General features: G+C 38.2%; 2 protein-coding genes and 2 long non-coding RNA genes across 7 annotated transcripts in view; 2 read left to right on the top strand and 2 right to left on the bottom strand.

Moving 5' to 3' along the window:
* Positions 1-5,489, bottom strand: part of LOC114274248 (malate dehydrogenase, cytoplasmic) — a 7,436-nt gene extending 1,947 nt beyond the window's left edge. The window contains exons 1-3 of one of the 2 annotated variants that reach the window (XM_028216138.2): positions 5,213-5,489; positions 970-1,128; positions 624-799 (exon numbers count right to left, since the gene is read on the bottom strand). In XM_028216138.2, coding sequence (XP_028071939.2) covers positions 624-799; positions 970-1,128; positions 5,213-5,255 — 378 coding nt within the window. In that variant the 5' untranslated portion in view covers positions 5,256-5,489. Of the gene's footprint in view, positions 1-623; positions 800-969; positions 1,129-2,099; positions 2,380-5,212 lie in introns of those variants that run through there. The other variant, XM_082916535.1, reaches the window with a different exon arrangement.
* A 5,118-nt stretch (positions 5,490-10,607) lies between these two features.
* On the bottom strand, positions 10,608-11,358 carry LOC145820534 (uncharacterized). The gene is made up of 2 exons (XR_014362267.1): positions 11,256-11,358; positions 10,608-11,163 (listed from the first exon to the last, which is right to left on the bottom strand). It is a non-coding gene; the product is annotated as an uncharacterized LOC145820534 (long non-coding RNA).
* Positions 11,359-49,051: 37,693 nt separating this feature from the next.
* LOC114274210 (uncharacterized) lies at positions 49,052-104,124 on the top strand. 2 transcript variants are annotated; one of them, XM_082916534.1, is made up of 6 exons: positions 49,052-49,324; positions 51,593-53,489; positions 55,088-55,202; positions 101,459-101,585; positions 102,294-102,387; positions 103,905-104,124. In XM_082916534.1, exons 2-6 carry the CDS (start codon positions 51,677-51,679, stop codon positions 103,916-103,918), a joined length of 2,163 nt encoding a protein of 720 aa, XP_082772660.1. In that variant the 5' UTR covers positions 49,052-49,324; positions 51,593-51,676; the 3' UTR covers positions 103,919-104,124. The 2 variants fall into 2 exon arrangements, 1 of the variants encoding a protein (XP_082772660.1); XR_014362266.1 differs by lacking the exon at positions 101,459-101,585.
* A 32,745-nt stretch (positions 104,125-136,869) lies between these two features.
* On the top strand, positions 136,870-141,431 carry LOC114311615 (uncharacterized). Of its 2 annotated transcripts, none has more exons than XR_014362264.1 (3): positions 136,870-137,156; positions 138,319-138,400; positions 141,155-141,431. It is a non-coding gene; the product is annotated as an uncharacterized LOC114311615 (long non-coding RNA). The 2 variants fall into 2 exon arrangements; XR_014362265.1 differs by having other exon boundaries at positions 136,870-137,253.
* Positions 141,432-144,179: the final 2,748 nt, after the last annotated feature.

The following is a 144,179-nucleotide window of genomic DNA, read 5'->3' as shown; positions in this document are numbered from 1 at the left end:
AATCACCAAGAAATGGTTTAACTGTGAAGAAAGGACAGTTCCAGTGCACAAGGCTCCCACCAATGGAGTAGGATTCTTTGCAATAATTTTTGGTACTACAATCCTGCAATGGTGGTTAAACCTTAAAGCACCCAATTGATTGTGTTTTTGAGGTTTAAAATGTACTAAAACCACCGTTCTAAAATTATTGCACCAACAATTATTTTAGTGCAGGGTCAAATGTACGCAGTCTTATCTATATCTTTAAACATAACAAAGATTTGGCATTTTTGCCAATAAGGTTAATAGAAAGTACAAATTGAAAAGGACTTGCAAAAACACATAATATCAGGGAAAGTCTATTCTGACAGAAAAAATTGTACATAAAATGTATCTAGGCTAATATAGCCATGATAGTTGAAACACCTAAATCAAGAGCCATCTTCAAGATGAATGCCTCTGATATTGTTAAGAGATAGAAATCCATTTCCCCCCCTAAATACCATATAATTTTTGTTATATTCCTAATAATTTTCAACATCTTATGCCAAAATATCATACAATACATTCGGATACACACTCACACCTCATACTTGTACCGAATCTATGTAATAGAATGACCAATTTCAATAAACTTATCTGACCTTGCAATTTGGAGCAGCATGCTTCTCCAAAGCCGAAGCTTGAGCCTTGTAAATGGATACATTTTTTGACATCACATCCTTCCTCTCCATTCCTTTGTTCCGGGGGAATCCTCCGACCATGATCGCAATGTTAACACCTTTACAAGCTTCAACAACATCCGTAGTGGCAACAATACCTGTTCAACCATATATCAATCTTGTGAATTAACAAGAGTCTAATTGTTCAATTTTGTTGAGTTGGCTAATTTTTGTCTTTAAAGAACTTTTTTTAAACTCAATTAAAGATTTTTTAATTTTTAGGATTGTCTAATATAGATAGACTTAAAAGGACAATTAGAAGCAATACCCCTAAGAAGAGGAAAGGCAGCATCAACCAGTTCCATTTTCACCCCTTTCAAGGCCTCTGCAGCAGGTTGAATATCAAGCATGTGAAGAATTACAGGTTGATCTGGACCTAGCATGGCCCCTCTAGCTATCATTGGAACAAGTGCATAACCTATTTGTCCTGTGCAACAAGTTTATAATAACAAATATTAATGATCACCTTACAAAATCATTTCAAATTGCAACAAATGCAAAAATAAAATAAAATTCAGTAATAAGGCAAAATGAAGAGAAAAAGTGCAAAATTTTTAAATGGGATTTGCATGCTTGACTTGCATTGGGCAGTCTTCGAATTTTGATAATCAAGGGATAAATTCCGACACACACACCCAAAAAAAGAAAGAAAAACTTGAAACAGAAGCTCATCTTTAGAAATCACATTCAAACAGATCAAATAATTGAATCAATTCATGAATGACCTTTCAGTAGAGTTTGGTTGGTTGAAATGATTTTATTTAGGAATGGAATGATTATATTCCTTAACCTCCCAAAAGAATGACCATTTGCCTAAATTGGTGAATGATAATTCCATTTTACATTTCAAATGTAAATTCTTTTCTGTTTACCGAACCAAAATGAGATTCTGACGAAATGACCATTCCATTCCAGCCACATTACACACTGAACCAAACACTACATTAGTATATTCAGCGATCTAAGAGTTTTAGAGACCCACAAAAGGGAAAATTTTGTTACAATAAAACATTAGGAGACTAACTGCAGGCCATCATGAAAAGTAAAAGAAAAAAAAAAAAAAAGACCTTTAGCAACAAAATTTTAAAATGTTGCTAATAAATGCACTTTTAGACACAACAATATCATGCCAAAAGGTTTACTTTTTGAGATGAAAATTTTGCTCCAAAAAGGATAGTAGTAATTCATTACTAAATGTTCAAATTTGTCTCTAAAAATACAACAATGATACTTTTGGCAACTAAGATTTTTCATCCCTAAAAAGTAATTTTGTCCCTAAATTTGTCTCTAAAACCGTAATTTGTTGTAGTCATAATTTATATTCATACAACAACCAAAAGTATTGCAAAGTTCACAAACAAAAAAACTAAATCCAACATAAAAATAAAATGAACATGCCTGTTGCACCAGTCACTAATACTGTAATAGGTTCCTTCTCCACATTCAAGAAGCTTGATATATGTCTGATGATCATCCATGACAGATACAGACAACCAGAAACCACAACTACCTTCTCAACCAATTCCAAATGATCCATTTTTTTTTTTTTTTCACAAGAACAAACCAAACCACAACTGTTTCTGATAAAATTTATCCAATATAAGCTAACCATACCTTACCACATTTATATATAACATAACACCAAGTGACCAAGCAAATGAAGTATCCATACAAACACATCACAGCAGGCAATCAAATGCCAATACAAAGTCTGTAAGCAACAGTATCCTATATCCTCAGTCCAAAGCAAAGTACATAATATAAGTATAAAAATTACACTTTATCCCCCTCAACTATCACCCTTTTTCACTTTACCCCCTCAAACTAAAAATTGATACGATGTACCCCTTCATCTTCTAAAAGTTTTCAATCTAACCCTTATGTCTCCATTATGTTAATGACATTGACAGAAAAGGTGCATGCACATGTCATATTTATGATAAAAATACCTTTTAAAAATCTGTCATAGACATGTGCACATTACATGCACTTTTTTCATCAATTTTGCTAATAGAACAGAGATATAAGGGTTAGATTGAAAATTTTCAGAAGATGAAAGGGGTACATCGTATCAATTTTTAGTTTGAGGGGGTAAAGTAAAAAAGGTGATAGTTGAGGGGGGTAAAGTGTAATTTTCCCTATATAATAATGCACAGAAATATTATGTACTTAAAAAATTGTCCAAAATTTGAATGTATGTCCTAGATTTAAACTTTGTGTGGTGTGAGCTAAATTTGATCGCTTGTCTAAATAAACTATTTGTGATCCTTGTTAAACCAAAACATCTATTATGATTATTACTCTCAATTTAAAAAACAATCATGCTTGAAAGGTGCCCAAATTTTAAAATGTGAGGATCAAATTTACTTTGAGTGTGATTCACACCACAGCAAATTTAAAAACTTAAAATCTACATATTACATCAAATTTTGGACAATTCTCTCCGTGGCTATTACATAGCCTTTTTTTTTCAAAATTACTATTGTCAGCAAAAACAAGTTGTGATTGATTCAAATAGTGAGGTCTTTTATTTTAAATATATAGTCATTACACTTTATATAAAGTTCACTGTACTATTTAAATCAATCACAAAGTGTGTTTTGTTTAAACACTTATACATGAACAATACAATTTCTCATTTTTTTTTTTTTTGGATGAGTTTTCTGTACATAGCATTTTCGTTTGTTTTTGTGTATCATTTTCCTTATGTGTATGTGTTAAGTGTCAATGAATTTGAGGTGATAAAGATGTCTTCCTTCTTTGCTAGGAAAAGAACCTTACATGCCTAGACGCCATGTTTAAAAACTAGATTAGATTGAATGGAATTAAGAGTTATAGAATACTAGTGTGGTGATATTAGGTTAGCGACGTAGAATAAATTATATTTGTTTGTGCATTTAGTTGTTGAGATTAAATTTATAAAATTATCTATAAAAAAAATAAAAATAAAAAACCTTTTGTTTAAAAAAATAGCTTTATTATTTTTGTAAGATGAGGTTATAATGATCTTTTGACTATTTATAATAAGGATTGTGAATCCCACCCCTCTCTATGGGAATTTTATAATGATCTTTTTATTTTTCATATTTTGTCATCTTTAATTTTTTACTTTTTAGATGGACCTAAAAATTAAAATATTTGTAAAAAAAACTTTAAAAATTCCACTAAATACAAAAGAAAACATAAAAATTCAGTTCATAATTTTTTTTTGTATTTATTGATTTTTTTTTATATTTCTTCACAAATATTTTATTTTTTGGTGTCTAGGTGCATCAAAGTTATGTCCATTAGAAATTTTTTTTAAAAAAAATTGACTAAAACCGGACAAAAAAAAATGTTAAAAACAATAAAACACATAAAATAAAAAATAAAATAGATTAATTATACCTACCTTTATAATTTAATCAAAATCTCACTTTATCCCTTCATTTTTAATTGTATCAATCAACCCTCTTACACTTTAAGTTAAGTTACAATTTGAGCCTTCAATCCGTCTACCCTTAACAAAGTTGACGAAACTTGTTATTTGAATAATGTGTGGCATTTTTGTTGTCTCATAAGACCCTTACACTTTTACTAAATCTCACTTTACACTTAGACTTTCAATTTTTGTTAGCTTAAATGCTACAAATAAAAATAAATGGACCAAACTGAGATTTTAGTGAAAGCACATGTATAATTTGTCCTAAAAAAATCAAAATTTGTGTTTGAAAACTCAAATAAAAGACCGAGTTGGATAAGCTCCTCTCCATACTTGTTTATATTCTTTTTATGGGTTTTAATTCGAATCTGCATTGATGATCTATCTTGTAGGCCCCGCAATGAATGTCATCCATGCAAAAAATTAATCTAATCGAATAACTATATATATATATATATATTTTGGAGCTGATTGGACAACTATAAACATGGGGAAAAAATCTCATTTTATTTTATAAAGTAGATGGTTTAAATTTGCTTACCATTCATTTCATAAAACAAATTACGATTTATTTTTATATTTATAATTTTCTGATGAAGTTTTTTGTATGAATACTTTGATTGTAAGACTTACGAAATAAATAATTTGAATCATTCATACGGGTCTGGATTAAAATATATATGTATATATATGAAAAGATATAGAAAGATGAGGTATGAAGGGACACTTATCCCGTTTATCATATCCCTAGAATAATAATTTCATACTAAGGCCTTGTTATTTGACAATTATATGTTTTAGTTAAAAAAATAATTTCATACTAAGGCCTTGTTATTTGACAATTATATGTTTTAGTTAAAAAAAACTGGTTGTCATGTCATTCTCTCTATTTTATCATCTTTTAGTAAAAAAATAAAAAAGTTCCTATAATAATTTGTTGCTAAACGAGGGTTAAACATTTTTTTAAGCCAATGCACCAATTAGCAATCCAATCTCTCATTCCAAATGCAGATTCAGATTTGTATGTTTGTATATATGACATTATGTATGTATATGTGAAAAACAAGGGGGGGGGAGAGAGAGAGATTACCAGCGGCGCCGGTGACGAGAACCCTGACTGGATCTTTCGCCATTGTCGCAGAGAGAGAGAGAAAGAGAGTATGGAGCAGAAGATTCAATGTGTGTGTGTATATATATAATAGTCGTAAAGAGATAGGGAGAGAAGATTGAGAAAATCGAAGGGTGACGAAATACGAGGGGATAGCGATAGGGATAGGGTTAAGGGTGATCCTTGGAAGTTACAGAGAATGAGAGACAGCAGCTTTTACAGTTACAGACAAAAAGCAAAGAGAAAAACTAGGGATCATGAAAAAAAATTTCATGAAAATGATTTATGACTTTTAGAATATCTTGATTAGTATGTGGTGCTTTATTTCAAGTGTTATCCAAAGATCATAAATCTTTTATGATCATTTTCATGAAAGTTTTTTTTTATGATATCTAGCATTGCTCAAAAGCAAAACGCCAATCCTTGGAAGTTCGTTTTCATGCACCATCCCCGTGGCCTCCTTACTTTTTCATGAATTCGGGTGGGACGGGACCTTGAAATGGGAAAACAAATAACAAAATTTAGCGAAAATAGAAGTATAATTTGCTTGTTTAGAAAGTTGGTTGTTTTAATAAATTATTTTAATAGGTTAAAATATTTATATTTAATAAAATAATTAGATTTTTTGGTAATTAAATATAATATTTATAAAAAAAAAAAGTAAAATAATTATAGATTTGATGTGATATTTTATCTTATTAACTTTTAGCCTATTTTTTCTTTTTGTAAATCTTAACCTAAAAAGCAAACAAAGCCAGATAGAAGAGTTTTTAAAAATATATCAAAATATATTAGAAATATATTTTATATCAATGACTAATATCAATCCTAAGATCAATTCTATCAAGTGTACCAAACACTTGGTTTCGCCTAAACACACACTCTCTCTCTCTCTTTCTCTCTCTCTCTGATACATATCTAAAAATGTTAGCCTCCCACCTACCACACAATTAGGGATGTAAATCAAACCCGGCCCATGTCGAGTTTCGCGGGCTCCTGTCAAAATTCAGGCCCACGAGCTAAAAAATCCTGCCCAGGCCTGGGTATTTAGGCCGGGCGGTGGGGGTGGCCTAGGCCTGGTCTCGGGCTTGGGTGGGCCTGATCATTTTTTTATATTTTTTCTACTAAAATTTTATTATTTTTCACTAAAAAAGACATTGGACCTCAGGCGGGCCGGATTTCAAAATGATGGCTCAGGCCCAGGCCTAGGGGCTCGAGCTGGGCTCGAACTCAGGCCTAAACGGGCCAGGCCACCCACGGGCTGCGAGCCATTTTTACACTCCTGCACACAACCCCCCCTCTCTCGCTCTCTCCTCTTGATTTTAAACTCTCTTTGCCCATTTCTCTCTCCATTTCTTTGTTCCCATTTCTCGCTCCGACCACTCAAACTATCGTGCTCCAACAGCTCAGTTGCCATTGTTCACTCCAACTGTCAAGTATTGAAAGATTTCATTGTGTTGAGTTTGTGTGATTTTTTATTTTTTGATTAGATATGTGTTTGGGTTTGTGTTTCTAAAACACAAATCCAAACACATACCTAATCAACAAGCTTTAGTTACACTTGCACTTAGGGACGGAACTAGGATTTTATTATCGGAGGAGCCAAAAGAACAATAATTTTTTCACCATATACACAAATACACATGTATATAGAATATGATATATAAATTGTATATATACATAAATAAATAAAAAATTATATACCATAGAAGCAATCTCTAATAGCACTACAAAAAATTAAAATTTTAGAGACCAAAATTTAGGGACAAAATTATTTTTTAAGAACCAAATATTTTTGTTGCAAAAGTATCGTTATTATATTTTTAGTAACGAAATTTAGACATTAATGATAAATTATTATCCTTTTGGGACCAATTTTTTTGTCTTAAAAAATAAATCATTTTGAGATCGAATTATTTTGTCTTTAAAAGTCTATTTATTAGTGTGATTTTTTAAATTTTGTCACTAAAAGCCTCTTTTTTACTTTTCGAGACGACTTTTTAGTTACTATTCTCACGACGATAAAAATTGGTCCATAAATATCTTTTACAACAAATTTTCACTTTTAGAGATCAAAAATTTGCTCTTTACAACTCTTATATGTTGTAGTATAGTATGAAAAAGTTTTTTTTGTGCAAAATAGAAAGAGAATGTAAGATGGAAGAAGAATGAATAATGAGATATATATTTTTTATACCGAAGAGCCATTTTATGTATAAAATGGTATATATTTTTAAAATACTATGATAAACAATATTTTTCACAAAAACAGGAGAGCTATGACCCCCTATAGTTTTTCCCTGTTTATGCTCCGTCTGTTAGGGCAAAAAATATTTCAAATGGAAAATATTTTCTATGATTTTTTTTTTACGAAAATGTTTTATGTTTTTTTTTTTTTTTTTTTTTTTAATGTTTGGTAGTGGTGGTGGTCATGGTGCCGAGGTGGTGGCGGAGGTGATTGTGATAGCGATAGCGATGGTGATGATGGTGTGGTGGTGGAGGTAAGAGTGACAGTGGTAGTGTGTTGACTTTGGTAAGATTTTAGTCTGAAAAACATTTTTTAAAGTAAAAAATATTATGTACTTGTTTTCTGTTGATCATGAAAAATATTTTCTGTTAACTTTTGTTTTTCATTATACCAAACATTAGAAAATACAAAAAAAAATATTTTTTGTCCAAACAAACAGAGTGTTATACATATAGTTTGATTCAAGACCAACCATTCCAATTTATTCTCTAACTGCTTTCACTTTAATTTTAATTAAATGAAATTATTTTTCAAAATATGTTGTCCTCATTTTCAAAAAATGAAATAATAAAGAATTTTTTTCATACTCAATGAAAAATAAGTTTGCACGACAAAACTTTTTTATTTTTATTTTTAAAAGGTCAAACTCCTTTCTACTTTTAAAAGTGAATGTTATCCAAACTCAATGTTACCATGTTACCACAACCCATTACCGTAACCACCTTCTCCATCACTTCACCACCACCTTCTACCACCTCATCATCATCGCTAACACTATAACTAATACATTAGTTTTACAGTTGCAACTAAATATATGAAAATATTTTCTATAAAAATTATTATTTTCATAAAAAATGCTTTCTATTAAAAAAGTATTTCCTTGCCAAAGCAAGTAAATCAAAAGTGCCTAGGAACCCATACCATCATGAGTTCAATCTTATTGTGAACAATATATATTTTTTATTGGTGTAAAATAATAGAACTTATCATTTTATATAGAATTAATCTATTTTGAAAATATGTTTGTATTTTTTAATCAATCATATTTTATAGAGAAATGGCTGGTAGCTCGAAACCTCGAGGCTCGAAAATGGCTCGAAATCAAAACGTCGCCGTTTTGATTCGATTTTTTTTTTCTCTTTTATCTGTGAAACGCAAGAAGAAACGCAAGAAGAAAGGGAGAAAGAGAGGGAAGAAGGGAGAAAGAGAGAGAGGAGAGAAGAAAGAGAGAGAAAGGGAGAAAGGGCGGAGCCGATCTGATCTTCCTTCCTCTTCCACGATCTGATCTTCCTCTTCCACTCTACCCTCGCCATCACCGGCGACTGCCACACCGGCAGATCTGTTTTCTCTCTCTCTTTTTTTTTTTCTGGATCTGAATTTTTTTTAAAAAAAAATTGTTAATGAAGATGTGTTCGTGAAGATCCAGATCTGAAGGTAGGAAGATCAGATATTTTTTTTGATCGGCCAGATCTGTTTTCTCGGCATTTTTTTTTCTTCTTCTTCTGCCTTTTCTTCTTCCTCTTCATCAGAAAAACACAGAAAAATTGTGTGTGTGTGTGGGTGATTTTGCTGCTGCTGTTGTGTGTGTGTGTGTGTGTGTGGGTTTGGGTTTGATTTGTGTGGGTGATTTTCCTGATTTTCCAGATTTGTGATGATGTTGATGAAGATGTTCATAATCTGAAAATTTGTGATGATATATTGATGAAGATGAAAAAAATTTGGGTCTTTGTGGACTTTTTCAGAAAAACGCGAAGAAAGGAAAAAAAGAAAAAAAAAATAGAAGAAGACACCAAAACGACGTCGTTTTGGTGTCGAGCCACAGTCGAGCCACAAAGTTTCGAGCTACAAAACAGAACTGTATTTTATATATTATTCACTCATTAAAAAAATATGTGAATAAATTCATTTTTTGCTTTCTTATGTGCGGTGTTGGGATGATCTCTTATGTCACGCTCCGAATTTACACGGTCCAGCCCACGTGAATAAATCCACAACCGATAAACAAAAAAAACAATAAAATATATCAAAGCAACATCTCTCATGTGAATGAATGCTATAGAGTCATACAGTAAATGAGTTCTTCCAATTCATACATCCTATATACAACATCTAGGTCGTATGAATGTTCATTTTACTAAACATACAACGATGTTAGTCATCAAGTTAAAATGCCCATAGGCTTACATTATATACAAAGGGTGTAACATTTACAAGAATGACACATGGCCTAATAAAGCAAGTAAATAGCCCATGGCCTACAAATACAAGAACCACCCTATACGGTTCCGAACGCAACTTTACGTCACTGTCCACATCCACACATATACACCTGAAAAATATTTTTAACCACCTGGGGTGAGCATAAAGCCCAGTAGAGATACTACAACACAATGTATGAATCTTAATGAAGTCATAAGGTGAATGCATATGCAATGTCCTTGTAAAACAATTCCACATTTCCATCTCAAAACAATACAATGCCAGATTATATATTAATTCATGAAATAATCTCTTAATATTAGTAACAGGGCGGTGAATATAACACACTTTAAATTTCTAACCAAATACAACCTTTCACGGAAATTTCGTCTGTAGGAAACTGTAAACCGGCACCAATGTAAACGTAGGTTATACAAGCACTACTATTGCCATTTCACAAAAAAATCATCCACGAGAATCGGCACCCATGTATATGCCCGGTTTTTAAGACTTTCACCATGAACACACATGCCAAGTTAATTTGAAGGAACCACATCACTAGGGGTGTCCGCGGTTCGGTTTGGGACAGTTTGCGGTTCGGTCTGGACCCGGTCGCATCTATACGGTTTAGGGAAAAGTCAACCCGCAATCGCCCGCAATGCGGTTTGTGGTTTGTGCAGATAGGGTTCGCGGATGTGCGAGCGGTTGCGGGCGGTTTGCGGATTGAACTTTTTTTTCAAAAATTTATTTTTAAACCTTTTCTTTCTCCCATTTTGTCAATCTTTATTTTGGACCTTTTTTCTCATATTTTCTAAAATGCTCCAACATTAATAATTAATGAATTAAAACTTATAAAAAACTTATAAAATAAAAAGCACAACAAATTCAATTCATAACCTAGACAAATCATTCAAAATCTACATTCTATCATTAACTTGCATTCATCCTAGATTCATCATTCATAACCCAAATAAAAAAATCCTACATTGAAAATTCAACATTCATCATTCCTAACGCCCCCCCAAAAAAAAAGAAGTAATTCTTCATTAACTTACATTCATCCAAAATGCAAAAAAAATAAAAATTCATTAACTTACATTCATCCAAAACCAAAACGCAATTAAAAAAAAAATTGTTGTCAAACTTCATTCAATACAAACCCATGAAATAAAATTAAAACATTTCAAAGATATCAAACTTCATCTTCATGAATCACATCCAATTCAACTTTCACAAATTCCAATTCTAATTCCATGCATTTGGTTGATGAACCCTGCACAAAAACAAATTGAAAAAATATAAACTTTAATCTTCAATTATAGTAAGAAATGAAAAGATAAACAAATGTCTATATATTGCATCTCAATATAGTAAGAAAATGTGTTGAGTATATGAAAAAATTACAAATGAGCAAATGGATATTAGACATCAATTATAGCATCAACATTATAGGTTGAAGTTGAAGATGAGCTTGACTCCAAAGTACCTAATTAGAAGTCAACAAGAAAAGATTAATAAAACTTACATTAGAAAATGAATAATACAAATAAAAATAACGATAAATAAATTCTCATTTACCCGAGTCATATTGCTCAAATTCTTCCACATCATCCATCGCCTTTCGAAGAGAAATTGGAAGGTTGCTTCGAAGCCAATTTTGAGTACATACAAGAGATTCAACCATAGAAGGCGAGAGTGAACTACGAAATGGGTCAAGAATACGCCCTCCCATACTAAAAGCCGACTCCGATACAGCGGTAGAAATAGGCATGGCCAACACATCCTTTGCAAGTTGTGATAACATCCTATATTTGGTTGCATTCACCTTCCAATAATCCAAAATCTCAAATGTTTGATTCTTTGCAAAATGTTTAACCTCGGATAAATATTGTTCTAATTCCGACTTAGATCCACTAGTGCATTGCCCCTCCAAATAGGAATTAAATTGGGAGTCAACTAAAGAATAGGGATCATCATCATCATCGTCTTCCACCATATTCACAACTTCACTCACACTTGGAAGTTTCTCATTTGAAGGATAAAGTGTGACATAATGGCTATACAAACGACTTAAGCAACTTTTAACCTTGTCTACCATCTCTTCCACCTTCCTATTATCTCTAAGAAATAAATTGGAAAAACAAAACTCCAAGTATGTCATTTTTTTGGTAGGATCAAGAACCACCGCAACATACAACAACAAATTGATTTTACTTTCATCCCCCCAATACTTGCTAAACTTTAGCTTCATATCTTTTCCATTGTGCTCAAAGTATCATCCTCCTCCAAAATTAATTGGTTAATTTTGCTTTCAATAACAAACATCTCTTTGTAAAAAGCATTAGAAGTAACAAAGAGAGACCTCGAAAATTTCTTAGTTGCAACATAAAATAATTTTAGAAACCTCAAAAAAATTCTACACTTTTTCCAATCCAACTCATTCAGACCTCTTCGTATGCCACCATCAACATCCTTGAAATAAGGTTCAAAGTTGGAATCCACAAACTTCAATCGGTTAAAAGCCTTCTCATACTTTTCGGCGGCCTCTAACATCAAATAGGTAGAGTTCCACCTAGTTGGTACATCTAGGCATACAAGAGCTTTTGAATCAAGTTTGAGTGTGGCCGCACACTTCTTAAAAACATCATGCCTATGAGGAGAAGACTTCACATATCTCACCGCAAGTCTAATGTTGGCAATGGAATCATCCATTTCTTTCAACCCATCACTCACAACGAGATTAAGAATATGTGCACAACAACGCATATAAATAAACTCATGTTGCAAAATAGTCCCCTTCCAATCTTTGGTTTTCGTTTTCAAATATTGAATGGTAAGATTATTAAAACTAGCATTATCAACTGTTAAGGTGAATATGTTTTCAATGTTCCACTTAATCAAACACGACTCAATTTTTTGACCCAATGTTTCTCCTTTGTGATCCTCAACTTGTTGAAAATTTATAATTCTTTTTTGAAGTTTCCAGTTATCATCAATGAAATGAGCAGTCAAACACATGTAACACAAATTCTGAATAGATGTCTAAGTGTCCGTAGTAAAGCAAATTCTACGACCCTTCATGGCCTTCTTTAATTTATCCCTTTCATTCTTGAATATATTGAGCACTTCTCTAGATATGGTTTGACGAGAGGGAATTGGAGTGAATTTGGGTTGCATGACATTACAAAATCTTCTAAACCCAACACCCCCCATAAATCTAAATGGCAACTCATCAATGACCACCATCTCCGCAAGAGCCCTTTTACAAGTATCAAAATTAAAAATTGTTGCTACAACCTCAGCACCCTCTTCATTTTGTTTCGGTTTAAGATTTAGTGTTTGTTGACCATCTGTATCCCTATTTGGATATTCTTTGCAATTGGGTGTATGACTCCTCAAATTACTAGTCCCATGAGTTCTAGAGTCAGCCATATACTCTTTTTTACAATATTTACATACGGCTTTACGTTTCCCATCGGTCCCTACAACCTTGTCAAAATGATCCCAAACTGTGGATGGTGCTCTCTCCCCTCCACCCTCACTCTTTCTCTTTGGGGGTCTAGGAGGCTTAGGTTCAAGTTCAGGTTCGGGTTCGACTAAGAGAGGATTCATTTGAGAATTAGAGGATTCCAGAGGTACAAGATTGATTGCGGGAGATTGAATACTATCCTCCATTTAAACTGGATTACAAAAATACAGTCACAGAATCAATTTTACAGACACAGATTTAATTTTAATAACAGATTGAATTCTAAAATTATACAGACAAATTCAGATGTACCAAAATTATACAGACAGAATCAATCAGTTTGAATGTAAACAGATTGAATGTAAAATTAAATAACATACAGATTCTACCTATTTTTTCTGAATTCCACCTAGTTGGTCAATCTGAATTCCAAAAACTAAATAACATAGAGATTCAGATTTCAGATTTAATAACAGACACAATTAATAAAATTAACATACAGATTCAGATTTCAGATTTAATAAAATTAACATACACAATTAATAACAGATTCGGATTTACATTCCAAATAGAGGCCAAAACAAACACAACTAAGATCAACACATTACAGATTCAACATAGATTCAATACAACGAAGATCAAACAAAACAAACACAGAGGCCAAAACAAATTCAAGAACAAATTTGTATGGGAACTGTTACAGATTCAATTCCAAAACAAATTTAAGAACAAATTTAATTTCATTCCAAAACAAACAGATCAAATTTAAGAACAAATTTCTTAAGAACAAATTTAATTCCAAAACAAACACACAGATTACAGATTCAATTTCAAAAAAAAAAAAATCAGATCTATTGGTCCAAAAAAAATCAGACTTATTTCCAAAGTAACACATAGATTCGATTAGTGCAGAGATGAGAGATCAAAGAGAGAGAGAGAGAGAGAGGCTTACCTGTGAGTTGATCGGTGCAGAGATGCAAAACCAGAGAGTGAGACTGATGAGATGAGAGAGTGAGGGAGACAGATCAGATCAGAGAGATATCTGATATATATATAATAAAATAAATCAATGATCGGGGCGAGAGAGAGAAAGAGACATAAATTGAGAGAGAGAGTTTACCTGTAAGTAGATCGGCGGTGCGATGATCGGTGCGATAAGATGAACAACGAGAGAGTGAGAGAGTGAGAGAGTGCAGAAAATGAAGATAAACAATGAAACGAGAAAGTGAAAGAGAGAGACAGTGACGAGTTGAGATGAGACTGAGAGAGTGAGGGAGACGATTAGGGTTTTTTGTTTTGTTTGTTATAGATGAGGTGAGTGAGATGCTGAGGTGGACGGTTAGATTTGAAATAGGGAGGAAAAAAAATAATTAATTTAATGCGGGTGGGTGCGGTTCAAAACCGCAACCCGAAATTTATATAAAATCCAAACCACACCCTACCTTAATGTGTTTGTGAAACCGCCCACATGCGTGCGGTTCGGATCGGGTAAGGCGGTTTGGACGGGTCGGATAACCCTACACCCGGCCCTACTGTTGGCTACATATTTTGTATAAGCCAATTACAATTCAACACGTGGGAGATTGAGGGTAAAACGGGAAGACAACTCAAATCTTCGATCGTGATCATACACGTGGCAGTTAATATTAGTTTTTATAAAGATCTGCGTAGTACTGAGTCAACAAAGAGATGCAAAGTGATGTGGCTTCAACGGTTAGCCACATTTGAATTCAAAATTAGAAGGGAAGCCTAACTGCAAGTGATGGCATAGTGGAGCTAATTAGAAGGCAACATGATCAACAATCATGGAGAAGCAATTCAACGGTTGGAAGTGCAGTTCGATGGTCATCCTTGAGAAGTATAAATAGCAGAGAAGGCCCCAGAAAAAGATCCCAGACTCAAATCCAAAAAATCAGTTTTATTCTACTTCATTTTCTTTCCAGTTTTTTTACATTTCCTGTTCTTTACATTTATGCACTTTAATTCCTGCACTACACTTCGTTCATAAGAGTAGTTTCAAGTAGATTGTTGCTGTAAACCTCTACAAGGCTGAATTGGATCAGTGTAAGTTTTCATTTTAATGAAATGCTTTAACTGCTCTTTATTTGATTGTCATTTGCTTAATTCTCCTAAATCAAGCCACCAGTAAAAATCCTCTTCATTGAGGCTGAAAGAACTAAAGCACAATCGTCTGATAATTGGTTGGCAATTAATTTTCTGTAAGGACTAATTGATCGTTGTTGGCACGCTCATAATTACAATAGTAACCTTTGAAAGCCAAAAAACCAACATATATTTCTGGCATGCCCAGTGGGACTAATTGAAATGGCTAGACGTAGGAGACAAGGAGAAAATGAACGCTTGGAAGAAGGCGTGGAAGGAGAGGTAGAAATACCTAATCTAAAGGATAATGTGATAACACATCCAGTGGAAACACCTATTTTATCAGAACCTATGGTCGAACAGACCAGCACTTCGGAACAAGTACCACATGTTCATAATACTGGACGAGGCCAAGGAATTGGACCATCCACTGTTCCATTTACTCAGCCAATGAATCCATGGGGAGGCTTAGTAAATGCCATGGGACAGCAGTTAATGAACACAATGGAAAGATGGGTAACATCCTTTTTGGATCGAATGAATACCAATCAACCAATAAACACAAGACACATGGAGGAAGTTTCAAATGTCCCTCAGCAAAGATTGGTTAGAGATAAACAGCCTATGCAAATTAATGGACATTCTAATGGTCAAACTAGTAGTCAAAACTATGAAAAACCATCACCTCAGTCTTGGTATGAACCTATTTCGAGGCCTATAGCAGGTCAAAATGCCTCAGTACTTAACAGTGAAGCCATGCAAATTGGTGGATCTGGCTCAGGACAAGAAAATGGCATAAGAATGGTTCCAAATCCCATGTTCGAAGCCATACCTGGCACGAGGGGGTTCACTAACCCTTTATTCGAATTTATACCCAGGGGGTTGAAAGGTTTTCCTGCAATCGGAAGAGACACAACATCTGTTCCAGCACGTTTCGCAGGACAGACTCAAAGGGGTTACCCACACCCCCAACAGCAACCGGCACCACAGGGACAACCAGTCCCAAATATACCACCTTATGGACCAAGAAGACCATAAGTACAAGGTTGTCCACCAAATCCTGTGTTTGTTCCTCCAGTAGTGGTTCAACAGGCACAAAATATGGTCCCTATGGACCAAATTGCTGATATTGTTAGAGAGATGTGTGGACCAATGGCTCGGCGTGTTCAAACTCCTGTGTACAGGAAACCATATCCAAAATGGGTGGATAGGGTACATGAATACCCAAGAGGATTCAGGATACCAGACTTTGCCATTTTTTATGGGAATGGAAAGCAGTCAACAGTGGTGCATGTTGCTAAGTTTGCTACTCAATGTGGTGAATTTACTAATAATGATTACATGAAGTTAAGATTGTTCCCAAATTATCTTACAGGGGCAGCCTTCGTATGGTATATTAACCTTACACCTGGCTCCATTCAGACTTAGCAACAAATGGAAAAGGCATTTCATGCCCAATTCTTCTAAACGGAGCCAGAAGTGTCCATGGCAGATTTGGCAAGGTTGAGCCAAAGGCCTGATGAAAAGGCTGCTCAATTTATTGCCAGATTTAAAAGAGCACGAAACAAATGTAGGGTCATCCTACCAGAGCCAGAATTCGTGAGATTGGCTCAAAATGGCTTAGAGTTTAGGCTTCGAAAGAAGTTTGACTCAACTGAGTTTAGAGACTTGGTTGAACTAACTTATAAGGTGTCTAGGTATGAAGTATTACTAGAGGAAGAACAAGATCGAGATAATGCATCATACAAGACATATTATAGAGATCCTAATTATGAGATTGATGCAACAGAGGTTGTGGGGAAAGAACCTGTGATCTGTGAGGCATTAATTCATAAGGACACAACAATTGACCAGCAGTTTAAAAAGAAAGACCTTCATAAAAAATACTCTTTTGATTTAACAAAGGTAGATGACATTTTTGATCGTTTGCTTGTTGCAAATTTCCTGAAGTTACCAAAATGAGTCAAAATTCCGTCTCCAGAGGAACTTAAAGGAAAAGTGTACTGTAAATGGCATAATTCTTGGTCTCACTCAACTAAAAACTGCATTGTTTTTCGAGACAGGATCCAAGAGCAGATTCGAAAGGGGAGTCTAAAATTCCCAGCTAAAACAGAAAAGGCTATGGGAATTGACACTAATCCGTTCCCAGAAATCGGAGAAGTGGCAGCCAATGTTGTTATGCCAAACCTCTAGAACTTGTCCTTGAAAGAATTAGAAGAAGTCAATGTACAGATGCATGTTGCCAGCCAGACAACTGTTAAGAAAGACACTGGAAATCTACCAGTTATTGTTCAAAGTTTCTCAGACCAGAGGGAACACTCTGATGAAGAAGCACTGGATGACGATTCTTTGGAGGCAGCTGTTATAAAAAAATGTGTCCCAAATGCAGGCTGAGCTACAAGTGGTTGAAAGGGCTTCCGATTGATGGGAAGCAATATTATAAAGATGTGCAGAGGCGTCCTAAACCAATCGGTGCTTACAACAAAAGGCTATATCCAACTAGTAGTAGGCAGCAGCCATTAATGGTTGAGACAACGGCCGCTAGAATGCATTCTAAAGGCAAGAGGCCTTTGTATGAGTCCAGACCACCTAATCATTATAGAATGGAGAGTAGTAATCATGAAAGGAGACTGAAGAAGGGTTCAGTTTATGGGGTCAAAGCCAAAGATTGGCCTCCTAGACCAGCCTTACGCAGGACAGAAAGTGGCCACCTTCATCGAAGGCCTGAGTTAGGCCCAAAGCAGGGAGTCAGGGCCAAGCAGTGGCCTTTACAACCAGCTTCGAAGATGGCTTCGAAAGAGGAGGGAAACAGTTCAACAGCTAGATCAGTAGGCTCGTGGGTACCTGGAGTTCCAGATTAGTTTGTCATGCAGAACAAACCTAGGGAGATGTCTACCCAAAGGAATGTTATTGGAAACCAAGGCAGGATGGTCAAACCTCATTTGGTGACTCCAAACAATTGGGTATTGCTTAAGCATCCGAAAACAAAAGAACCAAACATGGTCCCAGTGATTTCTAGGTCCCAAAGAAGGAAGATCCAACGAAGGTACACACAGTACCAAAAGGACCTGAAAGAAAGTGAAGAGTGCTCTTCATTGGTCCAACCAAAAAGCCAAGCAGAAAGGGAAGAAAGTTCAAAGCCAAATCATGATCCAAAATCAACTCTTCAAGACAAAAGGGGTTGCAGCAGAGAACAATTGGCCAAAGTTCACTCTGAACTAAAAGCCAAAGAAATGACCAGTTTGGCAGGATTGGAAAAGGCCCTGATGGAGAGTGACAGTGAAGTAGAGGAAGAAGTTGGCCTAGGCCAAAGAAAAGAAATGGTTGAGGAAGAAATGTTCGAAGCCTTCATGGCTGAACAGACATTTTTGGTTGAAAAACCAGTAGAGACAATCCATTCGAAGATAGCTATTAGTACTGAAGTGCCAGAATACAAGATGGAAGATGCTTCTGAAGTAGCTGAACAACTCAGCCAGGAAATAAAGCAGGTACAAACAGTCGTCCAATTTGGCTCATTCCCTCCAGTGTCGGTGAATATGGTGCTCATATTACCACAGAAGTTTTAAGCTAAAGATGACAACCAAGGTCAAGAGATTGACCCAATCCCAGTTTTCAATGAAGACTCGCTAGTGAGTATGGTACAGGACGAATCTAAATCGACCACACCAATGAAAACTGAAGGTAAGAGTAAGGAAGAGGTCAGTATTAACCTCTCATACCCTTTCGAATACCCTACAACGTCCATGAATTAGCATGTCAAGCCTTTGTATATTAAGGCTTTTTTTGATGAAGTACAGATGAATCAAGTATTGGTGGATAATGGGGCAGCAGTAAACTTGCTTCCAAAATCTTTTTTGAAGAAACTAGGGAAGAAGAACCCCAGACTAATCCCAACTAGCACAGCCATTGCTGGCTTCGCTGGAGATAAACAGATGGCCCAAGGTATTTTGCCTATCAACCTAAGTGTGGGAACCAGGGACTGCATGATAGCATTCTTCGTTATCGACAGCAATGCCAAGTATAATGCTTTACTTGGAAGAGATTGGATTCACACTAACAAATGTGTGCCTTCCTCTTTACATCAGAAAATCATGATGGCTTTGTGCAATGGAGAGACAGAGGAGATCAATGCGAATCCTCAACCCTTCATAGCCTGTGCAGATTTTGCTGAGGCCAAATTGTATATTGAAAGAGTAGCACCACTCAGTATACTAAGAAAACCTGATGGATCAGCCGAAATGACGACTGAGGAGGAATTAGCACACCTGAAGCACTTAGTCCAAGAAAGTGCTGATGAAGAGTTTGTCGTTAAAGATTACAATGAAGCCTAGTTATAAGCAAAGAGATGGAACTCAGGAGGCCAGATCTCTGGCCTTAATTAAGTTCTCAGTATTGGATGTACAATCAATAATCCAGAAAGTGCAAAACAAGAGAAATAAGCCATGATGATTGGTTGTAAGAAGGAACTGCAACAGGTCAGATTTTTTGCTTTAGATAAATATTGTGTTTTGGACATTGAAACAAAAGTCCAGGAGATACAGAAGGAAGAAGCCTTGTGGACAGACTTTGTCTATGAGGAGGAGGGTAAAGATATTGAATCAAAGAAGCTGGGAACAGAACAAAGCGAGGAGATTGCTTCGAAGTCAGAAGGAATCAAAGAAAAAGCATCAGTAAGTTCTCAAATACAAGACCCCTTGGAGGAGGTAAATTTAGGGGAAGGTTCTATACAACAACCCACCTATATAAGTGCTTGGTTGAATACTCCTGACAAGGATCAGTTGTTGGTTGTTTTGAAGAAGTATAAAGGTTGTTTTGCATGGTCTTATAATGAACTACCAGGATTGGATAGGTCATTAGTGGAACATAGGCTCCCTATGAGACCTAATTTCAAGCCATACAAGCAAAAACCAAGGAGAATGAGTCCAGAAGTGATTCAGAAAGTTAAGGAGGAAATTCTTAGACTCCTGAAGGCAGACTTTATTAGGACAGCTAGATATATCGAATGGCTATCTAATATTGTACATGTAGTTAAGAAGAATGGTAAAATGAGGGTATGCATCGATTTCAGAAACTTGAATCTAGCAACTCCAAAAGATGAGTATCCTATGCCTATAGTAGATTTGTTGGTAAATAGTTCAGCAGGGCATCAAATTTTATCGATGATGGATGGACACTCTGGTTATAACCAAATCTGCATTGCAGAGGAGGATGTCCATAAAACGGCATTCAGATGTCCTGGGAATATTGGCACTTTCGAATGGGTTAAAATGCCATTTGGCCTGAAGAATGCTGGGGCCACATATCAAAGAGCTATGAACACTATCTTTCACGACCTTATTGGAGGGTATTTAGAGCGTTATATTGATGACATTGTGGTGAAATCCCAATCCATGGAGGAACATTTGTTTCACCTAGAAGCAGCTTTCGAAAGAATAAGAAAGTTTAAGTTGAAACTCAATCCTCTTCAATGTGCTTTTGGCGTATCATCTGGAAATTTCTTGGGCTATGTAGTACACAAGAAAGGAATACAGATTGACCAGAATAAAGCCAAAGCCATCATTGAAGCCAGACCTCCATCAAGTAAGAAAGAATTACAAAAGTTCCTTGGACAGGTTAATTTTCTTCAAAGATTCATTTCTAACTCTGCAGGGAAAACTAAAGTATTTTCTTCTTTGTTAAGGCTAAAAGATAAAGAGGAGTTTGTGTGGACAGCAGAGCATCAAACTCCTTTCGAAGGAATCAAAGCCTACTTGGCCAACCCTCCAGTGCTGATGCCACCAAAGGGTGATAAGCCCTTGAAGTTGTACATAGCTGCAGCAGAAGATTCATTAGGAGTTTTCTTAGCCCAAGATAATGAAGAGGGCAATGAGCAAGCTGTTTATTACCTTAGTAGGTTTCTAAATTCTTGTGAATGTAAATACCCAGCTGTAGAAATGTTGTGCCTTGCATTGTATTTTGCTGCAATGAAATTAAGATACTATCTTTTGCCTATAACTGTCTTAGTAATTGCAACCACAGATTTGGTTAAGTATATGTTATCTAGACCTATGTTGAGGGGAAGAATTGGCAAATGGTTACTGGCTTTATCAGAATTTCATTTAGAATATGTTCCCCAAAAGGCAGTAAAATGACAAGTTTTAGCTAATTTTTTGTCAGACCATCCATCCCAAACAGAAAACCAGAAGATAATGGAACTTGGTATGGCTAGTGTTGAACCATGGCAAATGTGGTTCGATGGATCAAAAGCCAATGGTTTAACTGAGATTGGTATAGTAATTAAGTCACCACAAGGAGTAGAAACCACGCATGGTTTCAAGGTGGATGATATTACTTGTTCCAATAATCAAGCTGAATATGAAGCCTAAATAGTAGGACTGGAAATACTTATTGGATTACAAGCTTATGCAGTTGACATATTTAGAGATTCTCAATTGGTAGTTAACCAGGTGAAAGGGATTTTCAAATGTCAAAGTATAAGCATGTTGCCATACTATGTTGTTGCATTACATCTGCTTTCTCAATTTCAGATAGCAAATGTAATTCATGTCCCAAGATTCTTGAATAATAAAGCTAATGATGTAGCTCAGAAAGTTTCAAATTTCAAGAGAAGGAATAATACTGGAAGAAATATAAGCCAGACAACATATCAAAAAGTAATACTACCCTTGAATAAAAGGAGTGTGGTCTTGGAAGTCAATCATAATGACTTACAAGAACAAGATTGGAGGCATCCAATAATGCAGTATCTGACTGGCCCAACTTCAAAAGCCAGTAGAAAAATTAAATTGCAGTCTATGCAATACATAATGTATGGTAACACTCTCTATAAAAGAGGGGGAGATGGGTTATTGTTGGAATGTTTAGGTCCAAAGGAAGCATTGACAGCTGTGGCTGAGGTTCATGAAAGCATCTGTGGTGCTCATCAGCCTAGTGTGAAGATGAGATGGTTGCTTCGAAGGCATTCTTACTATTGGCCAACTATCCTTAAAGACTGCATGGAGTATGTAAGAGATTACAGGCATGCCAAAAGCATGGCATAATAAGGCACGTGCCCATAACTGACCTGCATGCAGTTGTGAAGCTTTGGCCATTTAGAGGATGGGCAATGGACATGATGGAAAAAATACATCCACCTTCTTCGAAGCATCATTGTTTCATCTTAGTGGCCACTAATTACTTCACTAAGTGGGTCGAAGCTAAGCCTTACAAGGCTGTAGACCAGACTGAAGTCATTGGATTCATTAAGGATTTAATCCATAGATTTGGCATCCCACAGACTATAACTGTTGATAATGGGACTGTATTCGATGGGAAAATGGTAAAGTCTTTTGTAGCAAAGTTTGGGATTAGTCTTGTTAATTCCACCCCCTATTATGCGCAAGCTAATGGTCAAGCTGAATCATCCAATAAGTCTTTGAAGAAAGGAATACAGAAAGTTGTGGAAGACAATCCAAGGGATTATCATAACTTATTGTTGGATGTATTGTGGGCTTATAGGACTTCATCAAGATCAAATACAGGAATCACTCCATATGCCTTAGTGTATGGACATGATGCAGTGCTGCCTGTAGAAATTAATGTTAAATCCTTGAAGGTGAGATGCCAGGATCAGTTAAGTCCTGAGCAATATCATCAGAGTATGTGCTTAGAATTAGAAAGTGTAGATGAAGTTAGAATCCTGGAATTAAATAGCATTCTTTTCCAAAAGAAGAAAACAGCCAAAATAAAAGAGTCAAACATATTAGCTTTGATGAAGGTGATTTGGTATGGAAGACAATACTCCCAATAAGAATTAAAAGCCATAACTTTGGCAAATGTTCACCTAATTGGGAAGGACCATATCAAGTTCATAGAGTCCTGTCCTTTAAAGCATACCATTTGAGAAATTTAAATGGGTATGTACATCTTAAAAAGATTAATGGCAGATATTTGAAGCCTTATTTTTCAACCATTTGGGAAACACAAGGAATAGAATAAATGCTAAGTAAAAGAGTATAAGAATATTCAAATATTAAATAAGAATTTGCTTTTTCATAAAGAGTTGAATACTTTTTGCCATAAATTGGCCCAAAAGTCAGTGCAATGCCTTAGTTGTTCTTTTACAACAGATGTTCTATTCTTAAATGAGGAAAACAACTGGATGGCTGAGGTCATTTCTTGCTTTCGATCGGCCAGTCCTTGATTGGTAATCAGCAACTTGGTGTCAGTTCGGACTAAGGCCTGATTAACTACAGATAGCTCCTCCTCAAGTTGAGCTTTCTTTTCCAGTAGTTGAATTCGAAATTAGGAGGCAGAGGAATGTTGTTCCTTTAGCTCTAATACTTCAGTATGTACTTTGGAAACAAAGCTCTGGTCTCTCACCAATTTCTCCTCTACAGCCTTGGCAGCGTGGCAAATGTTGATGTAAAAGTCGATGGTGGCTGTTGCCTGAGATAAATGACCTGAGACAGTCATGCCGGATTTCTCAACAATCTTGCAGCACTAAAGGAAGCCATTTCTTATTATAGGTCTCTCTAAGGCCTCGAAGAGTATCCTTGAAAAAGATGTCAACAATTCCAGACAGTTGTCCAAGTCCATCAGAGGTGAAGAAGGCTTACTACTGAAGGAAGGGCTCTCAAAAATTTCTAGTAGGGAATCAGCTAAAACTAATGGCTCAGTCTCATCACTAGCCATTGGAGAGGTAGAAGGTATGTCGAAAAGACTAGCTAGTCTTGCTTCGAAGATGTCTACCTCATCCGTAGACATGAAAAGTGCAGAGAGAGCTTTGGTGGAAGGCACGAAGGACTGCATAGGAACAGGAGAAATGTGTGGAGCATCTTCAGCAGTCTCTATAGTTCTGGTTACCAATAAGTCAAGAGAAGAGGGGCTGGAACTAGGTAGAGGTGATAAACCATGAGTTGGAGAGCTACTAGTACCCTCTATAGAAGAATTAGCTACTATCAAAGCGGAAATAGTAGCTGGAGTTTCCTTAGGAGGGGAAGGAAATGTAAGGCTCGGAAGAGAACTAAATTGAGAAAAATCGAAAGACAAATAAGGGAGATGTGGGGTTAAGCCAGAAGGAAAAGGAACAGGGATACTTGGCTTTAGGAAGGGTATAGAAAATATAGGGCCTGGAAGTGGTAGAATTATTCGAATGGTCTCCACATCTTGAGTTTGTTCCACTTCGACTGAAACTGAGAGAGTCCTTATTTAAAGAATAGGCTCAGTAGTTATTGCTGCAAAAAAAAGAAGTAAAAAGTAATGTCAAGTCTCAATACCAAGAATTTGACAAGGGAAAAGAATAGAGACATAAAAAAAGTTACTTGTTTCAGAAGTGGTGGCAACAATGGGAGAGCTGCGAAGGGAATAGTGCTCAGCAATATGCTGCATCCTTGCAGTTTCTCTTTGGATTACAGCAGCAGCAGAAGCTTCATCTCTTAACAGTTGTTGCTACCGCCTTTTTTCAGCTTTCTGAAAAACAATTATGGCCTTAGAATGTTCCTGCTTTACTACCTTGGCAACTACCTCATGAATAGGGTCTTCAACCAAATCATAAGAAGAGACAGTCATCTTCCTTCTCTTTTTTCTCTGTGTTGGTATTGCCTGCTCCTTCTCAATTTCTCTCTCTTCAATCTGGGATTCAGATTCCTCAAAAGTGAGTTCCTCTTCTACTACTCTAGCAATTGTCTCATGAGTGGGATCTTCAACCAAATCAGAAGAAGAGACAGACACTCTCTTTCTTCTTTGCAAGGGTGTCTCTTGCTCTTGATCTGCTTCTTCTTCTTCTGTTGATTGAACTTCAGGTGCTTCCTTCTCAGGGTCAGGTAAAAGTTTCCTTTTCTTCTTTTGCTGTTTGCTCCTGAGAAGATTTAAAGCTTGGGTCTTCTAAGGAGAATCTCCCTGTGAAGCACCTGCACCGCCTTCACAAAAAGAAGAACCAAAGATAAGGCTGAAAAGCATTATAAAAAAAAAGGCAAAAAGAGAAGAGACAAGGGTATATACCTTTCTTCGAGGCTGTCCGAGTAACTCTAAGAGGAGTTGAGGCAGTAAGAGTAGACTGTGTGGTGGCAGGCACAGGAACTAAGACGGTAAGAGCAGTGGAAAAAGTGACGACTCCAGCTCCTTTGGGTCTGGATTAGGGCACATCCAATACCATTAATAAGTTTTGAGGAGGAATAGCCAAGTATACCTCCATATTGGTCACCCACCAGTTTTGACACCTTTTCAGTAGGTTGCCTTGAGGAATGAAAGAGATATACTCAAACTCGATCAAGTCCTGTATAAACTTAGAAGTTGTTTCTTCTAGTCTGGACCTTCGAACCTTTAAATCCCTGCTGGTAAGACTTAGATTGGTGTTACTGTAGAGAGGTATTGGGGCCCCTTGTGAGAAGCCAAATTGTCTAGCAAATTGAGCAGGACAATAGGGCTCAGCAATGCATTTGTAGGCTCTGGGGTTCATGGTCCCAATGAATAACTCTCTGGGGATCAGAATAGAAGCCCATATATCCTTGTGAGAAGGTGAAGCACAGAACCTATCACTTAGAAAAATTTTCAACCAAGATGGGCCAAGAGTAATGGGTTCGAAGGAACGAAAGTTGTAAGAAGAAAGGGAAGCTGGAAGTTGGTGGAAGAAAGAGAAGTAAAAAGCAAAGGTAGAAGGATAAAATGAAGCGTTGGCCAACCTCATGCCATAAGTAGGAGGGTTTAGCTCAAAAAATTTAAGGCACTTAGATTGTAGCTCAGTGAAATAAGCAAAAAACCAAAGCTGAAGTATCCAAAATGGACCCCCTTGATTGGCATCGAAGGGTTTCTCATAAAAAAGAAAACGAGCTCTATATACATGACCTAGAACGTATGGAGCTAAGGCCACATTTTTCTGTAAGACAAGGGCTTTGGCAAGAGGGGCAAATTCAGGCATGATTATTTGAGAAGAGGTGCAAAAAAGGAATTTGCAAAGCCAGTATAGTATGAAAGAAAAGAATTCCCTATTAGTTACAGGGCCCTCCCTTCTATTCTCAGCCTTGACAAAGTCATTATAGGATGAGTTAAGGGAGGGGAGGGAAAAGGGGATTGGTAGGTCAGGATAATCTGGTCCAATGGGGGTACTAATGGGGGACAATCCTAATAGATAGCAAATATCAAGAATAGTAGAGGCCATTATCCCACATTTGAATTGAAAGAAATTAAAGGCAGAATTCCAAAAGCAAAGGGCAGCAAGTATTAAGAAAGGGTCCTTTGAGATAGTGAACCTAGATAGTCGGAGGGCGTCGAAAAGGCAGAGCTCTTGAAGGTCCAGAGTCCTGTCAGGGACAACCCGATCACACTATTCTTGCCATTCTGGTCTCACCGTGGGCCAGCATCGGTGGGGACGGTTCATCCTCCAGTTTTCCCAGTCAAGACCACCTTCGTAAAGGAGACAATGGTCTTTTAGACGTGGATATGAAGCTGGAAGCTCAGTAAGAATCTCCTTGAAGATGGGCCCAAGCACATAGTCCTGTTGCTCATGACGTCGAGGGATGAAGATGCGTCCATCGATTGTGCTTTTCTCACCAGCCTTGTACTTTTCGCATTCTGCCTCAATGATCCTTTTCAGGGTTACAGACGGGCTCGCACGCTCCACGACTGGTACTTTCAATGAAAAAGAAGCCATTGATAGAAAACTTTCTCAAATGACGAAGTTGCGAAAGGGAGTAGAGATAAGTGGAAGATCGATAGAGATAAAGGGTTTGTGCAATAGGGAAATAGGTGAATTCCGAACACAAAATAAAAAGGTTTTAAAAACTTTTGTGTCTGGAGATATACCTAGTCATGTGACACGGACGAAATTCATAAAAAGTACCAGAAATACGGATGCGAAAGGTTTCCCTCAATGCTGATAGTTTTGGAGGGAAACATATCTCAAATACTGATATTAGCTTCGAAATACAGTATTTGGCTTCGAAGCCAAATTTTGGCGCCGGGATCCAACAAATAGCTTCAAGAGCGAGGAGCCAATTTCGAAGCACATCTCACACCTAAGGATGCAAGAAAGCTTAAGTGCTTGTATGCCCCAACAAGGTTGAAAGCCTGTTTTAAGGTTTCTTAGTAGAACAAAATCCTTCGAAGCAGGACTTGAGGTCCCTTAAGGATGAAAATTGTTGTTCGAAGTATCAAAGCCAATAGTTGGTTTGATAGTATGAAGAAGAGATTGTTTCTTAGATTAAAACAATGCAGCCCTTGAGAGGAGCTTCCATTTTTTTGAAAGTATGAACTGTTGTTCGAAGCAAAAATGGTCAATTTAAAACTAATTGATCGTGCTAACCATATGACCATATATTGGACATGATTAAAACAAGCTTTAAAGGGCGTGGTTGTTAAAATTCGAAGCACTGATCCTAAACAGAAATCAGCAATATTTGTCAACCGTATTCCATAAATTAGAAAATTCATGTTGGTTTTTTAGTGTTTTATTGAAATCCAAATTCGAAGGATGAGATTGGTTAGTTCGAAGACTTGAATTTGCTTATGAAGACAAACAGAGATAAATTCGAACCATGCCAAACAAAGAGAAAAGACTTAGATGTATTAAAACAAAAGCAATTACATTAAAAGCTCCTCTTTGGGTACAAATTCCAGTTCATAAAAGTAATGAATAGAATAAATAACGAGATCATGAAATTTAGTCCAGCTATGGTCTATAAATTTCTGTTCTTTTTATTCTATCCTCTATTTGTTCCAAGCTTGGTTGCTGGAGTTGATGTGCTCTCATTTGATAAAAGAGCTCTTCAGCTTTTATTTCGAACGCTGTCTCTCTTAGCCCTTGTTCCAGCTCGTCCATATCCAAGCCATCCCAGTACACAAAGTTTTTATTCTTGAAATCGTTGTATTCCTCGATGAGGTTCTCTGCTTCGTACCGGGTATGAACTCGGAGGGATGAAAGTTGGTCCAAAGATTGGGTGGTAGCCAAAGAAGCCCAGTGCCAATGGAGAAGCAATGAGAGTTGGTGCAAAAACATGTAGAGTTCTACTTGGGTGATGAGGTTGAGGACATGACCCCGAGTCAGAATATCACAAGCCCATCGAAGGTTCTTGAGAGGAACATCGTCCTCAAGAACATTGAAAGGCAAGTGAGAAAAGGCCGCAAGTAGAAGTTGGGCTTGCTTTTGTTGAGCTGGAGTAGGAGGAGGTGGAGGCTTGTAAGGAGATAAAATCTTCTCCGCAGAGAGAGTGAGATTCAATTTCTCTATCCAGGAAGGTTTTTGCGGAGGAGGAGGTATAGAGACTTCTATTTCGAAGGAAGGAGGGAACCGAGGGACATTAACACAATCAAGCTAGTCAGAAGGATGAAGCTTTGCTTTCTTGGCTAAAAATGATGGGTTATGCCCCTGTGCCTCTTCTGGGCGAAGGGTAGCTCGTACTATCTTTGTAGGCATGGGTGATGTGTACCATGCTACAAGTAGATTGTCCTCTAAACTACGGCGGCGATCAATGGGCACATAAGGATAGACCACCGAGCTTCGCGCATAGGAAGGAAACTCTAAAGGATCAGTGAACTCGACAAAGTGATGATTAACTCGCTCCCTCAATTCACATGCCTCAAGTTCCGACCAGCTTCTCCAACCAGAAGCCCTAGAAGAAGAAGAAGCCATGGCCTCATCCCATGCAGAAAATTGTGAATTAGAAAAAGAGCTTCCCATGTCCATATGTGCAAACTTCTGAATCAAGGGATTGTGGACAGTATGTTCATAATCTAAAGGTTGATAATTTGCAAAAGCTTCCATGACTTGAATGTAGGAAGGTGGGTGAAGGTGGCTAATCAATGCATGAAGATTCTTTCGAGGACGAACGGTTTTATCAAACAACTCTTCATGTGCTTGATCAAGATAAGAAAAGGTTTGTTTCTCCATTAAATTGGACTTTTCGAATACTGAGATAGTGGGCATGTTTAAGGGATCAAAGAGGAGTTAATGTAAATGATCATCAATGAATGACGGTTGTGTTTCTAAAAATATAAAGCCCATGCATATTCTGAAACGTGGATAAAAAACCTTGATCCACTAATACCACCAAGTATTGGGTATATTAGTGCGGGGGGTAATGTTGGCTACATATTTTCTATAAGCCAATTACAATTCAACACATGGCAGATTGAGGGTAAAACGGGAAGACAACTCAAATCTTCGATCGTGATCATACACGTGGCAGTTAATATTGGTTTTTATAAAGATCTGCGTAGTATTGAGTCAACAAAGAGATGCAAAGTGATGTGGCTTCAACGGTTACCCACATTTGAATTCAAAATTAGAAGGGAAGCCTAACTGCAAGTGATGGCATAATGGAGCTAATTATAAGACAACATGATCAGCAATCATGGAGGAGCAATTCGACGGTTGGAAGTGCAGTTCGATGGTCATCCTTGAGAAGTATAAATAACAAAGAAGGCCCCAAAAAAAGATCCCAGACTCAGATCCAAAAAACCAGTTTTATTCTACTTCATTTTCTTTCCAGTTTTTTTACATTTCCTATTCTTTACATTTATGCACTTTAATTCCTGCACTGCACTTCGTTCATAGGAGTAGTTTCAAGTAGATTGTTGCTGTAAACCTCTACGAGGCTGAATCGGATCAATGTAAGTTTTCATTTTAATGAAATGCTTCAACTGCTCTTTATTTGATTGTCATTTTCTTAATTCTCTTAAATCAAGCCACCAGTAAAAGTCCTCTTTATTGAAGCTGAAAGAACTAAAACACAATTGTCTGATAATTGGCTGGCAATTAATTTTCTGTAAGGACTGATTGATCGTTGCTGGCACGCTCATAATTACAATAGTAACCTTCGAAAGCCAAAAAACCAACACCTATACATCACTTACTCAGATTCACCAAGGTATTCACCCATTTCTCTCAAAACAATTCATTTTCAATGATTAAGTGTGTAACAATGCTCAATACGAAATGGATGAGAAATTAGTTTCAATTCACTAATTTTTCATGCAATTTCTACAACAATCAAAACTATTCTCCACCAATAGCCCAAAATAGATATTTTTAATCAATAGTGTTACCTGAAAGACAATCTAAGAGGGGGGTGAATTAGGTTTTTACAAATAAAATAATAATTCCCTAATAAAAATTATGACTAGCACAATAGATAAATATAGTTAATGAAATAAAAATAATTAAAACAAGTGTTCTAACAACTATGTCAATTAATGATTTTAGCACAATAAAAAATATGAAATATAGTTATGGCAATTTAAATAAAATAAGGAGATAAGGGAGAAAGAGGAAAACAAATTTATAGTGGTTCGGCTTCAACTCGACCTACGTCCACTCCTCAAGCTTCACTTGAGATTTTCCACTATTCTCTAACTTCACAGGGTGCTAGCAACCTTTTCACATATGGAGCAATCCTCCACGGATTTTATACAGACTTTCTAAGTCCAAAAAACACTGAGAGTACTACACTCTTACAGGATTGAAAAGAATGTGCTTTTGCTTTCACAGAAAGCTACAAGAATTATCTCTTAAAGATAGATATAAAAATGAGACTTTGATTTTTCTGTAATCTTTACACAAGAAAGAAGGGCTTAAAACTATACGACTTAATGTATAATTTCTGAAAGAGGATGTAAACAAAAATTGAAGAACATTTCTCAAAAAAAATTTCAGAGAAAAGATGTGAGTGATTATAGATCAAAAAATATTTTCTGATTTTTTTTGTTGTAACTTGTTTACATTAGAGGCTTTGGTATATATAATGAAACTTATAGCCGTTTATAGTCGTTGTATTCATTTGAATTTATAGTCGTTTATAGCCGTTGTAGTCATTTGGATATCTTCCACTCTATCATTACTAATTTAAATATCTTCCACTCCATCATTACTAATTTGAATATCTTCTACTTGAACCTTTTGGCCTGCTGCTGTGCTGGGCTGTTTGAACCTTTGTTTTGAGCTGTTTGAACCTTTGATTTAATCAAATATTAAATATATTCTAACAACATTTAGGATAAAAGTTTTAGGTAAGAAATAATGGGATAGAATAAATTTTGATTCTATTTTTCTCTTTCAAATAAATTATCAAAATAAATTTTGATTCTATTTTTCTTTTACAAATAAATTAAAAATATAATAAATAAATCATCAAAATAAATAAGTCTAACAATCTCTCCCTTTTTGATGATGGCACACAATGATATTTTGATTTAATTTGGGAGTAAGAAAAGCTCCCTTTCAAGTCATGCTCCCTGAATTCATTTCTAAATACGTAGGTTAGCACATGTGTTAATAAATAAGCTTTAATTAGAGACATGATATGAGACTAAGATATCAAACTATAAATACATAATATCATATTAGTTTGAAAATAATACCATAATGCATAACATCATAATATATAACATCATAATGCATAACATCATAATATATAACATCATAATACATAACATCATAACATCATAAGTTTTTTAAAATAATACCATAATACATAACATCATAACATACATCATAACATCATAAATTTTCTCCCCCTGTGACATTATCAAAAGGAAATCATGGCTCAGAATCTGGAGGAGGAGGAGGAGGAAAATGATAGTGATAAATGGCATCTATACAATTCAAAACATATATATACATATATATACGATTCACGCGCCTCTTTTTTTTTCGTTGAAAATCGCGTCGGACATGCATCCTCGCTTTTGCGTCAGCTGACCGACAAAAGCGAGACGGGTCAGTCAACTACCTTGGCGTGCTCTCCCTCTTGTCTTCTTCTCCTCCGTCTTCTTCTTAATCACTCTCTTCTCCTTCTTCTTTCTCATTCGCTTCCATCTCTTTCTTCTTCTACGTGAGAGAGATAAAACAGAGAGACTGAGCAGAGCAGAAAGGCTGCCAAAAATGAACCTCCTGTCGATTACATCTCTCTTTTCTACTTCATGGCCTCGTCTCGTCCCGTCCCCTTACTCTCTTTCCAGACCTGAATGATCTCGCAAGCACTGCTGGACCAAGTGCCCCGGCTCCTACTCTTTCCAACCTTCCTATGATGTCGATTGAGCAAATAATGGCAGCTTAATGAGACATTGGAGCCAATCATTTCACACTGATGTCCTGTATGGAGACGATGACTACAGTCACAAAATTGGCTCATCGACTGTAGAACAGGACGAGTGAGCTCCACCAGGTCAATGCCCAACTCTCGCTGCTCCAGCGCATGTACAAGGATGCGCGAGCAAAGATTTGCGCACTGAAGGCCAAAAATAAAGAGCTTAAATGGAAGACCACCTCCATGGCCCGATTTGGAGCAACGTCGTTCTTAGCCTTTGATAGTCAGCGGGGAGTCGTCGCTCTCGACAAAAGTACGGAGGCAGGGCCTTCAAGGGCCGCCCAAGGTGATAAAAAGAGGAAGAAAACGATGGAAGAGGTGAGTAAGTAAGATCGGCGTATGGCTATAAAAAAAATGAAAGGTTTTTTTTTTAATGTAAATATATTTATTGTGATCGGCGTATAGCCGTAAAAAAAATAAAGGATTTTTTTTTTTATGTAAATATTTGTATTTTGATTTGTTTTTGTTTTTATGTTTAAGTACTGAAAAATGAAATTAGAAAGCAGAAAATAATAATAAAAATAAGAAAATTAAGCCCAAACAAAAAATAATAATGACAAAAAAAAAATAAAAATAAAAGAAATTAAGCCTAATAGCAAAATCAAAAAAATAAAATAAATTAAAATAAAATAATACAAGCAGAAATTAAACTTAATGGGACGTTGGTGTTGTTAGAATGGTAATGCAAAAAAATAAATAAAAATACCATGAGGGTTAAAAAAAAATCAATGTATACAAAGTTAATTTTACCTCAAGATGCAGAACCCAAAAAAAATTACACAGTTGAAAATAGCAAACTGTTAAGGAGAATAAATATATGAAGGACTTGAGAACATTCAACTGATATAAATGTTTCTATATCAATGTAGCAATACACATATATTATTTTAACAAAAATTCAAGTTTCACAATCATAACAAAACTTTTTAAGTAGAAATCGACATTCCAAGCTCGCCACGAATAAAATTGAAACGATCCTCGCTTAGGGGTTTTGTGAAAATATCTGCCAATTACTTGTCGGTGTTTACAAATTCAAGTACAATATCCCCTTTTTGAATATGATTTTTAAAAAATGATGTCAAATTTCAATATGTTTTGTTCGTAAGTGTTGAACTGGATTTTTGCTTAAATTGATGGCACTAGTATTATCACATTTAATAGGGATATGATCATAATACAAATCAAAGTCCTCCAATTGTTGTTTCATCCAAAGTATTTGGGTACACAATTTTCGAAAGTTATATATTTAGCTTCGGTCGTTGATAAAGAAACAGAATTTTGCTTTTTGCTAAACCAAGATACTACTGAGTTACCAAGAAAGTCACAGTGCCACTGGTGCTTTTTCTATCAAGTTTGCATCCGGCAAAGTCGGCATCCGAGTAACTAATTAAATCAAATGCAACACCTCTAGGATAAAACAGTCTCAAATTTTGAGTGCCAACAAGATATCTAAAAATTCTTTTAACAACATTAAGGTGTGATTCCTTATGATTTGATTGATATCTAGCACTCATACAAACACTAAACATAATATCGGGTCTATTTGCGGTTAAATAATAAGTGAGCCGATTATACCTCGATATTTTGTTTGATTAATGGACTTACCTTTTTCATCCTTGTCTAGCTTAATGGATGTGCTCATAGGTGTTCTAGCTATTTTTGAGTCATACATACCAAACTTTTTGAGTAGTTCTTTTGTTTACTTAGCTTGGTTGATAAAAATTCATTCCTTACATTGTTTGATTTGAAGCCCAAGGAAATAATTTAACTCCCCCATCATGCTTATCTCAAACTCACCTTGCATACACTTCGCAAATTCCTTACACAAGGTTTCATTAGTAGCACCAAATATAATGTCATCCACATATATTTGCGCAATAAGTAAATCATCTTTTTTAGTTTTAACAAAAAGTGTTGTGTCAATCGTTCCTCTAGAAAAATTATTTTCAATCAAAAATTTACTTAATCGTTCATACCATGCACGAGGTGCTTGTTTTAAACCATATAAAGTTTTTGATAGTTTAAAAACATGATTTGGAAAAGTATGATCTTCAAAACTTGGGGGTTGTTTAACATAAACTTCCTCATTTATAAAACCATTAAGAAAGACACTTTTTACATCCATTTGATAAAGTTTGAAATCTCTAAAACATGCAAATGCAAGTAACATGTGAATGACTTCTAATCTAGCAACCGGAGCAAAGGTTTCATCGAAATCCATACCATCTTCTTGATTGTATCCTTGTGTAACAAGTCTAGCCTTGTTTCTTATAATTATGCAGGATTCATCAAGCTTGTTTCGAAAGATCCATTTGGTACAGATAATGGTATGATCTTTAGGTTTTGGCACAAGTTCTCACACTTTGTTTCTCTCAAATTGGTTAAGCTCTTCATGCATAGCTATCATCCAATGTTTATCGAATTCGGCTTCTTGAAAGTTTTTAGGCTCAATCTGTGAGAGAAAAGCCAAGTTACTACAAATGTTTCTAAGTGAAGAGCGAGTTTCAATATCTTTTGCAGGGTCACCTAGGATTAAATCCTTAGGGTGATTATGAACAAACTTCCATTCTCTTGGCAAATCATCATTGTTTCCTCCTTCATCTTGAGGTGGGAGAATAGATTGTTCAATCTCTTTGTTCAACTTACACGGTTGGTTCTCTTCTTTGTAGATATTTGAATCTTCCACATTTGGTTCCAAATCTATATTATCACTAACAATTTACTTTTGAGCAGAGATGTTAGTTTCATCAAATGCCACATGTATAGATTTTTCCACAACAAGAGTTCTTTTATTAAAAACACGATACGCTTTGCTAGTTAAGGAATAGCCAAGAAAAATTGCTTCATCAGATTTTGAATCAAATTTACCTAAGTTATCCTTACCGTTATTATGCACAAAATATTTACAACCAAAAACATACAGGTGACTAATGTTTGGCTTTCTATCATGCCAAATTTTATAAGGAGTCTTTTTGAGAATAGGTTTAATTAATGCACGATTTAAAATATAACATGCGGTGTGAACGGCTTCGGCCCAAAAATATTTAGGAAGATTATTTTCACAAAGCATTGTTTTACTCATCTCGTCTAAAGTTCTATTCTTCCTTTCTACTACACCATTTTGTTGAGGGGTTATAAGTGCTGAAAAATTATGTCTAATCACAAAACAATTCAAATTTCTCATTTTCAAGTTCTCTACCATGGTTGGTTCGAATATTAGTAATAAGAAAACATTTTTCATTTTGAATTCTACAACAGAGTTTCGTGAAAGAAGAAAATGTTTCATCTTTGTGTGCTAAAAACATAACCCATGTAAATCTTGAATAATCATCAATAATAACAAGACAATAATGTTTACCACCTAGACTAGATGTCTTTGAGGGACCAAATAAATCCATATGCAGTAGTTGTAAAGGTCTAGTTGTGGAAATGTGAGATTTTGATTTAAACGATGTTTTAGTTTGTTTTCTTTGTTGACAAGCACTACAAAGATAATCTTTTTCAAATTTAAGTTTTGGAAGTCCAATAACCAAATCCTTTCTCAAAAGTTTAGCAATTAAATCCATATGTGTATGACCAAGTCTTCTATGTCATAACCAACTATTTTCATTATTAACATATAGACATTTAACATCACTAGCATAGAGATCATTGAGATGAAAAACATAAACATTGGTCCTATTTGGTAGGGCTTATTTCCAGCTTATTTTAGCTTTTAGCTTAATTTAAGCTATTTTGATGTGTTTGGTTCAGCTTAATTATACAGATTATAACTTTTTGTAAGTCAAAAATCAACTTATTCTTTGAGTGGGGGAGGAGAAGCTTAATTTATAAGTCAAAAATCAGCTTATGTTCATAGCTATAAGCTATAATCTGTTAACCTATAATCTATAATCACATTCCCACAACTCTACTAAACCGGGCCATTATCGTGACGCTTACCAACGAATAAAGCTTTATGATCATTTGTGCTTTCAATTGTGCAATGTGATTTATCAAAAATAACTCAATTACCGTTATCACATAATTGACTAATACTAAGTAGATTATACTTAAGTCCATCAACAAGTAAAACATTTTCAATAGAAAGGTTAGGAGAAATACGATGCTACCAATACCGATGATTTTTCCTTTCTTGTTGTCTCTAAAAGTAACAAAGCCCCCATCTTTGGATGATAGTGTAGTAAAAAAGGATTTATCTCCGGTCACGTGTCTGGAACATCCACTATCAGGGTACCACTTCCCTTTTTTAGCTTTGGACTTAAAGCAAACTTACAAGATAACAATCAAGTGTTGATTTTTGGTACCCATAGTTTCTTAGGTCCTTCTTGGTTAGTTTTGTTAGATCCCTTAATAATCCAAATCTTTTTAATTTTCATGTTCATATTCTTTTTGAATGGACAATAAGATATATAATGGCCTTTCTTTTAATATGAGAGTGTGTCATGAGAGGTGTCTTTTCAAAAATTGTATTGAGATTCTTTTGTTTCTTAATAGGGTCATATCCAATACCCGCTTTATCAAAAACACATTTTTGTTTTCTAAGAAGCATGTTGAGTTTATCTCTATCTTTTACAAAATTTCAAGTGTTTTTGTTAAATCATCAACATTGTTTTTTAAAGTAGTTTTCTCATTAGAGATAGTATTAAAATCATTTTTCAAAACAATTTTTTCTTTCTTTCTTTAATTCTTCTACATTAATAGATAAAGATGTAATAGATTTCTTCAACACATTATTTTTGGTACAAACTTTTCTAAATTCATCTTGTAGTTCATGGAATACACTGTCAAATTCTTCATAAAGAGTAGTTACCTCATCTTGAGTACAGTCTTCATCTTCAAGAGCCATGAGACACAAGTTGGTTACTTCATTTTCAATTTCATCACTTGAGCTTTTATCTTCACTTTTTCCCCAAGTTGCTACCATGGCCTTCTTGTTTCTTTTGTAGTCTTTTCCATGATTTTTTAATTTTGGACAATCCATCTTCATATGTCTAGGATTTTTGCACTTATAGCAAATAATATGTTCTTTCTTGTTATCTTTGTTGTACTCTTTCTTGAAAGGTCTTTTTCCTCCATAATTATTTTCTTGAAGTGTTTTTTGAGATTTCTACTAAACATGGCATAGCTTTCATCCTCACTGGAGTTTTCATGTTCTTTTTCATTTGATGAGACTTTGAATGCAATTCCACTTTTCTTTTTGTTTTCAACATCCTCATGTCCTTTCATGGTGATCTCATGAGTCATAAGGGAACCCATAAAGCTCATCCAATCTAAGTGTGGAGAGATTTTTGGCTTCTATAATGGCTGTGACCTTTGCTTCCCAATTCTTTGGTAAACACCTAAGAATTTTCCTCACCAACTCACTGTTAGTATAAGTTTTGCCAAGAGATTTTAAAGAGTTTACAATTTCAGTAAATCTAGTAAATATACTTGAAATAGATTCATCAGAGTTCATTTTAAACAATTCATAGCTGTGAACAAGCATATCAATACGAGATTTCTTCATTTGATTTGTACCTTCATACGTTGCCTCAAGTTTGTCCCAAATTTCTTTTGCCGAATCACAATTTAAAATTCTATTATACTCCTTAGAGTCTAATCCACAAACAAGGGTGGGTTTGGCTTTAGCATTGACTTGCAATAATTTATGATCCCTCTCATCACATTCATCATCAGTTTTAGGTATACTAATATTGTCTACTAATTTGGTAAGAATTTTTGAACCTTTGGTGACAATAATCCACATTTTATAATCAGTGGTTTGTAGGTATATGGTCATCTTATCCTTCCAATGACTATAGTTGTTCCCATCAAACAATGGTGGCTTATTTGTGACTTGTCCTTCAGCTAAGATTGTCATGGATCGAAACTCCTAGATGGTTAAATCTAAAACAAGAGCCTAGGCTCTGATACCAATTGTTACCTAAAAGATAACCTAAGAGGGGGGGTGTAGACACTCCATTTTTGACCGACCTTGAGACTCAGACGTCACCAGTTGAGTGCTTGGTGATATTGCATAATGTGCTCGTTTAGAAGTCTCAGAGTCGCGGCCGTGAGCCCTGCCTCCGGACTTCCGGACTTTTTTGTGCCTTGCCTCGGTTTGCGAACCAGACTCGATTTTCTCTGTTTCTTTTCCTGGGGGGAGGGAGAGGTCCTGTAGACCATCCATCAGTGGCTGTGGGCTACATTTTGTAGTTATAGGCCATTTTGCCCATTTCGGAGCCTGGTTCCCAGTTTTTCGGAGCCGTCAGGCCGTGTGCCTCGGTTCGGGACCGCTTAACCATCTCCGTTTGCTCTAAATTTTAAGCGCTTGTTTAGAAGTCTCAGAGTCGCGGCCGTGAGCCCTGCCTCCGGACTTCCGGACTTTTTTGTGCCTTGTCTCGGTTTGCGAACCAGACTCGATTTTCTCTGTTTCTTTTCCTGGGGGGAGGGAGAGGTCCTGTAGACCATCCCTCAGTGGCTGTGGGCTACATTTTGTAGTTATAGGCCATTTTGCCCATTTCGGAGCCTGGTTCCTAGTTTTTCGGAGCCGTCAGGCCGTGTGCCTCGGTTCGGGACCGCTTAACCATCTCCGTTTGCTCTAAATTTTGGCATACATCTTATTTACTCCCTTCTGAGGGACACTGAGGTTTGAGAGACCCACTTCGTGGCCGAACGCCACTTTCGGTGCTTAACAGCCCATTTCTCGGGACCCCGAACTGCGTGTTTTGGCCCCCGAGCATTCGTTTTGCATCGATTTTCGTTCATTTTCAGCAGGTACCTCTGTTTTATCACCAGGAAGGTCACTGGAGGGTGGAAGGCCAGCAATTATCTTAGCAACCAGTTATATTCCATTTTCGCCCTCCGGCGCCTGTTTTTCTCACTTCCGAGCCAATGTTGAACACCTTGGGGCCACTTTCTTCAACCCCAAACCACATATTTGTGTTGTACACACATGGGAGGATCCTAATATCATATGGCCGGCCAGAAATTCCACCTGATCCTTTTGAACCCCTCCTAAAAATGGCCTATTCTCTCTCCTGTTTTAAAGTTTCCAAATTCGAACCACAGGGTTGTGATGAGGGTACCTGGGAGGACACCTTTTTGTGGTGGCCGGCCAGAAAATCAACTTGACCTTTTTGACCCCTAGCCGGCCGGTTAGGGGAGGTGTCCGGCCAGCCACCTGCAGCTTTGAAAGGTGGCCGGTCATGATCCTCACAAAGTATACTTTATAGCTGTATAGCTGTTGTCCCCCAGAAATATCTAAATCCGGGGGACACCTTTTGGGGAAAAGCCTTGGTCCTTTTCCCCCACCCTTTCTCTCCATGCTCCCCCTCTCCTTGGTCCTTATAACCAGCCTCCAACACTTGTATTAGGGGTTAGAAAAAATTGCTTCAAGCATAGGCATCCAAATCTCCCTCTATCTCTCTCATTTTCTCAAAAACTCCTAAGTTCTACCCCATTTCTTCATCACCACCAAGCACCACCACCACCACTCCATTTCCAGCAACTTGGGAAGCTTTCCAGCAGCTAAGAGGCACCACTTCTGAAAGCCAAGAAGCAACAAAAGACTTGTCAAACAGGGTGAGTACTATTTCTCCATTTTTGAGCTTATTTTTGCAACATTTCTTAGCCATATATGCTTACTGTTTTGAGCTCCGGCCCTAACTGAAAGTGGCCTTCTTTTGAGCTCTTTTTCAATTTTTCTTAAGGGCTCAACCCTGTTTGAGCCCCCCACCTTGCACTTGCTTCAATATCTTCCTTGAATGCTATTTTCTTGCATGCTTTGGCAGCCTATTATGCTTCCATTTTTGGGCGTTTTACAGAACTAAAAATAGGCTTATTTTGAGCCCCTCTTCAATATTGAAGAAGGGCTCAACACTGTTTGGGACCTCCATGCTATACTTGCCTTTATATTCTCTTTTGGGTCTCATTCTTGCATGCTTTGGCAGCCCATTATGCTTCCGTTTTTGGGCATTTTACAGAACTAAAAATAGTCTTATTTTGAGCCCATATTCGACATTGAAGAAGGGCTCATCACTGTTTGGGACCTCCATATGCTACTTCATGTTATATCCCTCTTTGGTCTCCTTTTCTTGCATGTTTTGGCAGCCTATTATGCTTCGGTTTTTGGTCATTTTACAGCACTGAAAATAGTCTTATTTTGGTCCATTATTCATGTTTTATTAAGGGCCTTTCATGGTTTGGGACCTCCATATGCTACTTCATGTTATATCCCTCATTGGTCCCCTTTTCTTGCATATCTTGGCAGCCTATTGTGCTTCGGTTTTTAGTCATTTTACAGAACTAAAAATAGTCTTATTTTGGCCCATTCTTCATGTTTCATTAAGGGTATTTGGCTGTTTTATGAATATTTTGTATACTTTGTGTTATAGCCACTTTTGAGCCTCATTTTGCATTGCATTTCTAGCATGTTTGTATACTGATTTTGGGGCTGTCATAAACTATAAATGTGCATATTTTTGGTCCCTCTTCAGTGTTGTAGAAGGGCATTTTTCAGTTTGGGTTTTACATATACCACTTGTTTCATTGCCCTCTCTTGGCCCCTATTTTTGCATGCCATTGTTGACCTATCTTTGCTTGCTGTTTGGCCATTATTTGTACTGGAAAAATGCTTATTTTTGGGCTGCCTTGCTACTGTCTCTTCATTGCATGTCCATATTGTGCATGTTTGGTATAGCTATAGGCCATTTCGGGTCCCAAAATTCATGTTTCGGGACTATTCCATGCATCGAGTGTACTTTCGCCTCATTTCGGGGCTGTTTTCCCCCACATTTCAGTGCTGAAATCCCGTTAGCATGTTTGCATATCATTTTCCATGCCATTGCATTGCATATGCCATTGCCTCGATTTGCGTGCCCGTGTGCACGCGTTTTGAGGCACTTCATTTTCATCCATCGGCCTCTTATGTGAGTGTGGCTGAGGCTCTCTCATGTTAGTATAAATCCATGTTGCATTATATATGCCATTTTAGCCATTATTGCATTACATATGTCATTGTCTCGATTTGCGTGCCCGTGTGCACGCGTTTCGAGGCACTTCATTTTCATCCATCGGCCTCTTATGTGAGTGCGGCTGAGGCTCTCTCATGTTAGTATAAGTCCATGTTGCATTCTATATGCCATTTTAGCCATTATTGCATTACATATGCCATTGCCTCGATTTGCGTGCCCGTGTGCACACGTTTCGAGGCACTTCATTTTCATCCATCGGCCTCTTATGTGATATAACTGCCTGAATGCCTGTGGGTGAAGGTTAGGTTATTTGAATTGAAACAATTCATCAAATGTGTGTTTTAAGCCCACTAGATAGTGGCAAAATCATATTTTTCTAAGCCCACCTGAGGGTGGCAAATCCACGTCTTAGCCTACTTGCGAGTAGCATCATCAAACCATTTTCAAATAAACAAGCATGAAATGTTTTGTTCCAATTCGGGCGACCCGGTCTATACTTGTATGCTGTGCGCATCACATAGTAACCTAGGCTAATAACCGGAATAAGAACATACAATGTTTTCAAAAATAGATATCATGGTTAATAGAGGCCGATCTTCGATCGGGCGAGCGGGGGTGCTCACGAAGTGACCTTCCCCAATCGTACCCAAGTTCCCGAGCCGAGGCAACTTTGGTGATGACGGACACGTGGCCTTAGGCAAACGAGTCAGGGTTTCCTAAATTTCCCAAAAATAAAATATTTAGGTGGCGACTTTGTATCTGGCAAAGCAGTCCATGTTTGACACTTCTTTTCAAAAATCTGTTTCTCAAAACGATTTGCCGGATTTGGACTCTTTGGTTCAGATTTAGAACCGTGACAAATTTGAGAGTCCTGAGCTGTAGTGACCCCAAAATGAACAGAACGGGAGCTCATTCCTCCCGGGGCGTTCGGGGACGTCTACATGGGGTGAATTAGGTTTTTACAAATAAAATAATAATTCCCTAATAAAAATTATGACTAGCACAATATATAAATATAGTTAATGAAATAAAAACAATTAAAACAAGTGTTTTAATAACTATGTCAATTAATGATTTTAGCACAATAAAAATATGAAATATAGCTATGGTAATTTAAATAAAATAAAGAGATAAGGGAGAGAGAGAAAACAAATTTATAGAGGTTCGGTTTCAACTCGGCCTACGTCTACTCCTCAAGCTTCACTTGAGAATTTTCACTATTCTCTAGCCTCATAGGGTGCTAGCAACCTTTTCACATATGGAGCAATCCTCCACGGATTTTACACAGACTTTCTAAGTCCAAAAAATATTAAGAGTACTACACTCTTACAGGATTGAAAAGAATGTGTTTTTGCTTTCACAGAAAGCTACAAGAATTATCTCTCAAAGATAGATATAAAAATGAAACTCTGATTTTTCTATAATCCTCACACAGGAAATATGGGCTTAAAACTATACGACTTAATGTATAATTTCTGAGAGAGGATGCAAACAAAAATTAAAGAACACTTCTCAGAAATTTTTTCAGAGAAAAGATGTGAGTGATTATAGATCAAAAAATATTTTCTGATTTTTTTTGTTGTAACTTGTTTACAGTAGAGGCTTTGGTATATATAATGAAACTTATAGCCGTTTATAGCTGTTGTATTCATTTGAATATCTTCCACTCTATCATTACTAATTTGAATATCTTCCACTTGAACCTTTTGGCATGTTGCTGTGCTGGGCTGTTTGAACCTTTTAGCCTGCTACTGTGCTGTGCTGTTTGAACCTTTGTTTTGAGCTGTTTGAACTTTGATTTAATCAAATATTAAATACATTCTAACACCATTTAGGATAAAAGTTTTAGGTAAGAAATAATGAGACAAAATAAATTTTGATTCTATTTTTCTCTTTCAAATAAATTAAAACATAAAATCATCAAAATAAATGTTGATTCTATTTTTCTCTTTCAAATAAATCAACAAAATAAATTTTGATTCTATTTTTCTCTTCCAAATAAATTAAAAACATAATTAAATAAATCATCAAAATAAATAAGTCTAACAAATATAAAGTTTCAATAACAATAAATATATTTTCATCATTTCCAAGATGTGAGCGATATTGCATATCCAACTCCACCACCATCATCAATATCCACATTCTTCCCAGTCTTACAAAACCAACATCATTTTTCATTTTTTTCAAACACAAGCCAAAACCCATTATTTTAGAACAAAACGTCATTTTCTTTCAAAATTACTTTTGAATAAAGGAAAACCATCATTTCAACATATCTCAACCACCAATACAAAGGCCTCGTTTGGGAAGTGGCTATTTTAGTAGGCTATTTGGCTTTTTGGCTATTTTAGTAGGTTATTTTAGTTTTGTGTTTGGGAAGTTGAGTTAAATTTTTAGGTTGATTGTTGTATTGAAAAAAGTGTTTGAAATGATGTTTAAATTGAAATTACAAATTTACCCTTCACTTTATTTTTTTAAAAGATTGAGGAATATGGGTAATAATGTAATTTAGCAAACCTGCAGCCTACACTGTTGGTGGCAGTGTAGGCTGCACTGCTGCAGCTGCCGACTGAAAATCAATTTTTTTTTTTTTTTTTTTTTTTTTTTTTTGAAAATCAAGCAAAAGTGCTACAGTTAAGCTTTTGGGCTGATTTTCATTTTTGGGCTATATTAGCCGCCCAAACCACTTCCCAAACAGCCCCAAAATCATAACCTTATTCAAGAACTCATTTGAAAAATCTCTCTTTTACATTTCAAATCCAAACCCTACATTTAACCCAAAACACCCAAATCCATAGATCTTTTGAAATAACAAATAATTAGGGTAAAAATCATACCAAATGTCTAGAAATCCCTATCTCAAGTGATGAAGAGGGAAAAACTCAGAAAACTTAAAGTCGATGAAACCACCAAATTCTTGGATCAAAAGAAAGCCCTTGAGGAGATCTACAATCTTTCACAAAGGACCAAGGTGTAAAGATGCCTTTAACTGAGTAGATCTAGAGATTTATGAGAGAAAAGTTGAGTTTCAAAGCGAGAGAGAGAGAGAGATATTTCATAGTTTAAAGGAAGAAAGAGATAGAGAAAAAGAAATGAAATGAAAAGAAAAGAAATGAGTGTTTGGGTCTATTCATAGTAGTAGAATAATATCCCAAAAGTTAATGAAAAGAATAATTCAGAAACCCCCAAAAGTAGGGCCCAAAATCAAACCAAAATTTTTGAAAATAACTCACAGGCGTCGACCCTCAAGACAGTGATATTGACCCTCAAGAAGAAAAGCTGAAACACTAATGTATGCTGCAGACAATGGTCAACCCTAGGAACCCTTGATGTCGACTCTATAAACTAGTAGCAAAACCCAGGACTTAACAACAGATAAAGGTCGACCCTAGAACCCGTGGTGTCAACCCTATAAACCAGTAGAGACACCAAGAGTAAGGCAACAAGATGGTGTCGATCTCCAGGAAGGCTAGTGTCGACACCGTAACAGAATTTTCAAGTTTCCAAAGAATTTTTCAACGAAAACAAACGCGAACGACCAATCCTAACAAGTCTAAATCGAATTGTACTCCTCTAAAACCAAGATATAATTACTCCAAAGACTCCCAAAATGAAAATAAAGGAATTAAATGTACCCTCCAATAGTTTAAAGGATACAAGTGTTACATCTTAGATTAAGATTGAATAAATTGTACCGTTTGACAAAAACTACTAATAACAATTTTAACGTCCGACAAAAACTAGTAATAATAATTTTCCCCAATCAAAGGCCGGGTAGAACTACATATATATAAGGTTTGGTTATTATCAAATTGTCATATCAATTTGAGAGAGTATTTGGGCATAATAGAATCATTTTGAAACAGATTTTGGTTATTTGAATCGTATGTTTTTTAGAACTCGTTGAATAGAGTATTTATGTAAGAAATAAAAATGATTTGATATTAGTAATTATATGTTTGAATTATATTTATTTTTTAAAAAATGAATGATAAAAGGACTAGTTGAATAGAATATTTATGTAAGAAATAAAAATAATTTGACATTAGTAACTATATGCTTGAATTATATTTATTTTTAAAAAATAGATGACAAATAAAATTTTAAAAATAGATATCTATTTTTTGTAATACAAATTTAATTCAAAAATATAGATACCAATATCTGATTATCTTATTTTTTGCAAATATATGCTACTCAATAAATTTTAACAAATAAACGGTTTAAATCACTGAAATTGGTTCCAGAATGAATCAATAAATCAAAATACTCTCTCAAATTGAGATAATTAACATGAAAGAAACCCATTCCATATATGTTGTATATACTATATTTTGTTAGATTAGACTCTATTTTTCTTTTTCTTTTTTTTTAAAAATTTTTTGTTTCTATTTTTTTTGGACCGATAAGGACTTGGCACGTGAGGAGCCTCTCATGACCTTCCTCTTTTTTTTTTTTTTTTTTTCCTATCTTTTTCAAGACCAATTACATTTCAATTTTCAAATGTTGTTCTTCCACTTTCACTTCAATTGTTGTCCTTCCATCACTTTAATTATTATAGGCGTGTGGGCCTAGCATATTAGAATATATATCACTAAAAAATTATAGAAAAATTCAACAAAAGAGCTTAATTGAATTCCAAACCACACCTACTGTTCAAAAAAAAATAAAATAAAATAAAATAAAATTCCAAACCACACCTATTGGTAATGGAGAAGAGAAGTTGCTAAACGACAGATACAGTAAGTAATAAGTTGTACAGACTGAAAGTAGGGAAGTTTAATGTCACCATCACAAAGGTATCAATATTTATTTATTATTTATTTTTGTGTGCGTAAAGTGTCGAATTAATAATTTTACGTTGCAATGGCTTTATTTGATAGGATTTATTTTTAATTTATTTTAATTTTTAATTTAATTAAAACTATTTTGATGTGTTTGGTTCAGTTTAACAATACAACTTATAATTTTTTATAAGTTAAAAATCAACTTATTCTTTGAGTGGGGAAGAGAAACTTAATTTATAAGTAAAAAATCACTTTATGTTCACAGGTATAAATTATAACCTGTTAGACTACAAATTATAATCACTTTTTTCATAGTTTTACCAAACAGGACTAAAGTATTGCACTACATTTATTTTTTAAATTTTTTTTCTTATTCTTATTTTCCCAGTTCTCAATCTTTTTTGGACCAACAACAATTTGACACGTAGCAAAGCTTCCAATGGAAAGTTTGGTGACCATCCTCCCTCTTTTCTCATTATTAAACTAATTGAAAAATCATATAACATTATGTAATAATATGAACCAATGGTATAACATATAAAATCATATAACATTAGTTATGTAATACTATGAACCAATGGTATAACATATAATTTTACCCTTAAAATATGATAATTTACCATTGTTAAGAAGTTTGGAAATAAGGAATAATCCGATTAATATAAGAAAAATTTACTTAGAAATTTCATCTTGAGAAATGATAATCTGTTTAGTCCTAAGAATTTTCTTATAAACCAATTAGTCTTATTGATTTTGAAAAGGTAGATTTAATATATTATTTAAAAATTAGATTTATGATTATATCTTTATTTCTATTATGTTTCATTTTTTTTTCTTTTGTGCTAGAATGGTAAGATACACAATTTATGGGAATCAAATTTTAGATGAATTTTTATATGAAAATCTTTTTTATTTGAAAAACATTTCAAAAGAAGCACAAAATTAACTTGAAATATGTGATTCTTCAAACATTTTAAAAAGATGTGAGATTCTTCAAATTTTTAAAAGGAGTACAAAAATTCCTTAGTAAATTTTGGGCAAATGTGTAATTTTAAACTGTAACATTCCAATGTAATACTCAAACGTAACACTCCAATATAACATTCTAAAAAAATCCTTAACGTATTATTCCCAAACGTAACACTCCAATATAACACTAAAAAAAAACTCTTTAAATGTAACACATAAAAAAAATCCCTTGGTGTACTTTTCTCAAACGTAACACTCTAATATAACACTTCAAAAAAAAAGATATGGGATTTTTCAAACCATTCCAAAAAGATTATTAAAATTCCTAGTAAGTTTTGAACAAATGTATAATTTCAAATTATGAGTGTTACGTTTAAGAAAAATACACCAAATAGTTTTTTAGTATTTGTGTGTGTTACGCTGGAATGTTACGTTTGGAATTACATTGATTGGAGTGTTACGTTTGAGGACACTAGGAAGTTTTTTTTGTGTTACATTGGAATGTTACGTTTGAGAAAAGTACACTAAGATGTTTTTTGTGTGTTACAATGGAATGTTACATTGAAAAAAGTACACTAAAGAGTTTTTTTAGAATGTTACGTTGTTAGGTTTGTGAAAATTACATTAAATTTTTTTTTAGTATTTTTGTGTGTTACATTGGAGTGTTACCTTTAGAATTATATCGGAGTCTTAAGTTTGGAAAAATACACTAAGAAATTTTTGTTTGCGTTACATTGGAGCGTTACGTTTGAGAAAAGTATACTTAGGGGTGTAATTTTTGCTTGGCCCGGCCCATGTCGGCCCTTACGGGCTCCAGCCAAAAAATCGGGTCGACTCACGGGCCAGAAAAACTAAGCCCAGGCCTAGGCCCAAGCCCAAGCCCAGGGGCATTCGGGCTTTGGGTGGGCCAGTGGGTCAGGCCCTTGGGCTTGGCCCTGGGCTCGGACTTTGGGCGGGCTTGGGAGGGCCTATATAATTTTTAATTTTTAAAAAAATTTTTCCACCCAAATTTTATTAGTTTCCATTAAAAATAACATTAGGTCTCAGGTGGGCTAGGCTTTTGGACGGGCCTTGGGGCGGACCAATGGGCCGGGTCACAGGGCACGGGCCAAGCGAGGTGGGTCAGACTTCAAAACGATAGCCTAGGCCTAGGGCTGGGCTTGGGCCTGGGCCTAAACGGGCCAGGGCCACCTTGGCTGCGGCGCGGGCTTTTCAGACCGTCCGTGGCCCACAAGCCAATATTACATTCCTAAGTATACTAATGTGTTTTTTTTGAGTACTGCATTGGAGTGTTATGTTATTAAAGTGTTATATTGTAGTGTTATGTTTTTGTTTGTAATGTCAAATTTATTTCTAAAGGAGGAAAAATCCAAAATCTTTATAGTGTGGATTGCTCAAATGTGTAATTTCATATTTGGAGAAACTCATTTTTATCCCTCAAAAATTAATTTGAAACATATAAGTGACTATCATTTTGTGTAATTTTCATTTTAATGAAACCTTTAAGTTTATAAGAAAAAAGAGATGACTAAACAGCTCACAAGATTATTTTGAGATTTATTAGTGTTTCACCCTTAATATAAATTATAATTTTTTAATTGTCAAAATATAAAAAATACAATTTTGGAAAAATTAAGGAAAAAATTTCAGGATTTGAACCTTACAGTAAAATAAATTTTGAATTTTATCAATTTAAAACCTAAACTTTTAATTTATTTCTAACTTAAACCATTGGGCTATTTTTATTAATTAAAATCAATAAAAAAAAGATATTTTAATCATTAAAATTAATAAAAAGAGTATTTTAAACATTTTATATAACAATTTAATGATTAAAATATTTTTTCAGTCGATTTTACTTGACAAAAGAAGGTGAATGATTTATATTGAAAATAAATTAAAATATTAAAATTTAAATTAATGAAACTAAAAATTAAAAATTTATTATGTTACCAGACTAAAATTTTGAGGATTTTATTTATTTATTTTTAAAATTATTAATAATTCTTCGTTTCCTCTTAGCTTTAACTTACACTTGAAGGGTAAACTTTTTGGCCTTTTGGTCTTTTACAAACCAAAAGCTGGGTCTCTGTTTCCTATTTTTTTTCTCAGGCGAAGAACCTCCCTTCATCTGGTGAGCTTAGCATTGTCTTCTTGAGTTGAAAGACTTGAAAGGGTTTAGGCTTTCCTCACTTGTACACTTCAAACCCAAATGCCTCTCTTGGTGCTTCTGTGACCATTGAAGAAGAAGCAGCCCTCTTGATGTCTACTTCACTTGGAGGACTTCTCAATTTTTTGGGTAAAACTCAATCCTCTCATCTCATCTCTTTGATTTTGTGGTAAAAATTAAAGGGTAGGATTTTCTAAAGTAAACAAGTTTAGGGTGTTCTTAATTTTAAAAGCATTTTTTGTTATTTTGTTCTTGGATGAGGAATTTAAAAAAATAATGAAAATGGGATGCTTGATGCTACCACTTGTTAGATGCCATGCCTAGGGTGTTTTATCTTGAAAGTCTATGAAAAAAGGAGTACTCAAAATTAATTTATCCCACAATATCCTACAGCGATCCTACTATAGCACTGATTTGGATCATTTTGACAATATAGAATTGTATGATCCTATGATCTGGATTGCGATTTTGATAACCATGATGTAAAATGAAAAATTTGAAGGATTAGGTGTTCTATGCCATGTTATTGAAATGTATAATTTTTCTTATAACATTTTGATAGGTTCGGCTTTATTTTTAAAGCCATGTACCTTTGAAACTTTATTTTAGATGAATTTTGTAAAGTTTTTGATTTATGCTTAGAGGAGTAAGTTCACATGATTAATATGCTTTGAATGATATTTTAAAGTTTAGTTGTCAAAGATGGGAGATTGGATGTCCATGAAGTGACATTTTTATTGAAAATAATGAAGTATATGAATTAGAGCTTGTCTATGTGCTCACATGCTTTATAAACCAAACCAAGTCTCAAGTCCTATCAAATGGGGTCGGCTACATGAATCCTTCTATGTGCTCACATGCTTTATAATTTTCTAAAATGATTTTGGATGTGAATGCTTAGGTTAGGCTTTATTTTAATGAATATGCAACCTTAGAAAAAAAGGGGGGATATATTAAAGTTTATGTTTTGTTTGGGAAAATATGATTTTTTTAATGAAATTTTATAGTTGGAAATACTGTCAACATGTTTAGATGATTGTCAAATAAAATGGAATTTGAATGAAGATTAAAATTAACAAGTTTTGAAACTGGAATGAATTCCCTTGACTGTATTTTGGGTCATTGAACCCTAGTGTAATCATGGACTTCTTTAGTTGGTTTGATTTTTAGGTACTGACTTACCTTCTTTTAGTTCATCTCATCAGGTTTAGAAATCCTGGGTGTGACATAATATAATATAATTAATAATGCAAAAATAGCATATGCTACTAAAAGGACTATCAGTTATAGAAAAAGATAACAAATAGTTTGACCTCCTGAAATAAAGTTTATTATTGGAACTCTAACCACAAAGATAACTGTTGCACATAGTTCTCAAGGTGCTTAGATAGAGAATGATGCTTTGATTTTAAAAAAGAGAAAAAAGAAAATAAGATGACAACCTTCCTAACTAAAATTTCATAAAAATAAACCAAACAATAAATTATATATCATCAATTTTTAAACATGAGACGGCTACAAAACCCACATTGCATTCACATGTGTCAAATATAACTATTATCATCTCTTGCATTAAAAATGGAAACTTGATTTTTATCAATTCTGAAAAGGGGCAAAACAACAGGAATGGAGAGAATTTCATAGCTGTACACATTTTAGCTGATGTGGCATTTACTCAATGGTAAAACATAAACAAAGGCCATGTTTGTTTGGGCGGACTGGATTAGGTTGGATTAGGATTCCCATGACTAATAGTCCTAAGATTACGAATCTCTTTGGATTAGATATCCTATCCTATGTTTGGATTGACTTAGGATTATAAGGAGGGACTAATAGTTCAGACTTTGACTTAGTTCTTCAATTTATATCCCACCCCCCTCTGTGGGATTGAATAGTCCATCATATATGGGATACCATATCCGGATGGATTGTTAGTCCGTACTTCAATTGTTTAACCAAACATCGGATTAATAATTTTATTAGAATATTAGTCCAATTCCAAACTCATGTCCACCCAAACAAACATGACCAAAGGGCTTAAGGGATGAGTCTGATTTTCTTCACAAGCTCAAAGTGTGAACAATACATATTTTTTGATTGGTGCAAAATAGTGGAATCTTGATGAAAATCAATTCTGAAAATTCTTTTGTTAGTAGTTGGTAGCTAGAGTGAGTTAGTTGCAGTCTAGAATGATATGTAACAAGTATTAATAGGTATATAATTTATTCAGCTATGCAAGCCCACAGAGGAAAATAACTTGAAGTGAGTACATATTTTTCATCTTCTTTGTCACAAATAAAAACTCGTTCATACCCACAATTTTCTGTAACAAATTTATGCACAAAACTTCTCTTCCCTAACTGTCCTGAATTCTTGCTGCATCATCACACTGTGCAGCAACCTAAAAGTGGTATCAGAGCATTGAAGGTCCTACAAAACAAAACAGCTAAGGTGATCATCTTAGCAGCGAAAGTCCAAAGAATGGCAGCAAGTTCCAGCATTACAACCTTCAAATATTCACCAGCCGGACTACCGATTTTTGCAGGAGAAAATTACCAATTTTGGAGCACTCAAATGAGAACCTTTTTCATCTCAGAAGATCTGTGGGATTTGGTTGAAAATAGCTATGAAAGCTCTCAAAGCCAAGAAGAATATTCAGCATGGTCAGAGGCACGGAAGGAGAAGTTGAAAGAACATAAGATGAAAGATGCCAAAGCCTTGTACTACATTCAACAAGCAATCACAAAAACAATTTTTCCGAGGATAATGGCTGCAACAAAATCTAAAGAAGCATGGGAGATTTTGAAGAATGAGTTTCAAGGATCGGAGAAGGCGATTGTTGCCAAACGTCAAACTCTTTGGAGAGAATTTGACAATTTGATGATGGAGGAAGGTGAGTCCATCGAAATTTTCTTTTCAAGAGTTTTTACCGTCATTAATCAACTGAAGGGTTGTGGTGGTATAATACGAGATAAGAGAGCAGTAGAAAAAGTCTTGAGAAGCCTTCCCATTAAATACGATCGTGTGGTTGCTGGCATAAAAGAATCAACAAATTTATCAACTCTTACTTTGCATGAACTAATGGGTTCCCTTCAAGTGGATGAAGAAAGAATGAATAGATTTTCTGATCAGCCCTTTGAGCAAGCTTTTCTTTGTTCCAGCATTACAACCTTCAATTATTCACCAGCCGCAGTGCCCATTTTTGAAGGAGAAAATTACCATTTTTGGAGCACTCAAATGAGAACCTTTTTCATCTCAAAAGATCTGTGGGATTTGGTTGAAAATAGCTACGAAAGCCTTCAAAGCCAAGAAGAATATTCAGCATGGTCAGAGTCAAGGAAGGAGAAGTTGAAAGAACATAAGATGAAAGATGCCAAAGCCTTGTACTACATTCAACAAGCAATCACAATAACAATTGCTCCGAGGATAATGGATGCAACAAAATCTAAAGAAGCATGGGAGATTTTGAAGAATGAGTTTCAAGGATCGGATAAGGCGATTGTTGCCAAACGTCAAACTCTTTGGAGAGAATTTGACAAGTTGATGATGGGGGAAGGTGAGTCCATTGAAATTTTCTTTTCAAGAGTTTTTACCGTCATTAATCAATTGAAGGGTTGTGGTGGTATAATACGAGATAAGAGAGCAGTAGAAAAAGTCTTGAGAAGCCTTCCTGTTAAATACGATTGTGTGGTGGCTGGCATAAAAGAATCAACAAATTTATCAACTCTTACTTTACATGAACTAATGGGTTCCCTTCAAGTGGATGAAGAAAGAGTGAATAGATATTCTGATCAGTTATTGGAGCAATCTTTTCAAACAAAGATGAATATGTCAGAGAAAACGGATGGAGGAAACAAGAAACAAAATCAAGGCAGTCAATTTCAGAGAGGCCAATCCAATCGTGGCCACGGAAGAGGAGGAAAAATGCACACTCAACGGACTGCAAGAGATATATCACAATCTGAATCTTGCTCCAAATTTTGCAAGAATACTAATCATGGAAGCATGGACTGCTCTTTCAAAAAACTGACAAAATTCAAGAATAATAACCATCTTGAAAAAGATAGTGGGTTTCGTAAAAAGGATGAAGCTAACTTTTCAGAAAAGGGTGAATCTTCAAACCAACAGTGCTATCCTGACATGAACAGTCAACAAGAACCACAAGACACGCGGGATATTGACAGCAGATGCAGCAACCATATGATGGGAAACAAGAGCAGCTTTGTTAGCTTGGATGATGGGAAGTTTCAGAACATTAAAGGAAAGAGCACCATTGCTGTGAAAACAAAGGGAGGTAACACCAAGCTAATCCATGAGTTCGTTATGTTCATAGTTTAACTCAAAATCTATTAAGTGTGGGCCAATTGATACAAAAAAGGATATTTGGTGAAATTTGATGGAGATGAATGCACTTTACTTGATAAGAAGAATAATAAGAAAATTGCTCAAATAAATATGGTCACCAATAAAGTGGTTACTCTCACAATGCCAGTAAAGGAAAGCACTGCTGAAGACATGGATCAATCCATGACATGGCATTTGAGATAAAGTCTTTTGTCAATTTGTCTACGAAACCAACCCAACCTGCCTATATATATATATGAAAAAATTTCCTTGCACTTGCTCACAAACAATCTCTCCCTAACCTTAATACCATTAATCAGATGATACTCTCCCCTTATTTTAATCACATGTTTTTTTTTTCTTAATTTGATTCTTTTGCATATTAATTTGTAAAGTATGATTTCGACTAACATCATGCATTAATTAATATATTTGTTGTGTTGGGATTTGGAATAAATAATGTATTATTTTTTTTTGTTGAAATTTGAAAAAAGAAAAAGAAAAAAAAGAAGGTTATATGTTCAAACCTAAATTGACCCATGCACGCCCCTACTCAAGAGTCACATAATCATGTAAAGTTTCAAGTGATTTTGACTCTTGGGGCATTGGCACAATGTCGAGGGAGTTTCTTTTCCCACACCCTTTTTTTTTGTCAGTTGACATCATTATTTAGTTCACACACAATTTTGGCTTTTTTTATTTTTATTTTTTCACACCATTTAATCTCCATATTCTTATCTTCAACCTAGTCTAACCCTTTCCCCTCCGCCACCAGTGTAGCCCCCTCATGTAGTCCCCTTGCTTGCACAGCCCCCTCCTTTCCCCGTTGCCCACTGCCTTCTTTTCATTTATTAGGGGCTACTGAAGCAAGTTGCGGTGGTGGGGAGCTGGCGGAATCATGATTGTGTGGGGCGGCGATGGCAACAACAATGGCTAGGGTTTTGTAGTGGCAAGGGGTGGCGGCTAGTGATGGTGGGTTAGGAGGGAAGGTGTGTATATTTTGTCCTTGATGATAATTTGTTTGTGGGACACAAATGTAAATTAAAAACATAAAAAAATGGTGTGAACTAAGAGAATGATAGTGTGTGGAAGCTCCTCAATGTGAGGGACCACAAAATAACTTCTCTAGCAACAGACCTTTTATCAGGGAAGTTTCCTGAAAGGTACAAAGATGTTAGCCATCCAACCATCTTAAACCCACTTGGATGGAGTTAATACAAATGGCTTAATATGCATAATTAATGCTGGACAATCCAAATCCAAATGCCAATCAAGCCAAGCTTATCAATTTCTTAGTATATATGATCAATTTACTATTCTATTATGAATTTTTTAATAAAATATTTTGATTTTTGAAACTAGTTCGATACTTTATTTTTTAATCAAATTTTAGGAGATCATAGCTCCAACTTTGTGTACTTTTACTAAGGTAAATGCATGTCCAGCCAAACTTATAGAATTTGAAGTTGTTAATATATATGTTAGGATCTTCTTACAATATATTTCATGGTGAACTTAATTACATTTTGTTTTGTATCTTTAAAACAGCCATGGAAGCATCAACTTCTTCTGAGGTTAACTTTCAGATTCCAGCCAGTTCCCGCATACCACTTTCTGTTCCATCTGTAGTTGAAGGTGAATCAGCCATCTCAGGGTTTACAAGGTAAGTTAGTACAAAAATATTGGGTTAGGAAGTATTCTTATGTGGGTTTTATTTATTCATGTTTACAACTTATCTATGAAATGCAAAAGCATATTCATAAATGTTCTTTCTCCACTTATTAATCCGCATGTGTCGTGCTCAGTATTTCATTTTTATACCAAGTGCAGATAAAGAGGGATGCATTGCTTGAAAATCCTTCTTGTATCCCTCACTAGCATGAAGCTTATCAATATGCGAGAAAGTGATAGGGCATTCCTTATAAGTAGGGCTACAAACAAACCAAGCAGTTCATGAATAGCTCGAGCTTGGGTTGTTTAAGATGATTTGTGTACTTGGCTTACCTTTCAATGAGGTTAGGCCATGTATATATATTGAAGCAAGATTACAAATTAGGATATAAGAAAATTACATTGATTGAGGCAAGAAATCTGTGATTGTATAATCACAGATTTTATTCAAACTAATACTATATATCATAACTAATACAATAAATAAATAATTCTATTCCAACCTCCTCCTCAAGCTGGCTCAAAGATATTAACCAAACCCAGCTTGACAATGGTTGGCTAAAGCAAAGAAGGTCCTGCAGACTCAGTGAACATATCTGCAGTTTGCTTTGAAGAAAAACAAAGGATGGAGTAACATAGCCTGTTCGAACCTTCTCCCGTTGAAATGAACTTCCACCTATTTAGTTTGCTTGTAAAGAACTGAATTGGAAGCAAGCATGCTCGCAGACTTGTTATCACAAAACAACTGGGAAGAGTCTTTCTCCCAAAAGCCCAATTCTGAAAGTATAGATTGAAGTCATAGAAGTTCACAAGTACCCTAAGCCATAACTCGATACTCAGCCTCAACTGAAGATTTGGAAACAACTACTTGCTTCTTACTTTTCCATGATAAAAGATGATTACCATAGAAAGTACAAAAGGTTGAGCGTCTACTAGCCTTTGACCTAGCATAATCAGCATCCGTGAAACAAGAGTCTAGTTTGGGTACCAATTGAGAAAAATAATCCCAAACCTGGACAAGTCTTGAGACATCGCAAAATGTGATAAATTGCATCAAGATGAGTAGTATGCCGTGCATGCATAACCTGACTCTTTACACTCACTGCAAATGCCAAGTTTGGTCTCGTATTAGTCAAGTATATTAGACCACCCACCAAACGCTGATATATAGCTGAATCAAGAAGTAGATCCCTAGATTTAGCCGAGATCTTAACGTTTGGTTCCATAGGAGCAGAGGCAGGTTTACAACCTAGCATGCTAGTGTCCTGAAGAACATCTAGAGTATATTTTCGTTGGGACAAAGATATCCCTCGATGTGACCGTGCAACCTCGATACCCAAAAAATATTTGAGAGGACCCAAATCCAATGTCAAATGTTTTTCCCAGCTCTTGTTTCACCCGAGTGATCCTAGAAGCATCATCCCCAGTAAGAATGATATTGTCCACATCTATGAAGCACGAACACGGGACACAGTGACTTAAAAAAAATGGGGATGCAGACACGGCAGAGGACACAAAAAATATATATTTTTTAAATATATATTTCCTGTATAGATTAATATTATATTACCAAACAATTAAAATTAAAAAAAAGTGACATTAAGTTAATGTGAGTGGGACATGCAATAATGCAATTTTTTAAAGTATATGGATCACTATGCAATTGTTTAATTTGAATGGAGTGGGCACACCCAAATGAGACAAAATAATAATAATAATAATAATTCCTCTTTTCCCCTTATTATAATAATAATAATTCCTTTTTTTTCCTCTTTTTGTATGTGGGTTGTGCCCCCTTGGTGCCTATTTTCAAAATACGAGAAGACAAGAGAAGGGAGAGAGATGAGAGGTGAGCCCTAGAAGACGAGAAGACGCAAGCCCTATAAGACAAGAAGAGAACCCCGATGGTGAAGAAGAGAGAGCAGCATAGCGAGAGATATGTGAGGTGAGAGAGCAGCACATCGAGAGAGAGAGAGAGATAGGAGGCGAGAGAGAAAGAGAGACGAACCTGACCGATAAACTAGCTTCTTCTTTTGACATGTCTGATCGACAAACCAAGTACATAGCTTTTTCTTCTTCTTCTTCTTCTTCTTCTTCTTCACTTTCTGTTCTGATTTTGAGATCTAGGCGTGTCTCCAGCGTGTCCCTTACAAAAAAAATAATGAAATTAAAGGGACGCACCAAATGACGTGTCCCGTACATGTCAGAGGCGTGTCCCGTGTCTAACACCGTCACGACACCTGTTTAGCCGTGTTCGTGGTTCATAGGTCCACATAAACTAATAGAATAGTATAGCAACCATTGGGCTAAAGACAAATAAAACATGTATGATCAAAATGGCACTGAAGAAAATCCATCGAAAGAACCACAAAACTAAATTGATTGAACTAAGCTCGAGGAAATTGCTTGAGACCATAAAGAGACTTGCGCAGGCGACACACCCTTCCCTACAAACTTCCCCTTAGCTCGTAAATCGGATGGAGGATCTATGTAGATGCTTTCAAGCAAGGCAACATGAAAAAAGGCATTCTTGATATCAATTGATAGAGAGGCCATGAATGAGCTGTTGCCAAAGAAATCACAAGATTCACAGAGGTCAGTTTGGCAATTAGAGCGAAAGTAGCACCAAAGTCTTGACCAGGTACCTGAGTAAAACCTTTGGCAATAAGGTGAGCCTTATCGAGATCCACAGACCCATGTGAAAGACATTTCACATTAAGCACCCATTTGTAGCCCATCGTTTTGGCACTTGGAGGTAATGGCATAAGAACCCAAGTAATGTTGTGAAAAGCGTGCCTAGGCTCAAGGCGCAGGGAGTGCGCCTGAAGGGGCCCAAGGCAAGGCGCATTGGATGAGTCACGTGACTTGGATGCGACTTGGATAGGCGCCGAAAGGCTCAAAGCGCGAGCCTAAGACGGCTTTTTTCTTTTTTTTTCCCTGGTGTGTGTGTTTCTGATGTTGTTCTAACGGTTCTGATTTGTGTTCGGAAGGCTCTAACCACATAGGATTACAACTCATACAATACAACTCAACCCAAATTAGTATACGACTTAAATCCCTTAACTATCAAAGAAATCTGTGTTGTCTCTTCCTCTGGGCTCCTCTCTTGACTTCGACTTCGATTCAGGTCAGTGCTGCTTCTTCTTTCTCTTTTTCTCCGCCTCCTCTTCTTCTTCGTTGGTTTCTTCTGGGTGTTTCGAATAGATTCGATTTGTTTTTTTTTTTTTTGTCTTTTTCTTCTTCGCTGGTTGCTAGGTGAATTTTTTTCCCTCTTCTCCTCCTCCTCCTCCTCCTATCCCTTCTTTTTCGTTGCTTATGTTTTTTTTTTTTTTCTTGCTTCGTCGACTTGCTCGGTTTTTTTTTTTTTGCTTCATAGACTTCGTCTTTCTCTCTCTCTCTCTCTTCTTCTTCTTTGCTCTCTTTTTTTTTTTTTTTGCTCTCTGTTCTTCTTCTGCTTTTTCTTCTTTGTTGGGCTGGCTGCTATTATGTTTTTGTTTTTTTGTTGCAATTATGCCTTTGTTTTGAGTCTCTGTTAGGGGAAATTTTTTTTTTACAAATAATTAATTTATCACATCACACATTACGTTATACTGAAATATGCACTTTCATGGCTTTGAAAATTATTATATAATTTGCCTTGGTTACTTTTTTTTTTCTTAAAAAAAAAAAAAAAAAAAAATTGTCTTAGTACTATGAATCAATTATTAATCTATGTTAATTTATCTATTTTTTACGAAGGCTGTGCGCTTTGCTTCAATAAAGCCCGCGCCTCGCCTTGCGCCTAGGCCCCAATAGACCCTTAGTGCCTTGAGCCTTCAAAAACACTGAACCCAAGTCTCATTTTGTTCCAAGGTCACTGTCACGACCCGAACCCGCCCCCGTGGGTTAAGGACGTAACCGGCCAGTAATCGTGAGATTACCTACGGCCTCAAACTGTCGGGAACGTATTTTAACAGAGTTAATGGGGGCCAAACGGAAGCAAAATTAAAAACTTTGTCCATAGAGCCGTGCTTATATGCACATCAAACAAACCATACTCAGATACGTTAATAACTCACATCAAAAGTACGGTTTCACAAAATTCATTACAGACAGGATCGTCCAAAACGAGTCAACCTATAACAGACTATGTACAGACATGCACTAGGTCCTTGCCAACAAGACAAAACATAGGTACATAGTGAAAGGGCAAGGATGGTCTCATGCGCGAGGCACAAGGCTGACTCTCCCAAAACTCCTGTTGTTTCTAGCAGACTTCACTGGGGCTGGGTTTGGACTTCCCTTGGCTCACCTACAAATACATGAATGAGCGTGAGCGATAGCCCAGTGAATAATATCAAATATAACAGTTACATAACAATATGTAGAACAACATGCTCCAAACGGCCTTGGGCCCAATTCATACTTCTGTTTAACAACAAAATATATATATATAACTATACGAAATGCAAGTCAAGTAACTGTAGTTCCAAACATTCTGGCCTTTGGCCCATTCAGATTTCCATTCATGTCAAAACGGCCTTCGGCCCATTCATTCATGTCGAAACGGCCTTCGGCCCATTCATTCTTATCAAAACGGCCTTCGGCCCATTCATTCTTATCAAAACGGCCTTCGGCCCATTCATTCTTATCAAACAGCCTTCGGCCCATTCATTCTTATCAAAACGGCTTTCGGCCCATTCATCCTTATCAAAACGGCCTTTGGCCCATTCATTCTTATCAAAACGGCCTTCGGCCCACTCTTTCATGTCAAAACGGCCTTTGGCCCACTCATTCATTTATTCTTGTCAGACTTTTGTCCACAATCCCGATTAACAACTCATAATATTTATAGGGGAATAACAATTGGACATTGACAAGTTTTCAAATATTGATATTACTCACAGTGATCGGCTTGTGGATGCGCCCTGGAGCTTGACCCTACACATTTCATGAATACAAAAGGGTCACTAACAGTTCAATCCGTTCTTTAATTCACATATACCTCTTTAGGCTTTGTTCTTATCTCATTAACTCATTTACAATGCTTAACATATGCCTAAGAGTGCTTACAAGTGAAAGGGAACGGAAAACGAATCACAGAATGCATGAACAAAATTCCAGGAAACAGGGTCCCCGCTCGAGCGTAAACTTCTCCGCTCGAGCGGACCCTTAAGGCCTGCAGAAGTACTGGTTGCACGAAAGATGAGCTCGAGCGTGGGATAGAGCGCTCAAGCTGAAGGCCTGTCTACGAAAATCCACGCTCGAGCGTGGAGTGTCCCGCTCGAGCGGACATCCAACTCTGCAAAAATGCTGGGAGCACGATTTTCCCGCTCGAGCGGCCATTACCCCGCTCGAGCGGACCTCAAAAATCTGGGTTTCCCAGATCGTGTTCTTGAGCTCCAAATCGGTTTTCCATCCACATTTCTTGCATGCAATGGTTCAAATTACACATTTACACATGCTAACATGCTACTAATGCAAGATTACAACATTAGGAAAGCTCAATTACATGGATTACATGCATGTCCCAAAATATCTCAAACCCATCATCAACATGCTCAAATTCAAACATTCAAGACTTATACTCCCATGATTTGTACATGCATGTGGGAGATGCTCATCATTCTCAACTTAGATGGTACAAATGGTGATTACAACATGAGCTTTAACCAAAACTCTACATGAATCATGTGTTTCAAGCTCAAACATGCAAATTCAAAGTAATTTCTTACATGCATGAGTTCTAAGACTTCAAGCTCAACAAAAATCAACTCATTACATGTTCTTGATCACAAACAACCTTTGAACTTACAAATTACAAGTAAGAGTCCATGAATTCACTTACCTAAGAGCTTCAACACTCAAGCTCTAGCCAAATCTTGAGCTAGATCTTCAAATTCCCAAGTCTTGAGCCCAAATTACACAAATCTCTCCCTTTTTCTCTCCATGGCCGGCCTCTCTCTCACTCTCAATTGTCTAACTCAGATTTTGAGTTTTTTTAGAGGGCTAAAGGAGAGTGCAATACAAATATACAACAAGCCCCACTAACAAATATTTTAATATAAAATAATGGGGTACTTAATTTATCAATTTAATCAGTTTAAATTGACCAGAATCAAATTCCAATTAAATTTCACCGTAGGCTCTAAAAATTATGCCAACCACAATGGCGTAATCAATTTCGGTTTCCGTGGCCGATAAGGCCCTCAATTAATTTTCCAAAGCAGACTATTCAAACAGATATTCCTACGATGAACAGATAAAATTTCAAACCACATATTTTCACCTAGTAGAACACCAAATCATATCAAAATACATAATCACATTATGTTAAGGACCAATTAACATATTACGGAACAGGGGTATTACAGTCTTCCCCTCTTTAGGAAGTTTGGTCCTCCAAACTTAATTTACCTTCGTCGGGAAACAAATGTGGATAGCGTAGACGCATTTCCTCCTCTTTTTCCCATGTAGCATCTGTCCCATAGTGTTCCTTCCATTCCACTTTCACCATTGGAATGGATTTGTTTCTCAATTCTTTTACTTGTCGGTCAACAATTCTTTCCGGCCATTCAGCATATTCCATATTTTCATCGATAGCAATCCGGTGATAATCAATCACATGCAACGGGTCTCGGAGGTAACTCCTCAACATTGACACATGAAACACATTGTGGATTTGCTCAAATCCCGGTGGCAAAGCAACTCTATAAGCAACTGGACCAAGTTTCTCCAAAATTTGAAACGGCCCAATATAACGGGGCGTCAACTTGCCCTTTTTCCCAAACCTGACTTGGCCTTTCATTGGAGAAACACGGATGAACACATGGTCGCCGACCTCATACTCAAGAGGTCTTCTCCGGACATCTGCATAACTCTTCTGTCGGTCTTGAGCTGTTTTGAGCCTTTGCCGAATAGTTTTGATCTTTTCAGAGGTGTCTTGTACAATTTCGGGCCCAAGCAAAGCTCTGTCTCCGACCTCTGTCCAACAAATAGGTGATCTACACCTCCTACCATACAAAGCCTCGTATGGTGCCATACCGATGCTGGAGTGGAAGCTATTATTATAGGCAAATTCTGCAAGTGGCAAGTAATCTTCCCAACTCTCCTGAAAATCCAAAGCACACATGCGAAGCATATCTTCCAAAGTCTGTATTGTTCGTTCTGACTGCCCATCTGTCTGTGGGTGGAATGCAGTGCTGAACCTTAGTTCTGTTCCCATAGCTTCCTGCAAACTCTTCCACAATCTAGATACAAACTTCGGATCTCTATCCGACACAATGGATACTGGAACTCCGTGTAAACGGACAATTTCATCAACATAAATAGTAGCCAACCTATAAGCGGTAAACGTAGTTTTGACAGGCAGAAAATGTGCAGATTTAGTCAGTCTATCAACTACAACCCAAACAGAATCCATACCTCGGGAAGTCCGAGGTAGGCCAACAACGAAATCCATAGTCACATGTTCCCACTTCCACTCAGGAATAGGGAGAGGTTGAAGTAGACCGCCTGGTTTCTGATGTTCAGCCTTAACCTGCTGACACTGAAGGCACTTGGACACATATTCTGCAATCTCTTTCTTCATTTTAGGCCACCAATAGGTTTGTTTCAAATCCCGATACATTTTATTGTTACCCGGATGCATAGTAAATACGGATCTGTGGGCTTCATCTAAGACCCTCTTCTTCAGTTCCGTGATATCTGGGACACATATTCGGTTTCGAAATTTCAACATTCCATTCTCGACGCCGAACTCCGCTTTTGGGCTTACTTCAAATTCATCAATTACCTTTCTGAGGAACTCATCCTCTTTCTGTTTTTGCTTGATTTCATCAACAATTGCCGGCTCGGCTGTAATAGCGGCTATCAATCCGCCCTGTTCACACACTACCACTTCAATTTCATACTTTTCAAAGTCTTGCAAGATCTCCCTTTGTTCAGTAAGCAAACAAGCCATACTCCCTGTTGATTTCCTGCTCAAGGCATCAGCCACTGTATTAGCTTTTCCGGGGTGATACTGAATTTCTAGGTCGTAATCTTTTATCAATTCCAGCCATCTTCTCTGACGCATATTCAACTCTTTCTGCGTGAAGAAGTATTTTAGGCTTTTATGATCTGTGTAGACTTCACACTTTGCCCCATACAAATAGTGCCGCCAGATTTTCAAAGCAAAAACAACTGCGGCCAATTCTAGGTCATGTGTTGGATAATTCTTCTCATGTGGCCTCAACTGTCGGGAGGCGTAAGCAATAACCTTTCCGTTCTGCATTAACACACAACCCAAACCCTTATAAGATGCGTCACTGAAAATCACAAAATTTTCCGTACCTGAAGGTAGTGTCAAAATTGGTGCAGTGGTCAATCTTGTCTTCAATTCATGAAAGGCTGATTCTCTTTCACTATTCCACTCAAATGGTTGTCCTTTACGTGTCAATTGGGTAAGAGGCACAGCTAATTTCGAAAAGTCCTTTACAAACCTTCTGTAGTACCCAGCTAAGCCCATGAAACTGCGAACTTCTGTCACATTAGTTGGTGTAGGCCAATTCACAATTGCTTCTATTTTCTGCGGGTCCACTGAAATTCCTTCCTTGTTGACCACGTGCCCTAAGAAAATAACATCATCCAACCAAAACTCACATTTCTTTAACTTAGCAAATAGTTTTCTTTCCCGAAGTATTTGTAAAACAATCCTCAAATGATGTTCATGTTCAAGTTTATCTTTAGAGTAAATCAAAATATCATCGATGAAGACTACAACAAACTCATCAAGGTAGGTTTTAAAAATTCTATTCATTAGGTCCATAAACGCTGCCGGAGCATTAGTCACTCCAAATGGCATAACAAGAAATTCAAAATGACCATACCTCGTTCTGAACGCGGTTTTCTCAACATCCTCTGCTTTAACCTTCAGCTGATGATACCCAGATCTCAAATCAATCTTAGAAAACACCCGTGATCCCTGCAACTGATCAAATAAGTCATCAATACGGGGTAAGGGATATTTGTTCTTTATCGTTACCTTGTTCAATTCCCGGTAATCAATGCACAGGCGTAAGGTACCGTCCTTTTTCTTTACAAATAACACTGGTGCGCCCCAAGGCGAAGTACTGGGCCGAATAAACCCTTTATCAAGAAGGTCTTGCAACTGTTCTTTTAATTCTTTCATTTCGGCTGTAGCCATCCTGTAGGGAGTTTTAGAAATAGGCTGGGTGCCTGGCACGGTTTCAATAGTAAACTCTATCTCCCTGTCTACCAATTCCCCTGGTAATTCATTTGGAAACACATCTGGGAATTCTCTAACAATGGGAATACCATTCAATTCAACATTCACGGATTGTTCAGTCAATACATAACACAAATAACCCTGGCATCCCTTCCTGATCAATTTACATGCTTTCATTGCAGATATCAAATATGGTGGAGGTTCTACCCCATTTCCCACAAACACAATTTCTTCCTGTTCTGGTGGTTTAAACACAACCCTCTTTGTCACACAATCTATAGTAGCACAATATTTGGTCAACCAATCCATGCCCAAAATTACATCGAAGTGTCTAAAGTTTAAGGGCAACAAATCTACATATAGGGTAGCATCCTCAATATGCATGTCACAAAACTGATATATATAGTCACATAACACAGATTCCCCCGATGGAGCAGACACACATAACAAATATGGCAACAATTCTAGGGGTCTTTTCAGTCTAGATGCAAATGCATATGTCACAAATGAATGCGTTGATCCAGAATCAATTAACACAAAAGCATCCTGATTACATATCGAGATAGTACCTGAGACAACGGCATTGGCATTCCGTGTATCACCCGGAACGAGTGCAAAGACTCTCCCTTGTCTCACTGTATCCCCAGTAGTAGCAGATCTCAAAGTGTTTCCCGGCTTCGGGATCGATGCAGTGGAGCTAGCAGCTATCTTCCCACTATTCTGATTACAATCTCGGGCTATATGCCCTTGTTTCCCACACTTAAAACAGGCTCCTGATGTACGGTAACAGACTCCACGGTGCTTTTTGCCACAAGTGTTGCACATGGGAGCTGTGTCTCGGGAAGAACTGGAAGTAGTTGAGGAGCCCGTGTTTTGCTTTTTCAAGAATTTCTTCTTCGAAAAGAAGCCTTGTCTTTTGTTGCTTTTCCATTCGATTGTTGGCTTAGCTTGCCTAGCTATGTTAGCCTCTGATATCATGGCCCGGTCAAGCACCCCGATGTAGGTCTCCAACTTCAGGACATTCACTCGCTCTAGGATGTCACTTCGGAGCCCACCTTCAAAATGCCTTGCCTTCTTATAATCAGTGTCAATTACGTGTGGTGCAAACCTGGCCAATTCAGTAAATTTGGCCTCATACTCAGCTACAGTCATGCTGTCTTGCTTGAGTTCCATGAACTCTGCCACTTTCCTGTCCCGGACACATTGCGGGAAGTACTTGTCATAGAAGATTTCCAAAAATTTCACCCAGTCAACATCCCTGTGGTTTTCTCGCATCAACATCCACCATCTTCTCGCTTCGTCTTCTAGCATAAAAGTGGCTAGAAGTACTTTCTGTGTATCCGAGCACGGAAATACTTCAAACAGTTTTTCGATCCCAAGAACCCAAGCTTCCGCTTTCAAAGGATCCAGTCCACCATGAAACTGTGGTGGTTTCATTTTCTTGAACTCCTTGGTGAGAGCGATTATCCGATCATCATTTTGATTATCTGGCACGGGTGGTGCCGGAGGTGGAGGTGGCGGGTGTGGTTGCTGCCACTGTTGTTGCCACTCCTGTTGCTGTCTCAAAGCTTCTGCCATTTCCTGAATCAGTCTTTCCATTCTGTCCAGTCTGGCAGTAGAGGATTCCTCTAACTCATCACCTCTGGTTCTCACCATCTGATTAAACTTGCATTATATTCCATACCAAAGGTACACAAGTACACATACACTAAGGAGCACACATTTCCAGATAATTTGTAATGCAAGTAGTTCACAACTTACACATATAATTATTCATAACAAAACATTTAAGCATATAATCAATGCTTCCAAACTCGCACTTATCACATGAATGCATCCTAGATCTTATCTAGACGCTTATTGCTCTTTTTGGACAAGTGTGTGAGTTATTAACTCGTGCTCTGATACCACTCTGTCACGACCCGAACCCGCCCCCGTGGGTTAAGGACGTAACCGGCCAGTAATCGTGAGATTACCTACGGCCTCAAACTGTCGGGAACGTATTTTAACAGAGTTAATGGGGGCCAAACGGAAGCAAAATTAAAAACTTTGTCCATAGAGCCGTGCTTATATGCACATCAAACAAACCATACTCAGATACGTTAATAACTCACATCAAAAGTACGGTTTCACAAAATTCATTACAGACAGGATCGTCCAAAACGAGTCAACCTATAACAGACTATGTACAGACATGCACTAGGTCCTTGCCAACAAGACAAAACATAGGTACATAGTGAAAGGGCAAGGATGGTCTCATGCGCGAGGCACAAGGCTGACTCTCCCAAAACTCCTGTTGTTTCTAGCAGACTTCACTGGGGCTGGGTTTGGACTTCCCTTGGCTCACCTACAAATACATGAATGAGCGTGAGCGATAGCCCAGTGAATAATATCAAATATAACAGTTACATAACAATATGTAGAACAACATGCTCCAAACGGCCTTGGGCCCAATTCATACTTCTGTTTAACAACAAAATATATATATATAACTATACGAAATGCAAGTCAAGTAACTGTAGTTCCAAACATTCTGGCCTTTGGCCCATTCAGATTTCCATTCATGTCAAAACGGCCTTCGGCCCATTCATTCATGTCGAAACGGCCTTCGGCCCATTCATTCTTATCAAAACGGCCTTCGGCCCATTCATTCTTATCAAAACGGCCTTCGGCCCATTCATTCTTATCAAACAGCCTTCGGCCCATTCATTCTTATCAAAACGGCTTTCGGCCCATTCATCCTTATCAAAACGGCCTTTGGCCCATTCATTCTTATCAAAACGGCCTTCGGCCCACTCTTTCATGTCAAAACGGCCTTTGGCCCACTCATTCATTTATTCTTGTCAGACTTTTGTCCACAATCCCGATTAACAACTCATAATATTTATAGGGGAATAACAATTGGACATTGACAAGTTTTCAAATATTGATATTACTCACAGTGATCGGCTTGTGGATGCGCCCTGGAGCTTGACCCTACACATTTCATGAATACAAAAGGGTCACTAACAGTTCAATCCGTTCTTTAATTCACATATACCTCTTTAGGCTTTGTTCTTATCTCATTAACTCATTTACAATGCTTAACATATGCCTAAGAGTGCTTACAAGTGAAAGGGAACGGAAAACGAATCACAGAATGCATGAACAAAATTCCAGGAAACAGGGTCCCCGCTCGAGCGTAAACTTCTCCGCTCGAGCGGACCCTTAAGGCCTGCAGAAGTACTGGTTGCACGAAAGATGAGCTCGAGCGTGGGATAGAGCGCTCAAGCTGAAGGCCTGTCTACGAAAATCCACGCTCGAGCGTGGAGTGTCCCGCTCGAGCGGACATCCAACTCTGCAAAAATGCTGGGAGCACGATTTTCCCGCTCGAGCGGCCATTACCCCGCTCGAGCGGACCTCAAAAATCTGGGTTTCCCAGATCGTGTTCTTGAGCTCCAAATCGGTTTTCCATCCACATTTCTTGCATGCAATGGTTCAAATTACACATTTACACATGCTAACATGCTACTAATGCAAGATTACAACATTAGGAAAGCTCAATTACATGGATTACATGCATGTCCCAAAATATCTCAAACCCATCATCAACATGCTCAAATTCAAACATTCAAGACTTATACTCCCATGATTTGTACATGCATGTGGGAGATGCTCATCATTCTCAACTTAGATGGTACAAATGGTGATTACAACATGAGCTTTAACCAAAACTCTACATGAATCATGTGTTTCAAGCTCAAACATGCAAATTCAAAGTAATTTCTTACATGCATGAGTTCTAAGACTTCAAGCTCAACAAAAATCAACTCATTACATGTTCTTGATCACAAACAACCTTTGAACTTACAAATTACAAGTAAGAGTCCATGAATTCACTTACCTAAGAGCTTCAACACTCAAGCTCTAGCCAAATCTTGAGCTAGATCTTCAAATTCCCAAGTCTTGAGCCCAAATTACACAAATCTCTCCCTTTTTCTCTCCATGGCCGGCCTCTCTCTCACTCTCAATTGTCTAACTCAGATTTTGAGTTTTTTTAGAGGGCTAAAGGAGAGTGCAATACAAATATACAACAAGCCCCACTAACAAATATTTTAATATAAAATAATGGGGTACTTAATTTATCAATTTAATCAGTTTAAATTGACCAGAATCAAATTCCAATTAAATTTCACCGTAGGCTCTAAAAATTATGCCAACCACAATGGCGTAATCAATTTCGGTTTCCGTGGCCGATAAGGCCCTCAATTAATTTTCCAAAGCAGACTATTCAAACAGATATTCCTACGATGAACAGATAAAATTTCAAACCACATATTTTCACCTAGTAGAACACCAAATCATATCAAAATACATAATCACATTATGTTAAGGACCAATTAACATATTACGGAACAGGGGTATTACAGTCTTCCCCTCTTTAGGAAGTTTGGTCCTCCAAACTTAATTTACCTTCGTCGGGAAACAAATGTGGATAGCGTAGACGCATTTCCTCCTCTTTTTCCCATGTAGCATCTGTCCCATAGTGTTCCTTCCATTCCACTTTCACCATTGGAATGGATTTGTTTCTCAATTCTTTTACTTGTCGGTCAACAATTCTTTCCGGCCATTCAGCATATTCCATATTTTCATCGATAGCAATCCGGTGATAATCAATCACATGCAACGGGTCTCGGAGGTAACTCCTCAACATTGACACATGAAACACATTGTGGATTTGCTCAAATCCCGGTGGCAAAGCAACTCTATAAGCAACTGGACCAAGTTTCTCCAAAATTTGAAACGGCCCAATATAACGGGGCGTCAACTTGCCCTTTTTCCCAAACCTGACTTGGCCTTTCATTGGAGAAACACGGATGAACACATGGTCGCCGACCTCATACTCAAGAGGTCTTCTCCGGACATCTGCATAACTCTTCTGTCGGTCTTGAGCTGTTTTGAGCCTTTGCCGAATAGTTTTGATCTTTTCAGAGGTGTCTTGTACAATTTCGGGCCCAAGCAAAGCTCTGTCTCCGACCTCTGTCCAACAAATAGGTGATCTACACCTCCTACCATACAAAGCCTCGTATGGTGCCATACCGATGCTGGAGTGGAAGCTATTATTATAGGCAAATTCTGCAAGTGGCAAGTAATCTTCCCAACTCTCCTGAAAATCCAAAGCACACATGCGAAGCATATCTTCCAAAGTCTGTATTGTTCGTTCTGACTGCCCATCTGTCTGTGGGTGGAATGCAGTGCTGAACCTTAGTTCTGTTCCCATAGCTTCCTGCAAACTCTTCCACAATCTAGATACAAACTTCGGATCTCTATCCGACACAATGGATACTGGAACTCCGTGTAAACGGACAATTTCATCAACATAAATAGTAGCCAACCTATAAGCGGTAAACGTAGTTTTGACAGGCAGAAAATGTGCAGATTTAGTCAGTCTATCAACTACAACCCAAACAGAATCCATACCTCGGGAAGTCCGAGGTAGGCCAACAACGAAATCCATAGTCACATGTTCCCACTTCCACTCAGGAATAGGGAGAGGTTGAAGTAGACCGCCTGGTTTCTGATGTTCAGCCTTAACCTGCTGACACTGAAGGCACTTGGACACATATTCTGCAATCTCTTTCTTCATTTTAGGCCACCAATAGGTTTGTTTCAAATCCCGATACATTTTATTGTTACCCGGATGCATAGTAAATACGGATCTGTGGGCTTCATCTAAGACCCTCTTCTTCAGTTCCGTGATATCTGGGACACATATTCGGTTTCGAAATTTCAACATTCCATTCTCGACGCCGAACTCCGCTTTTGGGCTTACTTCAAATTCATCAATTACCTTTCTGAGGAACTCATCCTCTTTCTGTTTTTGCTTGATTTCATCAACAATTGCCGGCTCGGCTGTAATAGCGGCTATCAATCCGCCCTGTTCACACACTACCACTTCAATTTCATACTTTTCAAAGTCTTGCAAGATCTCCCTTTGTTCAGTAAGCAAACAAGCCATACTCCCTGTTGATTTCCTGCTCAAGGCATCAGCCACTGTATTAGCTTTTCCGGGGTGATACTGAATTTCTAGGTCGTAATCTTTTATCAATTCCAGCCATCTTCTCTGACGCATATTCAACTCTTTCTGCGTGAAGAAGTATTTTAGGCTTTTATGATCTGTGTAGACTTCACACTTTGCCCCATACAAATAGTGCCGCCAGATTTTCAAAGCAAAAACAACTGCGGCCAATTCTAGGTCATGTGTTGGATAATTCTTCTCATGTGGCCTCAACTGTCGGGAGGCGTAAGCAATAACCTTTCCGTTCTGCATTAACACACAACCCAAACCCTTATAAGATGCGTCACTGAAAATCACAAAATTTTCCGTACCTGAAGGTAGTGTCAAAATTGGTGCAGTGGTCAATCTTGTCTTCAATTCATGAAAGGCTGATTCTCTTTCACTATTCCACTCAAATGGTTGTCCTTTACGTGTCAATTGGGTAAGAGGCACAGCTAATTTCGAAAAGTCCTTTACAAACCTTCTGTAGTACCCAGCTAAGCCCATGAAACTGCGAACTTCTGTCACATTAGTTGGTGTAGGCCAATTCACAATTGCTTCTATTTTCTGCGGGTCCACTGAAATTCCTTCCTTGTTGACCACGTGCCCTAAGAAAATAACATCATCCAACCAAAACTCACATTTCTTTAACTTAGCAAATAGTTTTCTTTCCCGAAGTATTTGTAAAACAATCCTCAAATGATGTTCATGTTCAAGTTTATCTTTAGAGTAAATCAAAATATCATCGATGAAGACTACAACAAACTCATCAAGGTAGGTTTTAAAAATTCTATTCATTAGGTCCATAAACGCTGCCGGAGCATTAGTCACTCCAAATGGCATAACAAGAAATTCAAAATGACCATACCTCGTTCTGAACGCGGTTTTCTCAACATCCTCTGCTTTAACCTTCAGCTGATGATACCCAGATCTCAAATCAATCTTAGAAAACACCCGTGATCCCTGCAACTGATCAAATAAGTCATCAATACGGGGTAAGGGATATTTGTTCTTTATCGTTACCTTGTTCAATTCCCGGTAATCAATGCACAGGCGTAAGGTACCGTCCTTTTTCTTTACAAATAACACTGGTGCGCCCCAAGGCGAAGTACTGGGCCGAATAAACCCTTTATCAAGAAGGTCTTGCAACTGTTCTTTTAATTCTTTCATTTCGGCTGTAGCCATCCTGTAGGGAGTTTTAGAAATAGGCTGGGTGCCTGGCACGGTTTCAATAGTAAACTCTATCTCCCTGTCTACCAATTCCCCTGGTAATTCATTTGGAAACACATCTGGGAATTCTCTAACAATGGGAATACCATTCAATTCAACATTCACGGATTGTTCAGTCAATACATAACACAAATAACCCTGGCATCCCTTCCTGATCAATTTACATGCTTTCATTGCAGATATCAAATATGGTGGAGGTTCTACCCCATTTCCCACAAACACAATTTCTTCCTGTTCTGGTGGTTTAAACACAACCCTCTTTGTCACACAATCTATAGTAGCACAATATTTGGTCAACCAATCCATGCCCAAAATTACATCGAAGTGTCTAAAGTTTAAGGGCAACAAATCTACATATAGGGTAGCATCCTCAATATGCATGTCACAAAACTGATATATATAGTCACATAACACAGATTCCCCCGATGGAGCAGACACACATAACAAATATGGCAACAATTCTAGGGGTCTTTTCAGTCTAGATGCAAATGCATATGTCACAAATGAATGCGTTGATCCAGAATCAATTAACACAAAAGCATCCTGATTACATATCGAGATAGTACCTGAGACAACGGCATTGGCATTCCGTGTATCACCCGGAACGAGTGCAAAGACTCTCCCTTGTCTCACTGTATCCCCAGTAGTAGCAGATCTCAAAGTGTTTCCCGGCTTCGGGATCGATGCAGTGGAGCTAGCAGCTATCTTCCCACTATTCTGATTACAATCTCGGGCTATATGCCCTTGTTTCCCACACTTAAAACAGGCTCCTGATGTACGGTAACAGACTCCACGGTGCTTTTTGCCACAAGTGTTGCACATGGGAGCTGTGTCTCGGGAAGAACTGGAAGTAGTTGAGGAGCCCGTGTTTTGCTTTTTCAAGAATTTCTTCTTCGAAAAGAAGCCTTGTCTTTTGTTGCTTTTCCATTCGATTGTTGGCTTAGCTTGCCTAGCTATGTTAGCCTCTGATATCATGGCCCGGTCAAGCACCCCGATGTAGGTCTCCAACTTCAGGACATTCACTCGCTCTAGGATGTCACTTCGGAGCCCACCTTCAAAATGCCTTGCCTTCTTATAATCAGTGTCAATTACGTGTGGTGCAAACCTGGCCAATTCAGTAAATTTGGCCTCATACTCAGCTACAGTCATGCTGTCTTGCTTGAGTTCCATGAACTCTGCCACTTTCCTGTCCCGGACACATTGCGGGAAGTACTTGTCATAGAAGATTTCCAAAAATTTCACCCAGTCAACATCCCTGTGGTTTTCTCGCATCAACATCCACCATCTTCTCGCTTCGTCTTCTAGCATAAAAGTGGCTAGAAGTACTTTCTGTGTATCCGAGCACGGAAATACTTCAAACAGTTTTTCGATCCCAAGAACCCAAGCTTCCGCTTTCAAAGGATCCAGTCCACCATGAAACTGTGGTGGTTTCATTTTCTTGAACTCCTTGGTGAGAGCGATTATCCGATCATCATTTTGATTATCTGGCACGGGTGGTGCCGGAGGTGGAGGTGGCGGGTGTGGTTGCTGCCACTGTTGTTGCCACTCCTGTTGCTGTCTCAAAGCTTCTGCCATTTCCTGAATCAGTCTTTCCATTCTGTCCAGTCTGGCAGTAGAGGATTCCTCTAACTCATCACCTCTGGTTCTCACCATCTGATTAAACTTGCATTATATTCCATACCAAAGGTACACAAGTACACATACACTAAGGAGCACACATTTCCAGATAATTTGTAATGCAAGTAGTTCACAACTTACACATATAATTATTCATAACAAAACATTTAAGCATATAATCAATGCTTCCAAACTCGCACTTATCACATGAATGCATCCTAGATCTTATCTAGACGCTTATTGCTCTTTTTGGACAAGTGTGTGAGTTATTAACTCGTGCTCTGATACCACTCTGTCACGACCCGAACCCGCCCCCGTGGGTTAAGGACGTAACCGGCCAGTAATCGTGAGATTACCTACGGCCTCAAACTGTCGGGAACGTATTTTAACAGAGTTAATGGGGGCCAAACGGAAGCAAAATTAAAAACTTTGTCCATAGAGCCGTGCTTATATGCACATCAAACAAACCATACTCAGATACGTTAATAACTCACATCAAAAGTACGGTTTCACAAAATTCATTACAGACAGGATCGTCCAAAACGAGTCAACCTATAACAGACTATGTACAGACATGCACTAGGTCCTTGCCAACAAGACAAAACATAGGTACATAGTGAAAGGGCAAGGATGGTCTCATGCGCGAGGCACAAGGCTGACTCTCCCAAAACTCCTGTTGTTTCTAGCAGACTTCACTGGGGCTGGGTTTGGACTTCCCTTGGCTCACCTACAAATACATGAATGAGCGTGAGCGATAGCCCAGTGAATAATATCAAATATAACAGTTACATAACAATATGTAGAACAACATGCTCCAAACGGCCTTGGGCCCAATTCATACTTCTGTTTAACAACAAAATATATATATATAACTATACGAAATGCAAGTCAAGTAACTGTAGTTCCAAACATTCTGGCCTTTGGCCCATTCAGATTTCCATTCATGTCAAAACGGCCTTCGGCCCATTCATTCATGTCGAAACGGCCTTCGGCCCATTCATTCTTATCAAAACGGCCTTCGGCCCATTCATTCTTATCAAAACGGCCTTCGGCCCATTCATTCTTATCAAACAGCCTTCGGCCCATTCATTCTTATCAAAACGGCTTTCGGCCCATTCATCCTTATCAAAACGGCCTTTGGCCCATTCATTCTTATCAAAACGGCCTTCGGCCCACTCTTTCATGTCAAAACGGCCTTTGGCCCACTCATTCATTTATTCTTGTCAGACTTTTGTCCACAATCCCGATTAACAACTCATAATATTTATAGGGGAATAACAATTGGACATTGACAAGTTTTCAAATATTGATATTACTCACAGTGATCGGCTTGTGGATGCGCCCTGGAGCTTGACCCTACACATTTCATGAATACAAAAGGGTCACTAACAGTTCAATCCGTTCTTTAATTCACATATACCTCTTTAGGCTTTGTTCTTATCTCATTAACTCATTTACAATGCTTAACATATGCCTAAGAGTGCTTACAAGTGAAAGGGAACGGAAAACGAATCACAGAATGCATGAACAAAATTCCAGGAAACAGGGTCCCCGCTCGAGCGTAAACTTCTCCGCTCGAGCGGACCCTTAAGGCCTGCAGAAGTACTGGTTGCACGAAAGATGAGCTCGAGCGTGGGATAGAGCGCTCAAGCTGAAGGCCTGTCTACGAAAATCCACGCTCGAGCGTGGAGTGTCCCGCTCGAGCGGACATCCAACTCTGCAAAAATGCTGGGAGCACGATTTTCCCGCTCGAGCGGCCATTACCCCGCTCGAGCGGACCTCAAAAATCTGGGTTTCCCAGATCGTGTTCTTGAGCTCCAAATCGGTTTTCCATCCACATTTCTTGCATGCAATGGTTCAAATTACACATTTACACATGCTAACATGCTACTAATGCAAGATTACAACATTAGGAAAGCTCAATTACATGGATTACATGCATGTCCCAAAATATCTCAAACCCATCATCAACATGCTCAAATTCAAACATTCAAGACTTATACTCCCATGATTTGTACATGCATGTGGGAGATGCTCATCATTCTCAACTTAGATGGTACAAATGGTGATTACAACATGAGCTTTAACCAAAACTCTACATGAATCATGTGTTTCAAGCTCAAACATGCAAATTCAAAGTAATTTCTTACATGCATGAGTTCTAAGACTTCAAGCTCAACAAAAATCAACTCATTACATGTTCTTGATCACAAACAACCTTTGAACTTACAAATTACAAGTAAGAGTCCATGAATTCACTTACCTAAGAGCTTCAACACTCAAGCTCTAGCCAAATCTTGAGCTAGATCTTCAAATTCCCAAGTCTTGAGCCCAAATTACACAAATCTCTCCCTTTTTCTCTCCATGGCCGGCCTCTCTCTCACTCTCAATTGTCTAACTCAGATTTTGAGTTTTTTTAGAGGGCTAAAGGAGAGTGCAATACAAATATACAACAAGCCCCACTAACAAATATTTTAATATAAAATAATGGGGTACTTAATTTATCAATTTAATCAGTTTAAATTGACCAGAATCAAATTCCAATTAAATTTCACCGTAGGCTCTAAAAATTATGCCAACCACAATGGCGTAATCAATTTCGGTTTCCGTGGCCGATAAGGCCCTCAATTAATTTTCCAAAGCAGACTATTCAAACAGATATTCCTACGATGAACAGATAAAATTTCAAACCACATATTTTCACCTAGTAGAACACCAAATCATATCAAAATACATAATCACATTATGTTAAGGACCAATTAACATATTACGGAACAGGGGTATTACAGTCTTCCCCTCTTTAGGAAGTTTGGTCCTCCAAACTTAATTTACCTTCGTCGGGAAACAAATGTGGATAGCGTAGACGCATTTCCTCCTCTTTTTCCCATGTAGCATCTGTCCCATAGTGTTCCTTCCATTCCACTTTCACCATTGGAATGGATTTGTTTCTCAATTCTTTTACTTGTCGGTCAACAATTCTTTCCGGCCATTCAGCATATTCCATATTTTCATCGATAGCAATCCGGTGATAATCAATCACATGCAACGGGTCTCGGAGGTAACTCCTCAACATTGACACATGAAACACATTGTGGATTTGCTCAAATCCCGGTGGCAAAGCAACTCTATAAGCAACTGGACCAAGTTTCTCCAAAATTTGAAACGGCCCAATATAACGGGGCGTCAACTTGCCCTTTTTCCCAAACCTGACTTGGCCTTTCATTGGAGAAACACGGATGAACACATGGTCGCCGACCTCATACTCAAGAGGTCTTCTCCGGACATCTGCATAACTCTTCTGTCGGTCTTGAGCTGTTTTGAGCCTTTGCCGAATAGTTTTGATCTTTTCAGAGGTGTCTTGTACAATTTCGGGCCCAAGCAAAGCTCTGTCTCCGACCTCTGTCCAACAAATAGGTGATCTACACCTCCTACCATACAAAGCCTCGTATGGTGCCATACCGATGCTGGAGTGGAAGCTATTATTATAGGCAAATTCTGCAAGTGGCAAGTAATCTTCCCAACTCTCCTGAAAATCCAAAGCACACATGCGAAGCATATCTTCCAAAGTCTGTATTGTTCGTTCTGACTGCCCATCTGTCTGTGGGTGGAATGCAGTGCTGAACCTTAGTTCTGTTCCCATAGCTTCCTGCAAACTCTTCCACAATCTAGATACAAACTTCGGATCTCTATCCGACACAATGGATACTGGAACTCCGTGTAAACGGACAATTTCATCAACATAAATAGTAGCCAACCTATAAGCGGTAAACGTAGTTTTGACAGGCAGAAAATGTGCAGATTTAGTCAGTCTATCAACTACAACCCAAACAGAATCCATACCTCGGGAAGTCCGAGGTAGGCCAACAACGAAATCCATAGTCACATGTTCCCACTTCCACTCAGGAATAGGGAGAGGTTGAAGTAGACCGCCTGGTTTCTGATGTTCAGCCTTAACCTGCTGACACTGAAGGCACTTGGACACATATTCTGCAATCTCTTTCTTCATTTTAGGCCACCAATAGGTTTGTTTCAAATCCCGATACATTTTATTGTTACCCGGATGCATAGTAAATACGGATCTGTGGGCTTCATCTAAGACCCTCTTCTTCAGTTCCGTGATATCTGGGACACATATTCGGTTTCGAAATTTCAACATTCCATTCTCGACGCCGAACTCCGCTTTTGGGCTTACTTCAAATTCATCAATTACCTTTCTGAGGAACTCATCCTCTTTCTGTTTTTGCTTGATTTCATCAACAATTGCCGGCTCGGCTGTAATAGCGGCTATCAATCCGCCCTGTTCACACACTACCACTTCAATTTCATACTTTTCAAAGTCTTGCAAGATCTCCCTTTGTTCAGTAAGCAAACAAGCCATACTCCCTGTTGATTTCCTGCTCAAGGCATCAGCCACTGTATTAGCTTTTCCGGGGTGATACTGAATTTCTAGGTCGTAATCTTTTATCAATTCCAGCCATCTTCTCTGACGCATATTCAACTCTTTCTGCGTGAAGAAGTATTTTAGGCTTTTATGATCTGTGTAGACTTCACACTTTGCCCCATACAAATAGTGCCGCCAGATTTTCAAAGCAAAAACAACTGCGGCCAATTCTAGGTCATGTGTTGGATAATTCTTCTCATGTGGCCTCAACTGTCGGGAGGCGTAAGCAATAACCTTTCCGTTCTGCATTAACACACAACCCAAACCCTTATAAGATGCGTCACTGAAAATCACAAAATTTTCCGTACCTGAAGGTAGTGTCAAAATTGGTGCAGTGGTCAATCTTGTCTTCAATTCATGAAAGGCTGATTCTCTTTCACTATTCCACTCAAATGGTTGTCCTTTACGTGTCAATTGGGTAAGAGGCACAGCTAATTTCGAAAAGTCCTTTACAAACCTTCTGTAGTACCCAGCTAAGCCCATGAAACTGCGAACTTCTGTCACATTAGTTGGTGTAGGCCAATTCACAATTGCTTCTATTTTCTGCGGGTCCACTGAAATTCCTTCCTTGTTGACCACGTGCCCTAAGAAAATAACATCATCCAACCAAAACTCACATTTCTTTAACTTAGCAAATAGTTTTCTTTCCCGAAGTATTTGTAAAACAATCCTCAAATGATGTTCATGTTCAAGTTTATCTTTAGAGTAAATCAAAATATCATCGATGAAGACTACAACAAACTCATCAAGGTAGGTTTTAAAAATTCTATTCATTAGGTCCATAAACGCTGCCGGAGCATTAGTCACTCCAAATGGCATAACAAGAAATTCAAAATGACCATACCTCGTTCTGAACGCGGTTTTCTCAACATCCTCTGCTTTAACCTTCAGCTGATGATACCCAGATCTCAAATCAATCTTAGAAAACACCTGTGATCCCTGCAACTGATCAAATAAGTCATCAATACGGGGTAAGGGATATTTGTTCTTTATCGTTACCTTGTTCAATTCCCGGTAATCAATGCACAGGCGTAAGGTACCGTCCTTTTTCTTTACAAATAACACTGGTGCGCCCCAAGGCGAAGTACTGGGCCGAATAAACCCTTTATCAAGAAGGTCTTGCAACTGTTCTTTTAATTCTTTCATTTCGGCTGTAGCCATCCTGTAGGGAGTTTTAGAAATAGGCTGGGTGCCTGGCACGGTTTCAATAGTAAACTCTATCTCCCTGTCTACCAATTCCCCTGGTAATTCATTTGGAAACACATCTGGGAATTCTCTAACAATGGGAATACCATTCAATTCAACATTCACGGATTGTTCAGTCAATACATAACACAAATAACCCTGGCATCCCTTCCTGATCAATTTACATGCTTTCATTGCAGATATCAAATATGGTGGAGGTTCTACCCCATTTCCCACAAACACAATTTCTTCCTGTTCTGGTGGTTTAAACACAACCCTCTTTGTCACACAATCTATAGTAGCACAATATTTGGTCAACCAATCCATGCCCAAAATTACATCGAAGTGTCTAAAGTTTAAGGGCAACAAATCTACATATAGGGTAGCATCCTCAATATGCATGTCACAAAACTGATATATATAGTCACATAACACAGATTCCCCCGATGGAGCAGACACACATAACAAATATGGCAACAATTCTAGGGGTCTTTTCAGTCTAGATGCAAATGCATATGTCACAAATGAATGCGTTGATCCAGAATCAATTAACACAAAAGCATCCTGATTACATATCGAGATAGTACCTGAGACAACGGCATTGGCATTCCGTGTATCACCCGGAACGAGTGCAAAGACTCTCCCTTGTCTCACTGTATCCCCAGTAGTAGCAGATCTCAAAGTGTTTCCCGGCTTCGGGATCGATGCAGTGGAGCTAGCAGCTATCTTCCCACTATTCTGATTACAATCTCGGGCTATATGCCCTTGTTTCCCACACTTAAAACAGGCTCCTGATGTACGGTAACAGACTCCACGGTGCTTTTTGCCACAAGTGTTGCACATGGGAGCTGTGTCTCGGGAAGAACTGGAAGTAGTTGAGGAGCCCGTGTTTTGCTTTTTCAAGAATTTCTTCTTCGAAAAGAAGCCTTGTCTTTTGTTGCTTTTCCATTCGATTGTTGGCTTAGCTTGCCTAGCTATGTTAGCCTCTGATATCATGGCCCGGTCAAGCACCCCGATGTAGGTCTCCAACTTCAGGACATTCACTCGCTCTAGGATGTCACTTCGGAGCCCACCTTCAAAATGCCTTGCCTTCTTATAATCAGTGTCAATTACGTGTGGTGCAAACCTGGCCAATTCAGTAAATTTGGCCTCATACTCAGCTACAGTCATGCTGTCTTGCTTGAGTTCCATGAACTCTGCCACTTTCCTGTCCCGGACACATTGCGGGAAGTACTTGTCATAGAAGATTTCCAAAAATTTCACCCAGTCAACATCCCTGTGGTTTTCTCGCATCAACATCCACCATCTTCTCGCTTCGTCTTCTAGCATAAAAGTGGCTAGAAGTACTTTCTGTGTATCCGAGCACGGAAATACTTCAAACAGTTTTTCGATCCCAAGAACCCAAGCTTCCGCTTTCAAAGGATCCAGTCCACCATGAAACTGTGGTGGTTTCATTTTCTTGAACTCCTTGGTGAGAGCGATTATCCGATCATCATTTTGATTATCTGGCACGGGTGGTGCCGGAGGTGGAGGTGGCGGGTGTGGTTGCTGCCACTGTTGTTGCCACTCCTGTTGCTGTCTCAAAGCTTCTGCCATTTCCTGAATCAGTCTTTCCATTCTGTCCAGTCTGGCAGTAGAGGATTCCTCTAACTCATCACCTCTGGTTCTCACCATCTGATTAAACTTGCATTATATTCCATACCAAAGGTACACAAGTACACATACACTAAGGAGCACACATTTCCAGATAATTTGTAATGCAAGTAGTTCACAACTTACACATATAATTATTCATAACAAAACATTTAAGCATATAATCAATGCTTCCAAACTCGCACTTATCACATGAATGCATCCTAGATCTTATCTAGACGCTTATTGCTCTTTTTGGACAAGTGTGTGAGTTATTAACTCGTGCTCTGATACCACTCTGTCACGACCCGAACCCGCCCCCGTGGGTTAAGGACGTAACCGGCCAGTAATCGTGAGATTACCTACGGCCTCAAACTGTCGGGAACGTATTTTAACAGAGTTAATGGGGGCCAAACGGAAGCAAAATTAAAAACTTTGTCCATAGAGCCGTGCTTATATGCACATCAAACAAACCATACTCAGATACGTTAATAACTCACATCAAAAGTACGGTTTCACAAAATTCATTACAGACAGGATCGTCCAAAACGAGTCAACCTATAACAGACTATGTACAGACATGCACTAGGTCCTTGCCAACAAGACAAAACATAGGTACATAGTGAAAGGGCAAGGATGGTCTCATGCGCGAGGCACAAGGCTGACTCTCCCAAAACTCCTGTTGTTTCTAGCAGACTTCACTGGGGCTGGGTTTGGACTTCCCTTGGCTCACCTACAAATACATGAATGAGCGTGAGCGATAGCCCAGTGAATAATATCAAATATAACAGTTACATAACAATATGTAGAACAACATGCTCCAAACGGCCTTGGGCCCAATTCATACTTCTGTTTAACAACAAAATATATATATATAACTATACGAAATGCAAGTCAAGTAACTGTAGTTCCAAACATTCTGGCCTTTGGCCCATTCAGATTTCCATTCATGTCAAAACGGCCTTCGGCCCATTCATTCATGTCGAAACGGCCTTCGGCCCATTCATTCTTATCAAAACGGCCTTCGGCCCATTCATTCTTATCAAAACGGCCTTCGGCCCATTCATTCTTATCAAACAGCCTTCGGCCCATTCATTCTTATCAAAACGGCTTTCGGCCCATTCATCCTTATCAAAACGGCCTTTGGCCCATTCATTCTTATCAAAACGGCCTTCGGCCCACTCTTTCATGTCAAAACGGCCTTTGGCCCACTCATTCATTTATTCTTGTCAGACTTTTGTCCACAATCCCGATTAACAACTCATAATATTTATAGGGGAATAACAATTGGACATTGACAAGTTTTCAAATATTGATATTACTCACAGTGATCGGCTTGTGGATGCGCCCTGGAGCTTGACCCTACACATTTCATGAATACAAAAGGGTCACTAACAGTTCAATCCGTTCTTTAATTCACATATACCTCTTTAGGCTTTGTTCTTATCTCATTAACTCATTTACAATGCTTAACATATGCCTAAGAGTGCTTACAAGTGAAAGGGAACGGAAAACGAATCACAGAATGCATGAACAAAATTCCAGGAAACAGGGTCCCCGCTCGAGCGTAAACTTCTCCGCTCGAGCGGACCCTTAAGGCCTGCAGAAGTACTGGTTGCACGAAAGATGAGCTCGAGCGTGGGATAGAGCGCTCAAGCTGAAGGCCTGTCTACGAAAATCCACGCTCGAGCGTGGAGTGTCCCGCTCGAGCGGACATCCAACTCTGCAAAAATGCTGGGAGCACGATTTTCCCGCTCGAGCGGCCATTACCCCGCTCGAGCGGACCTCAAAAATCTGGGTTTCCCAGATCGTGTTCTTGAGCTCCAAATCGGTTTTCCATCCACATTTCTTGCATGCAATGGTTCAAATTACACATTTACACATGCTAACATGCTACTAATGCAAGATTACAACATTAGGAAAGCTCAATTACATGGATTACATGCATGTCCCAAAATATCTCAAACCCATCATCAACATGCTCAAATTCAAACATTCAAGACTTATACTCCCATGATTTGTACATGCATGTGGGAGATGCTCATCATTCTCAACTTAGATGGTACAAATGGTGATTACAACATGAGCTTTAACCAAAACTCTACATGAATCATGTGTTTCAAGCTCAAACATGCAAATTCAAAGTAATTTCTTACATGCATGAGTTCTAAGACTTCAAGCTCAACAAAAATCAACTCATTACATGTTCTTGATCACAAACAACCTTTGAACTTACAAATTACAAGTAAGAGTCCATGAATTCACTTACCTAAGAGCTTCAACACTCAAGCTCTAGCCAAATCTTGAGCTAGATCTTCAAATTCCCAAGTCTTGAGCCCAAATTACACAAATCTCTCCCTTTTTCTCTCCATGGCCGGCCTCTCTCTCACTCTCAATTGTCTAACTCAGATTTTGAGTTTTTTTAGAGGGCTAAAGGAGAGTGCAATACAAATATACAACAAGCCCCACTAACAAATATTTTAATATAAAATAATGGGGTACTTAATTTATCAATTTAATCAGTTTAAATTGACCAGAATCAAATTCCAATTAAATTTCACCGTAGGCTCTAAAAATTATGCCAACCACAATGGCGTAATCAATTTCGGTTTCCGTGGCCGATAAGGCCCTCAATTAATTTTTCAAAGCAGACTATTCAAACAGATATTCCTACGATGAACAGATAAAATTTCAAACCACATATTTTCACCTAGTAGAACACCAAATCATATCAAAATACATAATCACATTATGTTAAGGACCAATTAACATATTACGGAACAGGGGTATTACAGTCTTCCCCTCTTTAGGAAGTTTGGTCCTCCAAACTTAATTTACCTTCGTCGGGAAACAAATGTGGATAGCGTAGACGCATTTCCTCCTCTTTTTCCCATGTAGCATCTGTCCCATAGTGTTCCTTCCATTCCACTTTCACCATTGGAATGGATTTGTTTCTCAATTCTTTTACTTGTCGGTCAACAATTCTTTCCGGCCATTCAGCATATTCCATATTTTCATCGATAGCAATCCGGTGATAATCAATCACATGCAACGGGTCTCGGAGGTAACTCCTCAACATTGACACATGAAACACATTGTGGATTTGCTCAAATCCCGGTGGCAAAGCAACTCTATAAGCAACTGGACCAAGTTTCTCCAAAATTTGAAACGGCCCAATATAACGGGGCGTCAACTTGCCCTTTTTCCCAAACCTGACTTGGCCTTTCATTGGAGAAACACGGATGAACACATGGTCGCCGACCTCATACTCAAGAGGTCTTCTCCGGACATCTGCATAACTCTTCTGTCGGTCTTGAGCTGTTTTGAGCCTTTGCCGAATAGTTTTGATCTTTTCAGAGGTGTCTTGTACAATTTCGGGCCCAAGCAAAGCTCTGTCTCCGACCTCTGTCCAACAAATAGGTGATCTACACCTCCTACCATACAAAGCCTCGTATGGTGCCATACCGATGCTGGAGTGGAAGCTATTATTATAGGCAAATTCTGCAAGTGGCAAGTAATCTTCCCAACTCTCCTGAAAATCCAAAGCACACATGCGAAGCATATCTTCCAAAGTCTGTATTGTTCGTTCTGACTGCCCATCTGTCTGTGGGTGGAATGCAGTGCTGAACCTTAGTTCTGTTCCCATAGCTTCCTGCAAACTCTTCCACAATCTAGATACAAACTTCGGATCTCTATCCGACACAATGGATACTGGAACTCCGTGTAAACGGACAATTTCATCAACATAAATAGTAGCCAACCTATAAGCGGTAAACGTAGTTTTGACAGGCAGAAAATGTGCAGATTTAGTCAGTCTATCAACTACAACCCAAACAGAATCCATACCTCGGGAAGTCCGAGGTAGGCCAACAACGAAATCCATAGTCACATGTTCCCACTTCCACTCAGGAATAGGGAGAGGTTGAAGTAGACCGCCTGGTTTCTGATGTTCAGCCTTAACCTGCTGACACTGAAGGCACTTGGACACATATTCTGCAATCTCTTTCTTCATTTTAGGCCACCAATAGGTTTGTTTCAAATCCCGATACATTTTATTGTTACCCGGATGCATAGTAAATACGGATCTGTGGGCTTCATCTAAGACCCTCTTCTTCAGTTCCGTGATATCTGGGACACATATTCGGTTTCGAAATTTCAACATTCCATTCTCGACGCCGAACTCCGCTTTTGGGCTTACTTCAAATTCATCAATTACCTTTCTGAGGAACTCATCCTCTTTCTGTTTTTGCTTGATTTCATCAACAATTGCCGGCTCGGCTGTAATAGCGGCTATCAATCCGCCCTGTTCACACACTACCACTTCAATTTCATACTTTTCAAAGTCTTGCAAGATCTCCCTTTGTTCAGTAAGCAAACAAGCCATACTCCCTGTTGATTTCCTGCTCAAGGCATCAGCCACTGTATTAGCTTTTCCGGGGTGATACTGAATTTCTAGGTCGTAATCTTTTATCAATTCCAGCCATCTTCTCTGACGCATATTCAACTCTTTCTGCGTGAAGAAGTATTTTAGGCTTTTATGATCTGTGTAGACTTCACACTTTGCCCCATACAAATAGTGCCGCCAGATTTTCAAAGCAAAAACAACTGCGGCCAATTCTAGGTCATGTGTTGGATAATTCTTCTCATGTGGCCTCAACTGTCGGGAGGCGTAAGCAATAACCTTTCCGTTCTGCATTAACACACAACCCAAACCCTTATAAGATGCGTCACTGAAAATCACAAAATTTTCCGTACCTGAAGGTAGTGTCAAAATTGGTGCAGTGGTCAATCTTGTCTTCAATTCATGAAAGGCTGATTCTCTTTCACTATTCCACTCAAATGGTTGTCCTTTACGTGTCAATTGGGTAAGAGGCACAGCTAATTTCGAAAAGTCCTTTACAAACCTTCTGTAGTACCCAGCTAAGCCCATGAAACTGCGAACTTCTGTCACATTAGTTGGTGTAGGCCAATTCACAATTGCTTCTATTTTCTGCGGGTCCACTGAAATTCCTTCCTTGTTGACCACGTGCCCTAAGAAAATAACATCATCCAACCAAAACTCACATTTCTTTAACTTAGCAAATAGTTTTCTTTCCCGAAGTATTTGTAAAACAATCCTCAAATGATGTTCATGTTCAAGTTTATCTTTAGAGTAAATCAAAATATCATCGATGAAGACTACAACAAACTCATCAAGGTAGGTTTTAAAAATTCTATTCATTAGGTCCATAAACGCTGCCGGAGCATTAGTCACTCCAAATGGCATAACAAGAAATTCAAAATGACCATACCTCGTTCTGAACGCGGTTTTCTCAACATCCTCTGCTTTAACCTTCAGCTGATGATACCCAGATCTCAAATCAATCTTAGAAAACACCCGTGATCCCTGCAACTGATCAAATAAGTCATCAATACGGGGTAAGGGATATTTGTTCTTTATCGTTACCTTGTTCAATTCCCGGTAATCAATGCACAGGCGTAAGGTACCGTCCTTTTTCTTTACAAATAACACTGGTGCGCCCCAAGGCGAAGTACTGGGCCGAATAAACCCTTTATCAAGAAGGTCTTGCAACTGTTCTTTTAATTCTTTCATTTCGGCTGTAGCCATCCTGTAGGGAGTTTTAGAAATAGGCTGGGTGCCTGGCACGGTTTCAATAGTAAACTCTATCTCCCTGTCTACCAATTCCCCTGGTAATTCATTTGGAAACACATCTGGGAATTCTCTAACAATGGGAATACCATTCAATTCAACATTCACGGATTGTTCAGTCAATACATAACACAAATAACCCTGGCATCCCTTCCTGATCAATTTACATGCTTTCATTGCAGATATCAAATATGGTGGAGGTTCTACCCCATTTCCCACAAACACAATTTCTTCCTGTTCTGGTGGTTTAAACACAACCCTCTTTGTCACACAATCTATAGTAGCACAATATTTGGTCAACCAATCCATGCCCAAAATTACATCGAAGTGTCTAAAGTTTAAGGGCAACAAATCTACATATAGGGTAGCATCCTCAATATGCATGTCACAAAACTGATATATATAGTCACATAACACAGATTCCCCCGATGGAGCAGACACACATAACAAATATGGCAACAATTCTAGGGGTCTTTTCAGTCTAGATGCAAATGCATATGTCACAAATGAATGCGTTGATCCAGAATCAATTAACACAAAAGCATCCTGATTACATATCGAGATAGTACCTGAGACAACGGCATTGGCATTCCGTGTATCACCCGGAACGAGTGCAAAGACTCTCCCTTGTCTCACTGTATCCCCAGTAGTAGCAGATCTCAAAGTGTTTCCCGGCTTCGGGATCGATGCAGTGGAGCTAGCAGCTATCTTCCCACTATTCTGATTACAATCTCGGGCTATATGCCCTTGTTTCCCACACTTAAAACAGGCTCCTGATGTACGGTAACAGACTCCACGGTGCTTTTTGCCACAAGTGTTGCACATGGGAGCTGTGTCTCGGGAAGAACTGGAAGTAGTTGAGGAGCCCGTGTTTTGCTTTTTCAAGAATTTCTTCTTCGAAAAGAAGCCTTGTCTTTTGTTGCTTTTCCATTCGATTGTTGGCTTAGCTTGCCTAGCTATGTTAGCCTCTGATATCATGGCCCGGTCAAGCACCCCGATGTAGGTCTCCAACTTCAGGACATTCACTCGCTCTAGGATGTCACTTCGGAGCCCACCTTCAAAATGCCTTGCCTTCTTATAATCAGTGTCAATTACGTGTGGTGCAAACCTGGCCAATTCAGTAAATTTGGCCTCATACTCAGCTACAGTCATGCTGTCTTGCTTGAGTTCCATGAACTCTGCCACTTTCCTGTCCCGGACACATTGCGGGAAGTACTTGTCATAGAAGATTTCCAAAAATTTCACCCAGTCAACATCCCTGTGGTTTTCTCGCATCAACATCCACCATCTTCTCGCTTCGTCTTCTAGCATAAAAGTGGCTAGAAGTACTTTCTGTGTATCCGAGCACGGAAATACTTCAAACAGTTTTTCGATCCCAAGAACCCAAGCTTCCGCTTTCAAAGGATCCAGTCCACCATGAAACTGTGGTGGTTTCATTTTCTTGAACTCCTTGGTGAGAGCGATTATCCGATCATCATTTTGATTATCTGGCACGGGTGGTGCCGGAGGTGGAGGTGGCGGGTGTGGTTGCTGCCACTGTTGTTGCCACTCCTGTTGCTGTCTCAAAGCTTCTGCCATTTCCTGAATCAGTCTTTCCATTCTGTCCAGTCTGGCAGTAGAGGATTCCTCTAACTCATCACCTCTGGTTCTCACCATCTGATTAAACTTGCATTATATTCCATACCAAAGGTACACAAGTACACATACACTAAGGAGCACACATTTCCAGATAATTTGTAATGCAAGTAGTTCACAACTTACACATATAATTATTCATAACAAAACATTTAAGCATATAATCAATGCTTCCAAACTCGCACTTATCACATGAATGCATCCTAGATCTTATCTAGACGCTTATTGCTCTTTTTGGACAAGTGTGTGAGTTATTAACTCGTGCTCTGATACCACTCTGTCACGACCCGAACCCGCCCCCGTGGGTTAAGGACGTAACCGGCCAGTAATCGTGAGATTACCTACGGCCTCAAACTGTCGGGAACGTATTTTAACAGAGTTAATGGGGGCCAAACGGAAGCAAAATTAAAAACTTTGTCCATAGAGCCGTGCTTATATGCACATCAAACAAACCATACTCAGATACGTTAATAACTCACATCAAAAGTACGGTTTCACAAAATTCATTACAGACAGGATCGTCCAAAACGAGTCAACCTATAACAGACTATGTACAGACATGCACTAGGTCCTTGCCAACAAGACAAAACATAGGTACATAGTGAAAGGGCAAGGATGGTCTCATGCGCGAGGCACAAGGCTGACTCTCCCAAAACTCCTGTTGTTTCTAGCAGACTTCACTGGGGCTGGGTTTGGACTTCCCTTGGCTCACCTACAAATACATGAATGAGCGTGAGCGATAGCCCAGTGAATAATATCAAATATAACAGTTACATAACAATATGTAGAACAACATGCTCCAAACGGCCTTGGGCCCAATTCATACTTCTGTTTAACAACAAAATATATATATATAACTATACGAAATGCAAGTCAAGTAACTGTAGTTCCAAACATTCTGGCCTTTGGCCCATTCAGATTTCCATTCATGTCAAAACGGCCTTCGGCCCATTCATTCATGTCGAAACGGCCTTCGGCCCATTCATTCTTATCAAAACGGCCTTCGGCCCATTCATTCTTATCAAAACGGCCTTCGGCCCATTCATTCTTATCAAACAGCCTTCGGCCCATTCATTCTTATCAAAACGGCCTTCGGCCCATTCATCCTTATCAAAACGGCCTTTGGCCCATTCATTCTTATCAAAACGGCCTTCGGCCCACTCTTTCATGTCAAAACGGCCTTTGGCCCACTCATTCATTTATTCTTGTCAGACTTTTGTCCACAATCCCGATTAACAACTCATAATATTTATAGGGGAATAACAATTGGACATTGACAAGTTTTCAAATATTGATATTACTCACAGTGATCGGCTTGTGGATGCGCCCTGGAGCTTGACCCTACACATTTCATGAATACAAAAGGGTCACTAACAGTTCAATCCGTTCTTTAATTCACATATACCTCTTTAGGCTTTGTTCTTATCTCATTAACTCATTTACAATGCTTAACATATGCCTAAGAGTGCTTACAAGTGAAAGGGAACGGAAAACGAATCACAGAATGCATGAACAAAATTCCAGGAAACAGGGTCCCCGCTCGAGCGTAAACTTCTCCGCTCGAGCGGACCCTTAAGGCCTGCAGAAGTACTGGTTGCACGAAAGATGAGCTCGAGCGTGGGATAGAGCGCTCAAGCTGAAGGCCTGTCTACGAAAATCCACGCTCGAGCGTGGAGTGTCCCGCTCGAGCGGACATCCAACTCTGCAAAAATGCTGGGAGCACGATTTTCCCGCTCGAGCGGCCATTACCCCGCTCGAGCGGACCTCAAAAATCTGGGTTTCCCAGATCGTGTTCTTGAGCTCCAAATCGGTTTTCCATCCACATTTCTTGCATGCAATGGTTCAAATTACACATTTACACATGCTAACATGCTACTAATGCAAGATTACAACATTAGGAAAGCTCAATTACATGGATTACATGCATGTCCCAAAATATCTCAAACCCATCATCAACATGCTCAAATTCAAACATTCAAGACTTATACTCCCATGATTTGTACATGCATGTGGGAGATGCTCATCATTCTCAACTTAGATGGTACAAATGGTGATTACAACATGAGCTTTAACCAAAACTCTACATGAATCATGTGTTTCAAGCTCAAACATGCAAATTCAAAGTAATTTCTTACATGCATGAGTTCTAAGACTTCAAGCTCAACAAAAATCAACTCATTACATGTTCTTGATCACAAACAACCTTTGAACTTACAAATTACAAGTAAGAGTCCATGAATTCACTTACCTAAGAGCTTCAACACTCAAGCTCTAGCCAAATCTTGAGCTAGATCTTCAAATTCCCAAGTCTTGAGCCCAAATTACACAAATCTCTCCCTTTTTCTCTCCATGGCCGGCCTCTCTCTCACTCTCAATTGTCTAACTCAGATTTTGAGTTTTTTTAGAGGGCTAAAGGAGAGTGCAATACAAATATACAACAAGCCCCACTAACAAATATTTTAATATAAAATAATGGGGTACTTAATTTATCAATTTAATCAGTTTAAATTGACCAGAATCAAATTCCAATTAAATTTCACCGTAGGCTCTAAAAATTATGCCAACCACAATGGCGTAATCAATTTCGGTTTCCGTGGCCGATAAGGCCCTCAATTAATTTTCCAAAGCAGACTATTCAAACAGATATTCCTACGATGAACAGATAAAATTTCAAACCACATATTTTCACCTAGTAGAACACCAAATCATATCAAAATACATAATCACATTATGTAAGGACCAATTAACATATTACGGAACAGGGGTATTACAGTCACCATTTCAGTTTGCATAGTCTCAACCCAATGGGGATTCTAAAGAGCCTCAGAGATTGAGTGAAGAATGGAGGTCGACTCAAGCTTCCCAAGAAAAGAACGGTAAGAATTTGCAAGGCCAACATAAGACAAAAAATTGAAAATGGTATGGTTAGTACTGCTAAGCCAACCATAACAATCAGGGGGAAGACAAATACGAGGGGGATATTGAGGAGGTGAAGGAGGGGGTGGAGAATCAGGAACTAGGGAGAAGCATTACCTGAAGGCTGGATCTTGAGATGAACGGGAAACTGGAGGTGATGGAGCATGCAGACGGCAAGAATAGGTCTTGAGGGGAGGAGCAAGAGGAGTAGAAGACCCGATAGGCGATATAGTCGAATGGGGACTCAGAGTGGCGGAGTAAAAAATGGAACATGACAGATTAAAGAAGACATGTCACCAACTGGATCAGTGGAAGAAGAAGCTTGCATAAGAGAGTTAGTACCAAAAAAAAAGGAAGATCTTCATAAAAAGTAACATCGATAGATTGATGGAAACAATGATCAACCGGTGCATGAAACCAATAACCCTTGGAAAAGGTGAAGTACCCAAGAAATATGCACCAAATAGTTTTATCATCTGACTTAGTACGGGAAGGGCTACGATTTTGGACAAAACAAGCGCAACCAAACACGAGGCAAGATTGAAAATAAATTGCAATTGGATTGAAGGACCTGTAAAAGAGCCAAACCCTTCAGAGCTTAACTCAAAGACCTGTTTATGTGATACACAATAGTGAGAACAACAATGTGCCAATAGGATTTGGGAACATGCATGCCGCAAAGAAGACACTGAACTATTGACATGATATAAAGATTCTTTCTTTCAACAACCGCGTTTTGCTTAGGGGTGTAGGCACAAATGAGTTGTTGTAGAATACCAAGCTGAGTAAGGTGGGAGCAAAAAGAATCAAAGATGTATTCCCCACCATTATCAGATCGAATACTCTGGACAATTTTGTGAAACTAGGTTTTAATTAGAGGTGTTCATGGGTTAGTTCGAGTTTGTGTCGGGTGATTTGGTTTGTTGAACATCCCTAGTTTTAATCATTTGAAGAAATTGTGTAAATAAGGGAAAAATATCATATTTCTTTTTAAGTTAATAAACCCATGTGTAGTGAGAATAATTATCAATAAATGTCACTAGTAACGATGCCCTGAAAAAGTAGTAATTGGCGAAAAGGGCCCCATATATCAGAATGAATCAAATCAAACATACTAGGAGCACGAGACAACGAGGTATATAACTAGTACAAGTATGCTTGGAGAGTTCACAAACCACGCAGTGAAATTTATGATGTTTGCTACTTTTATTTTAAGAGGAAAATAATAAACATAAATATTGAAAATTGGCATGTCCGAGGTGAGCATGCCACAACTCTGAAGTTTGAAGAGAAAAAAATATAACACTCCTCTGGTAAAATAGAGGCTTGCAAACTTGAAGTAGGAGGTGGTTTTCCAAAGTAGTAAAGTCCGTCGTGCTCATAGCGCTTGCCAAAAATCCTCTTTGAACTCAGGTCATGTAATAAGCAATGAGTAGGTAAGAAAATAACAGCATAATTAAGAGATTTGGCAAGATGACTAACAGATAATAAATTATAAGCAAACTTTGGAATATGAAGAACAAAAGAAATAGTAATAGTAGGAGATAAAGATACATTATCCTTATGACTAACATGAGAAGTAGACCCATTAGCCAAACACATAGATTGGGTAACACTATGAACTGGAGAAAAAAAAAACACACAACTCACCAGTCATCTGATCATTGGCTCTAGAATCTATAACCCAAGTGGAGAAGAAAAAACATACAACTCACCAGTCATATGATCATTGGCTCTAGAATCTATAACCCAAGTGGCGGTAGACTGAATATAAAAGGCAGTAGTACCTGTGGCCAAGGTAGCAGTGGATGTAGATGGTCCAGATGAGTGAGCGGTAAGTGAGCCCAGCTGATCCTGAAGATGACTAATCTGCTAAGAAGCACAGACACTTCTAAGAGGGTGACATATCCGTGTCGGACACCAGCACTCTTTGGACACTTTCTCGACACGTGTCCGACACTCTTCAAAACGTGTCTTATTTTTTTAATTTATTTTAAAGACTCGAACACTCTTTGGATATTTGAAGGACACACATGTCTATTGTTTAAATACACATGTCTATCGATTAGACACATGTGAAACTAATTATAAGTTTGAATAAAACAACTTAAGATACAATAATAAAACAAACATCATATAAATTTATAGGAATAAGTGTCGTATTGCATTTCTTATTATTTTTGAATGATATATTCACATATATATATATATATATAACATATAATATAATAAATATACAAAATTAGATATTTCATGTGTGTCCCTCATGTGTCGTATCCTGCATTTTTGAAAATTAACGTGTCGGCGTGTCTTGTGTCATATCTGTGTCATGTCGCGTATCCATGTCCATACTTCTTAGCTAATCTGAGACTGAAGCTGATGCAAGTCCGGTTGGCTAGAGGAGACAGTTGAGCTAGTAGTATTAGCAATAGCGGCAGTACAAGGGTGTTTCCGAGCAAAACATTGCTTCATCTCGGGATGAATCTCGAAGCAACGAGCCTTAATATGCCCAGTCTCGCCACAGTGATGGCAAGTAACCTTTCCAGTAGGAGGGCAAGAGGCAGAATGAGCAGCAAGAGTTATCTGATTAGTGGAAGAGACAAGGACTAGAGATGAGGATGGTTGTACCAATTGGCGATGACGCTTTTCGCTATCAAGAATACCAAATGCCTTATATAATGACTACATAGGAGTGTATTTAAAATCTGAATCCAAAGAGACTCGAACTTAGGGTTTAAACCCATCAAAAACTGGAAAATCACCATATTATGGTAATTCCTCCCACTGTGACTAAAGATAAGAACTCAGAAACTGAAAGACCCAAAGCCTCCTAGGATGCACAAAACTCAAAAATTTGGGAGACATGTTGCGTGTGGGCATACATCTGAGAGTGAGCACTCCAAAGCCGAGGGACTATATTGTAATACATGAACATATTATAGATACGTTACTCCATAGAATTAAAAATCCAGCCCAACAGAGTACAATTGTCAATATCCCATTCAGTCCATTTAGGGTCTTTGTCAGGTGGTTGTTTCTCAGTCTCTGGAAGCCAACCAGATTTGTCTTTAACCCCAAGGTAGAGACGGAGAGAATGACTCCAAGTAGCAAAATTCTTCCCGTTGAGCACCACGCTTGAAATACGATGGGTAGAAGCAGGTAATGTGATAGAAACATCGAAACTAGGGGCAACAGCAGAAGCAACTGTGGTAATACGCCCCCAATGGTTGCAAATTTCTCAGAAGTCTCAGTCATGATGCGTAGCAGGAAAAGGTAAGTACCCACAAAAATACGGCCAAAGAAATGGCTAATACAAATCAAATGAAACAGCTGGAGCTATGGCTTGACCCAAAGGATGCTACCGAGGACACTTGTAGCCCCAAAACTCAGAAAATAATTAACATGTGCTTACCACATCAGCACAAGGCCCTAAAACAGGGCAAAACACGAGACATCACACCTAAAAGGGTTGCTAGAGGTCCGAACACCACCCTAGGTGGTTTGAACAACACGAAAAAGGCCTTGGATGGTCTGGTCGGTGGCTGGGTCACAGCCTGGTGAGGCCAACTGGGCCTGTAGAGGCTGCTGACAGGAAGAGAAGGTGTTGCTGGCTGGAGGGGGGATGCTGACAGTGATGGTATGTGGTTGGGTGGTGCTGACAGGGAGAGAGATGAGGGTAGGGAAGGATGGGCTAGGGTTTTGGCTTTGATACCAAGATGATTTGTGTAATTGGTTTACCTTTCAATGATGTTAGGCCACATATATATATTGAAACAAGATTACAAATTAGGAAACAAGGAATTACATTGATTGAGGCAAGAAATACACGATTGTATAATCACGGATTGTATTCTAATAATATCATAAATAAATAATTCGAGTAGTTTAAAGGTCATTTGAATATGGCTCGTTTGCTAAATGAATGAATTCGAGGAAAATTTTTAGGTTCGTTTATTAATCGAGTAGAGCTCAAGTAGCCCAAAGGTTGCCTCATGTAGGCTTGTGAACATAAAGTTATATAAATTAATATTCATTTTTAATAATATTTTTTCATTAATTTAATTTATTTCTATATTTATGTTTGGAGTTTTTGCAAATTTACATATTTGATTAATAAAACTTAACAACAATGTGAGCATTAATTATATTTTGCACATAATCTTCTCTTTTTTCTCTTAAATTACATGTTAATTTAAGTTTTGATTTTATTTTCAAGCTCGAGCTTGACCTCAGCTATTTTGAGTAATTGAGTTGACTTCAACCGAGCTTGAGTTTTAGAAATACTAGATGAGTCAAGTTTAAGCTCGACAAATTTTCAACAAGCTGAGCTCTAACATCCCAAAGCTTGGCTCAATCTGTTTGTAGCCTTACTTGTATGTAACTCATTGCTCTTGCCTTTAAGTGTTTCACAAAATGGGCAAGGGGCACTGTGTCAGTGCTCAGGTGCTGTAAAATGTAGGCAATGTCTTTGGGTTTTACTAAACAAGCACGGGTAAATAAATTAGTCCAAGATTGTAGGTATAGATTAACAATGTGGAATATATGAATACTAATAAATAAAACTATGAAATTAGTAAATATTATTTTAAAAAAGACAATGCCCAATTAGTACACATAAATGTCTGTTTGGGAGGAGAAAGATTGAGTACACACCTAACATTTGGTATAATACACAAAGTGGTGGCCCCAAGACTTGAACCCATAACTAGTCTTAACCCTTGAACCAATGGTTACCCCTTTAAATTAGTAAATATTATAATGAGAAGAAAAGTTAGTATAGGATGTTTACAAGAAACTAAATTGTAACGATGTCGGAGAAAAAGTTAATGAAGTAGAAATTATTGTGTATAAAATTTACCATACTGGAAAAGACAGACAGAGAAATGATGTAGTAATAATTGTAATGAACCATCTTAAAGGTAAGGTAGTAACAATTACAAGAATAGGAGACAAAACAATGGAAATTAAACTTGTAATTTGGGAAAGTATAATTCATGTGATTAGCGCTTATGCACCCCTAATAGGATTGGAGTGTAATATATTTCTAATACAATTTTGGGAATAACTGGATGAGTTAATGCAACAAATATCTATACAGGAGTAGATAATTGTAAGTGGATATTTCAATAGTCATGTAGGTAAGTAAGAGTACAAGAAGGTCCATGGTAGATATGGTTTTGGTAACTGAAACAAGACCGTAGAGGGCATCTTAGATTTTGTAAAATAAATTGATAGATAGAGAATAAATTGTATGTATTATTGATTGATGTCTTTAATGGTGTGTTGAGCTCTCTCCTTTATAGAGGAGAGGGAGAACAATTACAAACCGAAAGTAGAAGCACAAACCAAACAACATTATTAAAGGTACATTATTAAAGCATACTAATTATTATACTAACCTAATTATTAAAGCAACATTTTACATATTATATTCTAACAGCCCCCCTCAAACTCAAGGAGGATAGGAACCAACCAACTTGAGTTTGGAGAGAGTAACAAAACAGAAAAATAATCTGAAAAATAAAAAATGGATAGGAGACACTGTATGGTCGTGTCAGACCGTTGGAGAAGACTGTATGGTTATGGCAGACCGATGTAGAAGACACGGGCTCGTGTTGGACCGATGTAGAAGACAGTTTATGGGGTCATGTCGGACCGTTGTAGCAGACAATGCTGTGACAGTTGTTGTGACAGTTTACGGAGTCTTGCTGGACCCTTGTAGAAACTAACCGGAATCAATGTCGGGACAGTTTACAGAGTCTTGTCGGACCCATGAAGGAGCTAACCGGAATCAATGTCGGGACAGTTTACTGAGTCTTGTCGGACCCATGAAGGAGCTAACCGGAATCAATGTCGGGACAGTTTACAGAGTCTTGTCGGACCCTTAAAAAGTCGCACCCTCAAAAGGTGTGCCCAATCTTTCAAAAGGCGTGCCCAATCCATAAAAAGGCGAGCCATCAAAAGGCGAGCCCAAGTCATAAAAAGATGTGCCGGACATGATGGCGAGGCACGTCACCACATTGGCTTGCGCGCCTGTTTTGTCGTCTGGCGTCAAGTGGCGCACGATGTGCGTGTCTGCCTTGGCTATTTAACCAAGACGGATGCTGAGGCTGAGGCAGAGGCTAAGACAAAAAACTGGCTAAAAACCTCTGAGAAACTCTTCGTTGTCTTGAGAGAGATACTCTGTAATACTCTGTAACCAACCCTTCTCTGAAACACTCAGCAACCCATAACATGGCCTCTTCGTCCCGTAGTCTGCTCACTCTCTTTCCCGACCTCAACGAGTCCACAAGAGAGGTAACTGGTGCGGTTGCCCGTGAACTTCAACCAAGCGCCCCTGAGTTTGCTCCGTTGACCTTTCCTATGCGGTCTGTGGGGCAAAGAATGGCAGCGCAATCAGATATTGAGGCGAATCAGTATACTTTGAAGTCATGTGTTGAAACCATGACTGCGGTCACAAACTTGTCGCACCGGCTGCAGAGTAGGACAAATGAGGTGCAGCAGTTAAACGCCCAACTGGCTCTGCTCCAGCGCATGTATAAGGATGCGCGAGCAGAGATAAGTATGCTAAAGGCGGAAAATAAGGAGCTGAAGCGGAAGGCCACCGTTATGTTCTGATTTGGAGGGCCGCCATATGCTGCAGTGGAGGAGCAGGGAGTAGTGATCGTGCCCAGTGGAGTGGGAAACACGGAGGCAACACCGTCAAGAGCCGCCCAGGACGGAGGCAAAAAGAAGAGACCGGCGGCAGAGTAGTGGAAGTGAGGTCGGTGGGTGGCCGTCTGCAGAAAAGAAAACAAATGTTTTGGTGTTTGTTTTGTTTTGTTTTGTTTTGTTTTTTTTTTTTTTTGTGTTTTTTTTTTTTGTGTGTGTGTTGGGTTTGGAATGGTGAGCGGGGTGAATCCCTGATATGAATAAAACAAGTGTGTTTTTGCAAACTCGAATGGGAGGTGTGGTAATGTAGAAAAATCAACTGGAATGAATGTAGTTTTTTTTTTTTGTGGTGGTGAAAATAAGAATAATAATAATAAATAAAATGAAGTGGTGGAAGCCCGTGGAATCAATGAAGGCTAGTATAATATATTGGAGTGGGGAAAAGAATGATGGGAATGTTGAGTATATAATAAAATAAAAATGGGTATTTGAAAGAGATTAAAAAAGGGGTTTAGAGAAAATAAATAAAAATAATAGATTTGGAAATCAAACGGAAGAAAGAGAGAGGACAAGCCCACGTGGGTGGCTTTTTTTTTTTTTAAAAGATAAAATAAAATAATAAAATAAAGAAAGTGTCATAAAAGGGATCAAGGAGCACATGGGTTCTGAGGTTGTTCATAATAATAATAAGAATAAAAGGTATTAGTGGAGAGAGGGTAATTAGGATTATAACTTGCTTTTGCTAGTGGGAGGTCCCACCAGCACTATGCACTTCAAAATTGTGGAATGGTGAGAACTCGAGAAAGCGGGGCTTCTTCGCAAGTGAATAGTGAGCATGTGTTTTAAGCTTTAGCTCCAGGCTCTCCTTTTCTCCCTCACGAGAGAGGGAGAGACCGTGCAGCATCAATGATCTCTGTCAATGATCACCCCAGAGAGAGAGAGAGCACATGCCGCCCCATGCGTATTAAGGGGCCCAGAATTGGTCTTCTTTAGAGAAGCAGAACCAGAAACCCCAGAAGCAGAAACAGAACCAACTCGATTCACAGAATTGGTCATCAGTTGGCCTGAGTGCGAACCAGCACCACCGAAGGACCCAGTCCTTGAAGGGGCATTATTTATAGGTCCGGATTTTCGCGATCTGGAGCCATCAACAGGAATAGCAAACATTTTCCCTAGTTCTCCAGATTTTGTTTTTATATCACCACCAGTGTAGGGCATGGCAACTGAGGTCATTGTGGGAGGCCTCTCTTTTGGTTGCTCGGGCCGGCCTGAGACATAGAGGCCATGGCTCAACTGATGGGATGGGAATCGGGAACCCATAAAGCTGAGTTGAGTGATCCACTAGAAAAAAAGACAGACAACAGCACACACAGCAATGTGGAACTAGCCACAAAATTCCAACTATACAAACTTAAGAACAGAGTCTGAACACTCAACTTAGCGCTGCCAGTTCCAGAATATAATTACACCTGAAACAGAGCTTGAAGCTGGAATTTGAAGGTGTTCAGACATGGTAGATCGTCTTTTGACGGAGGAGCCGCACATGGTGCAGCAATGGGCGGCGGCGGAGGAAGGCGGAGTTTCGGTTCAGTTATGGAATTTGTGACAGCGGAGTGAAGGTATGTGTAGAGGTCCGGCGGGCGGCCAAGGCGAGACTGCCGCCCGCCGGTGAAGCAGAATGACTAGGTTGTTAACCTTGCTCTGATACCATGTAAAATAAATTGATAGATAGAGAATAAATTGTATGTATTATTGATTGATGTCTTTAATGGTGTGTTGAGCTCTCTCCTTTATAGAGGAGAGGGAGAACAATTACAAACCGAAAGTAGAAGCACAAACCAAACAACATTATTAAAGGTACATTATTAAAGCATACTAATTATTATACTAACCTAATTATTAAAGCAACATTTTACATATTATATTCTAACAGATTTCGTAGTAGTATTTGATCTTATAGTAACTAGCACATTCTATAAAAAGAAAGAACAATGATTAACTTTTTAAAATGGGTCAAATAAGAGTCAAATAGATTATTTCTTATAAGAAAAACATACCACTTAATATGTAAAACTTGTAGGGTTATCCCTGAAGAGAGTTTAACATCACAACATAGGCTAATAGATATATACCTTAATGAGCAAAATTGGAACCTAAAACATATTAAAAACCCACAAACTAAATGGTGAAGTCTAAAAATTGAGGAATTAGAATTATTTAAGGATAAAAAGTTTAAAGAAGCAATGTAAAGTTTGGAAGGTGATATACTTAAATTTTGCTTAACCATCGTTCACGGAGCAATCCTTAAATTTTGCTTTATCCTTGACCCAAAATGCCACTCATTTTAATAAGCTGTGGAATGAGATCCCAATTGGGTTGTGTATCGTTGAAGACAAGCTTGTTCTTAATATTCCGAATTATCCACAAAATTGCAAATGGAATCACTTCCCATATAGCACTAACCTTCTTTCTAACACCAGCTCCTTGCCACCAAGATGACAATGATCTGACAGACCTAGGAAGCCACACCATTCCCCACCAATCAATATACGCCACCCAAATCTTCGAGGTTCTATAACAAAGGAGAAGAATATGATCAACAGTTTCGAGTTCACTCCCACAAAAATGGCAAAGACCTGAGCTCGGGCCATTAACTACTCCAATTTTCAGCAACAATTCCTCCATTTATCTCTACCGTTCTATGCTATCCAACAAAAAAGTGTACCGTGTGAGGGGCAATATTACCCCCAAATCGAAGACATGATACTCCTCTTTGGCCCAAGCGAATCATCAAACCAATAAAGAGAATGAACTGAAAAACGACTTGAGGAGTCAGCTTTCCACTCCAACCTATCTTGTCTGCTTGCACTGAACAACAGCATTTGAGATAGTTGATTCTGAAAAACCACAAACTCCACCTCTTCCCAAGGTCGTAAAGCTCTCCTAAAAAATACTTCCCTTTCCAATCCATTATTCCATCTTTCCACAAAAGACTTCACAGACTCATTCTTGTGAAGATAGAGACTGAATAATCTTGGGAATTCCTCTAATCTTTCAATGAATTAGATCCAGTCCATTTATCATTCCAAAAAGACATCACACTACCATCATCCAAAGAAAACTCAATATTTGACACAGAAATTAAACAAAGTAGGGCACCTACCTTCCATTGCAATGACATCTTTCCAGATCCTGGATCAATTGTATGAAGATGTACCCAAAAAAAAGGCAGTTTGTTTTCACAGTGACTGATTTGCTGCAGATAATTCTCCTCCAAAGAGCATTCCTTTCTGTGCCCAATCTCCCCCACATTTCATCGAAAGACATCATTTGTTTCCCTGATTTTTCTGATTCCCAATCCTCCAACCTCTTTATTTCTTGTAACACTTCCCCATTTGTGGTATATAATATGATTATCATAGCATTATTTCCCCTTTTTAATACGAAGTGTTACAATATAGCAAAGGGAGAGAAACAAAGTATTACAATATTCCAAAGAGAGTGAAATAGAAGAGTTATGGAGAGAATAGAATATCAGTACATGATCTGGGCTTTCTTCTAGTTGCACCCTAGTGCTTCATGATTTAGAGTTGTTATCTTCTTTGTTATGCATTGTCTGTTTGGTCCCGGGGTATTTCTGTTGTTGCTATTGTCTCTGTTGCGTTGCTTTTGGTGGTTTCTCTTTTGTTGTTTTTGGTTGGATCCTCTCCAACCATTTTTTTGTTCTTGGGTGGTGCTTGCATATGATAGGGCTTTCTTTCCTGTGCCAACCTAGTTTTGATGGAATTGTTTAGCTTTGATGATTTTTGCACTCCCCCTTTAGTTTTCATCAATAAAGTGCTCTTTTTTGCTGGAAAAAAAAAAAAAAATTTTTTTTCTTCAATAGTTCTTGTATTTTACATATACAACTTTCTATACATTCAGAGAATATAAGAAATGTTTCGGAGTGTGGTTTTGTTTTGCACTAGTTTATTTGGGTTCCCTTGCCTAGTTCGGATATGGATGCTTCTGATCTTAATCATATCTATCATATACACCGTGTGCAGTACTTTTCAATCTGAAGAGTCACTTCCATTGATTTCGAGGCCTGATGGTCTAGGAAAGCTGCAATCTGTTGAAGGAATGACTATTCAAAAATCTTTTGAATTGATGGACAATGTCAAACCCATTCAGGTGCCTTATTCTGCTTATAATCTGTGTTTTGAAACATTTGTTCTTCTCTTGCACTTGGACAAGATCCATTTCCCACTTGGGATTGCAGTAACTCTTGAATCGCGTCCTAAAAAGCATTATGCTTTCAATGATGAGTAGAAATTAATGATATGAGGTACACTCACAACCAAGGTTTTAAATAGCACAACCGAGGTCGTGGATGATGCAGCTGTAAAAAATTTAAAATCATCCGCTGTGGAAAGAACTGCATAGCAGTGAACCGGCCTGACTTGTCGTCTCTGAATTGGGTCACAAATCAGCTATGAAGTGATACATATCACTTACTGGTCGACATGCATGTGATTTTTATTCCCTCCGATATACCAGAGTGTATCGGTATTGAAGGCCAAAAGAACAATTCATATCAGCCAGTATTGGTATATATCATTCGATATTTAAAATCATGCTTACATGTTCCAAAGTGATTATTGTTGAATCCCTTTGAATCATTTATATGACCAACTTGCCTATCGTTTTCTTTAAAAAAAAAAAAATGATAAAAGACCCTTAATCAATCACACACAAAGAACATAAGGAATATTATTTGATAATCTTTTGAATTATTTAATCACGTGATAAGGAGCTTAAAGTTTTAAGCGGTTATTGTCATGAACATAATTTTTCATCAATTTATGTCCTCTAAATCTATTCGGCCCACTTTGTATGTAGAATGTGGTCAAGGCGTTAGCAACTAATGATGAGCTGCGGAATGCTTTTCTAAATGTTAAGGAAGTACAGGAACTCAAGCAGCGGCTAAAGACAGGTTTACAAATGCATTTGTTTATTAACGAAATTTAAAATATTAGTAATGTTAAGAAATCATTGTTTTGTTTGGTTATAATTTTCAGAAATTATTTTTAAATGGGTTTTCATTTTTCTTTATTGAATTTTTTTTTTCATATTTTAGTTAAAATTTTTATTTTATTTTATAGATACATCAACATTAGATGCATCTAAAAAGTAATAGAAGTTTAACTAAAATATGAAAAAAAAAAATTCACTAAAAACAAACGAAAATCCGAACAAAAATACACGTAGATTTCTGTTTGAATTTTCATCTATTTTTAGTGATTTTTTTAATGTTTTAGCCAATTTGTTTACTTTTTAACGCATTTTGATTAGGTGTATTTAAAAACTACAAAGAATTGATTAAAATATTAAAAAAATCACTAAAAATAATGAAAACTCATTTAAAAACAGTTTTTGAAAAATTATCTAACCACACTGACATCATATTTTCTTATCGCAATTGGTTTACCGTCTTATTTGTCAACATTGTATTAGTTTAATGGATTTCACCACTCATATTTATTACCAATGTAGTATTAGCACGAACTATTAAGCAAAACATGGTTACAAAAATATAGTCATCATAGTATTATTGTTAAAATAATTGTACAGTTTTTATAATACTAATTTTATAAAGAATGTTCAACCTTTTTAATTTTATTCAATATTAATCACATTAACAAAACCTAAGTTGATCGATAGACCTTATTATATATATCATGCTAAGATGAATTTTTGCTTTGATTATATTTTGCTTTCTTAAGTCTGGCTCATTGGTCTCATATATTCTTCTCTAGAAAAGTGATATGATTACATTGGTCTTATCGTTTTGAGTGCAACTTGCCTTCTCCTATACCCCTTCTACCTATTGTTAAAAAAAATTATGTAAAACATCAAGGACCAGAATGTAATGAAGGGCTTATTTATCTTTATTTATTCATTTGTATGTATGAATGTTTCTTAAAAGTATGTAAAACATCAGTGACCATAGGTATAATTTGGCCCAAAAATTGTAACAATCCAAAATTTTAATTATCTTTTAATTCCGTATAAGTATTATTCAATTATGAATGAAGAAAATAGAATTTTTTTATAATTATATATGTGGTTTTGTAATTAGGATAATATGTAATTTTGCAAATAGTGTAATTATTATATATATTTGGGATCAAAATGTAATAAAATAAAAAGGAAAGAAAGCTGGCAACGGTGGGTGGGCAAGGTGTCGTGGTAGTGTGATGTGGTCAACAAGTGACCCTTTGTTTTGTTCTGCACTGTGGGTAGTGTTATATGTTCTGTATAAATATTGTATATATATGATTTTTGAAATATAATTCTATTATCTGAAGTGTTATCTGTTTTGTTTTAAATGTTTATCATTTGATCAATTTTAACATAAGTAGTTGTCCATGGTGATTTTATGACCCTGATGCTCTCGGTATAATAGTCCTCACTCTGTAATATGCTTATAAGTTGTTTATCAATTTGCAGGAGATAATGATTAGAGAGGGAGGTGCATGGCTTGTTTGGGGAATGGGACTATGGAATAGACGCACAGTGTATTTTTGTGTACAAGTTTATTTCTTCATTTTGTAAACGTCGGCCTAACAGCCTTTTTGTTATAAATAAATAGAAGCTCTGATGTATATTTTGATACCTTTATGTAAATAATTATTTCCCCATTTGTTTGTTAATCAGTTTAGTTCTACTATCGGCCTTGGATAACCATGGTCACTGGTCGGCCACGATGCCTGACTCTAGGGTACCGGGAGCAGGTCATGACAAAAATTATATGCATGTAGACTGAAAAGTGTGATGGTCCACATTCGAAATGAATCTAGTACACATCTAAATTTTTTTTGTAAGTATTTTTTGGGCTATGTAATATTATTGTTACAAAAATATCATTAAAAAATGTGGCGAATATATTATCTCATCTCTTCAGGTGCCTACATTATAGTGACAAATCCAAGTAGCAACCCACAGATGCACAACTTCTCTGGTCAGCAACTGTCACCAGGTCTTTCTAACTTCATTGTATTTCCTATGATTTCGACTGTTGATCCATTGATACATATTGATTTTTTTTTATTTCTCGACATTGATACATTCAAATATACCAATTGATACGTATAGATTTTTCAATATTAATACATTTCAGTCTATATATGTTGGTAATAAAAATTGGGACAAAATCTAATTTGCTCCTTTGTGATTTGGCCAGCAGTACTTTACCGCCTTATCGTTCAAAAATAGCCAAAAATCTCCCCTACGGTTTTGTACTATAGTGAAATGGTTACATCTTTCATTCAAAAATTGTCTTACACGTTAAAATGGAATTCAAATAATGTTGTAAAATGACATTTTTACCATGTGTTGGCATAATGAAAATTTTGCCCCTTCGTTGTCTTCTCCACATAGTACAAACCCTAATGCTAACAGCAAGCCCCACATTGTCGCCCCTATTCCCTCTCTAGCCCTAGCCCTAGCCCTAACTCCCTCTTCAATGTGTTCGCATAATGACTTTTTTATTTTTTTGACAATTTTTAAAGTAATTTTTGGTTATGTAATATTACTTGTTGCAAAAATATTATTAAAAAAGCTAATGAATATATTACCTCACCTCTTCAAATGATAAAAATGTTATGCTCAGGGCCTAGAAACAAACACAAAACAAGCAACCAAACATACAAGTTTTTTGTGATTTGGCAAATTGCCTACGTCTACGGGTACGAATTCTAATTTCAAGAGAACAAACAAATACAACAATGGAGGAGGAGGAGACTTTCAAACTCAGTTAACATTCACTCACACTTTTCTTGCACTTGCTTGCTCTTTGATGCTCTTGCTTGCTCTGATTTTTCCACTCTACTAACACTTGTATTTATACACCAATTCTTGAGGACAAAAGGGTACTTTTCCATGGCATTAACTTGCCAACTTGTTTGCACGTTTTATTTGTAGACCAACAGTGCAATATATTTAGCAAGATTCTAGAAGTGCAAATTCTCCACTTGCAAGCTTTCTAGAATCTGAGCCAACCCACTGAGTTGACTTTATGAGCCACTCAATGAATCAACTCAACCAAAAAAAAAAAAAAAAAAAGCAGTGGCAATACCTGGCAGCAATCCGCTGGCGCACAACAACTTCTCATTAGGCCCATTTGGTAGAACTGTGGGAAAGTGATTATAGATTATGACTTAACAGATTATAGATTATAGCTTTAAACATAAGTTGTTAACCTGTTTCGTGCAGCTGTGGGATTATAGATTTAATCAGCAGAGTAGTGTTTGATTGAATAAGCTGTAAAATAGCTTTTTGCTGTGTAATGTCTTTTTTGCCCTTCTAAGATATAAAGATTGTTATTTTTTCATTTTTTTCAGTTTTAATTTAAAAAAATTTATTTCATTAATTGTGAAATAAATTGTGCAATTTATTTAATTTTGTTTAATTTATTAATTCATTACAATTAATATCAATTAATATTCATGTATTTTGTTTCATTTATATCAATATTTTTTTTCATTACAATTAATAATATAAAAATTGTTATTTTTTAAATTTGTTAATTCATTAAAAAATGTACCATTTAATATTTCTTTTTTTCTTCTTCTCTTCTCTCCTCTTTCACCCATACGCCACTGGTGGTCTGCAACCCTAGCCATCTCCGTGATCTGGAATGGCAGAGAAGGAGAGACGATGACAGTAGATTGTGACGACAGCGACTCTGGTTCAGATTGCGATGCGTAGGGTTTTGCCTTGAGATCACTACGACGGTGACTCTGGTTAGGGTTGTTAATCGCGAGCTAGGGTTGATCGTCATCGTGATCGCGATGCTCGAGAGAACACCGTCGATCATGATAGATGGCTTGCAGTGGTGATGGCAACAATGCTAGGGTTTTGCTCCCTCTTTAGATCGCAATGAGAGAGACAGAGAAAGAGAAAGAAAAGAGAGATCGCGAAGAGAGAGAAAGAGAGGGAGAGAGAGAGAGAGAAGAGATTTGGTTCGTGAGAGAGAGTGCACTCCGGTTTGTTCACAGAAATTGCCTCGCGATCATGATGGGAGAGAGAGAGAGAGAGAGAGAGAGAGAGAGAGAAAGAGAGAGAATAGATAGCGATGAGCTCCTGTGACAAGCTCATCTTCTTTGCTCTCATTTTTTTATCTTTTTCGGAGTCACCGGAAATCACCGCTCCACTGGAAATCGCCCATCTCCTTTCGTGAGAGGGAGAGAATGAGTATGTTTTTGCTTATATAATTGGTAGACTTGTAATAACTTGAAAGTGTGAAGGGCATTTAAGTCTTTTTATCCTTGACATTCAGCTTGCTGTTTAAGTTGAAAAAAATAAGCACCTCCTCCCCCACTCAACCAAAAAGCTCATTTTCTACTTATGAAAGCGATGAGCTCCTGCGACAAGCTCATCTTCTCTGTTCTCCTTTTTTATCTTTTCCGGAGTCATTGGAAATCGCCTCTCCACTGGAAATCGCCCATCTCCTTTCGTGAGAGGGAGAGAATGAGTGTGTTTTTGCTTATATAACTGGTAGACTTGTAATAACTTGAAAGTGTGAAGGGCATTTAAGTCTTTTTATCCTTGACATTCAGCTTGCCGTTTAAGTTGAAAAAAATAAGCACCTCCTCCCCCAGTCAACCAAAAAGCTCATTTTCTACTTATGAAAGCGATGAGCTCCTGCGACAAGCTCATCTTCTCTGTTCTCCTTTTTTATCTTTTCCGGAGTCACCGGAAATCGCCTCTCCACTAGAAATCGCCCATCTCCTTTCGTGAGAGGGAGAGAATGATTGTGTTTTTGCTTATATAACTGGCAGACTTGTAATAACTTGAAAGTGTGAAGGGCATTTAAGTCTTTTTATCCTTGACATTCAGCTTGCCGTTTAAGTTGAAAAAAATAAGCACCTCCTCCCCCACTCAACCAAAAAGCTCATTTTCTACTTATGAAAAGTTATAATCTACACCATTAAGCTGAATCAAACATACCAAAATAGCTTAAATTAAGTTAAAAGCTGAAATAAGCCCTACAAAACAGGGCTATTGTCTTTTGTATTACCATTTAAAATTTGTATTGCATTGGGTGATATATAGATTTTTTATTTTTCCATATTGATACATTCTAGTATGTTGATTGATGCGTACAGGGTTTTTAATTTCCAATATATTGGTGGCAATAAAAATTATATGCATTGATTGGTTTGCGATTTGTATCGTTTCATAGACGATTCACAACCTGATTTATAGCTAATATGGCTAGTTCACAGCCAATACAACTGACTTGGTTGTTAGAAATCCCTTTTACGGAATTGATGATTTCAAAAAATTTCTAATTGCATCATCCAATCTCAATATGTATTACTCGATACACCTCATTCTGCTATTTAAAATCTTGATTCCTATTGTGACTTTGTAAGTGACTGAAGGTTGCTTCTTGCAAGGCCAAACCACAGAATGAGAAGGTTGTCTTCTAACATTTTATGAGAGAAACAATTGTAAATTACAAAGAGTCCGAAAATTCCCCCATGATGAAGTTTATTCAAATATTTTAACTGATAAAAGAATTAAATGGTATAGTTCATTTGTTCATAACTTGGACTTAAAAGCATGATTATTGCTTTTCAAGTGGATGTTTCTGTATTTCTTTTTTTTATTTGCGAAAGTCAATTATTAGTTAGATTAAATTCTGGGGAGAGTTGAACCTTCGACCACTCCCTTACAAACACTTGAGTGGCAATGGCTTGTTTCTCCCGATAGTGTTGATCAAGTAACAAAAATTTATTTTCTGGTACATCCTTATGGATTGGATTAGTTTTTTGAGAGGGTGTTCTTAATTCTCGCATCTCTTTGATACTCTTGGGTCATGTTTGTTTGGGTGGACATGAGCTTGGGATTGGACTAATAGTCCAATAAAATTACTAATCCAATGTTTGATTAAACAATTGAAGTACGGACTAATTATTTTAAACTTGACTATTAGTTAAGATAGGATACATAATCCAATGGATTTGTACCCCTAGGACTATTAGTCATAGGAATGCTAATCCAGTCCACCCAAACAAACATGGCCTTGGTGTAATGCTTTATACCATATGCTAACATTTTCTTTTATTATTATTACTGTTTTTAGGATAGCTATATACTATATGAAGCATAAATATGGATACTATACAACACTAACACAACGACATGACAAAATCTAGAAAATTAAGATTCGGGTATGGTATGTTGAAACAAAAATTATAAAAAATACTGTGAAATCATTATTTCAGAATTAGATATTAGTTTAAGAGCTAATAGTGGTCACTTTTTGTTTTTTTAATAGATGAATTACTTAGATAAAATCGGAAAAAGTAGAGTATTATTTTAAGTCCACTATCTTCTTCTTCAATAAGAAATAAGAAAATATTATAAAACTATTCTTGTATTTATTTCAACCATCATTCTTTAATAGTATGCAAAAATTATTACAATTTTAATTTCATAATAGTTTGGATATGTGACATAAAGTGCCCTAAAAGTATTTAATACTTCTCAAAATTAACATCAAGTATCTGATACATATTGACGAATATTCGATACGGGTATAATATGACTACTTTTTAAGAGCATCCATACTTTGTAGGCTATATATCTCCAATTATATCTCCAATCATAAATATCCACAAAAGAAGTGATATAATATGGAGATTTAAAATATATACATATATATATATATATATATATTACAATTTTCTTTTTCTTTTTTATGCAGCTCAGAAGGAAAGTTTAAAGGCAGGCATATGGGAAAAGATCTTACTAGAATTCAAAAAAAATTGGAAAACAATAGTCATGGCATTCAAGATCTTACTCGGTAAATATTACAATGTAGATGAAGAATTCAAAGGAAAATATCAACCAACAAGCAAAGATTATAATTCTTCTGTGGATCTTCAAGTGGCATGTATAGCCTTGGCAACGTGCTGATGTTGGCTATACAACTGCTTCGTCTTCTTCGATAAATAATGCATAACATTTTACATAATGAGATATGAAAGTGAAACTTTCGTTTTGCACTTTTCTCTATTACTATTACTAGTGGTTGGGCATGTGCGTTACACGTGCCAAGTGATTTTTCATCAACTATTAATATAGTAATTATGCATGTTTTTTAAATTGGTATGTGATAGGTATACAAAGTATGGAGACTTGTATGGGTAAATTGGTCTGTATCTAAAATACAATTAAGCAAAAATGAATACATACTTGGTTGAAGAATTTAAATGATAAATGAAAATTTTTATAAACATAAATGTTAATTTATAGCTAGATTGTTGAGATCACAATATTATCTTAAACAATAAACAATAAGTAAGTCCTTTAAATATATAGTATTATACAAATATTTTTCTATTAAGTTCCCATTTCAATTTTTCATAATCTGTACCTATAATACAATAGAAAATTTAGTCAAAACCCCTTCATTGGACCCTTGTTTGGTGAAAAGGACAACCCAATTTATTTTGCTTCATAAACCCTCTAAGGAGGAGGTACATAATTGAGTAAGTACATAGTAAAATTTCTTTTTTTTTCTTGGGCAATATTGCCCATATATAGATATATATCTCATTGAACTCTTTTGACGAGGAACACTTTTATTTTATTTTATGCAAGTTTAAAAATGTTGTGTATGTGTATTTTTAGTTGGTTCATCTAAAATGTACTCTGTTTTTTTTTGTAATAGTAAAATGTTACTGTGAACCAGAATAACATGTTATTGTGAATTAGAGTAACATGTTACTGTTTACGTCAAGTTCGATGATATTTTTTTTTAATTTTTTTTAAGAATTTCATAATCAACATGGATCTTATTTGATAGGTCTTGATGAGAGAATTCTAAAAATTCTAATTTTATTAAAAACTGACATCTAGATCAAAAGTTATATTATTTTAAAGTTTAAAATATTAAATTACTCACTAAGTATATTTTAGTAATAGTGATATGTGTTATACTTTTTAAGGAAAACATTTTGTGTTTATCCTTAACACATTAAAGTTTTATTATGAGGTGATTTTAACCAAATTCCCCTAATACAATTGAAGGTATGATATTAATTGTGTAATTATACAATTTTGTTTAATAGTTCACCTCATAATACAAATACATTGAATTCACTATTGCATATTATTTGCATATTATTGATGTAAGAATGTATTAATATCAATGTGTAATATTTTTATACATCAAGAGTTGTTGAGTCTCGTTTGCCACGAATATCTTGCATGATGAAAAATATAACATTAGTCATTAGTATATTTTCATTTATGTAGAAAACGTAGAAGAGTTTTTTTTTAAGAAAATAGAATGATATTGTAATGCCTCAAAATTTATAACATCAAATGAGTAACACAATCAACATTCATTATAAGAGAAGATGCAATTCCTCAACCTTTACATCATTGATCAATAAGGTTTGTACCATATGCAAATTATACATTCAGTGATGTCAAATACATGAATCTATAGCATGTAGAATATAAAATTCAAAAATAAATAAATGCCCTTAAGGGCTTACAAATTTCAAGGCTTAAGCCCGGTTACACAAAAATGGTCTCTTGGACCCATACAATTATAGCCCTTGGCTAGCAAAAATACATCACAACAAAAGGGGAGCCATATGCTCTCAACAACTATGTCCATGCCTTAATTCGGTGGAATTGTCACATCATTTCTTGCATCAAAATTCCATAGGGGTGAGTATAAAGCCAAATGGGAAATTCTTAACAAAGTATATATATTTTATACAAGCTCCATAATATGATATGCACATGTCATGCTATGCTTTTGAAAGAAAATCACATTTTTTCTTTACATCCTTTGAAAAATCATCATGTTCAATGATAACTTAAAATCTTAACGATTCAAAATTTACAATTTAGTTCAGAGGGGCGGTAAATATAGCTCATGTAATCCCTAGGTTGGTGTCTGCAAGTAGGTATAACTAACATTACCAAAACCCCACTTTACCGGTTACTAACTGGAAGGGAAGTGGTACCTCCTCTGCGCGTGTTTTCGGTCTTTCACTACGGACACTCAGGCCAACTTAATCAATTTCATCTACACCTCCTATCCGGATTTACCAACGTATTTACTCCAAAACATTTCAATAATTCTCATTTCACAATATTTCTTTCTCAATGTAAGTTTCAAATCCCAATTCAATATTCATAACATGCAAGGTTTTGAAATGCTGCAACAATTATCTATGCCACATAATATTTCTCCACTTTCAAAATATCTCTAACAAATATTCCATAATGATCAAAATCCCCATTTCTCCTTTCAATGCCATTTCACAAAACAGCCAAATGTTCACTACAATTCATCAATATATAACAATAATTCCATAATTCATACATTCCCAACATTTTAGTCATTTCAAGACTATAGCAATATTTGGACAACAACTTTCAATCTCAACAATTCTTATATGTTATGAAACCCATCATCTATATATGTATTTGTATAAAATTAAGAAATTTTCCATTTTCTTTACTCATCTTGGCACGTAATATATATATATATATATATATTAACAATATCAATCATGTATTCTCAACTTCCTTCTTTTAAAAACCCCCAAATTTCCAAGTTTTTCCTCACCACAACAACACACACACCCAATCATTTGAAAGAAACTCTAAAAAGAGAACATCATCCCTTACCCTGTAACGCCCTCAAAATAATAACAATAAACCCATCAGATAAGACATGCATTTACATTTAAACTAACCGCATTCCTTTCATTCATTAGAATTCCATTACATAAGTATTACATGTTAACCTCATAACAAAATGCCCTACGGGCTTACAGCTTTCCAAGTTAACACTTGGTTACAACGAAGAGTTCTAACTCGTTTACACATTAAGCCCTTGGCTTGAAATTACATGTAATACATCAAAAGTAAAACGACAAAACTATGCCCGCCACTAGCCTCCCAGCTATGTCCTTGGAGGTGGCATGCTTCCTGCACCTGAAAATGATATTCCCATATAGGGTGAGCCACAGCCCAGTAGAAATACACTAAACCAACCATGGACAATGACTAAAACATTAGCAATTGATAGTTGGACAACACTGATACAATCACATAAATTACATATTTATGTCAACGACTTACAAGTCCCAATTACTTTTCATTTTCCCTTTAACAACAGATAAGCATGCTAGCTCTATCATCATTTCCACAGATATGTATAAAAACTATATCTCACATTCAGATAAGCATAAAAGCTATATCCACATTCTCAACAGATATGTATATCAACAATATCCACAGATAAGCATACAAGCTGTATCCACACTCTACAACAGATATGTATATCAACAATATCCACAGATAAGCATACAAGCTGTATCCACACTCTACAACAGATATGTATATCAACAATATCCACAGATAAGCATACAAGCTGTATCCACACTTCACTTCACAAAGATAAGCATATGAGCTCTATCTTCACTTCTCTAGACAAGCATATGAGCTCTGTCTACGGAGTTCATCCCCTATCTCCTCCCAATACCTATCCGGTTTAGAGGTACATCCCCTATCTTCCCCTAAACCGCGGAGTACATCCCCTATCTCCTCCTCTACACATAACGTATATAAACACATTGGTTCTATATACAATCACACAATACACACAATTAATGTATTCTATCAACCGTCAAGTTCCATGACACATTCCATTGATTAGTTTCCGTTTACCTAATCATCATGCATTGTCTACAACAATCTCGACTATCCTCCACCGATAGCCCAAAGCAGTTATTTCTAAAACAGAAAATAAATGCACAAATGGATATTCAATCAACATTTCATTTCCTCATTTCTCACCAATTAATTATCCCAATTAATTAAGCAATGTAATTAGGCCATTTTCCATAATTACCATTTCAACCCTTAGGTCCCATTTTCTTCAATGATTCAGCAATCATTCCATTTTTTTTCATGCTAAACATGCATCTAGGTTTATTATGAATAAAACCCCAACTTTTGTATAATTGCACAAAAGCCCCAAACTTTCACAAAATTACCAAACCAAGCCCAACATCTCAAAATACCAAAATTTAAAGACAAAACCCATAGAGAGGAGTAGGTTATCCCTACCTCGAAGTTTTAGCCCAAAAGGAGATGAAGACTCCAAGATCAACTTGCTCCAAATCCAAACTTTTTCAGATTAAAATGAAGCTCTCAACGCCCTCTATCTTTTTAACAAAGGCCCTAGGCTAGATTCACACCCTAGGGAGATCAAATCTTAGAGAGAGTGCAAGTTTAGAGAGAGAGGGTGTCGGATTTAGGGTTTAATCAAAGAAAAGGACTGAAAAAGTGATGTTTTAGACGCTGCTGTCTGCTGATATAAAACACCCTCGCTCGAGCGAAGGATTGGTCGCTCGAGCGACCAGACACAGAAAACTCTCGCTCGAGCCAAGAAGTTCTCGATTGAGCGAAGAAAAACCCAGACCGCTCGAGCCACGAAAAGCTCGCTCGAGCCAGAAACTACAACTCTCAGGTCCAGAACCAGGTGCAACACAACGCTCGCTCGAGCGACAAACTCCTCGCTCGAGCGAAGGACCAAAAATCTGGGCAGCAACACTAGGCTCCCAAGCACAACCAACCTGTAACAAACCTGCCCAACACATCCCATAACTCAATATACAAAGTAAAGAGGATGCAAACTAGAAAATAAACAACTACCAACATTCACGGACACATGTCCGGATCATTGTACAACAAGGGTAAACCCGGGATCGCTATATACCCAAAGTGAATCAAACCCTCAAGAGATTATTTAAAAGAAACAAGGTTAAACCCACTTTTTAAAACCCCTCACATTCTTGAGCCAACACTCAAATTTCAAAGCTATCAAAAAGGGATCTCAAAAATTTAACCAAATCTTGCAAAAACATAAATTTAACTCTAAGAAAATTCCTACCTCAAGTTTTGAATAAGAAATGAGATGAAACCCCCCAAAATCAATGGTGTTGAAACTCGATCTTCACCGCACACTATGTAGCCCTCGAGGAGTTCTTCAACTTTGATGAAGGGACTAAAGGAAAAACTCTAATGGATCTAGAGAAATCAAAGCTTTGATCTAATTTGGTGTAGGGAAATGTAAAGAGAAATGAGAGGAAAGAGTTTTTTTAGAGAGAGATATATCAAAGTGGGATACACTCAGCCCAAAGAGGAGAAAAAGAGAAATTTTCGGACTCCACCTACCACTGCATGTGGGGCACCCATGCCCGCATGTGCGGAGCGTGCCTCCTGCACGCGCGGCCCTTTCCTCCGTACTTTCACTCTTGCACCTATATATATTGCAGCGTGCTCTTTAACCCTCCCCTGTTTTCCGCACGTGCGGCCCAAGGCCCTGCACGTGTGGCCCTGGCCCTCCAACCTAGAAATTTCTCGGCTTAACTCCAAACACTCAGGACCCGACCCCGCACCATCCGAAACAAGTAAAACTCGACATCGGAATAAACAAGAACAAGAATTTTGAGAAAAACTTCCGAACACAACAAACCCAAACGGTTAACAAGGTTCCAAGTTAAACCCGTCACTCTAACAAGGGAAAACCCAATGTAAACAATGAGGGAAAAGGCGCATAACGTAACTGGTCATCACAACCTCCCAACCATAGGAAATTTTGTACCCGAAATTAAACTAACTACTCAAATAAAAGAATTTCTAGCAATCACAACCACGCTAATACAATTTCAAATCGCAAAATAGGTTCTCAACCGAAATTCACCATTGCCATCATGGTTATCTCACTAACAATAACTGTTCAAAACAGGCATACACATGGAGCTTTTAATAAAGTAGTAACAACTCACAACAACCTTATGCTTGAAACAACAATGTACATGATAACATGTAATTAATAATTTTAATACGTTTCCCTCCAACACTAGGGAAATAATACCAAGGAAACAACTTAAATATTTTCAAACAAATCCGGATACTTGGAGCGGACTTCCACCTCCCGCTTCCACATTGCTTCTTCAACCCCATGGTGTCTCCACAACACCTTTACCAACGGTATAGTTTTACCTCGTAGTACTTGCTCCTAGGTATCTAGTATTTGGACCGGTCACTCTTTATAAGAGGCATCATTATCTACTTCCAAATCAACCCAATCTAGCACATGAGAAGGGTCGGGTTCATACTTTCTAAGCATAGATACATGAAACACGTTGTGAACCCCCAAAAGTTGTGGTGGTAAAGCTAACCGGTACGTCACTTCCCTAATGCTCTCCAATATCTCGAAAGGCCTAATAAACCTCGGAGACAATTTACTACTCTTATCAAATCTCATCAAACCCGACCTTGGTGAGATTTTAAGGAATACATGGTCACCAACCTCGAAAGATAAAGGTCGTCTTTTCTTATCGGCATAACTCTTTTGTCGGCTTTGGGTCGTAGCTAACCTTTTTCGAATTTAGAACAGCTTTCTCAGTTGTCTCTCTAACAATTTCTGGGCCCAACAACGGTGCATCACCCACCTCGGCCCAACAAACCAGTGATCTACAAGGTCGGCTATACAAGGCCTCAAATGGTGCCATTTCAATACTAGCTTGAGAACTATTATTATAGGCAAACTCGATCAATGGTAAGTGCCTCTCCCAAGACCCCTTGAAATCAAGGACGCAAGCTCTAAGCATGTCTTCCAAAATCTGAATGGTACGCTTTGACTATCTGTCGGTTTGAGGGTGGTAAGCGATGCTAAAGGTCAATTTAGTTCCTAGCGCCTCTTGAAGGCTTTGCCACAACTGGGCAGTAAAACAAGGATCTGTATCCGATACAATGGTTACAGGAACCCCATGAAGTCGAACTATCTCTCTAATGTACAACTCTACCAAGTGTTCAACTAAGTCGCCGGTGCGCATCAGAATGAAATGCGTAGACTTAGTCAACCTATCAACAATCACCCAAACGACATCATTGCCCCGTTGTGTTCTAGGAAGTCCAACTACAAAATCCATAGTTACGTGTTCCCACTTCCACTCGGCTATCGGTAAGGGTTATAACAAACCCACTAGTCTTTGGTGTTCGGCCTTCATTTGTTGACAAGTAAGGCACTTCGATACAAATAAAGCGACATCCCACTTCATACCTCTCCACCAAAACTGACGACTAAGATCATGATACATTTTGGTGCCTCCTGGATGTATCGCAAGGCGTGAGCGATGAAACTCTCGAAGTACGTCCTCTTTACAAGATTTTGGCACAAACAAACGGTCTAGATAACGTACAGTTAGATCCGAGTGAATGTTCAACCCTTCTCTTCCTTCCTGTTAGAAATTCTATCACGAATTGATTCTACTTCACGGTCTCCTTGTTGTGCTTCTATGACTTTACTAATCAAGGTAGGTTGAGCAGTCAAAGTAAACAAGGTTGCACTCTTGCCGGACTCACCCAAGTGCTAATCAAACTTGCCGATAACACCTAGCATAACCCATTTCTAAGTGGCTACACTTGCCAAACTACTCACGGATTTCCGACTCAAAGCATTGGCCACTACATTGGCCTTCCTTGGATGATAGTGTAACTCGAAGTCATAATCCTCCATAAATTCCATCCACCTCCGTTGGTGTAAATTCAAGTCTTTTTAGGAAAACAAATACCTTATGCTCTTATGATTGGAGAAAACCTTAAACTTCTCACCATACAAATAATGCCTCCAAATTTTCAAGGCAAAAATTACCACTGCTAATTCCAAATCATGGGTGGAGTAGTTCTTCTCATGAGTTTTCAATTGTCATGGACCATAGGCCACAACCTTCCCTTCTTGTATCAAGACACAACTAAGCCCATCCCGAGACGCATCACAATAAACCGTGTAACCTAAGCCTCTTTCTGGAATTATCAAGACCGGTGCGGTAGTCAATCTAGCTTTGAGTTCTTGGAATGACCTTTCACAAGTCTCACTCCATACAAATTTGACCCTCTTTCTAGTCAACCTAGTCAAAGGTGTGGCTAGTCTAGGTAAGTCGCTTACAAAACGTCGATAATACCCCACTAATCTCAAGAAACTCCGGATCTCAAAAATATTTTTGGGTTGTCCTCAATTCTGTACCACATCTATCTTCGAGGAATCTACAGTTACTCCCTCTCTCGACACCACATGACCCAAAACCTTCATCTCAGTGAGCCAAAACTCGCATTTCTCAAATTTGGCATACAACTGGTTCCCTCTAAGCAAATCAAGCACTACTTGCAAGTGAGCCTCATGTTCCTCCTCGGAGGTTTAATAAATTAAGATGTTGTCCACAAAGACGACCACAAAACGATCCAAGTAATCTCGAAAAATCTGGTTCATCAAATCCATAAAGGAAGTAGGCGCATTGGTCAACCTAAAAGGCATTATAAGGAATTCGTAGTGGCCATAACCCGTACGAAAGGCCGTTTTCTAGATGTCCTTCTCCCGGACTCTCAACTGATGTTACCCCAACCTTAAATCTATCTTTGAGAAGCAACGAGACCCTCTGAGTTGGTCAAACAAATAATTTATTCTAGGTAGAGGATACTTGTTCTTAATAGTAACCCGATTCAACTTGCGGTAATCAATACACAACCGCAATGGCCTATCATTCTTCTTCGCAAAGAGAGCCGGCGTTCCCTAAGGCAATGTACTAGGGCGAATGAAACCCTTGTCTAAAAGTTCTTGGAGTTGAATCTTCAACTCATGCAATTCGGCGGGTGCAAATCTATACGGTGCCATGGAATTCGGTGCCGTGCCAGGCACTAAGTCAATGGAGAACTCAATTTTCTGGTGGGGTGGCAAACTAGTAAGATCCTCGGGAAAGACATTCGGGTATTCACAAATTACCCTTGGCAATTCAACACGGGCCCCGTCACTCTCACTATCCAAGAGAGCTGCAAGGAGGCCACTAAGCTTGCTCCTATTACGAGGGTCAAAAACTCGCGACAAGACCCTATCAACCTAGTCCACCAGAAAATAAAAACAATCACCACCCGAGGTGCACATTGTAACTCTCTAACGATAACAATCAATCACAGCCCGACATGAAGATAACCAATCTATGCCTAGAATGACATCAAAACTCAACATGTCTAGCAACATAAAAGCAAACGGAAGTCGCCGCCCGGCAACCTCTATCTCACAACCACGACATCCCTGGTCTAAATCAACTGTACCCCCAACTGGTGACTCTACTCTGAGCGGAGATGTTAACCGTGCCACCTCTAATCCCAATGCAGTAGTAAATACAGTAGATATAAATGAATGAGACGCTCCCATATCTATCAACACATTAGCCAAAGAATTACATACAACAAAAAAACCTCACAACCGAGGATCCCGATAATTGCTTTGGCGCGGTAACAGCATACACGCGCCCCTATGGCCTCTGATCAACTTACTCATCTCTCGGAGCATAGGCTTGCTGCACTGACTGAGCCGAAGCGGCTCCCTGATTAGCTCGCAAAGTCTGGACTAAGTGAGCCTGCTGGTGGCTCTAAGTCTGCCTCGACCTTGATGAGCCAGATGCACCTCCCAACTGCAGGCAAACCCTCTTTATGTGCCTCGACTGACCACACTGATAGCAAGTAAGTCCTTGCTCTCTATTCTGAGACTAGCTCTGGGATCGATTAGGTGGTGGTGGTGGCAACATCTGCTGTCCTCCCCCCTTCTGTGGGCATGAAAAGGCCTAGTGACCCGGTTGGCCACACTTAAAACAGGAAAAACCACTCGGTGCACTCTTTCCCGGGACTGCACTAAGCAAAGGAAAGGTGGATCTAGACTGCTGCGGTTCGGACTGCGATGAAAAAGTGCTCCTGCTCTTCTTGTTAGGTTTATAGTCTCCCTGTGACTCTTGGCCACCTTGAACCCCAGATTCTTTCTTCCTCGGCTTGCACTGTAATCTCCACATGTGCCGCCGCCTTCACAAGATGGTCATAGTTCTGGATTATAATCCCCGCAACCTTGAACAAGAACTTAGTTCTCAACCTCTTTTCAAACTCTATGCAATGGCATTCCTCCGTTACCACCAACTCTGGTACAAACTGTAGACACCCCATTTTTGACCGACCTTAAGACTCAGACGTCATCAATTGAGCGCTAGGTGACGGTGCATGTTGTGCTTATCCTGAGGTTTCGGAGTTCTCGACTGAGAGCCTTGCCTCCGGGCCTCGGAGCTTTTTGTGCTTTGACTCGATTTGTGGACCAGGTCTTGTTTTCTTTTCCCGAAGGGAGGGAGAGGTCCTGTAGACCACCTCTCAGTGGTCGTAGACAACTCTTCGTGGTCGTAGGCCACTGTTCCCGTTTGGAGACTAGTTTCCGATTTTCGGGGCCGTCGGCCGTGTGCTTCTGCTCGGGACTGCTTAACATTCTCCGTTTGCCCCGGTTTTTGGAACACACCTTGTTTTCTCTATCTAGAGGGACACTGTGGCCTGGGAGACCACTTTTGTGGTCGCACGCCACTTTTTGAGCTCAAAAGCCAGTTTTTGGGGCTCCCGGCTGCGCGTTTTGCCTCTCGGACTCTCATTTTGCATCCGTGTTGGTTCTTTTTTGGCACAACCCTTGTTTTCCATGTTTGGAAGGGGATACAAGGGTGGGAGACCACTTCTCTCTCCGCCAGCCGATTTTCTTGTCAGGAAACTGGTCTCCTTGGCCTTTGAGCCACATTTACTAGTCTCCCATACCACCACTGGCTTGCTTTCAGTGTGGAGACCACCAATTACCCCTGGAGACCACTTTTTTTTTTTTTTTTTGGGAGACCACTTAGGGTGGTCGGCCGACCACTAAAAGTAGCTGGCCGACCACCTTTTCTGGTCGGCCACCTTCCTCCTATTTTGTCTGTTTGAGTGGGTGCCAGTTGTGCTAGCTGGAAGGCACAGACTATTTCCTCCATACACGTGTATGGAGGATCTTGAGCCTTGTTTTTAGCTTCTTGAAGAAGCTTTGGCCTTGTTTGTCTATAAGAGAGGCCCTCCCACTCCTTGAACCAGGTTGAAGAATTACTCTTAGGCAAAAATATATATCTTTCTCTATATCTCTTTATTTTGGGTTCAAAAGGGTCTTGTTCTTGACCTATTACACCACACCTCATAGCCACACACCTCCACCATTGTTCTAAGGTTCTTGGAGGGTCTTGAGAGGTCTCAAAGAGTTAGTTTTGGGCTGGAGAAGTTGCTGGTTTTGCTGAGCTACAAGGGTAACTCCTTTTCCCTCTTTTAAGCATTGTTCTGATCCTTCTCTTAGCCTCATTTTCATGCTTATTTGAGCTTTGTTGTCAACTAAAAAAAGCTTCATATTTAAGTGTTTTTCATGTTTGTTTAAGGCTCTTTTGGTGTTGGGGGTCATCTACCCCCCTTGCATGCTCTATTTTGCCTTGTTTTGAGCCATGCCTTAGGGCCTTTGTGTTGACCTTTGCTTGGCCCTTTAGCCACTGAAATCCAGCGGAGTTTTAGTGGTTGGCATGTGGTTTTGAGGGCCAAAATCAGAGAGGGGTGACCCTCTCTCTCCTTGTCTTGTCTACTAGCATTTTTGGCCTTACAAAGGAGCCTTTGTTTTCACACTTCCAAGCCTTGGTTCAGGCCCCTTTTGGTGACTTTTAGGGCCTACCTAGGCTCTATCCAGAGTTGATTTTGTCATCTAGGGTTCGCCTCTTGCATGTATAGAATAATTCCTTTCATAGCTTATCAAAGGAGCATGTCATTCTTGCATGCCTTGGTCTTGTTTCAGTGGGTTTTTGGTCATTATTTGGCATGTCATACCTCTGTATTTTGCTGGTTTAGTGGCCTATTGAATGCTTCACATGCTTGTAGTGTAAACCATGCTTACTAGCTTACATTGCATGTGGTTTTGGCCCTTGATTCTAGCACATTTTGGCCTTGCTCTAAACTAATTTTGTTCATATTTTGGGTTGCCTTAGCTCTGATTTGAGGCCTCTTGGTTGAATGATGATTGCCTCATACACTTGTAGTGTAAATCACACGCACTAGCTTTGTATGCTTCTTGAAGTAGCATCTCATTTTAGCCTATGTTGTGTCCATTTCAGCATGTTCTTGGGCTTATTTTATCATGTCATACCTCTGTTTAGGTTTGATTTGGTTAGCCCTTGCATGCTCCATACACTTGCCATGCAATCCCATGAAATAGCCCAACATACGTCATGTTGTGACATGCCTTTTTAGCATGCTTTTGGCTTGACTTCAAGAAGCTTTTATCCATGTTTTGGTATGCTTGAGGTCTGATTTTGGTTGTCTTGGTCATCTATGACTTGTTTGCATAGCTTTGGTTCAATCTTGCTTGTAAGCTTTGTGTATTGAGCCATCTAGCATGCATTACTTGGCCTATTTCAATGATTTGGCATCATTAGTAGTGTAATTTCAGTCCATGTTTCAGGGCCATGCACATGCATTTGTCACTCAATCAATGCGTTGGAGGGTTGGTCCTTTATGCCTTAACATGAGCCATTGTGTATGCATTCATGCCATAGCTTGCGAGCCATCATTTCAGTGATTATTTGGGGTTATTTTGCCATAATATAACTCTAATTTTTGGTGCTTAAGTCATATCATGTTTGGTCCTAATAGGTGTAGTGTAAGTCACTCGATTTGCCTTACATATTCCATGTCTTATGCCCCCTTCATGCTAGCACATTTTGGCTTCTATCCATACATGTTTTAGACTCATTTTAACATGTTCTAGAACTGTTTAAGGTAGCCTTTGTCATATGCCTCATGCTTTGTATAGCGATAGTGCAATTGGCAATGCTAGCTTTGTGTTTCGATGCTTCACGCATGCTATCTTTGAGTTATTTGGATGATTTGACATCATTTAATACTTGATTTTAGAGCATATAGACTTGCCATGTCCTCACTTCATTCATGCTTTGAATGCTTTTAAGTGTTATACATTATTGTCTAGTTTATGGCTTAGCTTGTATGCTTGCATACCTAGGTATTTGAGCCATCATGTCAGCATGTTTGGGTCCTTATTTTGACCTACTTGAGCTCTGTCCATGCTTAGTTCATGCATTTGTGCCATGTATTGCATGCCTCCTTTGTAGTCCTCTTTTCTAGCTTCCATGCCTTAGGGTCCTAGAATGTCATACTTGTGTTGTTTGAATGATTTAGCATCATTTCTTACTTCATTTCAGTGCACTTAGTGTTGTTACACTTTCCACTTTTATCACTCCTTGAGCACTTTTGAGAGTTGTGCTCTTTGGCCTACTTGATTGACCAATGCATTGTGCATGCATGCTTTGCATTCCGGTGCTTTTATCTTGGTGTTTTGGCCATTGATTTGGGTGTGGCCGAGGCCCATCCATCTTGGTTTAAGTCCACATGTGCATTGTGTATGCCATATAGTCCATGTGCATTGAGCATGCCATTGTTCATTCATAGCATTGTATACTAGTTGCATGCTTGCATGTTGCTCCTTACATGTTTGCATCACTTAGTTACATCGCATTAGGATTGCAAGATAGAAGTTGCATTTGTACATGCCATGCCATTCTACTTGTTGCACTGTGTTTGGGATAGGAGTTAGCCCAAACACGGGAAACGAGGGACGTTTCATACTCAAAGTGATGACACGTGCCTCGATTCTCGGTCGCCGACACTCTTGACTACACATGATGGAGTTTAGGCATTTATGTGTTCATATGTGCATTCATTCTATATTAAGTTGTGGAATTCGGTTCCTCGGCCATCATGCATCGAGATGAGTGATTGGTGGCCCGAGGATCGAGACCTACACTCCCTTGAGCTTGTACAATGATGGAGAGAGTGGTCATGCACACATATGTTGAAAATACCTTGCCATGCCCCTCTCTTCCTCTTTGTTGCAGAAAACCAGAAACCAGAGGCAGAAACTGGTCGACCGACCAACTTTTCTGGCAGGCCGACCATCCCTTTTGGTTTCTCCCACAAAAGGTGGTCGGCAGGTGGTCTCCAAGGCCAATAGCTGGTTGGTGGCCTTCCCACAGATTCCCAGGGTGGAGTTTCAGCCTTCTGGAGCTCTGTGCAAATTTCTGAAATCAATTGCAAACAAAGGCAAGCCGGGGCATCGCGATGGATTTCCCGACAAGGCGACTCGAGCATGCGTGCATCCTTTATCATTCAAGGTAGAGCTGAGGCAGTCCACATTCATGTAGCTTGCATGCTAGTTTAATTGCTTACTTAGTTAGTTTGTTAATTAATTAGAGTTGTGCAATAATTAGCTGTAGTTTATTATTCACTTCGGTTGTGTAATAACTAGCTTAATTAGATTAGCTTAGAGTAACTAGTTGGTGTTGTACTATTTATTTGGACCCTCTGTCGAGAGGGCGAATTTTGTAATAAATGTGCGTGAGTGTGTGAATGTCTTCCAACCCCACGTATTTCTCCCTTTTACTTACCTGCTTTCAGTGGTTAGTTTTAGGTCATGTTTCAATTAGCATCCTTATGTTTGCATCTTTGCATTCATTCATTTGTCTTGTACGCACCGGGCTCGGCGCATCATACAAACTACATCGTATTTCAATTCCAAGTCGAATACATGTATCAATTGTTGCATCTCATATGCCATTTTAGAATAGCTGAGCCTATTTCTAGTTGCATTTTGCATGTGTTGCATTAGCCATTTTAACATGAACTAGGATCATGCATTGATTACTAACTAGTTTCTGTTTTGGCTCGGAGTACTTGGTGAGTGTTTACGCTTTAGCATACTGCATGTGTGTTATTGCTGCCATGAGACTAACTGCTTATGTGATATAACTGCCTGAATGCCTGTGGGTGAAGGTTGGATTACCTGAATTGGAACAATTCATTGAAATGCGAGTTTTTAAGCCCACTTGAGAGTGGCAAAATCATGTTTTTCTAAACCCACCTGAGGGTGACAAATCTACGTCTTAGCCTACTTGCGAGTAGCACTTTCAAACCATTTTCAAACAAACATGAGATGTTTTGTTCCAACTTAGGCGATCTAGTCTATACTTGTGTGTTGTGCGCATCACATAGTAATTCTAGGCTAATAACCGGAATAAGAACGCATGTGTTTTCAAAAACAAGATATCATGTTAGTAGTGGCCGATCTTTGATTGGGCGAGCGGGGGTGCTCATTGCATGACCTTCCCCAATCGTACCCAAGTTCCCAAGCTGAGGCAACTTTGGTGATGATGGACACGTGGCCTTAGGCACGAGTCAGGGTTTCCTAAATTCCACAAAACAAAATATTTAGGTGGCGACTCTGTATCTGGCAAAGCAGTCCATATTTGGCACTTCTTTATTAAAAATCAGTTTTTCAAAAACGATTTGTCAGATTTGGTCTCTTTGGTGATTTATCAATCTCACATCGCACATTGTGAGATTAGATTAAGAACCGAGACATTTGAGTCCGAACTGTAGCATGAGGCCCTCGGGGCACGTCTACAGTTTCTGGCGACTCATCTGGGGATTTAGAGAACTTGACTCGGACTCATGATATCTTGTTTTGATTACACTTATGTGTCTCTTTACATTGCATTTGCATTGGTGCGCCTAGGACACCGTGTTTTCCATCTGCTATTCTTGAATGGTTTGCTGGAGGCTCGCTTTGAGAAGCGTGCCATAAGGCTGACCGGTTACGGGCTCTGCCACGATGGGAACACAAATCTCGATTTTCACCGGGGCACCATTTTTGACCATTTGACCTAGTGCATATTCGGAATCCATAGTGACCATTCCAAGCTAGGACAGGTTGCTTACCCGATTGTAGGTTGTTTAAACCGTTGTGTGCGTAGTGAAACCCTAGCTCCTGACAAAATAGGACAGGGAAACCCTACCCCTCCATAGGGGTGTTTTTGACTCTCATTTGATTGCTATATGCTTTTGAGTTGGCCTCTATAGGAGTGCACGTATCAGTTTGCAAATCTGGGTATCAGGCCTGCGGGCATCAGTATTTTGAGAGTCAGCTATATCCGCGGGTATCAGATTCAGTTTTGAGACAGTAATTTGGGGAATAGTGATCAGTGGTCGAAAACAGTTATTCAGCTATGTCCCTGTCTGTATTGATTGGGCTGAGATGCTGTCTGTTTTCTCTTTCAGTTCAGAGACTCGGTTTAGAGCAACCAGTATTCTCCTTTGCTGAGGCAAGACAGGAAAAGGCTCACCGGTTCGTTAGATCTGTTAGTCACCAGTTACGCCACCTCTGTCCAGTTCAGTAGATTCATGATGAACCAGAATTCAGAAGAAATTGTGGTCATGGCAACGACACTAAACCAAGGAATCACCATGCAGGGTGAGATCAATGTTGACATACCACACCCGCCTAGGTCGCCTGCTGCACATCCGATTTGGAACCCTAGTTATTTCAAGCCCACGAGCCCACAACTTTTGAGCTAATGGGAATGATCGGCGATCTTTAGAGATCTGTGGCTGATCTAGCCTACGAAATGTCGGCTCTACCACCAACTGCATCGTATGTAGGGAACTTCATGCAGCAGGAGCCCCCGCTACTAGGGCTAATTGTAATTGAGCTCAGCCAACCTGAAGCTGTCTCAAGCTCTGGCAATGACATGTCGACGACAACGGGGCTTCGCACTGAAGTAATAACCCAAACCGTCCACCAAGCTGAGGCTAGTGGAAAGAACAAGGTGAAGGTGGACACTGATCCCTATGAACAACTCCAGCAGGCTGTTGAGGCTCTGAAAGCCGGAGGGTTGAATAAGCAACAAGTATTTGCAGTTGTGGCTAAGACTGTGGATGACACTTTCCCCACTCAGACCGAGGGCAGTTCAAGCCAAGGGGAAAATCGAGAGAAGGTTCATCATGCCAGAACCGTTCCCTCCAACCCTAATCCTGCACCCAGGGAAAATCAGCAAGCCAAGCCTGTACCTGCCGATCCTTTTGCTAGTGCATCCAGTAAAAATTTACAAAACTCGAAGTATTTGCCCCAAGGTCGCAGGGTATTCCATGCCCTCTACATGCCTTTGTCCAGGGCGCTTCGGATCCTTGCTGAAAAAGGGCATCTCAAACCCCTCGAGCCTCGGCCTCTCCCTAGTCGTCTTCCAGCTGGTCATGACGCTACCCAATACTGTGCGTGCCATCAACAGACCGGCCACACCACCGACAACTGTTTCCGCCTTCGCCATGAAGTGCATGATCTGTTTGACAATGAGGTTGTCCTCCCACGTAGCTCGGCAAAGTCTGTCACCATTGAGTTGTTGGACTGCGAGGATAATACAAGTATGTGATCAGGGGTTGGTCCACCTGCGGGTGGCGCTCGATTTATTTAGGATGTGGCGTTTGGCACGCACTATTTCGAGCATTTGCGAATGCTAATTTTTGTACTTTCTGACTCGGGTGTTGAGTCAGTTCTGTGGTTTTATTTTGAGTCAGTCTCGTTGTTTTGAGTCAGTCTTTTTGATTAAGGTCTGTCTTGTTGTATCGAGTCAGTCCTGTTGTACAGAAATCAGGTGATTCCGGGAGTGTTACTTTGGACGCCACTTTTTTTTTTATTTTTTATTATTCTTGTTTTATTTTGTGTTTGTCATTTCGTTTTCTTTTGAGTCTGTTTTTATCTTGGAGCCAGTTGTGCCAACAGATTTTGAATGGAACAGCAGTAATTTTCACACTCTTATGTTTGCTTCCGCCTTGCGCCAGTTGTGCCAGAAGTTCGAACGACAGTGCTTTTCACCTGTTTTTCTGTGCCTTGAAGTCATTGCATTGACCTAAGTTTTTCAAAACTTTTCAAACAATGTATTGAAAACAAAGAGGAAGGAATTCCGCGAGATTTGCGAAAATTTGATCAATTGAGAGAAAGAGAGGCATGCTAAGCCCTTAATGAATGAGATCATGCTTGTTAGTATGAGTACTGAGAAGGATCCTGGCTTGATCCAGATTGGTTCTACATTGTCTTCTGCGCAAGCGATTAGTCGCTTTCTTAAAAGATTTCAAAAAATGTTTTGCGCGGTCCTGCGAAGACCTGTGTGGAATCACTCTTGAGATTGTGCAGCCTAGGATCGCTCTCAGTCTTGAGACTCGACATCTTTGCTTTCAAACCTCGAATTGAATTCAGAATGTTCAATGGTCAACCATAATGTGAGGCCTGTGTGGTCAGATTCGAAGAAGCCCACGAACTAGGGGCAAGAAAAGTCAGATCAAGAAGATCAGATGTCATCAATAGAAGCTTGTGAAGCTGAATCAGAAACACCCCTCGAATTAGGGGCAAAAGAATGTCAGATTTGCTCGAAGAGTAAAAAAATTGGAACATTTCTCAAGCTAATGAAGATCGGCAAGAATGCCAAATCCCAGAAGGTAGAAAAGAAGAGAGTATTGCTGAAGGACAACTGAATTCCTATCCACAACACTAGGGGCAAATTCAGCCCCCATTGGATGAACTCCTACATCATCAGTGAACATCAACCATTCTCCTGGATTCAGATGACTTTAGGATCTCAAAACCATTTGACATGGACAAAACTACACTTTTACCCTTGAGAGGCTCGCTGGGCCGAAAACTCGGAAAGGCGACCCAGGAAAAAGTTAGAGCAAGAAAAAAAAGAAAGAAAAGAGAAAAGAAAAAAATATACAAAGAATGAAAAAGAAAAGATGAAAAAACATGAAAAGAAATGAAAAGAAAAGAAAAACATAGCTCGCAAGGTTGAAAACCCAGAAGGGCTGCCTTGGCAAAAGTTAGAGCGTAAAAGGTGAGGGTTAATACACGAGTGTACCTTACCTCGAACTACGTAAGGCTTGATTCCCATCTTTGGGATACGTAGGCAACTTCATTCTAAAGTCCAGCCATAAACACTTCCAAATCGATTGTGTCCATGTAATGGTTTTGATTATCTTTGTCTTCTCTGTATCCGAGCGTTCGGTTATGATCGTCACCATGAGAACTAATTACAATGTACTGCGGTGCTATTTAAACAAGGGGCAACTTTCCGTTGCCGTCTAGTGCGCTGCAGTGCTATTCAAGCAAGGGGCAATTTTCCATTGCCATACAATGCCGTTCAAACAAGGGGCAACTTTTTGTTGCCATGCGGTGTCATTTACACAAGGAGCATTTTGCCATTGTTATGGATCCGAGGTTGTGCATCTCAAGGGTAGGTTCCATGCTCGTTGAGCAGTAGCCGTTTGCAAAATAATTTTTGAGAATTTTTACTGAGGTTGACTAATTTTCTCTCGAAAACTATTCCATTTTTCCAAAACTGGACCATTTCTTGGACCCAAAAAAGGAAAATTTTCAGTGCTCATGACCTGACTTGCATGATTTCAAATCAGAAAATCGAACAAGCATGTTAATCTAACTCTCATTTTGGTCAAAATTATTTTAGTAGAAAACCAAAATAAAAATGGTCAAAATGATGAACTATGGGCACAGTTAAGTCAGGTGTTCTGTCTTTTCCCCATTGTCAACATACTTGCTAAGAAGGGCACTCTACCTGCCAGAGAAGGGCACAGCTGAAGCTGTCAGCAGATGGGCATAAAGCTATCTCACCCTCCAAACAGCGAGGTATCAAGCCAAGTGCGAGCCACAAGCTGGAATGGATCTAGATATCTCACTCCCTCGTCTGGACACATCTGATCACGTCCAAACTCCCCAGCAGAGCATCGTCAACCAATGTTAGCTGCAGATTTTCTACACACCCAGTCTTAGCGCAACCCCTCTGTGGGAGAAGTTCACTGGCTGTGAGTGGAAAAAGAAGAATCTAGCGGAATGCTAGGGGAAAAAGCCCGCAATTTCTTGTTTATTCATCAACCACCCCGGGGAGGGATAAAAAATGAGAGAATAAAAAATAGAGAGATGTGCGTTGAGAGAAAAAGTGAGAAAAGGGCTTTTCAGAAAAATAGAGCCTGAGGGCCGAGTGATGTGAGAATCACAAATGAAAAAGGGTGGGAAACAATACCCGGAGAAACTGGCTCCTCGCGAACTCAGGTCTCTCGTCTTTGTAATACGTCTGAGTGTCGTGTTTATTGTTTTGCTTGTTTCGATTCTTGTTTTGAGTCATTTCGAGTGTTTCTCGATGTGTTTAGGTTGCTTACCTTTTGTTTTTCTTTGTTGAGTCATTTTGACTGCGGTCAGTCATAGGCTCAATACCCGGTTAAGAACTCACTTCTTAATCTCAAAAATGATTTAGGTTGTGCTCAGAGTGCTCTGCCATTCTCCACATTTGTGCAAAACAGGTTTTGTTCTTTCATAAAATCGCATGGTTTAACCTAGGTCATGTCAGATCAGTGGAACCAGGACCTATCTGAAGCTGTATAGGTTCCAGACTGTAAAGCAAAAGAAAAGAGAGAAAATTTAGAGCATCTATTTTTGTTTCAACTTCTGCAAGTTCTGTCACTACATCCAGTATGTTCAGAATGAGCTATCTTCAGAATGAGCAGTGTGCTGTATGAATCGTGTATTCAGAATGAGCAGTGTGCTGTGTATTCAGAATGAACAGAATACTGTGTCGACTGTTTCAAAGCCAGAATGGCAAGCAGATGTGCTTTCCTTAAGCACCATTCCCCGCCAGAGTTACTTTGGCTTTGCAATGAGGAAAAGTTGTGAATATGATCAGGAAGAAAGGCAGCATCCAAAGTGTTCTACGTGAGGAACCTTGTCAGTATTTCAGAGCCTTTGTACTGTAAGTTGAAGGTAAGTGTTCGAAGAGCACAAGGGGAGATCCCCGTTAGAGTAGAGCGGTTCACCGCCACTCACTTCATGAGGTGCTTTCTAAAGTACCGTTTTGTTTGTTTATTGCATTCCCTAAACATTATGCATTGTATTGCATTCTACCTTTCTAGTTTCTTTCCCATTTATGCACAGTATTGTATGTACTGTTCATTCCGGCAAGTTCTAGTTCAGTTTGACTGATACCCTCTTTCTTCTCGCGTTTGGCACGCATTTGGATACTCCTTTCTCCTCTCGTGTTTGGCGCGCGTTTGGATGCCCTTCTCCTCTCGCGTTTGGCGTGCGTTTGGATACCCTTTCTCCTCTCGCGTTTGGCGTGCGTTTGGATACCCTCTTTCCTCTCGCATTTGGCGCACGTTTGGATACCTTTCTCCTCTCGCGTTTGGCGTGCGTTTGGATACCCTCTTTCCTCTCGCGTTTGGCGCGCGTTTGGATACCCTTTCTCCTCTCACGTTTGGCGCGCGTTTGGATACCCCTCTTTCCTCTTGCGTTTGGCGTGCGTTTGGATACCTTTTTTCTCTCTCGCGTTTGGCACGCGTTTGGATACTCCTTCTCCTCTCGCGTTTGGCGCGCGTTTGGATATCCTTCTCCTCTCGCGTTTGGCGCGCGTTTGGTTACCTTTCCCTCTCTGGCGTGTGATACGCTGAGAGGTTTTCCCTTTCCTCTCTTGCGTGTGCTACGCTGAGAGATTTTCCCCTTTCCTTACGCGATTTCAGCGTGTTTGGAATTTATCTCAGGTTGTGTTTTGAACACGCCTGGGCGGGTTGTTTTCAGACCTCCTCTCACGATTTCAGCGTGGTTTGAGTGTCCTTTTCCTTACGCAATTTCAGCGTGTTTGGAATTTATCTCAGGTTGTGTTTTGAACACGCTTGGACGGGTTGTTTTCGGACCTCTTCTCACGATTTCAGCGTGGTTTGAGTGTCCTTTTCCTTACGCGATTTCAGCGTGTTTGGAATTTATCTCAAGTTGTGTTTTGAACATGCCTGGGCGGTTTGTTTTCGGACCTCCTCTCACGATTTCAGCGTGGTTTGAGTGTCCTTTTCCTTACGCGATTTCAGCGTGTTTGGAATTTATCTCAGGTTGCGTGGAACGCGCTCCTGATTGTTTTTCTTTGTTCTTCCTCCTCTCACGATTCCAGCGTGGTTGGAGTGCGTTACCCCTCTTGCATCTACTGTACTATCTGTTACATCGCATCTATTATCTATTACATCACATCTATTATGTCTATTGCATTACACATAGAATATATCGCATGCATCCATTACATCATATCTGTTTTATTGCCTGGTCTAGGAGACCTTAAATCCTCTAAAGGTGCAATTCCTTTGGTGTTTGTCGTGCCCGAACGACTTCCAGTGGTTTGGTATAGCCACCTGCCTGTGTTTGTGGTGAGTTCCTAGGAGACCAACTGAGACGGTGGAAACTAGAGTTCGAATGGCTCATGCCTAGAATGCAAAGGTTCGGGATTTCCGATACTAAAGTCTGGTTTAAATACCCAGGGGTATATCCTCGGCTTGAAATCTGTATGGCAGCTCCATAGATTGAGATAGCATGTGTATGCGCCTCAATCCTGGATACTGAACCAACCTAGTCTGTCACCCTGTTGGAGAATAGGAAAAGCTGCGACCATAGTCAGGGAGAAAAGTAGTACCTGCGATTCAATCAAGAAGAATGGGAAGGTCCCCAGCAGCATGAGGTAGGTCATTGTCAATTGCCCCTGTAAGGTACCTTCCCTTCCTAACTACTACATCATCTAGTATGTCTATTGCATTGCATATAGAATATATTGCATGCATGCATTTACTGCATATCCATTGTATCACTTGCGCCTTTCCATGTTAAGCTTAGTCTGGCATGTGCCCATACTTTTCGCGTTAAAGCATGGTTATGTGATTATGTATATGCGCCTAGTGTTGAGGGTGACGGCACCATTTCTGTGTTAGACGTGGTTTGTTTGTGTCCATGCCTTTTCTAGGCAAAATGTGGTTTGGCTGTGCGCTTTATTCAATTCATCCATTACACCCATTTCATCGTATTTTAGTTTGTTACATTCAACATTTAGGATCACAATCTTTCCTCAGCAGATCATTCTCCACTTATATCATGCCACCCAATTACTTGTACTTTGTGGTCTCTCTGCGAAACACATAGTTTTGCATGTGCTCGCACCCCTTCCACGTTGAAATACGGTTCTATTATGTGTAAGCATCCATGCTGAGTTGTGGCCAGTACTAGGATGTAGGCACTTAGCTTGTGTTAGGCGTCGTTCGGCTCGTGCCCACTGCCTTTTCTGTGTTAAAAGTAGTTTGATTTTGCATCTCCATCCCTTTATGATATTTGTGTGGTTTTGTACTGCTTGTGGTTTGATCATCTCACATACATTGCATATCATTTGCATTGTTTCGTTACATTGTATATTATTACATTGTTTTCTAACATTGCATATCATTCGCGCTATTTTGCGCATCGCACTGTTTTGTGCACCTTACTTGCATTTGGCACGCATTTTATCGCGCTATTTTGCACATCGCACTATTTTGTGCACCTCACTTGCATTTGGCATGCATTTTATCGCGCTATTTTGCGCATCGCACTATTTTGTGCACCTCACTTGCATTTCACATGCATTTTATCGCGCTATTTTGCACATCGCTCTGTTTTGTGCACCTTACTTGCATTTGGCATGCATTTTATCGCGCTATTTTGCGCATCGCACTGTTTTGTGCACCTTACTGGCATTTGGCATGTATTTTGTCGCGCTATTTTACGCATCGCGCTATCTTGCGCACTGCATACATGCACCTGTCAGTGCATTGCATTGCATTTTGCATCGTTCGCACTATTTTGCGCATCGCGCTATCTTGCACACTCCATTCGCACTATTTTGTGCATTGCATTTCATCGCGTTATCTTACGCACTTTACCTCCGCTTGTTAGTGCATTGCATTATTATGTATACTTCACTTGCATTGTTATGTTTGTTTTCTACCGCATTTGATGCGTCACACTTAGCTTGCATTGGCTTGCATCCCTTCCGCATTGTCATGCGTTACACTTAGGTTGCATCGTCATGCACCCCTTGACCCGCGTTGTCACGCACTTTTCACTTGCATTGCTATGCGTGTTTCTAATAACATTGTACCTGTTAAGTTTTTTTTCTTTTTCAGGCATGATATTGTATGCACGGTTCATTTGAAGCTGGCACAACCAGACGAACCAGACAGGTATTGTATGTTCTCCGCGTGAGACGTAACGAGAATTGAATAATTCTCTTATATCCTTTCTGCATTAACATGTAGTTAGATTTGCATATGCTTGCTTAAAACTGTCGCGTGATGTGCTTCATTACAACTTTCTTTGCATGATCATAAGTTATGTCCGGCTTTGTGCATGTCTTTGCATTTTGCCCTTGCCTGCGGGCACATTTATTTGATTATCCCGCCTGTTTGTCTAAGTCTTCGGCCTTGTCAAAAATGGGTCGTCTCTAGGCTTTGACATTCACTCCCGTCATCGTTATGACTTTCGAGTTCTGTCAAAGAGGGGCAATGGTAGACACCCCATTTTTGACCGACCTTAAGACTCAGACGTCATCAATTGAGCGCTCGGTGATGGTGCATGTTGTGCTTATCCTGAGGTTTCGGAGTTCTCGGTTGAGAGCCTTGCCTCCGGGCCTCGGAATTTTTTGTGCTTTGACTCGGTTTGCGGACCAAGTCTTGTTTTCTCTTCCCGAAGGGAGGGAGAGTCCTGTAGACTATCTCTCAATGGTCGTAGACTACTCTTCGTGGTCGTAGGCCACTGTTCCCGTTTGGAGACTAGTTTCCGATTTTCGGGGCTGTCGGTTGTGCGCTTCGGCTCGGGACCGCTTAACATTCTCCGTTTGCCTCGATTTTTGGAACACACCTTGTTTCCTCTGTCTAGAGGGACACTGTGGCCCGGGAGACCACTTTTGTGGTCATACGCCACTTTTTGAGCTCAACAGCCAGTTTTCGGGGCTCCCGGCTGCGCGTTTTGCCTCTCGGACTCTCGTTTTGCATCTGTGTTGGTTCTTTTTTGGCACAACCCTTGTTTTCCATGTTTGGAAGGTGATACAAGGGTGGGAGACCAGCATTTCTCTTGGAGATCACTTCTCTCTCCACCAGCCAGTTTTCTTGTCAGGAAACTGGTCTCCTTGGTCTTTTAGCCACATCTACTGGTCTCCCATACCACCACTGGCTTGCTTTCAGTGTGGAGACCACCAATTACCCCTGGAGACCACTTAGGGTGGTTGGCCGACCACTAAAAGTAGTTGGCCGACCGCCTTTTCTGGTCGGCCATCTCCCTCCTGTTTTGTCTATTGTATGGTGGATCTTAAGCCTTATTTTTTAGCTTCTTGAAGAAGTTTTGGCCTTATTTTTCTATAAGAGAGGCCCTCTCCCTCCTTGAACTAGGTTGAAGAATTACTCTAAGGCAAAAAAATATATCTATCTCTATATCTCTTCATTTTGGGTTCAAAAGGGTCTTGTTCTTGGCCTATTACACCACACCTCATAGCCACACACCTCCACCATTGTTCTAAGGTTCTTGGAGGGTCTTGAGAGGTCTTAAAGAGTTGGTTTTGGGCTAGAGAAGTTGCTGGTTTTGCTGAGCTACAAGGGTAACTCCTTTTCCCTCTTTTAAGCATTGTTTTGATCCTTCTCTTAGCCTCATTTGCATGCTTATTTGAGCTTTGTTGTAAACTGAAAAAAGCTTCATATTTAAGTGTTTTTCATGTTTGGTTAAGGCTCTTTTGGTGTTGGGGGTCATCTACCCCCCTTGCATGCTCTATTTTGCCTTGTTTTGAGCCATGCCTTAGGGCCTTTGTGTTGACCTTTGCTTGGCCCTTTAGCCACTGAAATCCAGCGGACTTTTAGTGATTGGCATTTGGTTTTGAGGGCCAAAATCAGAGAGGGGTGACCCTCTCTCTCCTTGTCTTGTCTACTAGCATTTTTGGCCTTACAAAGGAGCCTTTGTTTTCACACTTCCAAGCCTTGGTTTAGGCCCCTTCTGGTGACTTTAAGGGCCTTCCTAGGCTTTGTCTAGAGTTGGTTTTTTCATCTAGGGTTCGCCTCTTGCATGTGTAGAATAATCCCTTTCATAGCTTATCAAAGGAGCATGTCATTCTTGCATGCCTTGGTCTTGTTTCAGTGGATTTTTGGTCATTATTTGGCATGTCATACCTCTGTATTTTGCTGGTTTAGTGGCCTCTTGAATGCTTCACATGCTTGTAGTGTAAACCATGCTCACTAGCTTACATTGCATGTGGTTTTGGCCCTTGATTCTAGCACATTTTGGCCTTGCTCTAAACTAATTTTGTTCATATTTTGGGTTGCCTTAGCTCTGATTTGAGGCCTCTTGGTTGAATGATGATTGCCTCATACACTTGTAGTGTAAATCACACGCACTAGTTTTGTATGCTCCTTGAAGTAGCATCTCATTTTAGCCTATGTTGTGTCCATTTCAGCATGTTCTTGGGCTTATTTTATCATGTCATACCTTTGTTTAGGTTTGGTTTGGTTAGCCCTTGCATGCTCCATACACTTGCCATGCAATCCCATGAAATAGCCCAACATACGTCATGTTGTGACATGTCTTTTTAGCATGCTTTTGGCTTGACTTCAAGAAGTTTTATCCATGTTTTGGTATGCTTGAGGTCTGATTTTGGTTGTCTTGGTCATCCATGACTTGTTTTGCATAGCTTTGGTTCAATCTTGCTTGTAAGCTTTGTGTATTGAGCCATCTAGCATGCATTACTTGGCCTATTTCAATGATTTGGCATCATTAGTAGTGTAATTTCAGTCCATGTTTCATGGCCATGCACATGCATTTGTCACTCAATCAATGCGTTGGAGGCTTGGTCCTTTATGCCTTAACATGAGCCATTATGTATGCATTCATGGCATAGCTTGCGAACCATCATTTCAGTGATTATTTGGGGTTATTTTGCCATAATATAACTCTGATTTTTGGTGCTTAAGTCATATCATGTTTGGTCCTAATTGGCGTAGTGTAATTCACTCTATTTGCCTTACATATTCCATGTCTTATGCCCCCTTCATGCTAGCACATTTTGGCTTCCATCCATACATGTTTTAGACTCATTTTAACATGTTCTAGAACTGTTTTGGGTGGCCTTTGTCATATGCCTCATGCTTTGTATAGCTATAGTGCAATTGGCCTTGCTAGCTTTGTGTTTCGATGCTTCACGCATGCTATCTTTGAGTTATTTGGATGATTTGACATCATTTAATACTTGATTTCAGAGCATATAGACTTGCCATGTCCTCACTTCATTCATGCTTTTAATGCCTTTAAGTGTTGTACATTATTGTCTAGTTTATGGCTTAGCTTGTATGCTTGCATGCCTAGGCATTTGAGCCATCATGTCTGTAATGACCCCAAAATGCGTATAAGAAATCATCTTTATTTACCTATGAGAGGATGTGTTTTAATTTAATTATATCTATTAGAATTGACCCATTATCTGTTGAGTTACGGACTTCAAATTGAAATTACCAACCTTTATGGGTTCAGAAATCAAAATTGAGTACTTGGGTATGTTAATGGGAATTTTTAGAACTATTGGGGAAAATTAATTGGAAATCTAATTTGTCTGATTCGTTAATGCACGTTTGGGTGGTTAACTTTGTACTGCAAATTGAGGACCCTAGAGACTTCAGAAACCAGAACAGGGGACATATTTATGATCAGCACAATTTTTAGAGTCACCTGGGAACTTTAATTGAAATTTGATTTTGTGCGATTCGTAAGGCCACGCACTACTAAAAAAATGACTATTTGCTACCATATAATTTGCAACCACCCGATTATCCGTCGCAAATAACCAATCTATTCGTTATTTCCTTTTATTTATTTTTCCATTTTCCTTTTATTTGCCCTGCCCTTCACAAACACTGATTGTTCTCTCTCTTGCACGCATTCTCGCTCTGTCTCTCTCTCTCTCTCTCAGTTCGCACTGGTATGAATCTCTCAATCTCGTTCTCTCTCGCTCTCCGCTTCGAGTTCTTCTCAATCTTGTGCTCTCTCTGTTTCGAACTCGATCATTGCAGGTTCGCGCTCTCTCTCTCTCTCTCTCTCAAGTTTCATTCTCTGTTTCTTCTTGTTTTTGGGTTTCAATCTACACCCAGGGGTTCGATCGAGTTCAAGGTACTTTCTCTCGAAAATTCTTCTCTCTATTTCTATCTTACTCCATTTTTTCTTAGTTTGCGATTTGAATCTACTCCTAGGGTTTGGATCGATAAATGACCCTTGCAATATTCAATTTGAATGTGTTTGAACTCTTGATATTTGATTGAATCTCTTTGATTTAATTCAATTATTCTCTTATTTATATGTATTTCAAATACCTATGTGTATAGATTTTGGAGTGATTTGGTACATATTATATGTGATTGAGTGGAAGTTTGTGATGATATACTAGATTAATTTCTGGAAAACTCAGGGGATGTGTTGGCTCTTTTTTGATATCTGGTTGCTTCAATCTCTCTATTAATTTGTTTGCTTGCTTAGAAATTGGAGGGAAAAATGGAAAATGTGATTTTCAATATTGATATTTGGTTGCTTCAATCTCCTTCAATTTGCTTCTCTCTATCTCTCTCGGTCTTTGAATCTCCCTATAAATACTTATCTAGCTTTCTCATATTCCATCTATAATTTTGTGATTTTGGTGGCTTTTATGCTATGCTCTAAAGGAATAAGTGAAAACCTTGTAAACTTAGAAATTTTAGTGAAGAATTCTGACCTTTTAGTGCCTAAGCAAGTCTTTTAAATGCTTTTTTATATATGTAAGTATATATGTAGTGCCTTCTGGCGTTAAATTGCTTGGTTAAAACTCCATGTTTTGTGTTGAAATACTCAAATTACATTGATTGTTGTTTTTCTTATTTCTAGAAAGATTATTTTAGGAAGTAATGTTATAATTGAAGACCAGGAGAAAAAATTTCAAGTTTTTGTAATGTGTATAAGTTCTACATGTGGGTAAGAGGGAGAAAAAAAAAAGGTTATAAAATAAGATGTGGTGTGTTGTGTAAACTGAAGAAAAGCAAAGAGCTCAAAGCTCTAGTAGAAAAAATAGATAGAAGGAAGTTAGTGGAGTTTGGTTCTGTTATGTTAGGTAAAAAGGTCTTGTAAACATTGTTTTAGTCTCCTTTCACTTGAATGTGAAAATGAAGTGCATATGTAATTGTTGAAGTGAATTTGGTTCTTTTCCAGGACTTGTATTCTAAGGTCTGCTGAATCTGGCCAATCGTATTCTAAGGTCCATGATAAAGCTACACAGGAAGTGAGCTCTTAGGTACGGCTTTACCTTTTCATCAATTCCCAATGGGGTGTGTGTGTGAATATATATTCTCAATTATAGCATGAAATCATCATACTGTACTTCTTTCTCTTGGAAAAACTAAACTAATGATTTAAATATATTAGCAATATAAATGATGAGAGGCCCCCTATATGTATTTCTTCTCTCTTTCTTCTATTCTTATATGTATATTTGTTTTAAATATTGGAATGTTGCTATGGAAAAATGCAAAAAATCATGTGGTTAGATGTCATTATAACATAAACTAAACTTGAATAAGTGTAGAGCCATATGTACTTGTATGTGAACGTATTTTGAATGTGATTGATTAGTTTTCTACTCTGACTTGCTAATTGGGTTGTGTCTATTGGATGCCTACTATTAGATTTTAATTGATCTATGCTGAATTAATACTAATTATGCATTTTCATGGGCATGCTTTGACTTGAAACCTGTTTTAGAGGGTAAGTAAGTTGCTGGTGATACATTTCATAATATGTGCCAATTGGTGGATTTTTTATTTTTTAGTCTATAAATTGTATCAATCGGCCTTTTTCAAAGAATCTAATGAAGTGGCCTCAGTAAATTGTCATAGAGCTTTTCGATTAGAGGTGAAAGATGTGTTTGCCATCTAAGAAATTAAAAGATTTGCCCCAGGAATTTCTGAGATTTTTTACTTCAAATGCATTTGAAATTTATAAGAAGATAGTATTTTGTATTTGTTCTTGAATAATCTGATAAAATTCTAATTATGGGGCTGGATTTTATAAATGCTTGTAAAGAAATGTTTCTAAAGTATATTATAATTGTTCATTCACAAATTCACCTAAAAATTCATCTTAGATTTCTACTTGAAATTTTGCCACTAATACAGTCAAAGGTGATTTTTTCCTTCCCTGCTGTAAAGTGAGAAAAAATGCAAGTGAGTTTGCTGAAAATAAAATAATTAAATTCAATGGCCATAGTGGAATTTTGTAGAGTTATAAATGTTTGAGTATTATGTGAGGTGTGCTTTTGATTTTTTAATTAATGTTTGTTTTTGTAGAATATAAAAGATATTAATGTAGGAAATCTTTGAATACTCCGAGTACAACAACCTTATGATTTGTTTTACAGTTTAAAAGCAAGACAAAAAGTTGTGGATTTGGGGTTCTAATTTCTAAACGATTGATCTTTTTACAACTAGTAGTTTGAGAGCATAGCAGCAATTAGGTATTATTGTTAAATCAAAGGGCTAAGGGTTGGGGAAGAGGTTAGGGTCTATTAGTTCTCAACATGTAAGAGTTTCGGGGGCTGAATTTAGGCTATTCTGGGGCAGCAAGTACATATGCATGTTTACAATCCTTGTCATATTGGATGCCTACTATTAGATTTTAATTGATCTATGCTGAATTAAAACTTGAATAAGTGTAGAGCCATAAGATTTGATTAAATCTTCAAACTTTAACATATGTTTAGCATGTTATATGTTTATGTGTTCTTTTTATTATCAAGTGTAGAGCTTCATAAAGATTTTCTTTCTTTTTATAATGAATGTTTACTTGCTGTGGTGGTTACTTTTTACCTAGGTATGTAATTAAGCATTCAATTTTTAAGCTCTTTTGATTTATTTGTTTTGATTTTCTATTTAATTTAATTTTTCATATTACATGAAGTGGAAAAAAATAGCATATCAATTACATGAAGTGAAGTTTTTGGTGAATGTCTTATTCTTTTGTTTTATGTATTACGTGGTTCTAAATTTGCATGCCATTGATTATGGTGGTGATCTATTGAATTAATTTTGCCTGGTGCTACTTTGTTAGATCATTTGAAGTTCTAATGACTTTGCAAGGATGAAAAAGTTATTGCTTTAGGGCTTATTATTATAATTGGGACTCGTAACTTGTAAGTGTATGTGTGATGACAGAATACTCATCAAGCTGTTCACTGTTCTAATTCGGCTCCTTCCTTTGGCAGTGCAATTGTATAACAGTCACACCATTTGTGATTGTATTATGTGGGGAAGAATGATAGGTGAAGAACTAGGCATGAGGGAACGTTCTTGTGAGCCAAATTTTTTTTTTAAAGCTTTTTGTCAAGGAAACCAATCAGAGTAGTACCTTTGTTAATTAATTGTGATGCTTAAATGAAAGGAAGAAAATATTCACATGGTATTGACCAACTCTGTTACGTGGAGGCTGTATGATCAGTGTGTTTAGATGATCTTGCATATCGGTGATAGAGCTTTAAGTAGATTAAAAATTAACTTTCTTTTTTAATGCTGTAAAGGATACATATTGAACCACATCTATTTTGCAGAGGCTTTTTATCTATTGATTTGTCATTTATTAGCATGTCATGGTGATGGAGAACATTATCACATGCTGTATTTAATAGTAATGCCTAGTTTTGGTAGACAAGTCCATAAGATGACTTTCCGCGAAATTGTTGGAGTTTAACCTTTGGCATAATATGCACAAATTGGAGTTTTCCCTAGTGCTTCCCAGCTGCTTTCTCTAGACCTTGATAACTGGAGTTTTGGGCTCCTTTTTGATGTCTTGCCTAGAAAAATTACTAGGATTCTTCCCCTATAAAAATCATGTACTTTACCCCTAAGGTTTTTTTTTATGCATTTCAACATTTCGAAAGTGATTTTTTACGTTACGGGCATTTTATGTACTACTTCAAATATATATGTACCTGATGGAAGAATTTTGTGCACGGGTAATTTTAACTAATTTGATTATTCGGATTGCATCTTTGCAGGTGGTTGCAGGTATGACCGGTAAAAAACAAGGGTAGTATGGATATTAGAAGTAAACAATGATTTGTCTTATCCTGCCTCCATTCCCCTTCCCCTCTTACTCTGATTAGAGATTGGAATAAGATTTTTTTATCATGTGAGAACAAAGAATTATTGTTGCTACTGGTTATTCACCTTTATTAGTAGTATTGTATACTGGAAGTGTTTTGACAGATATTACCCCAACTGGAATATGATGAAAAAAAGTTTCACATATTAAAAGTAATTGTTTAATTGTGACATTTTTTGTTTTTATTTTGTTCAAGCTTTAATATTTGACGAAAATAGGAAGAATATCTAGAGGTTAGCTGTGGGTTTGATTTGTCTAATTTGTTTGATAAACAGCTGGATAGGTAAAAGGGCTTTAATGTTTCACAATTTGTTTATTTATTTATTTATTTTTATTTTTATTTTTAATTTTTTGCGACGGTAACAAGATGGTCGCCAAAGATCATGTTAGTATTTTTCTTTGTTTTTTGCGACGGCAAAATAGGGGTCGCCATAAGTAGTTTAGGTGGTCGCAAATAATTTGCGACCATTGCTTTGCCGTCGCAAAAAGTATTTGCCACCCCCATATTCGCGACCCCCATTTGCCGTCGCATGGGCCGTCGCAAAAAGTCTTTTGTGACTGTTTTTTATTATTTGCGACGGTTTATGGCGGTCGCAAAAAGTATTTTTTTTAGTAGTGACGTTTGGTTCTCCCTATTGTGTTAAGCCTTGTGTGTGTGTTTATTTAGATATATAGATATGTTTGTGAGTGTTTGGTCTCATCCTTTGGAAGCCAAAATATCTAAAAGAGGGAGAGGAGAACCGTGGGGAAGAAAAGAGAGGGGAGACCAAGAAAAGCTTAACAATCATGGTGGTTTGAAGGAAATTGAAGATAGAGAAGGGAGAACAACCATGGAAGCTTGGACAATTAAAGAGTGAACTAAGGTAAGATTAATTATCTTGAATCATTATGTTTGAGACATCAATTTCATGAAATCATGATAATAAGGGAAGCTTTGAACCCATTTGAGTTAGGGTTTTATGTATATATATTGATTGAACCTTGATTTCCTTAGAATTTCTTGATTGAAGAAGTATAGGCATTATATTTGTTTATTTTGAGGTTATGATGGTTGATGGAGAATAATAATGTGAAATTGGTCATGTATTAAAGGGTTTTGGGCTTTGATTTACATGTAATTAAGGTTCGATTTTGAAAATGAGAAGTCCCAAATTTTTAGCCATTTTCGGACTGCAAACTGTCCAGGCCGCACGTGCGACACTGTTCCCCCGCACGTGCGGAGACAGCTCTGTCCAGCCAACTTTGAACAAGCATATCTTTTGTATCCGGACTCCGTTTTGAGTGATTCTTGAGCCTAAAATCAATCCCCGGAAGTCTAATTTCTAATGGCAGTGGTCTCACACCCAAATTCTAAATACAGAAATAGTTATGCCCAAATTAGTGACGACTATTCAACTTCTGTCAACCAGTTTTGTACCATTTCTTTACCTAAACCATTTCCCATCGATTTCTCCTGTTTTCTGAGACATGGATTATAACTTATTAAAGAATAATGAGCTTGGTACCACCATGGCTAATTGATTGAATGATCAAAGAGAATAAGTAAAGGATCGAGTATAATCTCATATAATGTGTTGTGCAATGTACTTGTAGGTCGAGACGAGGACATCATCCCAGTACTATCGGGAGCCGATCACTGTGAGTAATAGTACTACAAATGTACATTATTTACCATTAAGGAATATTGTTGACAACATTCTATTCTCTGTGAGCTAATATGTTAACATGTGTGTTGATTGGGAATTGAGGTGAACATTGAAAGAGTTAGCACACATCGGTATGACTCTGAACCTACTCCGTAGTTTGGGTTATGGCTAATGATTATCGTCAATGTACCATCCTAAGAATTACCTATGATTCTGTATAAGAATTTCATACAAACTATTAACACTGTGAAGTTGGTTAATAGAAAAGAATTGCGTATCAACGACATTATTATGTAATTCATGTTATGATATGAATTGTTCTGGCCTGTTGATGTAACGGTACATTTACCTTTGGATTATTGGTAATATTAAGGTTCTGTTAATTACGAAACAAGTATGTCTACTTACAAAGAACCATGAGGAAATCTAAGTGCATCATTGTACCATATGTTCTGTTTGCTATTGACAATTAATGTTACCATTCTGTTATCTGCTAGTTAGTGGTATTGAAATATGATAAGCAAATGGGATGTATATGCATTATGGAACGGTGGTATCTACGTATTTCTAAAAGCGTTCATGCTGTAAAATATGTTTACCTTTTGCTAACAATTATCGGTAACGTTCTATTAAACTTATGTTATCTATGTTTATTCATGTGATTAATGGGAAGAATGTGTTTATCTATTTTAATCTGTTCTGATGTTTTCTGGTATGGAACAAAGTGCTGTACAGAACTAAGTGCTACACCTTGGTGGGAGCCACCTCTAGAATCCATACGAGCCACCTCTTGAGTCCATACATCTATTATTTCTGGGCCGATGGCCGTTCTATTATTTCTGGGCTGATGGCCGTTCTGTTATTTCTGTTATTTCTGGCCGTTCTGATCTGCATCTGTAGGCCTATGACTGTTCTGTATATGCTGGGCTTAAAGCCACTCTGTCACGGAAACTGGACCCATGGCTGTTTTGGAAATAATTACGGAATGTAGTTAATCATATGTATCTGCAGTTATATGTTTTATTATTCAGGTTAAACATTACATTATTTACGTACTATTATTCACTAAGTTCGCTCATTCTGTATTTTGTCTGTCTATTTCTGTAGGTAATCAACCGGGAGTTCAGTCCTAACCTTTAAGGCTCGACTTTCTCTTGTCAACTTTGATGCGTCCAGGCACCTACCTGAAGCCGTGCATTTTGTAAAGTGTTGTTAGGTTATTGGCTTATGCTTTGGTTGTCTTTCATTAATATTTTCGTTACACGCCCAATT

The sequence above is a fragment of the Camellia sinensis genome, chromosome 2 (genome assembly GCF_055761805.1).
Source record: "Camellia sinensis isolate YWXY chromosome 2, ASM5576180v1, whole genome shotgun sequence".
Classification (NCBI taxonomy): domain Eukaryota; kingdom Viridiplantae; phylum Streptophyta; class Magnoliopsida; order Ericales; family Theaceae; genus Camellia; species Camellia sinensis.
Note: the sequence above shows the minus strand (reverse complement) of the source record. Positions and strands in the feature narration are given on the sequence as shown.

Bases quoted from the DNA above. Each gene is read 5' to 3' on its own strand.
- LOC114274210 (XM_082916534.1), top strand. From the start codon at position 51,677: ATGGCAGCAAGTTCCAGCATTACAACCTTCAAATATTCACCAGCCGGA. The intron at 53,490-55,087 runs GTAACACCAAGC...TCTTTAAAACAG, and splicing joins TGCTGTGAAAACAAAGGGAG to CCATGGAAGCATCAACTTCT. The intron at 101,586-102,293 runs GTGCCTTATTCT...CTTTGTATGTAG, and splicing joins ACAATGTCAAACCCATTCAG to AATGTGGTCAAGGCGTTAGC.